This window comes from Rhinolophus hipposideros (genome assembly GCF_964194185.1).
Source record: "Rhinolophus hipposideros genome assembly, chromosome: 3".
NCBI lineage: Eukaryota > Metazoa > Chordata > Mammalia > Chiroptera > Rhinolophidae > Rhinolophus > Rhinolophus hipposideros.
This window is the reverse complement of record NC_138049.1, coordinates 61,685,046-61,829,224: the sequence shown is the minus strand read 5'-3', so window position 1 is coordinate 61,829,224 and position 144,179 is coordinate 61,685,046. Positions and strand designations below refer to the sequence as shown.

The following is a 144,179-nucleotide window of genomic DNA, read 5'->3' as shown; positions in this document are numbered from 1 at the left end:
TCTAATGACTGTGTAGCAGTACCTCAACTGTAATTTTTAAGTACGTTTTCCTAATGACCAAAGATGTTGAGTATCTTTTCATGTCTTAAATATTCTTTTAATTGGAAAAATATTTGAAATAACAATTTTGAGTGGAAAAATCTGAAAACCTCAAAACTATTAATCAAGGCACATGTCTTAATACTCTCCATCAGAGTTTGGAGGAGAGTGTTTCTCACTGAAAACTGCTTGCATCAAAATCACCCAGAGTATTTGTTAACAATGCAAATTACCCTGGGTGATTTTTATGCACACTGGAGTTTGAGAGCCACCACGCTCAAACCAAGGCATTTTTGCTCACCTGGTGACCATTTCACTGACTGCAGGTTCAGAAGTCCCCACTAATTGAGGTCCTTAAGTAACAAGTAGCCCTGTAAGAGACGTTGGCCCCAAGCGTTATGAACTCAGTGTGTCAGGAAAATCATCTTTCTAACTCTAGATTTCTTCTTCTGGAAATGGAAAGATTAGAATTCACCAGACACAATGTACATAATCCTTGTGTGCCATTACTAAATATACAAAGAATTGCAAGAATCTGATTTCCACTTCCTTTATAAGATGGGCCCAAAGACCCAAATATGCACTGGGTTCAAATATGAAGACGCAGTCTCAACTAAGTTCATGAAAACATTACTAGCCACTTTTGATAACGAAAGCTCTGTTCTAGTATCACAAGGAAAGCTTTAACTTTATCATTAGGTCAACTAAAAACTCATCAGTAGCCAACTTCAATCCATCCTCTCAGGGGAGCCGTGGTCCAGGATGGACGCAAGTGTCTTAATGTCACCAGTTCCTTAAATACCTACCTGTTAACGTTGACTAACCTAAATGATTTAAAAATTGCTCTTAGAGTCAGGGTTTGCGATCATCACTTGGTCATGCTTTATGCATAAGTTTGTAAGCACTGTTACCCCAAAAATAAGAACAAAAATCTAAAATGCCTTGGCCAGACCAAGTTTTGGGAGGAAATTTCACTTTAAAAGGAAGGTTTAGGACTGAAAGGGACACATTCTTTGGACACCAGGAGGATGACTCAAAGCAGAAAATGTTAATAAAACCAGTAAAAAAGTGCTCAAAGAGCTTAAAGTGGAGGTGGGGCTGGTGGTCTGGAATCTTACCAAGAAGCTGCTTTTCCTTTCAGAAAGGAAAGGCTAAAAAAGAAATCTTGTCATTGGTACTTTAAACTAGTTTTAAATACTTTAGGAAAAAAATATATACACACAACAAACCTCCCACCCAGACGCCCTCCCACTGGCTGTTAATTCTCTTTGAATGGACCATGGGTGGCGTCCCGGGCAGCCAGTATATGACTGTGCTGCTGTATCTCCAAGGACACTCAGAGCGCGCACGTGTGACGGCAGGACAAAGCACTGCTTCTACCCTCCACTCTTTGTTGGATTCTTTCCCTCCAAATGTCTACGCGGAGGCACTGGGAAGAAGAATTGCTTTGCAGGAACCCAGAAATGCAAACATTAATGAATTACTAGGCACAAATTACTTGGCACTGCAAATTGGAACAATTAGCAAACCTTTGTGATGAAGGAACGCTGAACGTGAAACAACTTGAGAATGGAATAAAAATGGACCTATTATTCTTTGACTCAATTAAGTGCACATAATATATTGAATGTGCTTTTGCCAAACCATATATTTATCTATGCTGTTTGAGAGTGAGGGTGGGGCCACTCCTCAGCAAGACCCATTCACACCAAACTTGGAAGACAAGGAACAAGTAGTTCCTTCAAATAGCTCAGTTGCACAACATTTTGTACACAGGTAAAACGATGCCAGTAACACTGAGTTATTTTTTGTAATGGTCACAGATTTTTGTAGGAATTAGCAATAGAGAAATGGACTATCTGAAATAATGCCACTTGGTAATGTGACTTCCCCCCCCCCCCAGATAAGTCCAAATTATGGACATACTGTTCCCTGTATTTGCCCAGATGGTAAACTAGACACATTGGTAGGAAGTGAGGTTTAAAACTGGCAAGCAATGAGAATTTCTGTCCTACTAAAATAAAAATGTCAAGTGGCCTGTTAATAATTTCACATTTTCAAAAGACCATGGAACCTTTTTCTAGCTTGTCCCTCTATATTATTTTCAAAATGTAATCTGTATGGTTATGAACAACTACCCGCTGTGGAATGAGTAACCAGTGACTCAAAGCTGCCATCAGACCTTGAAGGGACTGTCAAGATGATCTGCAGGGTCTCACTCTTTCCCTGAGGTCAGGCGAACCCTCATCTTCTGACTTCTTGCCCAGGTCGGGCCCTAAATCACTCAAGTATGTGCAAAAACTGGTGTTGGAGAGCTGAGTCAGGCTGGCGGCCTGTCCTACCCCTGCAGCAGTCATTCAACACATTTCTTTTGGCATGACTCTCACCTCTTCCTATCTCTCTTTCTATCTTTCTCTCTCTGCATTTTTTCCCCTTGAGAGTCATCTTAGCTATAATACAAAATATTCGCCTTTCTTCCTCAAATAAACTCTTCTGATTTGGTATACACTAGTTGGTAACATCTTGGCATTTATGTTTATAAAGTTGTTTCTGTTTCCACTTCGGATCTCTTCCATGTTGCGACTCGTGTGTGTGTAGGGAGTAACTTTTAAAATAATTTCAAAATTTTGAAAATATTTCAAAATTTCTGAAAAGCAGTTAAGAATAGTAAAAAGAATTTCCATAGACCCTTTACCCAGATTCGCCAATGATTAAAATTTTCCCACATTTGCTTGATAATTTTCTTTCGGTCTATCTACGTATTTATTCGTGTGTTTTATTTTTTGTCTGAACCATTTGAGAATAAGTTGCAGCATGATCATGCCCCTTTACTCCTACGTAGATCAGGGTGTATCTTACTACTATGAAAAATATTGTGCTTCCATGCTGAAAAAGAAAAAGGAGCTAAGCAAAAAGCAGGATATTAAAATCCATCTGGATTCTTCCTACCCAGAAATAAACTTTTTGCTGTATAGTCTTCCAGTTCTTTCCTATGCATATATTGAAAATTTTTACACAAATGTGACACCGTGCATACAATGTTAAGCCCTGCTGTTAGAAGGCACATAGTACCGTGAGAGAGCTCTGGTTCTGTAGTCAGCCTGGGTTGAAATCCTGTGTGTACTATTCACTACCTGTGTTCATTTTCTGTGGCTGCCATACAAACTATCAAAAAGTGCGTGGCTTCCAACAACAGAAATGTATTCTCCCAGAGTTCAGGAGGCCAGAAGTATGATATCAGAGGGTTGGCAGGCTGGGTTCCTCCGGGAGCTCTGAGGCAGACCCTGTTTCATGCCATTCTCTCCTAGCTTCAGGCGGCCAATAGCAACCCTTGGCCTCCCTGGCGGATGTATCACTCCTGTCTCTGCCTACCTCTCCACATATACTTCTGCCCTTTGGCCCTGTGTGTCTCCAATCACTCTCTCCTTTCTCATCTAGGGTCACCTGTCATTGATGAATCCAGGATGATATCATTGTGAGATTCTTAATTACGTCTGCAAAGATCCTATTTCTAAATAAGGTCACATGCTGAGGTTCCGGGTGGGCATGAATTTGGGGGGGACCCTATCTCATGATACTAGCACTATATTCATGGATCAGGAATTTTACCTCTGAGTGTAAGTTCCTGGGATGTTTTCCAGATTAAATATGATAACACATATAAGCAGTTAGTACAATACCTGGACACAGTAAGCATTCAATAAGTGCTAGCTATGGATTATGGCAATACTATGGCTGTAACATAATGTATTCAATCAATGACCTATTGGCTATTTAGATGTTTTTCCCATTTTTTGTTAAACTCTTAATAAACATCCTTGTGACTTTATTTTTGAAAGCTTTTTTTCCATATTCATGATTATTTCCTTAGCACAAAGACCTTGGCATGGTTCATAAACTCCTAAGGCTTTTGATTTAACAATCCCTTTCTTGAACAGGCTTTACGATTGATTTTCATTGTCCATTTTGGGAAATCATCTTTTGCACAGCAGTCTGGAAGTCTGTCTTCGTTTCCCCGAAGTTATCATTCCTGGAAATGCACACTATGCTAAAGGTCTGACAGTGCTGATGCCTGTTCTCTAGGTGATTCTGCTCCCTGTGGGAACACAGCAAGGCTGGGAGGACATGCACCGAGGACGGGATCCCTAAGGACCAAGGCTGGGCAGGGAAGGGAGAGGTAGCACATCTGAAGCAAAGCCACTGGATTCAGCAAAGCAGTTCTGAACACTCAGGTAGACGGTAAACCACAACAACTGTGGCAGGAAAACAGCCCACCACAAATAAAAGCCTAAAGCTCCAGCTGACACTCCGGTGTTCATGTCTTAATAAGAAATTGCTCAGCAGTTCAAACGTCCTGGTTCAAAGCCCTCACCACACATAGAGGAACCCAAGAGGCCATCTTTCCGGGGTAACCCTCAGGCCATAGGTGACTTCAGCTGCCTTGTCAGTCCTGCCCTCTCCCTTGTCTTGCTTCTCCTGGGAGCAAGAGGGGAGGTGGGATAAGAAGAAAAAGAAAAGGGCCGTATGCCGTGTTCATGCTGCAGCTAGAGTGTTTGGTTTTGAATTTTAGTTTTGCTCTATATTTCCTTTAGATTTCAGAATGCAGAGAGGGTCATACTAATGCGCCAGCAAACCAGGTCAGAAATAAAATGACTATTGAAACATATGTTGGAGGTGGTCGATTAGCTCAGTTGGTTAGAGTGTGGTGCTGATAACACCAAAGTTGCCGGTTCGATCCCCGCATGGGCCACTGTCAGCTGCACCCTCCTTAAAAAAAAAAAAAAAAAGAAATCTATGTAACTTTACTAACCATTGTCACCCTCGATGAACTTTAATTAAAAAAACAAAAAATGTGACAACACCAAAAAAAAAAAAGTAGAGAAATAAAATGACTAAATGCTGGCCTGGTACACTAAGACACTGGCATTTCACCATTTACTCCTGAAGCAAACACACAAACCTTTAGTCAGCTTCTTTTGACCACAATTAGAAAATATTACCAGTGTAGGTGACCACAAATGGTATTTAAAAACAGCTCTCAATAGTGTGGGGAGGCCAAAACAAAAATCACCCTCCACACAACATACATGTCCAGCGGTACTCCACCTCCCAAAAAAACCCTATTTTTCTTTTGATTGACATTCTTTTTTAAAAAAATAATATTTGAAATAGTACTAAAAAGTCATGAATTTGGAGGTGAGTGGGGTCTATCAGAAAAAATCTATATTTAGCTTTGCAACTGACTTGTGAAAACTTGTTTTTATTTTGATTGCTGTGGGTTTGCACCCCTGGAGTTTCGTTTTGACTTTTTGGGTTAAATGACTTTCAAAATGAAACTCATCCAGTTGTCAAATTTTCCCCCAAGTTTTCATTTAAAAACTGGAGGCTCTCTTATTCCATACGTTCTGACTATTAGTTTTTCCCCAGAATTCCTCTTCACTCCCTCTAGCAAGCTTACTGTCTCCCTCCTAATGTGTGTTTAATTCCCGTCTTTCCCTAGCCCTGGGAAACAATGAGCAGAGGACAAGATAACACCCTAGGTTTACGTGTCAAAAGAGCTGAGCTCATATTCTTGGTCCAGGGTGACAATGCAAAATTGAGCAGACCTGTGCCTCAGTTTCAATATTGGAGAAATGGGATGCAAATAAGATCTCCTCTCTATTTGCTAAGGGTGCCATGGCTAGAAAATCAAGTTGAACTTGATTGTCATTGTCAATTAAGGAACAACATTCCCCCTAAGTAAAAGTTGTCATTATGGGGAGGGATTCATTACCCAAATGTTGTTATAAGCATTTGAAGTCTTGGGAGGATTTGACCACTGGAAGCTACAAAATGAATCCCACTACTCAAGAAACGTACAGCTTTAGACAGTTACTCTGATTGGCAAGGACAAGAATGAATCACTAAACCAATCTGTGAAGAGACAATGAGATGAAGGAGCTAATCAACAGTCTACACTTCCTCTATGATCACAGTTTATTGGGGTTACTTTTAAAATTTCTGTTAAACAGTATGCAAAATGTTTAATAAGCTACAGCTATATTCAGCTTATATTCATTTCCTATTGCTGCTCTAACAAATTACCATAAACTGAGGGGCTTTGAACACAATGCAGATTTATTATCTGATAATTCTGGAAGTCCGAAGTCAGAAACCAGTTTTACTGGGCTAAAATTGAGGCATCGTCAGGACTGTGTGCCTCCTGGAAACTCCAGAGAGAACCCTTTTCCTGCCTTTTCCAGCTTCTAAAGGCTTGTGGTCCTGCATCCCTCGCTCCTCTCCTAAGAACCTTTGTGATTACATTGGGCCCACCTACATAATCCAGGATAATCTCCGCATCTCAAATTCCTTATCTTCGTCACATCTACAAAGTCCCTTCTTGCCACATTAGATGACAACATACTCACAGGTTCCAGAGATTAGGATGTGGACTGCTTTGGTGGGCACATTATTCAGCCTGCCACCAGCTATGAAAGTAGGGACCTAATTGCCCTGGCTCACTGTTGATCCCAGTGCTTAGCTACATGATTCATATAGGTAGAATGAATGGAAGAAATAGATTACATGTGCTCTTGGCAGTTCGGTTCATCAGACGTTGATTAAGCACCTACTACGAGCCAGACTCCAGGTGTGCAGGACTGTCCTGGAGCACAGCCTGGCAGGCAGACAGTCAAGGAGAAAAGTGAAAGGAGCAACGCCAGCCCTGGGTGTCCAGAGCCCAGGAGAGCAAGGAAGGACACAATAATGATTCTGTTTTGTAGCTTGCAGTTTCCTCCTTTACCTATTACTGCTGTCTTGTTTAAGAATTCTTTGAACACATCCCCATGGCAAATATCACTAAATATATTCAGATTTATTTCTTTATTTCTAGTTGTTTTCCCTCCTGGGTACTCTCCTAATGAACTTAATTTCTGCTAAGAACTGTTAAAAGGATCAGTGATTGTCTCTGCAGCACCTCCTTATTTCCCACCATGTGCCTCGCTCAGGGAAAGCTCATGGGGCTCAAAAGAGGTCCAAAGGACAGCTGAGAAACACAGACCAGGTGAAATGGGCTCCTGAGCCAGCCTGGGAACCTAAGCACTGCAACTCACTGGTTTTAGGTATAAACGTATTTCAAATTTCAAATCATGCCATACACACGTGACCTTTCAGAATACAGCCTGTCAGCAAGTTACAGCCGGCTTGAGCACCAGTGTCCAGAACCTGAATTTCCCTGACTAAATTCAGGACAACTCAGGTGAGTTACAGAACACCAGCTGGTTGAAGGCCCTTTCACACAAGGTCTTCTAGGTTTCAGAACGTCTCTGCAGATGGTGGCCTTCTAAGGAGCCAAACACCGCTGTCTACCCCAGGCCTGGCGCTTTTTGCATCCACCCACCCCCAGCAGTCTGAAATGGAGCCCACTTTGTCTAGTGCCTGAGCAGCTGGCTTGGAGTAGCTGGGGGAGTGCTCCAGAGCTGCGGCTGCCAGGGGCACACAGGTGGGGTACTAACGGCTGGTGGACAGGCCATGCTACACATACAAGGACTGACAAGTTCGCGAACTTGTTGCAACAATGTTGCTAACTATTTTTTTGATATCAGAAGAATTATTCATTATGAATTTGTACCAACTGGTCAAACAGTTAACCAAGTTTACTATCGGGCAGTGTGAAAAGGCTGCGTGAAAAAGTCAGATGACCTGAACTTTTGCACAGCAGTCTGGAAGTCTGCTATGCAAAAACAATTCACGGCTATTGAATAAGGGAGTTTTTAGCCAGTAAACAAATAACTGTATTGGAACACCCTCCCTACTCACCTGATCTGGCCCCCAATGACTTCTTTACCCAAAGATAAAGGAAATATTGAAAGGGAGACATTTTGATGACATTCAGGACATTAAGGATAATACAATGAGAGCTCTGATGGCCATTCCAGCAAAAGAGTTACAAATTGCTTTGCAGGGTGGACTAGGTGCTGGCATCAGTGCACAGCTTCCCAAGGGGAGTACTTCGAAGGTGACCATAGTGATATTCAGTAATGAGGTATGTAGCACTTTTCCTAGGACAAGTCCTCAAACTTAATTGTCTGACCTCGTAGGTCACTGAAAAGGTGAGGACTGTCTGGTATTTGCAAACCCCCCTTCTCCCTCACCCCCACCCCATGCCAAGGACATGGGGCTGTTGCAGAAATGTATACTTATCCCTTTTTGAAAGGTTGATGGATCCTCTCAGAGTTTGAAGGGATGCCTCTGTTGTTCAAAGGTTTGAGTTAAATTGTGAACACATTTGGTTCAAATTTAGTCCTGAAAGCTTTTCCTCCACAGCTTCTCATGTCCTATTAGCTGATAGCATTCCTGAGCACGAATGTTTCTGTGCTGCTGACCTTTTGGTGGTAGATGTTGGAAAAAATACAGAGTGCTAATCCCACGCACCTGCTTTCAATTCTGCCCACATGGGTTTGGAGTAGGAGGTTTGTTCACCCTGAATATTTCTGCACGGTTTTCAAAACCCGCATTTTTCCATGCTAACACATTTCTGCTTGTCAGCACCTAATTGTGCACACACACACACACACACACACACGCACACACACTGTTCACAAGCCTACCATATATATTCTCAAAGAGAGGAGTGAGCGAGTGTGAGCTAAAGTAACCACTAGGTGACAGTATATGAAACACTCCTAATATGAGCAGGTGAACCAAGTTTGCGGACTACAGTCCTGGGGTTCTCAGATTTTAATCTGTAACATTTTCAAAAAAGAAAAGGGGAGTGCTCCTGTAGTCTAGTCTTTATTTTGCCAGGGAACATAATTAAGATATAAATCAACTTCCACTCCTTCCTAAGAGAAACATTTTAACGACAGAAAAATAGAAAGGACAGAATCTCAAAATCAGGACTGTCTTCTAAATCTAATAAATGTAGTCTTATGAAAAACTTACCACAGAGTTCTTTTGTCCTCATGTTGATGTTGACCAGTGAAAGAGGCATCATGAAGCAACATTTGGGAAATAAAACTAGAGGAAGATTTGCAGTTCCAGATGTGTTTCCTGAGTGAGGCCAAGGTCTTTGTGCTTCCACTACCCTAAGATATAAGTATGGTTTCCATCCAGAGGCACAGAGGAGAGGCAGTGATCGCCATTTGATCAAACTGGATTTGATAAAACTCACTAAGAAGCATGTATCTAGATGAGCGCAAGAAATAGCTGCATACATGCTGGCTGCATTGCTGTTGAGCCAACTTTCTCCTCATCTGGACTACCTCGGTCTACCTATTTGTTAGGATCAAAACTGATCATGGCTAAGCCTTCTTGGACTTCGCCATGGAACAATCTGGCTGAGCTGGACCTGAGGGAACTTCTTGCCAGTCCCAGACCCTCCACCTCTGCAACTTGCTCTAACCTACCGAAGAATTCTGCAGTAGAACAGGGGGCCCTATTTGCACTTCCCCTTTCTGTAGCAGAGGTGGGGTGAGACTCTATGCCCTGTTAAAGATTGTGCTAAAGACCAAGTAGTGAGACAAATTATGGGCTTTCAGTCAGAGAGGGCTTGGGGACATCACTTCACCTCTCTAATCCCGAGTCTCCTCATTTGAAGGTTGGGATAATAACACAGACCTGCTCTAGACATTGTGAGATGAAATGAGGTCATCTGTATTAAGTGCAGAATGCCGTGCTTTCTATGTGCTCAATGTGCATTACCTTGTATTAAAATAGAATTGACTTCGGTGCAGGGTGCTCCTTTCTAAGGCAGGCAGGCTAGAGTCACCCCAAATCTGCCCTTCTTTGCAATGAGAATGCTACACTACATGTTTGGGGAAAAACTTGCGCCCAGCAAATTATCAGCCTCCTCTGAGTCTCCGATTTCCTTTTGACGGCACTCACTTTGTGGCTGGCCCAACACTGAACGTGCCTGGGATGTTATGCAGCCTGAGGATTGGCTTCTGCAGCACAGGGCAGGATCCTGGAAGCCCTGCTTACTCTTAGGGGATGGCAATCACTTGGTATGCAAAGGTCAGGGAGTGCAGTTAATCTTTTCCTGTATTCACTGCACTTAATTCAGTAAAAGGCCCCACAGCAGGTATCTCCCCAGCAAAACTATGCAGCTTCTAGTGAGGTTGGAGAGCACAGAGAAAACTCCAGATAACGAAACATACTGAAACTGCTACTAGGACAATGGAGTGGTGGAATGACTAAGTCCAGCCTCGTTAGGAAACCCCGAGCTTGTCACTGCCTGGGAGTCAATGATGAGAGGTCCCTGGAAGGCTGTGCTTGGACTGCCACCTCGTGGTTCCAAAAAGCAAGACTCCGTCCGGGAAGGATTCTGGACCTCACAGAGCCAGCTTGTGCGATTATCACCAAGAACCAACATCTTTTTCACAGAAAGTTTATAAGATGGACATTTTACTCACAGCTTCACAAACTAATTTACTAATTTCATTTAATTTCATCATCCCCCATAAAACACTGAAAGGCTTGTGAGAGTCAAATTAGAGACCAAAGCACCCGCCTTGGAGTCTAAAGGCTCATTTAAGTCACTACCTCACTAGACAACTTCAGGAAGTAACTTAAACCTTCCATTCTCTCTTAGAAAAATGGAAGTTAACAACACCCAGAGTTTAAGGGGCTGTGAGGTTCGGATGTGAAGCCACTTTGTAAACTGTATGGTGTCCTGCCCTTTGTAACATCCTGCTGCCCTGCTTCACTTGAATTCTACTTTTCCATGCCCTGATGCTCACAGTTCCCTCTAGTAAAGCCAACCAGCCATCGCCCCCCAGAAGTGGAGGCTCCCTCCCCCTTGGTAGTGCTGAGAAAAGAAAACAAACAATAAAGCAAACCCCCCAAAGGGAAAGATCCATCCCAGGACGCGCTCCTGGAGAGAGTTAACGATGAAAAGAGGCAAGGTGACCCCTGCCCTTCATGACCCCCCATTTACCAGGATAAAACGTCATGAAGAAGACAACGCACCCCCTGAGGCGGGTTGACAGGACAGGACATACTGAATTTACACCAGTGAGGGGCCCCCACGCAGAGACCCAGGGCTGCACTCGTCTGCCCAGCCTCAGCCTTGGCCCCGGGCTTTCCTGCATGACCGGGCGGATGCAGCTTCAGAACAACTTCCTGCCAGTTCAGTCCCTCTCTGATCTCTGAAATTCTCCCAGGATCTGAGATGCTACACCCCTGTCCACACTCTCCTAAGCTCCGCCTCCTGCCCCTCGTTCGTTCGTCGTGGGGCTGGTTGCAGCTCATTGTGTGTCCTGTGGTGCCAGCTGATGTCTAGGGCAGAGGTCTCCTAACTTACTTGATTATGCACCCTTATTCATAAAATCATTTTAAGCACACAACTCACTATGCCTATTGACTTAAGTATATGCAGAGGGTGCCAAAAAGACATGTAGACACGTTTTAAGAAAGGAAAACTGTGTTAAAATTGTAATACTCAATATATACCGACAACAAAAGACGAATACAAGTGATGTTTGATTTCTGCAATTACAAGAGTTTGCTCAAAGTGGTTACCATCAGCATCTGGACACTTCTGATTATGGCGAACTACTGCTTGAGCAACGCTGACCAAAGTGTCCACTTGTATACATTTTTTCGGGCACCCTTGGTATATGTACTACTATCTGTATTAATATATCGTGTATATTATAGAACGTTCACAAAAGTAGATATCTTAAAAGGATGAGAAGTTAATATGTAATGTATCATCATGCCTATGCCCTAGAGTGGGTGCAGCCCCTTTTGGGGTCCACCGGTCTGGGAGGGGCCTCAAGCCTTTCTCTGGTTGTAAGAGCTGTAGTTCGGGCATAGGGAGGTTGTTCCTCGTGAGTTGGCATTAGATAAGAAGCTGGACATGCAAGTAGGAGTCTCCTGAAGCCCCCACATGAACTCAGTGATGAAGGAGACATCTGCCAGGAAGGGAGTCCAGACTTTAGGAGGAACCACAATTCTCCTCATAAGTTACACCTTCTTCCTCACGCGTGACCACGCGTGATGGAGAAGCCCAGAGAGGCTGCTAGCTTCCTTGCCCTGTGTTACAGGATCTTCCAATTCTCCTGAGAGGACTTGGGTCATGATTTGCTGAAGTAGAGATGAAGAGCTTTCCAGCATCTACTGCATCCAAGCATTACTGGTTCATTTATATCCACTGTATGATTTAATCCCCAAAGCGAACCTGGGAGACAGTTGGGCGCCCCACTGCATAAAAAAGCTGAGGTGAGTTTCAAGTAATGCCCTCGAGACTACATATGTCATCAGAAGTAGGCTCGGCCTATTTCTACAGCCCCTGAGTAATTGAACAGGTTCAGAATAATCAATCTTTGATTGTAGTATTGATATAAAATCTGTTAACATTTATGGAGTGCTTAATCCTGATACAAGTTTCACTGTTGCATTTGTTTCTCACAAAAGCACTATAAACTAATTCTATTATTTAAAAAGGAAACTAAAATTTGGTGAGGTTAAGGAATTTGTCCAGAGTTGCCAGTTCTAGAAAGTTGTGAAAAGGTAATGTCTGACCTCAAAGACAGAAACTGTAACCTCTGCTTCCTTCTCCTTAATCAGTCCAGTTCTGCTCATTGGACATGGGAATGCTGGACCCAAATAGCAGCATTTGAAGCTTGCTGAAAGGTTTCTCTCACATCTGAGGGTCTGTACTGAGAGGGATTTGCATTAGGTAGAATGAGCTTATCAGATTAGTGGAAGGCAAGGCAGAGCCAGGAGTTCACGCCAGTATCTCTATGAAGCTCTGAATGTCTGTTTTCTTGCTTGAAATGGAGGGGCTGGATGAAATACTCTCCAAGATCCCCCTTACCTCTAACTTCTAAGGTTCTGTAAGGTGGAAAATGGACATTTTTGTGTGTGGGGAAGGGAAAGGTCTGAGAACAAAGATAATTCCCACGTTTTTAAACTGAGTCAACTCTGCCCCTTGCCTCGAGGACATACCGCCTCCCCAAACTGTGTTCAACTTCTAAGTACTTGCTGTTTGTTCTTCTTTTTAATTTAACTAGCATATAAAGTCAAACTTTCATTTAATTCCTGAAGTTTGGGAAAATATTCTTTATTTTTGGAGACTCCAAGGTTTTAGAATGTGGGATTATTCCTTTGAATTAGCTACATTAAGAATATCAGGCAGTGTTCACATGACCTTGTCCTCTGTGGGTGGTTTTCTCGTCGATTCAACCACAGTTAAAGCGGAGTTTTATGCCACAATGCACTGAGTCCCTGAGACACAATATTTGGGAGATGTATTGAAGTGATAGGTTCAAAATCCTTCCTAATAAGTCAGACAGACAAAGCAGAGAACCCTATGATTTCACTGATATGTGGTATATAAACCAAAAAGAACAAGACAAACAAATGAGAAAGAAAAACTCATAGACACAGACAATAGTTTAGTGGTTACCAGAGGGTAAGGGGGTGGGGGGTGGGTGATGAGGGTAAAGGGGATCAAATATATGGTGATGGAAGGAGAACTGACTCTGGGTGGTGAACACACAATGGGATTTATAGACGATGTAATACAGAATTGTACACCTGAAATCTATGTAACTTTACTAACAATTGTCACCCCAATAAATTTAATAATAAAAAAAAATCCTTCCTAAGAGTTAGTCTATAAATATAGTTTTAGCTAAGTTTTAAAACGTTATCAAGTGTTGCATGGGCTCATGAGGGAATATTTACAAATATAAAACTCTAAGCCCACTTATAAACTTCCCGGGATAGTTTGCTGCTTTTAATTAGTTGCACAGAGCAGTGAATTCTCACTATCCCCTCCATTGTACCTGCCTGAAGGTCAGGGGTCATATCTCATATTAATACATCTGTTTTTCTACAGCCCTTGCTCAGTGGGGTCCCTGTTTGTTGAATTGAATGGATTTTTAGTAAAGAGAAGTTCACAAGTTCATTGGGTGTATCCGTTGCTGCTTGAATAACAGCTCTAATAGAGTACCATTCCCTAGCAGAGCTAAGACATATTTTCATGTGATGCATTCCTCATGGATAGGCAGAAGTCAGAGCAGCTCACTAAATCCTCACTGATAGGCGGCAGGAGGAAAGAGCAAGAATGCTGGGAGCCTCTGCAGGCAAAGGGTTCTGGCGTCTAACCCCTGCTCACTTTTTGGTATTTTAGCAGATACCCACACCACACCAGCCATATGCAGTAGGAACTGGCCATGAACATGTAACTGGGCTTCCTTAGCCCAACATCCACTGGCGATAGAGAAGGACTCTTTTTACACCATCCTCCTCCTTAAAAATAAAATTTGTCCTGCATTTAGTCTCCAGGAGCTTGTGGTTTTATATGTGGCTGAATATAAGGATCACCTCTAGGCCCCACCGACTCCTTCATTTTTCCCACTAATCTACTATCAGATGAGTTAGAGGTTCCTACCTTTACATTTTATTTTATGCAGAGCTCTAGTGACGAAAGCGGCCTAAGAGATCACTTACTCACTTTGTCCAATACAGCAGCCATTGGCCACTTATGACTATCTATGTAATTAAAATTACATAAGAAATTTTAAAACTTGTTTCCTCCATTGCACTAGCCATATGTCAAGGGCTTAATAGCCACCTGTGGCTTGTGGCCACCATATTAAAGTGCAAAAGCAGAACATTTCCATTATCACAGAAATTTCTGTCAGACAGTGCTGGTAGACAAAAGCACTGATTTTCAAAAGAACAAAGAAGTGATTAAATGTTTCACTCAAGGTCCATGGCAGAACTATGACTGAAACCCAGTTTTCCATACTTGAAAGCTACTCCTCTCTTCACTACACTGGAGGAGGTATCATTGAAAACGCCTGGGAGAGAACAATCCAAGATGGCAGAGTAGAAACACCTGTGCTTGCTTCATCTCATGAACACATCAAAATTACAACTAAATTATAGAACAGTCAACCTGGAGGACCATATGAAGTCTAGCTGAACAGAAGTTTCATAACTAAAGATGTAAAGAAGCCACACTGAGACTGGTAAGAGAGGCAAAGATGTGAAACAGGCTGGCCCCAAACATCCGTGTGGTGGATGAAAATTGGGAAGGATATCTTGGCCACAGAGGTTCCCCACGGAGGAGTGAGGGACCCCAGCCACCCATACCAGGCTCCCCAGCCAGCAGTATTGGTGCCAGGAAAGGAGTCCCCACAATATACAGCTGTGAAAAACAGTGGGGATTTCAATTATCCAGGTAGGACAGAAGGCAGCGGAAACCCAGACGTCCTCTTAAATGGCCCACGCACAGACTCGCTCGCAAGCACTCACCTTGGGCTCCAGCAGAGGCTGTCAGCGGCATACGGGGGTGCAAACTGAGGTGTGTGACCTCGGCGGTGGCCTGGAAGACAGTTGGCAATTTCCCTGTGTGGGATTCTTCTCCTGTACAGATAGCAGACGGGCGCCATCTTTCCTGTGTTGAGCCCACCCCCTACGCTTACGTCCAAATCTAAATCTGATTGGTCTGATGAGGTACGCCATGTTCACTGAGACTGCCACACCCAACTCCATACCACAAGAGGTTCTATCGGTGGCTGAACCTTACTGGAGCCAGCAAACTGCAGCAGGTAGCAGCAGGCCTTGGTGTGTCCCGGCTTTTTGCAGAGCAACCCCAAGCTGGTAGCAGCCATCATCAGTTCACAGCATGGCCTCTCCCACACATCTCCAGGTTCAGCACAGGCAGCAACTGACTGTGGATCACTTTGTAGCTCATACCAGGTAATCCCTGGCCAGTCACAAGCAGTGGATGACCTGGGCCTGCACCGGAGCCCCTTCCAACAGGCCCCAGAAACAAAATACTTGGAGGTTGGTTTCAGACCACAGCAGAGCACCACCTAATTAGCCCCACAAGTGTCACACCCAAAGGGCGGTCTCAACAGGCACCAGAGCCCACATGGGCGAATCTTGTTCCATATGGTAAGCCCCGCAGCACAGCAGCCTATAAGCTGTGGATGAGGCCAAACACCACAGCCAGTCAACCTAAGGATCAATCCCCCCATTGAGTGCCAATAACAATCAAGACTCAACTATACCAGGAGGGCACTCAACCCATACAAGGGACACTCCTGGAGCACCTGGAGCAGGTGACCAGGGAGAGTATACCAGGTCCCCACAGGGCACCTACTACATTAAGGCCACCTGGCCAAGGCTGGGAGACATAGCAGAACCACCTAATACATAGAAACAGAGAGGCAGCCAAGATGAGAAAACAAAGAAATATGTCCCAAATGAAAGAACAGGAGAAAATTGCAAAAAAAACAACTAAACGAAATGGAGGCAAGCAACGTACCAGATATAGAGTTCAAAACAATGGTTATAAGGATGCTCAAGGAACTTAGTGAGAACTACAACAGAAAGATAGCGAGCATAAAAAAGGATATAGAAACCATAAAAAAAAAGTCAGAAGTGAAAAATACAATAACTGAAATGAAGAATGTACTACAAGGAATCACCAGCAGACTAGAAGAAGTAGAGGATCGAATCAACAATTTGGAAGACAAAGTAGCAGAAAACACCCAATCAGAACAGCAAAAAGAAAAAAGAATTAAAAAAAAAATGAGGATAGTGTAAGAGACCTCTGGCACAACATCAAGTGTAACAACATTCACATTACAGGGGTACCAGAAGGAGAAGAGAGAAAGCAAGGGATTAAAAATCTATTTGAGGAAATAATGACTTTCTAAACTTGGTGAAGCAAATAGACATACAAGTCCAGGAAGTGCAGAGAGTCCCAAACAAGATGAACCCAAACAGGCCCATACCAAAGCACATTCTAATTAAAATGGCAAAGGTTAAAGACAGAGAAAGAATCCTAAAAGCAGCAAGAGAAAGGCAACTAGTAACTTATAAGGGAGATCCCGTAAGATTGTCAGCTGATTTGTCAACAGAAACTTTGCAGGCCAAAAAGATTGGCAGGAAATATTCAAAGAGATGAAAAGCAAGTATCTAAAACCAAGAATGCTCTACCCAGCAAGACTATCATTTAAAATCGAAGGACAGATAAAGAACTTCACAGACAAGTAAAAGCTAAAGCAGTTCATCACTACCAAACCAATATTACAAGGAATGTTACAGGGACTTAAGACCCCCCCCCCCAAAAAAGATAGAAACTATGAATAATAAAATAGCAATAGTTACATATGTATCAACAATTACTTTCAATGTAAAGAGATTAAATGCTTTGATGAAAAACATAGGGTGGCTGAGTGGATAAGAAAACAAAACCCTTACTTATGCTGCCTACAAGAGATTCACTTGAGATTGAAAGAGACACAGACTGAAAGCAAAAGGATAGAAAAAGATACCATATTTTGCCATCTATATGCACTCCCATGTATAATGTGCACCCAAGTTTTTGGCCCAAACTTTCAGGGAAAAAAATCTTGCATTTTAATTTTTTAATTCAAATTTTTATTTGTTTACATTTAGTTACTTGTTTTTGTATTATAATTTTAGCATTTATTTTTAAATGTATTATGGTAGAAGAAATTTTATGAACAAATAATTACAAAACAGATACAAGGTATAAGAAATTTTATGTACTGGTAACAAATTTACAATATTTACGCATCACAGAAGGCCAAGAACTCATCATCATTGTAAGTTTGTTATAAGTTTAACAAAACTGATTATTGTATTCCAGCGTATTATTTTGCATACGGATATTGTTACTGATTTCTAGAGTTACACTTTTAACTCATAAGCATAAATAAAATAATTTAAAACATATTAGTACTACCCATGTATAATCCACATCCTTATTTTCCCCTCACAAATTTGGGCAAAAACGTGTGCATTTTACACGGCAAAATACCGTATTTCATGAAAATGGAAATGGAAAAAGACAAAAAAAGCTGGGGTAGCAATTATTACACCAGACAAAATAGACTTTAAAACAAAGACTTTAACAAGAGACAAAGAAGGATCCAGTAATCCCACTTCTAGGTATTTATCCAAAGAAAACCAAGATATTTCTTCAAGGGGACCTCCATATGTTCATTGCAGCATTATTTACAATAGCTTCGGTGTGGGGACAGCCTGAGTTTATCTGTTGATGGAAGAATGGATAAAGAGGAGGTGGTACATAAATTAATGGAATATTGCTAGGCCTTGGATGGGAATCAGTTCTTGCCATCTGTGGTGGCATGGATGGACCTGGAGGGTATTGTGCTGAGTGGAGAATGTCAGACAAAGACAGATGCAATGTGATTTCATTTATATATGGAATCTAAAGAACAAAATAAAACAGAAACACACTTAATAGATACAAATAACACTGTGATGGTTGCCTGTTGCCGTACAGCTGCCAAACCGTTTGTTCCCCTGCGCTCTTCCCAGGATTTCACAAGGGAGTGAGTGCCTCAGCAAACTGAGGCCCAATGGAGAGATATCGGAAAAGCTCCTTTGAGGGGAAGTCTCAGCAAACTGAGACTCCATGGAATTATATCTGTCCCTCCCCTTCAATGGATTCCTTGGAGATGTGCATGTGTGAAGGCAAAGTACAGGCTGGAACACAATGGGAACTTTTGGAAAGACAGCCAGCAGGCTACTAATACACAGATCTTGAGATTAACAATCTTTTACCTCTTTAGAAGTTTACCAATAAAAACTACCCGATTTGGCATTTGGTCCCTGAGGCTGTTCCCCTTGGCTCCGTGGTTTGCATTCTATTCATGGCTACTGTCTTTTCTTAACCCTGTTCCGCCCTTCTCCCTCAACCACAACCCTCAGTCATGCTGGACACGACAGTTGCCAGATGGGAGGGAGGTAAAGGGGGTGGGTGAAAAATGGGAAGGAATTAAGAAGTACTAATTGGTTGTTACAAAGTAGTCATGGGATGTAGGGTATAGCAAAAGGAATATAATCAATAATATTTTAATAACTGTGGTGTCAGATGGGTACTAGATTTATTGGGGTAATAGATGGGAGGGGCGTTAGGGGACAGGGTGAAAAAGGTGAAGGGATTAAGAAGTACAGATTGATAGTTACCAAATAGTCATGGGGATGTAAACTAAAGCATAGAGAATGTAGTCAATAATATGGTGTATTATTGATTATATGTATAGTGCCAGGTGAGTAACAGTCAGGGGCATCACTTCTTAAATTATACAAATGTCTAACCACTATGTTGTATGACTGAAATGCAAAATAATACTGAATGTTAACTGCAACTGAAAAGTTTAAAAAGGGGGGGAAGTTGAAGGGGGATAAGAGGTTCGAATCTCCAGGTATAAACAAGTCATGGGGATGTAAGGTACAGCATAGGGAATATAGTGAATACTATTGTGATAGCCTGGTACAGTGTCAGGTGGTTGCTGCACTTATGTTGATCACTTGTTTAGGTATACAAATGTTGAACTATGGTGTACACCTAAAACAGATATAATATTGTATGTTAGCTACATTTGTAAATAAAAATCTTTAAAATAAAGCAAAATGCTGGGGAGAGGTTTTTCAATGGCATGCTGATACACATAATCAAAAGTTAACAGATAGGACCATCCAGTCCTCTCTGGAAGAAGCCAGGTAAGGCAGTGTGGAGAGCGCGGTACGATGTGTCACAGGAGATGAGAGTCCATCATGATTCAGGGTATGGGACAGGCAAGTTTAGAGGCAAGGCATGTGTCATCCATGTCCATATTCCCAGGGCCTGGAGCAGGGCTAGGACTCCACTGTGTCCAAGAGGAGCCAGGGGGCGGGGTGGTAGCACAAGTTGCTAGGTGTCAAGCAAAGTGACAGTTAGGGAGGACTGGAGAACTCTAACTGGGATCTTCAACGAGACGTAGGGTGTCCCTGTGCCAACTTTTCACTCTGTCTTGTCTTGGCACTCCAGATTATGCTCTATTTACTGGGATGAAGGACGCCATTTTTGAGCTGTTAACGTTTGCCTTAGTTCACGTCATATGAGACTTGGTAAAGAATTTTAACCCGTTATGAAAACGTAGGTTAAAAGTTTTGTTCTGTTTTATTTTGAGCAGCTGTAGAGCGGAGCCAGAGGAGGTTTGTACTCAGAAAACCTGGGTCTAATCCCCAGCACTCTTTGATCCTGGGCACCTCACTTAACACCAACACCCTCATCTGTGAAATGAGACAACGGTTAGGATTCCTTGTTAGGATCGTTGAGATCAAGTCATGTCATATTCAAGACAACGATGTGCAGAGAGCTTTGTACGGGTGTTAATTAGTTATTATCTTTATTATTGTTCCCCCATTTGGCACCTTTCTTAGCAGTTGTGGTACTGGACGGCCACCAGTACCACGGGGTGGCTGCCATTACCTCAGTTTTACCAGATGTATGTGCCATCCGCCCAAGATTTATTGTGCTTAAATAATTGATGGATCTACCTCACATCCTATTTGAAGATGATGTAGTCACAGCCTACATGGTTTTGTGAGCCAGCAAAGGATCGTTTAATAGTTCAATTAGCTCCTTGAGGAGATACATGGTGTTTGAGATATGCCAAATAAGCAGCATGCATTCTCTGTGGGGAGAAAAGAAGTCAGCAGACTTCTTGTGAAGACACAGCTTCCTGCAGAGCCAGATGTAGTTCAAATTTTCTTCTTGCTTTTTCCCAATAGCAGTGCTCAGGGGGGATAAACTTTACTTAACCTAATTAATTTTAATCACAGCTTTCAAATCTCATACTGTGAAAAGAATTACAAATTTGAATACATTAATAGAGCTATAGTTTATGCTGTAAGCTAATCATGCAATGTGCATTTACATTTTCTGCATGAGTTTGCAATTACCATTAAAATAAAATTCCGTGTGTCCTTTTAAATTACCAAAATGTGAAGAGAAGACTGAGCCAGGCCCATTTTTGTGCTAAATTACTAGAAGAATGTCTAAATTTCCAAGAATTAAACAGCTTTCTCCATTTGAGTTGCAGCAAGAAATGATTTCCAGTCATCTGCTCCAAACTACTTCTGTTTTTAAATAATCTTTTAAACTATTTGTGCAAATGTCTCACCTGCTTTAACAAGAAGTCCTCTGAATTTAGTTCAGAGAAATCACACACACACACACACACACACACACACACACACTCACGCGTGCGCGGATTTAGATTTTCTGTGTAATTTTCCCTTTAGGTTCCATTTAGACTTATTTGATAAATCAATGGATGTAACTAAATATTACCTGGTTTTTCAAAGGATCTGAGACAGTTTAGAGGAAACACAGAGGATATAATAATAAAATTAATACAGAATTAGATCCCAAATTAGAACAGAATGGCAAGACATCTGCAGAGTAATATCATGGCTTCTATGTGTATATAGGACTTGGCAGTTTTTTACCTCCTCTCACACACTTTATCTCTCTTGGTCCTGAGGTGGGCAGTACAGGTGTCATCATCTTCACTTTCCAGGTGAGGCGACTGAGAGAGTGTCAGTGAGAAGCAGAGTGGGTCCGTCAACTCCAGTCTGACACGCTTTGTATAAGAAGGCGCCTGGCATCTAGAAACACAATTTTTGGATTATGATAACCCAATGAGGAGGAACAAGTGGGCATAAGCAGTGACCACATACAAACTGCATCCTGATATCTGAATATTAGTGATGCAAAATATTATGGGGTGAATGCTCCTCCATAAGACATTATGAAGCTTCAACTGGTTTGCTTGGTCACCTGGCTGGTCTCATGTAGATTTTGGTTTCCTGGAACTATTTCATACCTAATTATGCCAGAGAATGTTTCTAGTATGTTGCTGTTTCTCTAGCAATGCCCAGAAACAGCACCTCACAATAGTAATAGCAGCTGTCAATTATTGCTCGCTTACTATGTTCAAGACACTGTCATGACAGTCATTTAGTGCTCCCTCTTTTTTTTCCTCAGGTAAACATTCCATTTCTGCCAAAATTTCTATCCAAGATGGCTTTCAGATGTCCACCAACCAGTTCGCCTACTTCTGCATGTGCCAAGACCAAGAGGGTCCTGTCGGAGCCCTGGCCGGCCTGCGAGGACACAGATCTCCTTCTGTGATCAGAACCAAGAGAGCCAGGCTACAAGGGTGGTCCAGTTCGTTAGCACGTCTCCTTTAGATGCCAACTTCTCTTAACCTGTTTCCTCCTGATCTTGTGCTTCCTGCATTAATAGCTGACATCACTTGCTTTTGGATTCAGATACCGAAAGATCCCACCCTAGGGTACCAAAGTCCCAGACACAGAGCCCGGATCTTATCCATCATTATAGGGGGCAGCAGACCGTGTGGGGTCCTTGAAAGACCTTGGCTTTCTGATCGTGCAGATCTGGGTGTGACCTGTGGCTCCGCCACATGCCTGCTGGGAGGTCGAGTGATTTACTGAACTGCTCGGTGCTTCAAGTTCCTCATCTGTTAGTGGGGATTGCAGTCTGCTTTGCAAGGGCTTTGGGTGAAGACGAAATGTGACATCTGTGTAAAGCATGAATATGGTACCTAGAACCTAGTGTTCAGTGCCGACTTCAAGGCTCTGCCTGGGCCCTGCTTCCTTTTCTTGTGTCCTTGGTATCTTACTTAACTCCTGTCACAGCAGATATCTGGGCCTATTTTCTGAGCAAGTGCCAGCCCTCAGCCCGCCATTTCTACCTCCTTCCTCCCCACTTCCACCCTGCAATTGGAGGTTTGTGGAGCCAGCAGCTTTCCCAGAGCTGAGGGCCCGACTCCTGCCGGATGGGGCCCTGTGTCCCCGCTGCAGAGAGAATCCAAACATAGTTCTCTGGTGCTCTGTGCGCTGTTGACTGAGTTGAGGGCAGCAAATCCCCTATGGCTGGCAGGCAATCAAGACTGGACAACAGTGCGTTAGATCTTGTTACTCACGGTGTGCTCACCTGGGAGAAATGCAGAGTGCTGGGCCACTAATCAGAATCTGCATTGTAACAAGAGCTCCAGGGATCCATAAGGACATGAAGGCTTGAGAAGGCCTGGACGGGGCCACCAGACGACAAGGGCCCTCTAGCTACCACGACAGGAGAACATGGCTCTTCTTTCCAGGGTTCAGCGCTGGTATCCATGGAGCCTCCACTAGGGGTGTGTTCAAAACACGCATTAAAGCAAATTTATCTGCACAGGAGTCCATTTTCATTTTCCTAAGTTGTCTAAAGCAAACCTTTGCATCTCTTTCCCTAAGACCCACAGCTTGCTTTAGGTTAACTTGCATGTCCCCATGCCACTCAGTGAAGTCTCCCAGACCATACCCACTCCAGCTCTTGCCTGTTACGGAAACACAATTACACGCAAAGGCATACATACATGCATACGTGTCCATACACACGGCACACACACCCTAGAGGCCCTGCCATTTCCCACCCCGGGACCTGAGCTTACGTTGTCTCTTCTGCCTGAGATGCCCTTCATGCCCTTGTTTGGCTAAAGTTTAGTCATCCTTTAAGTTTCATTTAAAGTGTCAGCTCAGCCAGAGCCACCTGTCTGCTCCCACAAGGCCCTGTAACATGCTGTGTGATGGTATTTGTATTGTCACCACATTGCCTTACAACCTGTGTTCCCATCTTGATCATTTCCTGGAAGCACTGAACCCCGTGAGGGCAAGGACTGAGACGCACTTCGTCGTCTTCGTGTCTCCAACACCCAGCACAACGTCAGGCACGCTGAACATGCTCCTTGCACAAGTGAAGTGGAGAACGGCTCAGCTGGTTCTGGGGGCTTGGTGTTCTGTCCTTTTTAAGTTTAATCAGAATGAAATGAAATTAGTGCAGACTCAGAGCGTTTGGGGAAAATTCTGTAAAACCTTGCAACCCAAGTGGAAAAAAACAGATCAAAGGCAAATTAGATGGCAATTTGTTTTTTAAAAAAATCTGCAGCGATATCTTAATTAGGGAATATTTTTTCTCATTGAAATTCGCAACTCCCAGGGAAATACTTGGTATGTTACAGATCCCTCCTTACATTTTCTCACCAGCTAGTGCAGGCCCTGCTGAGCAGCCTTTGTGAGGGAAAGCTCTGAGGCTGCAGCACAATAAGACACTCAGCTCTTACACAGCACTCTGCACTTGCAACAATTAAGCCTTTCACCCATCCTGGCCTTGCGACAGGACCGCTGGTCTTACTGACTGAATCTGATGGCTGAGGTAAGAGGCTCTGCGTAAATGACTGGCTGGATGTCACACAACTGGGCTGTCACATGCAGAATTCCCAGCTTTGGATCTTCCTCTCATGTCAAGCAGGTTTTTTTTGTTGTTGTTTTTTTCCCTACCTTAGAATGTAATCTTTTGACAAACATACGTCAAACCCAAAGGCTCTTCAGAAGGAGGCAGTTTAGACTGGGTCAGTGTTTCCTAGACTTTGGGATGTCACAGGTCAGTAAAATTGTTGAAAATAAGTTTAAGGATGACTAAATTTAGAATTGCAAGCTTTTCATGTTGCTAATTAGGAATGCTAAGAAAAATCTATGGTCAAAATTATGTCATATAGGATAATAACTGTTGACATCAAAAAAAAAAAAAAAAAAAAAAGGAAGGATCTTAGGATAAAGCCCAGCTTTCTAACTGAACATATTTAGCTTTATGAAAAACTCACCACATTGTCATTTTTTTCTTTTTAATTTCACAGCAGGCCAATGTAAACCAGCAATGGTATGGAGTAGTGTTTGGGAGACACTAGCTTTGTAGATCTTTAATATACTACGTCCATGTGTTTTGTTGAAACTCCTACAAAAAACCAAGCTTTTGTAGAACAGTGAGGGGAAGACCACACCCAGGTCAGTCACTTGCTTCCTCCCTTACACAACTGTGGCAAGAGGCACAATGCACTCAGGCCATTACTTTTCCAGAGTCTCTGTAGTCTCCACTTTATGTTCATTAGAGAAAGAATATGGAGGACTTGAAAGCCTTGATGTAGTTTCCCTATTGAGTTTTAGGTAGGATTAGGCTAAGCAAGAGGTTTGAGCTGAGGACTTTATTCTGTGGTGTATCCTACTTTTATTTTTGCTGTGTCCACACAAGAAAAATAAACAAGATAACAGTGTTGAGGTGTGAATTTGGGGGCTTACATGCTAAAGGGAAATAAAAAACACAAAACTTTATGTACATTATGTGGAAATTATGGAGTAAAAAGTCTAAAAATAATTACTGTCATTGGTGGAAGGGGAATGTGTATAGATTTTTCTTTTGTTTTCCAAGTTTTGTTACTGTATTTATATTACTTTTGGAATTTAAAGCAATCTTGTAATTATAAAAATATGAGAACCATTGAAAAGTTATATCTTTACTACTTCAAGGGATGTCAACAAAATATCATAAAAGCAAAATAATGAATGTGTTGTGGCACACATCTTTTCCAAAGATATCCACAGCATCACCTGGCCACATCCTCCTCCAACAAAGGGCCTTAACACTCCTTCCATTGAGTCCTTCCCCTTGAACCTGCCAGGACCTTTGTAAGGGCCTCAAACAAGTGGCAGGATACAATGCGACTGACTTTTGAGGCTAGAATGTAAAACTGCCGTATACTTCTGCGCTTCTCTCTTGGGATGCCATTTTGAATTCAGCTGTGTGCTATGAGGAGGTTCAAAGGAGCAGCCCATGTGGAGAGCCCACAGGTAGATGTTCTGGTCTACAGCCCAAGTAAGGAACCAACATCAACTGCCAGTCATGTAAGTGAAGAAGGCTCCAGGTGATTCCAGCCCAGCCTTTTGAGTCTTCCCAGAAGAGGCCTCAGACAACATGGGGAAGAGACAGCTGTCCCTTCTGTGCCTAAGTCAAATTCCTGACCCATAGAATCCCTAATTCTCAGCATAATTAAATGATTGCTTCATACCATTAAGGTTTGTTACCTAAGAATTATCTGTGTAGCATAATCCTCTTTTAGGAAAAACAATCAAGAGCAAAACAAAATCCCTGTGCATTTGTATATACAAAACATCTACATATACAAAACCACCCCTGTACATCTATATATGTAGATATATATGTATTTAATGAAATTTTTTTTGTTAAAATATACATAAAATTTACCTATACATATACATCTACATATACAAAAACACCCTACGTATACAAAAACATCTACATATATAAAAACACCCCTGTACATCTATATATGTAGATATATATGTATTTAACGAAATTTTTTTTTGTGTTAAAATATACATAAAATTTACCATTTAACCATTTTAAAGTGTACAGTTCTATGGCATTAAAGTACATTCACATTGTTGTATAATCATCTCTGTATCTAATTTAACACTAACTTTCCACTCCCACGTCCTTCCAGCCCCTAGCAACCATGCTTCCACTTTCTGTCTATATGAATTTGACTATTCTAGGTCCCTCATAAAAGTGGAATCATAAAAGATTTGTCTTCTTATGACTGGCTTAGATCATTCAGCACAATGTCTTATAGGTTCAAGACTGGAGCAGGTGTCAGAATGTGCTTCTTTTTAAAGACTGAATAATATTCCACAGTATGTATATACCATATTTTATTTATCCATTGATCTGTCAATGGACACTTGGGTTGTTTCCACCTTTTAGCTATCGCAAATAATGTTGCCATAAACCTGGGTGTGCAAATATCTGTTCGAGTCCCTGTTTCCAATTCTTTTGGGTATATACTCAGAAGTAAAATTGCTAGATCATATGGTAATTGATTTTAATTTTTTGAGGACATACCATACTATTTTCTGTAATGGCTGCACCATTATACATTCCCACCAGCAGTGCATAAGGGTTCCAATTTCTCCACATCTTCAATTTATTTTATTTATTTATTGGATAATAGCCATCCTAGGGGATGTGAAGTGGTATCTCATTGTGATACCTCATTTTGATTTGCATATCCCTAATGGTTAGTGATGTGGAGCATCTTTTCATGTGCTTACTGGTTATTTGTACATCTTTTTTGGAGAAATAACTATTTAAGTCCTTTGCCCATTTTTTATTTGGCTTATTTGTGTGTATTATTTTTTGTTTGTATACTTTTAAATGTATGTATGTATATAAATACACACATATAAATATACATATATATGTATATATAATGTATATAATGTATATGTAAATATACACATATATGTATATATAATGTATATAATGTATATATGTGTGTGTATATGTATAAATATAAATATGAACAAGGCAGAGGCAGAGAAAAACAACCAACAGAATGTTACCTCAGAGGGTGTGTGCTGGGGATAGAAGACCAGGAAAAGTGAGTCCTCTTTACCTTGTGTCATGTACTGGAGCGTTTCTCTTATCACTAGTATGTGTCACTAATTGAATAAAAGAAAAAAAATTATAGACATTATCAAGAAAATGTCATTTTGATTAAGTATCTCAAAATATCTGACTCGAGGGGTTTTTCAATAGTAGTCCAAAAAATGAAAGTCTTGAGCTGACACGCCAAGCAAATTTCATTGGTAAAATTTTAATTATGAAAAGAAAACTTCCCTTCATTGTTTTACTCACAGATCCTTGGCCTGCTTTTTTTCACCTCCCCCTCCTCCCTTCTGGAAAGAGCTCAGACTAGATGAGCCTGTCTCTCTTTAAAGAGACTATTTGTTTCCATGGTAACTTGCCTTCTACATCTTCAGAATTGTAAACTGGGAAATTCTATTAAAGGCTTATCAAGGCAGTTGCTTTTGAAACGGTGTCTGATAGTTGCCGTTTGCTTCATTCACCTTTGCTGCCCGGTAATCTTTTGAATTCGGTGATTCTGTTTTTCTCTAATGGAAGAAGTAAAATGAAACAGCATGAAGCTGGTTATATTGATAGTCTGATTGGGCCACTGGGCACTATTTTCAGGTACTGCAGTGGGCTGCCATGGTGGTGCCCCTGGGTGGCTGTGTGAGTTGTGTGGCCCATGCCCACCTCTGCACTGAACCCCGGAAGCAGAGTCCAGCACCTGAGCAGAGCTGCTTGGAGATGCCCTCTGAGGTCAGCTGGAGAAGAAACAGAAACTAGCTCTGTTGTCAAAAATGACTCCTATTGTTAATGGATTTCAAGTCTTCCCTATGAGATTCTGATACAGACACGTGGAGTTGATTATATCTCTGCTGTGAAAGCAACTGTAGTTCCAACAGGTACAAATAAAGCAAGTAATCTAATTACCTGAGGCTAATCATTTAAATTTTTCCAGTAGCATCTATACTTGTAAAGCTTCATATATTGATTCTTGGAATAGAACATTTTTTTTTTTTTTTTAATTGACCAGGGTGATTGATATGCACGAAAGCTGTATGGTTTTTAATCTCTTTGGACCCTCAAATAAATGACATTTAAATAAGTTCATAAACAGAAAATATCTCAAAAGCACATTTTCTATTTAGGGAATTCAACAACTTCATTTGATTATACTGAACAAAACATTCTATTGGTTTTCCTTTTTTTATTATTTTTTGTAAAAAAGCTAATTGCTGATCAATACTTTAACTTTTGAACAGATTTCTTAGGTAATCTGTACTTTTAATATTTAAAAGTAATATTTAGTTTGGGATGATGAAAAGTCCTGGAGATGAATATGGTAAGGTTGTATAACAATGTGAATACACTTAATGCTACTGAACTGAACACTTAAAAATGGTTAAAATGGTAAACTTTCTCATGCATATTTTACCACAATGAAAATAATATTTAGAATTTGCCAATTGGAAAATGTGAAAGTTTCTGCAATTGCTAAAGAAAAGCACATTAAGCAAAACACAATTATACAGTATCAGGCTCCTAGCTTCCCTCCACGCCCAACTTTTTTGAGGTATAATTAAAAAATAAAAATGGTATATAAAGTGTACAATTTGATGTTTTAATACACGTATATATTACAAAATGATCATCACGATCAAGCTAATTAACATATCCATCACCTCACATAGTTACCATTTTCTTTTTTTGTTTTTGTGGTGAGAACTCTTAAGATCTACCCTCATGGGAAATTCCAAGTACACAGCACAGTGTTAACTGCAGTCGCTGCGCTGCACATTAGATCTTCAGAATGTATCCATCTTATACCCGGGAGTTTATACACTGTGACCAACATATCCCCATTTTCCCTCCCTGCATCCCAACTTGCCCCACAAGTCCCTGGCAACTACCATCCTCTCTGCTTCTGAGTGACTATTTTAGATTCCACATATAAGTGAATTGTACCTAAAAAAAGAAAGCATACCCAGGAAACCTATTTTAGATTGGGATCGAGGAAGGATTCCCAAGGAAGCTCTGTTTAAGCTGGGACCTAAAGGCTGGTAAGAGTTAGCTAGGAAAAGGTGGTTGAGAACATGCCATTGGCAAGATGAAGGGGGTATGGATGGAACTGAAGGGGAAGGCAGTGGTCAGACAAGATACGGGTTTGTAGGTCTTAGATTTCACCCCAAATACCATGGGAAATCTACTGAAGGGTTTTAAGCCAGGGATAGTCACAGTCCAGTCTACGTGTTATCAGGCTCACTCTTGCTCTCTGTGGAAATGGATCACAGGGCAACAAGAGCAGAGCAGGGAAGGATGCAATACACGTCAGTGACTGGGACGAAGGCTCCTTGAGGCTGTCCATTTGGTACACATTCCTCTAGGGACACACAATCATGACCTTGTCCCTTCCCAGTTCCCTCGGCTTGTCTCTCTCCCTGCCCACATCACACCCTCTGTTCTAGCCATAAAGAAAGGCCGTCATTGCTCCGGTGGTACCACAGTCTCTTTCGCTTCAGGCCTTTGAACATTCTGCTCCAACTTCTGAACTGTTTCACCCCGTACATATATGCCTGGCGGACTTTTCTTCAACCTTCAGCATTCTGATAAGGCATCACTTCTTTCCAGATGTTGTCCTGGTCTCAGGCTACTGATTGATAAGAAAAAAGTGAAAATGTAGGACAGTCTGAGCCTCTCTTTGGAGCTCCCTCCAGCACCCTGACTCAACGCTACCATGGCCCATGTCACAATGCGAGGTCACTGCCTGTTTTACTCCCTTGGTTTTTCCCATGAACCTATGAACACACTAAGACAGGAACTCATTTGTCCCAGTGTCCCAGTGTCATGCACCAAGGATGAATTTTTTCACGAGAAGTCAGAACTCAAGGTGGTTCTCCTCAAGATTTCCCCTGAGTTCTCAGTTAACATTTTTCTTTTCCTGAAGATGTTCACACCTGCCCTCCCACAGATACTGTCCCTTGTCGAAATGCTTGCCTCTTCCCACTTTTCAGAATATCTCCACCCTTATAAAACACTAATCTGCATTTTAGTTCTCCAGATTTCTCAATGGTGAACAAGACTCCCACCATTGCTTTTGTTCATAAAGAGCACAAAATAGAAAATGTTGACATACTTTTTTAGTAGGATCTTTTCCTCCCTTTTTCATGACATTTCTAGTTCTTTAATCTGAAGACTATCAGTTCAGAAATAACTGATTTTAAAATAAAGACAATATAGTTCTAACAGACATCTAATCCTCAGGTTGCAAATGCTCGTCAATGTCTTACTCTCTTGAGAATTTGATTTTTAAAATACATCCATTTCAGCGTTACTCAGGACCTTCTACATTTTCTCAAAACATTCACCTATTATCTCCCTGAGTGGTGTTCAGACTTCAGCATAATGTTAAGAGCCCAAGCTGCCTGCACTGAACCCTACCTCTGCCACGCCACCTAGAGCAAATTATGTTACCTCCCCTCATTTGTAAACAGGGTAATAATGGTACCTCCCTCAGAAAGTTTTTGTGAACACTGAAGAAGTTAATACTTGTAATACACTCAGCAGTGGCTGGCATTTGCAGCAGCAACAAATACCTTCTGAAGATGGGGGAACAGAAAAGGAGGAGCAGTAAGGGGACCTCATATTGAGTCCCCGAGTGGCCCACGCCCACTGTGTGGACGAGACTGGGCGATCGCATGGAGGCTCATAGCAGGGAAAGGTTCTCCCTGACGGCTGGTATCACGTTAGACACAGGTTCAGCTCCAAGTGGCTAAAAACCTGAGTCACTATGGCTTACTGCATAGGGACATTTAGTGCTTCCTTAATAAGAAGTCTGGAGGGTGTGATCTCAGGGTTAGTGGGGCAGCTCATCAGGGTCATTCCCGTCTTGTTTCATCATCCTTACATGTGAGCTCTCTGTCACTGGCATCACATGCTAGTTCCATGAATTAGGTCCTCACACAGTGTCCTAAGCAGGAGGAACAGATGCGAGCAAAAGGCTGCTTCCTTCTAAGCCTCTGTCTGGAAAGAGCGGCTTTTCCAAAAGCACCCCAGCAGTCTTCCCCCCACTGCTCATTGGCCACGTTTAGGTTACTCAGCCACCCCAATCTTTCCTTGTTTTTTAACATACTTTTTTTCCCTTTTTTCCTTGGAGCGGCATCCTCCACGTCCCTTCCGCTCCTTTAGGGAGAAATGGTATGTATTTTCTGACAGATGTACAGTTCATCTCTTTCTCTGAGACTCGCCAATCCTAATTCTTCCGGGTTCGGGTGTTATAATAGAACAGGTGAGCCCTATTCCACGACTTGTGGCTCACGGTGAGGGGGGGCACCTACTACTGGACAGATGGCAGTCCAGGAGAACGTCACTCTACACCGTGTTTTTGAAAACTGCCAAAGCCCTCAGAAGTCGAGGAGTCAATTTCAGGCAGCTGAGTTCTTCACGTATGTCTTCTCCCCACCTCACCTTAATCTGTGTCCTTGGACAGAGGAGGCCTAAGCACATAATAAAAAAGGAAACGGGAAGTATGTGAGTATGAGGCAGCAAGAATTTCCTTGTCTGCTAAGAGCGTGAAGCTTTGAAAACTGAGAAGATCAGTTTTCCCAACCAGAAATAGTCCAGAAAACAGTTGAGCAAGAAGGCCATTTTAGGGTCCTCTGACCTTAAGGTCCTCAGTCTTCAGGGGCTGTAGAGACCTCAGACTGGGTGTAGCTCAGGGAGAAATGTAGGGGCCACTGGGCAGCTAGTGTAGAATAAAGACACTTTCAGACGTACAGCGAATCAAGTTTACTTCGCTTGTGCCTTTTCTGAAGAGGCTATTGGATGATATGCTTCTGTGAAATGAGGGAGTAAACCATGACAATAGAAAGACATGAAGTCCAGGAAGGAGGGATCCAGCCCAGGAAAGCAGGGAAGGGAAGTCACAGGATGACCGCTCCACAGTGGCCTGGAGAACACAGAGTCTGTATGGGAGCTGGAGGAACTGCACTGGGCCTCTGTGGAATGGTGGCTCCAGGGGGACAATGGATGTGTAACTGGGTTTGAGAATATGAACAATTATTGATAGGTGTGAGTGATAACTCTGCTGGGCAATTTATTTTAAAAAGTGATAAATTTATAGGCAAAAGAAAAAAGGCACTAGGAGAAACAAACGGTTTTAAGAGAAATGCAATATAATTATATTCATACATTACTTGGGTCAGTTGTGAACACTAGTTATATAGTCATCATAATGCAATATTGACTGACTTAATCTAAAGTTGTGATTTCACTATATTGGGAAGGGTAGGCAAAATGGTAAGAAGTGTGTAAGCTAACTAAATCCTCTATCACTATAATATGAAGTCAAAATTCTGGTATACAAAATTGATAAATCAAGAAGTAGCAGTATAAATACATTATTTATAAATAATAGGGTAAACAGAAGAAATGGAGAGTAGGCAGCAGCTGTTTATTTAACAGAAGGTAAATTTGATTTAAAAACTGTATGCACTGTGGATTAAAAAGGGGGGGCGGTTTCTATGGAAAGGAACCTCACAGAGTGATCTGATCATAAATTCCTCACTGGGTAGATCATGGTGGGTAGTCAGGTCCCAGGCATATAACTTCTTTAGTAAAAGGGTTTAAGCCAGCCCTGTCCATGTTCTTGTGTATTTAGGTTAACACACCTTTGAACTACCAGAATACCCCTTGAAGAGGGTATTAACCCTCAAGAGAGCACATCATCTTGTTAACTATCCTGCAGTCCAATCCCTGCCTTCCTTTTCCCAATCTTCCTTACCTCCTCTCCTTAATTTCAAATGCATATATCGTCAGTTTGGCTCATGTAAACTCATAAAAATTCTCCACAGGTTTGGACGTTTCTTACGTTGACAGCACATATTACCTTAAAAAATCAGAGTTCTTCTCCAAAATGCATTTTAAAAGACAGGCCAATTGTTGAAATACTTGGAATAGAGGTGTAATCTGCTTCTTTGCTCTGAGGGCTTTCTGCATTCCCGGACCTGTGGCCAGGCCACCTTGGATGTGGTATACAATCACGTCCCTTAAAGAGCTGACCCAGCAGCCAGAAGTGAAGGAGGTCTCAGCATTTCAGGGCTTGTTGTGCCCTCTTGTTAAACAGAGCCAAGTTCTAAGGAGTTTTAATTACATTCCAATTAGGAATGAAAGCGGGGGAGGGATTGGGAGAAGAGATGAAAACTCCCTTCATTGTAACAGCATATCCTGTCATACATTATTGCTTACACATAGCTAGATCAGCCCTACTTGGCTACCACCAAGGAAATTACCATATGTAAATATACAATTTGGGATTACAAAAGGTTCCTGCATGCCCAATGTGATCAGTGTGCAACTTAATCTTCAGGGATTAGTATTTGTGCCAAGTTAATAACTGAAAGGATATTCCGTAAATGACTCATTTATATGTACATTTGTGGTTTTACTCAAATAATCACTACAATGTATGGTGATTAGAGTATTAAGTTCAATTTCCACTTATGTTTGGAGGCAACTGTTTCTCTCAGCGTCCCTCAGGTTTAATATAGCAAGACTTAAAATGAGTCATACGCTGTATCTGGGAACACCAGCTATCCTGCCAGTTTATCCGAGAGACTCCATTGTGCTCATCTTGCAAACACATCTTCACGCAGAGCAGCAGTAATTTGGTCCAAATCCAGGACTCTCCCTACAGTCCCACAAATCTTCCATGGAGCTTGACTTTGATATTTGTTCACAGGACATTTACTGATTCCTAAATCAAGGTGACATTTTGTAAAGGACTGTGAAAAATTTATGTTAACATTGTCGTTAGTATAAATGATAAGATTTAAGAATTTTTTTCTTAAAAGAGGAATCAACAAATACACATTCAGTTCTGTTCCCTGCCACCCCCCAACAGTTTGATTCATTCTTTTCTTATCCTCAATACCTGAAGTATATATGACAGAAGAAATGAATTAGCCCTAGAGGAGAATGGGGAAGTAACACTAACAATACTGAGATTACAGGCATTTAGAATTGGATCTAGGCCATCCCTGTGTGTTTACTCAATGAGGAAACTGGGGAGGGGCCTCCTGACTCTCCCAAGGGAGTCTCCCAAGAGCAAAATGGCTTCTAGCCAGCATCTACCCGGTCTACCTCACAGGTCTTTTTCCTCCATGGAAGTGCTAGTCTCTCACTCGGTCTGCTACACACCTCAGGGTTTCAGGCTCCAAAGAAAACTCATTTGATGACTGCAGCTCCTCCCCTGCACCCAAAGCAATCTGATGAATGCTGATGTAAGAAAAAGCAGAAACGTACTTGATACCATTACATCTAGAGTTGGCATGCCTCCTTTTGAATTACAAATAATAGAAACTGGAGATTGTCATGTCAGTGAACAGTCTGACCTTGCTCCCATCATTATGGCTTTCTTTTTTAATTTTTCTTCCTTTTCTTTATATCTTACCAAAAAAAATCACTAAAAAAATAGTGATTATTCACCAAGAAAAAAATGAAAGGAGCATATTCATGTGTTCTTGAAATCAGTTTGTAGAGAACAGATGAAGGGTCACGTTTTAACAAATAAAATGCCCCAATCCTAACAGCCAGCAGAGTAAGAGAATTCGGACCAAAGGTAAAGGTAATCTTTTAAATAACACATACTTAATACTTCTAAGTCCGTTGGCTATTTCTAAGTAAAATAAGACATTTTCTCCCCAAATAACTAAAGCACTGTGTCTGAGTGGAGGCAAATTTTACCGTTTCATTTTAATGAACCTGCCTCTTGCTTACCCATGGAATAGTATGCCGTAACACAGCCTGCTTTTGCACTGCAGACCAGCCACCTCTGCATTCATTATGGTGACAAGTTGTTATTTAAGGGGAACGGGAGGTTGTTCAGATCCGAAATGAAATTCTAAGGAACGATTATAGCAATGTTTAAACATTTCAGGCAGCAAAACTGGCTCAGGTATTAGCTTACTTAGGCAAGGAAGAAAAATGCAGATGTCCTGTATTTTTTTATTTATAGACCTGCTCAAAGAGTACGTGATTTCTGTTCATTATTAGACGTTAAAGCTAGCAGCATATAGGTAGTTTTAATTGTGATCGTTGGCATGGCTAATATTGGGAAAAGTAGAGTCATGTGATACCTCCAAGGTGTGAAAACAAGCTAAAGGTATCTCTGCAGTATTTTCTCTGGTCTTTTGTCATGCCCCCAAGTGGTTGACAAGTGGCATCTACTGGCAGGACCAGAACAGGAGCACAGCAGGAAACTCCCCCTTTATCTACTGACAGGCAGCAGTAAGCAAAGGGAAAGGCCATCTCTTCGCTAGTGAAGGTCTGTGCACATGAAGAGAACCCCTGCTGTGTGAGAGCTCCTTTGGTTCCTACTTTGTGTCTGATCACTTAGACACAAAGGTGCTTTGTTTACCCACGTTTTCTGTCAGCGTGTGTATTCTGTTGATGAGTCTGCTCACCTCTCTATAAACCGAGTGTTTCAGCGACAGGCAGACACTGGGGTTTGCTCCTCATTGATTTACAAATTTGCCTCCCTTTATTTTCCTCAAGGGAGACAAATATGCTCTGGATCAAAAAAATCTCACTGGGGTGCAGACAAGTTTAGGATTCATATATATGTGGCTGTACAAATACTCTGAAAAGCTGCTAGTTGCAATTTGTCCTCTTTCAGATCGTTACAGACCAATCAATTCATTAGGCTTTGCTCTTGTGTGTTCCCTCCCTCACTCACTTCCCTCTTCATTTAATTAGTCTTTGACATGGTATTTACAGACTGGGAATCACAGGTGATCAATGAAAAAGAAAAGAATATTCTGGATTATCTAAGAACAACTATCTTTGGAGGCCTACATCAGGATTGGTTACGTTATATAATGCTATAAATGCCTGTAAATGCATTTTATGAAGCTCTATTCATCTGATACAGCTACTTGTAAAAATATTACATTTAAGAGTTATTTCCAAAATGGAAATCACTTTTTTGTAAACCATACGTTCTTGTGGCAGGATATTTTAGAAAATACAAATCACCTTAATTCCCAGCCTCCAACAGCATCTCGTGTCCCCACAGACCATCGCACCTTTTAAAACATGACCACTCACTGTCCCATCTCTGCCTCTTCCTTCAAGCCTGCTTAGATTTTTAAATTACAAAGTTATTCATTCTTATTAAACATGCCAAACAATTCAGAAATATATTAAAAAGGTAATAATCTCTCCATCACCATCTATATCTTCTGGGATAACAACCGTTAAAAGTATCCTTCTCCACTGTATTTACATGCTTATCATGTTACACATACAAGTTTTTTGTTTTGCTTTTTAAATTTTTGACCAGAATAGCATCACATATCTATTCTTCAATGTCCTATTTTCACGTAGGACTAGATCGCAGACATTGATTCAGATCAATATGTATAAAACTAATTCATTCCTTTAAAAAACTGTAAATTACCATAATTATTAATCTCTTCCCGAATGATATAAATTTTTGTGTTGTTTAGGGTAATTTTTTTAATTAAAAAAATATTTTTTGGCCGTTATGCAGTGTTTCAAGTAACTTCTTGGTACTTATGTCTTACATACAGATGTTCTTAATCTTATAGATTCCTCAAACTGGGGATGCTCTAAGATTATGATTTTACTTTTAATGAAGCTACCAGACTACTTTGGAATAAATATAACACAGTATGTCCAATATCTGTACACTAAAAACAATAAAACACTGCCAAGGGAGATTAGAAAAGATATAAACAAGTGGAGAAAACATCATGTCATGGATTGGAAAATTCAATATTGTTAAGATGTCAATTCTCCTCAACTTAGTCTACAGATTCAAGGCAATTTCAAACAAAATCCCAATAAACTGTTTTGTTTTGTTTTGTAGTAATTTACAAGTTGATCCTAAAATTTATGTGGATACTGCTAAAACAATTTTAATAAAGAACAAAGTTGGAGAATTTACATAAATGATTTTAAGACTTGTTTCAGGCTACAATTTGATATAGATCAATGGAAAGGAATGGTAAACACACCAACAGACTCACATATACCTATATGATTAATTGATTTCATCAAAGGTGCTTAAGGCAATTCAATGGGGAAAGTCTTTTCAAATAATAGTACTAGAATACAAATGGATAGCTATATGGAAAAAAATTGATCCTTACTTTATACCAAACATAATAATTACTCAATATGGATCACAGACCTAATGTAAAAGCTAAAACCAGAAAACTTCTAGAAGAAACACAGGAAAAAAAATCTTTGCAAAGGATTTTTAGATAGAATACACAGAGCATGACACATAAAATTTAAAAATTGATAAACTGAACTTCATCAAAACTAAAAATTTTGTTTCTTTGACAAATACGATTAAAAAACGAGAAAGGCAAGCCACAGACCAGGAGAAAATATCAAAGAACTCTAACAAAAGTATATAGAAGTCTTACAACTCAATATTAAGAGAAACAATCCAATTTTTAAAAAATGGGCAAAGGATTTAATAGACACTTCATAAAGTAAATTATACGAAAGCTCGGTAAGTACATGAATGATGCTCAAAATCTTTAGCCATCAGGGAAATGCAAATTAAAACCCCAGTAAGATACTGCTACACACCTATTAGAATGGTTAAAATTAAAAAGATCAACCATATCAAATGTTGACAAAAGATGTGGAGCAATTGACTACGGACAGATTTATATAGCAATGATATAACTATATCATACTTTTTAATGGCTATATAATATTACATGGTGTAGCTCTATCATCATTTGTTTAACACAGACTAATGCTATTTTGGTTGCCTGTTTTTACTTGATGCTGTGATAAACGTAACTGTAGAGTGGTATACCTCTAACATGATTTCTAATTTTACCTTTACTTTCTTTGCTTCCTTCTTAGTGATGGATGGGAGTGGTAGAAAAGACAAAGTTCAAACAGTCAAAACTTTTTTGATTTTCTGATATTCAGGTAACCGTCGCTATGTAATAGAAAAGCAGCTTTTGTTTTTGTTTTGGTTTTTTTGCAGCCTCCACTTATCTAAAAAGATTTTGAGCTGGCTTTCCATCATTTTTGAAAGCTCTGTCTCTGAATCTTTCCTATCTTATCCTTACCTCCATGCTCCTATGTTTTGTAAATCCCAGGATATAGCAGATTTCATCATTCTCTGACTCATTAATGATTCTGACTCCAATTCTGATGTGTGGGTTTCCCCCACACACACATCAAGCAATTCTTTGACACCAGCTGGGTGTCCTACAATTCAGTTCAATTCTGACACCTCTGACACCATCTACTTGGATAGCATCAGATTCCATAAGTTAAGGATTCAGTCCCATGAGACGGCCCTCCTCCCCACCCCCATTTCCGACACCAAGTGCAAATCCAGGTTGTCATCTGTGCTTCTGACTCATCAGCTACAGTTTAGAGGTTCCAACAACCCCTTCCTTGGATTTGATTATGTGCCAGAATGGCTCAAAGAACTCCGAGAAACATTTTACTTACTAGATTATCCTTTTATTATAAAAGGATATAACTTAGGAACAGCCAGATGGAAGAGATGCATAGAGTAAGGTGTGCAGAAAGGACGCGAAGCTTCCCTGCTCTAAGTGCACCACTCTACCTGGACCTGACATGTTCACCAACGTGGCAGCTCTTGGAACCTTGTCCTTTTGGGGATTTTATGGAGGCTCCATTACACAGATGTGACTAATTCAATTATTGGCCATTGGTGACTGAACTCAATCTCCAGCCCCTCTCCCACCCCCCCAGGCCTGGGGGTGGGACTAAAAGTTCCAACCTCCTAGCCTTTGGGTTCCCCTGGCATCCAGACCCCATCCTCATGTAAACCAGGGATTTTTATTCACTTGACGTAACAAAAGACTCTCACCACCAAGGAAATTCCAAGGGTTTTAGAAGCTGTGTACCAGATATGGGACAAGAGCAAATATATATTTATTATAATGCACAGTATCACACTCATTCTTTTAGCTTTCACAATACTAGATGAGTTTGGATCTAAAAAATTTACAACTGAAATACCCTTTATATCTGCTCTATAGTGCAGGTAATTCTCAAATTTGTACAACAGAATCGCTTGGGAAACTGGAAAAAAATAGTGTTTATCCTGGGTCATATCCTGTCATTGGGAAACAGAATTTCAGAGCTGGGCCTGCGGAACATGCATTAAAAAAATAAAAAACAAACATAAAGCCATTAAAGTTCGGATTCATATTTTCACTGCTCTTGTAGGGATTGTGCCTCATCCTGATCAAATCTGTGGGAGAACGTTTGGAATCCCTCCGGTCAGGCCCACCCTACCTGCAGGGATCCAAAGTTGGTGCCAGTAGTGAGGGAAAGCTCCCGCCCTTGTAGAGTTCCAGAGGGGGCTCTGACTGCTGTCCTCAGGTCTAAGGGCCCTGGGTTCCTGCCAAAGAAACATGCTTAGTGACATGTAAGGTGGTCTTTCCTTCTCGTGTTCATTTTTACCGTGCACAATGCAATAAAAAGGGAAAAATCACCACAATGTCAACACTTGAAGCTACCAACCACTTCCGTTTTCTGTTTTCTCTCATAGTCTTTGATGGAATTGTTCCATTCAATGGCATTATTTCATTTCCATTAAAGACCAAATACTTTCATAAATTAAAAACCCAGCCCTTCTGTCCTTTATTAAGTCTACAAGAAAATGCATTATAAGTTTCTAAACTAATTGAGATTTTTGTATGCCTGAGGCTCGGAAGATCTGGGTTTGAACTGGAGTTCATCATTTACTAGCTGGGCAAGATTTCAAACATCTCTGGGCTGCAGTTTATCTCTAAAGCAAGGATTACATTTAAGAAATGCGTGAAAAAAAAAAGAAATGCGTGAGACATAGTATACTCTTAGTCAAGGTCAGTTCCTTCGTTTCTCTAAGTTTGTTAAACATTTTTTCCTCTTATGGCTAATTTTTCTTTGTTTTCTCATAATGGGTTATTCTACCAAAGTTTCCCTCCCTCTTTCCCTCCCTCCCTCCCTCCCTCCCTCCCTCCATTCATTCGAGATATAACTGAAAGCTTCTTTTCTAAGGTGGATTGTCTGTTGTTGAGGATCTAAATTACTTCAAGTCAGCTTCCCAACTAGTGTTCCAACTAAAGTGCTCCAACTTCACATTTTGAAGTTTTATTTTTCCAAATCACATCAATTATAAACACAGGGAAATCTTTTTTAAGTATTTTATACCATAATGGTCAGATTCTGACACTAACGAAAATGCAAACTACTTCTGCATTTTTGTGAGGCTAGCTTTTCCAATTTCTATGTTTACTATGAAGAGTGGGGGTGGAGGAGGCAGTGGCCTAGTTTCCTTCCCACCTCTTGGTTAGGCAAATGGCTGCCTATTAAACTGACATTTCCTAGCCTCCTTGCAGGTAGGGTGGCCACATGCCATGCCGTGGTTAAGTGGATGTGAGCCTAAGGGACTTGCCCCTTTGCTGCTCTTGTCCTTTCCCTTTCCTTTCTAGCTGGGATGCCAATGAGCGGAACTATCATATTACATTAGACTTTTCTGAGAAAGAACTGCTATCTTGTTTAAGCCATTATTTTGGGCAGCAGCCAAACTTATATCCTAATGAACATAAGGAGATCATGTACGTACATGGTCACTAAGGGATTTTCTGATACGGATGAACGAAGAAAGTGAAAGGGAAAGAAATCTTCAGCTTAGGCCAAGGAAATCTGTACCACTTCTTGAAGCCTCTTATACATAAAACATGGAATCATGAATGGGAAGACAGAATTAGGAATTTTAATATGAATTTTAAAGAAGACAACTGTTCAGTAATATACTAGTAGTGTAACAGACCTAATGTACGAAACTAAATGTTTGTCAGCATATAAATTCTTCAATTTCATATACAGCTTGGAGAATAAAGACATGCTTTCCAATCCTCAAAGAAATAACATCTGTTAAGTTTCCCATGGTACATGCAAAAGGAACAAGACTGCCATCAATTTTTGCAAGTAATGTGCTCATCACATTTTGGATATTTAGTTGGATATTTAGTTTGGATATTTAGATATTTAAGTATCTTTGTAGGAAAATGATTAAAAGTCAAAAGGGAATGTAAAAGGGGAATATTACCATTTTTTCTTCAACCATAAAAAGTCACACCCATTCTCGTTTCTTCAGTCTTTAACTTGAATGTATTAAACGTATTAATTGATGATTAATATAGTATTTCCTGTAATAAGTAAATAGGAGGTATCCACAAAGAGAAACAAGCAAAAGTCTTAAAGGTAATTGAATTTTGTGAATTACTTTTGCTTTTCAGAATACAAATATTCAGCATTTGCTCAGTAATTTCTGGTGCTTTCAAAGCAATTATCTTGCTGCCATATGGCATATATAAAATATCCCTGACCATTAAATTACAGGATTAAGAATGCATTTCACTGCTTGGAAATATAAAAGCACCACGAAACTCAGATAAAGTTAAATAACTATTTGTTTCTCAGAAAACCTTCACTGACAAAACTGACATGAAGAGCAGGGCATTTAAACAGAAGCTCAGTTTGGAATGAGCCACATGGCAGAGGGGGCATGAGAAACTCTGAGAGCAGTAACTAATCCCTGATGGAAAAGGCGTGTAGGTCCTGGTGGGAGGCAGTACATGATCTACCAACACAATATTTCTGTGGGCACCTTTATACCAGATAGGGCCACTGACAGCACCTATGAGATTTCACATCAAATGTTTTTTGAAGATTGTTTTCATTGTTATTTAAAATAGTTTTGCATATTTTTCTGTGGTGTTATAATAAACCTAGTCTTTCCTAGGAAGGAGACCAAAGTTCTGCTACCCTGAAGCTGCCTTTTGGGATATTGATTTTTTTTTAAATTAAATTTATTGGGGTGACAATTGTTAGTAAACTTACATAGATTTCAGGTGTACAATTCTGTATTACATCATCTATAAATCCCATTGTGTGTTCACCACCCAGAGTCAGTTCTCCTTCCATCACCATATATTTGATCCCCCCTTTACCCTCATCTCCCACCCCCCACCCCCTTACCCTCTGGTAACCACTAAATTGTTGTCTGTGTCTATGAGTTTTTCTTTCTCATTTGTTTGTCTTGTTCTTTTGTTGTTTTTGGTTTATATACCACATATCAGTGAAATCATAGGGTTCTCTGCTTTTTCTGCCTGACTTATTTCACTTAGCTACTCTCAAGATCCATCCATGTTGTCACAAATGCTCCTATATTGATTTTAAGAAATGAGACTCAAAAAGAACTTCTGTCCCCCGTTCCACCCCCCCACTTCCTGCCTAAGAGATTCATATAGAAAAACCTGCTTCAGGAAGGAAATCTTAGGATGCTGCCTTAGCCTAATTTGAATTAAGTATGGTAAATAGGAGAGCTTCAGGCAGGGGCCTGTTAGCAGCTAGATACCCTGTGTCCCATTTTTTCTGAGTTGCCCAGCAAGCATTTGCCTGCCATGAAATTTGCTCTTCCTCAAATACCTGTAACTCGCCCATTCTTACTTCTGAAATCTAATACCTTGTCCCTTTCCTCTCTCCTTTGTCCAAAATGTCATTTATACCCAATGTTGCCTCACTGTCTTTGGAATTTTCATGCTTATGTGAATTTTTCATGCACATGTATTTAAATTTGATTTTCTCTGGTTAGTCTGTCTCTATTAATTTGATGATTAGCTCAGCTAGAAGAACTTAGATGGTGGGAGGAAAAATATTAATTTTTTTCAGCCCCCATACCTAGAATTTTAAGCAAGCAAAAAGCAGTTGCAATTTAAATAAAGATGGAAAGCAGAAAATTTTTTTTTGAAAGTTAAATTGATCAACCATATTTGTTGAAAACTACCATATTCCTATTAATATGCTTCTTGCCAAGTCCGTTCACATTTTATACACCTAAGCAATACGGATATAAATAGGCTTGCTTTAACAAACAAATGCAGGGAATTTTGTGAGCAAAGAATTAAATTTCTATAAAAACTAGAAATAAAGTCATAAATGTTTCAGAAGATGATAACATTGCCTCTTAAAACTTACGTTTTCCCTCAAACACTGACACTGAAAGGTTTTCAAGTGTCACTACAAGTAATATCATGAAAATTTCCTCTTAAGGAAATTAAAACAACTATTCAAGAGAGAGAAAAAAGCTTAAAAAGTGAAGAGTACATATGGTATGATTTCACTGATATAAAATTCTAGAAAACAGACCAGTGTCTGGGGCCTGGAGTAAAGGAAGAAATGGATTGCAAAGGGACATGAGAGAACTTTCGGGGCTGAAGGACATGTGCAGTATCTTGGATGTTGGGTGGTTTCACAAGTGTATACATACGTCAAACTCAATAAACTGCACGCTTAAAATGGATGCACTTTATTGTATTAAAAATATACCCCAATTAAAAAACAAAGATAGAAAAACGAGGCAAAAATAAAAATACAACCAAAAAAAGTGAAAAAAACTGGGTTAAGCCTCACTTTCCTATAGAGTTGAGAACAAGTCTTCTTTCCAGACCAAGCCGCACAGTATCATTATTTGTATTTCCAGTTTTAGCACATTTTCCAGGTGAAAGAGGTGGAAGAATGAAGGAACCTGACCCAACAAAGAATGTGAAAACTGAAGCACCTTGGCACTCAGTGGGCATTTTAAATTACAGTGTAGCAAAGTGGTTTAGAGCACGGATTTAGGTTTAAAAGACACATGTGGGTCTCAGTATTGGCTTTGTTGCTATCTAGAGCTGTTATAAAGCCCCCGCGCCTGCAAGTTCAAAGTTACCTCATGTTCCCCTTCCTTTCTTTACCAATTTAAAATTTTTCCTATGCTCTTTTTATCATAGACTAATAGTGGCCACAGAGCACTCTTCTATGAGATTCTGCTTAGCATAAATGATGGAAAAGCAGACTCTGGCACAAGTCTTAACCTTTAGGAGCCTATTTTCCCATCTGTGAAATGGGAATGCCATCTAACTACCATGTGAGTGAAATGGACATGTAAGTTTGCATTAGCCACAGCAGCTTGGATTATAGTACCGTGTTTCCCCGAAAATAAGACCGGATCTTATATTAATTTTTGCTCCAAAAGACGCATTAGGGCTTATGTTCAGAGGATGTCATCCTGAAAAATCATGCTAAGTCTGGTTTGGTCTTATTTTGGGGGAAACACAGTAGGTTCTCAGTAAATATCTGTGTAAAGGAATTAGTGAATGAATGGATAGATTTACTAAAAGGAAAGTAGAGTTTATAATGTGCATATGTGTTGGTTGGGGGGCTGCTAGTAGGTTGATAAAGGAATGAAATCCTTAATGTAACTTAGATATATTACGAAAAGAAATCACTTTTCTAATTAGAAGAATCAGTTAGCAATGTATGCTATGTTGTACTTCATACAAAGTAGAATTCACTGAGATAGTGAAGAGCACCCATTTAACGAAAACTTTGAATTGAAGATGATGTGTTAACTGGCCAATCACCCAGTATCTCAAAAATCACGATTATGTTACAACAGTGTTGGTATTCTAAGAACACTGACTTTTCAGTTTTTATTCGATTTTGTGTAAGGTAAATACGCTGCTGGAGCAGAACACCTCACAGCTCATTTGCTGATAAGTCATTCACCATTTTTATGAACAAGTTTAGAATAACAATCTGAATTTTATTATAAACAAAAATAAATCTAGAAAGCTTCCTTCAATTATACAGTATACACAAGGATCTCTGTATTACATCATTTTACATAAAATGCTCTAAACGACAGAAGTAGAACTTCCTACCATTTGATGAGAAGAGCTGACCGCTGAAAACCACACACACTTACAGAAAGAAACAGAAGTTTCACAGGCAAAGCCTGTGATCTCTGGCTATAGGCAGGAGCTGAAACTAGGAACACAAAAGAAACTAGGAAAAAAAAAGACATTCAGTCCTCTAGAATACTTCAGCAAAATAGTGAAACATTTGTAAACAACTTTTAAACAAATTTTTTCAATATGCTGTGTTGCTATAAGGTAAATAATCTTAACTAATTTTTATTTGACTCAAGAAACATTTTTACTGCTGAGGAGTATTTCATTCTAGATTAGATAAAACCTTTGTTTCTTTCCCTGGAGGCAAAAATGAAATGTAATCAAGGTTTGTTCAGAGATTGTATTAGTGAATTTCTTAGACTGGGGTCTTTTGGCCACTTGCTTGTCTATTTGCTATTTCTACCCCCAAAATGAGGGTTAGAATAAATGCTAAAACCAGAGTTAATTAAAAGTTGGCTCCTTGTTAATATCTGTTTGAAGGGTTGATGGGTGAGACACTGAGGAAACTGGCTGTTAATGATCCCTGCTTTCCTTTTCTCCAATCAAGGATAATCAGGACTTAAAAAGTACGAGCTTGGCCACACAACTACTTAAAAGCCCAGTGAGGATGAACTGCACTCAGCGTCCAGGACAACTACAGTGCTGAAAGTCTTACTGCAAACAAACAAGCAAGTGTGCAAAGGCTTTCTTTGCAGTTGGCACCATGACTTAAAACTACTAGTTTCTTTCATTTACCTATTCGGATATTTTTATGAAGTGACTGCATGTAATCATAACAATAATAATAAAAAAGTTTTCCCTTTAAGTATGTAATGTATAGCAAAAATACATTAATGATTGAGAAATAAAATCTGAATTCTGTAATACTAAATCTTAATGGAAAAGTCAAGCCTTAGCATCCACACTCGGATTCTCATGCTCTGTGACAATCAGAAAAGTCTCTAAATACTGACTAGGTCCCTTGTGGCGGAGTGACAGATGTACATCCAAGCAGCAATGCTATGGATGAGTTACGCTTTTCCTTAGTCTACTGTTCTTTTCTGTGCCAATTTTACTTTATTATTAATGTTGATGCCCAATATCCCTTTCAGCTAGGTAATCAAATTATTTGGGAACGATAAGCCTCCTTTTATTTAATAAAATGATAAGCTTCCTTTTATTTAAACAAAACTTACTAAATTTTGAAGAAGCTAAAAATGACACAGTTTAATACAAACTGTCCTTTACCTTTATTGCTTGTATACACAAAGAATACATTATAAAACTCAATGGGAAGAGGAAAAAAATAACAAAAGAAAAAGTTACCTGCTTTAGCATTTTTAAGAATAGTTTTGATAACTTCTTAGATCAACTTGCTTATCTGAAACAGAGCAAAACTACAATACAATCACGATATAATTCTAATAGTCACAGCAATTATGCTTTCATTTTTAATTTTTTCTTCATAAAACATTAATGCTATAAAAATGAGGTTGATGACACCCTTATTTAAAAGACACCTTGTATTGGTATCAAAATATGATTTAATAACAACTGAAAAAATAGATCTTATGTAGTCTATTGTTTCAATTAAGTTTTATTATTATTTTTATTTCCAAAATTGGTAGCAAAGTTACTGTTCACAATATAAAATCTCTGTCTATAAGTGTTGAAATTCCCTTAAAAGTGTTGAAAGGCAGCAGGCATTCTAGGATGGGTTTGTAAGGAAAATCAATTATTCCAATATTGATAAATAGGATAATTGATGAGTTTATAATCACTTCTTTAACTTCCTTACTAAAATCTCCTGATTTGCCAGGTTTTATATGCATTTGGTATCGTAAAAGTATGTAAGTCCAAGTCTTTTCGCTGGAGTAATTATTTCCATTTTCCATTATTTCTCGTTACTTTTTCAAATATATAGTGAAACAATCCAACAATCATTGCAGGAAGGAATGATCATTTAAGTTGGATAGTGTTCATTTACCTTTTAATTTCATTTGAGATATTCATATTATTAGTCATAAAAGCTTTAGTTTCAACACACATACACTCATCATAGATTTAAAAATCTTTATACCTAAAAAAAAAAAAAAGGGTTCCACTTTATTTAATGTACCATGGTCAAATTTTACTCTAATGAAATATGCTTTTATTAAATACAGCAACTGCCACTTACCTTTAAATATTTTATGGATGAAACTAAGTTCAGTACTGATCCAAGGATGCTGGCATCAAAGCCCTCACTTGAAACTATTTCTAAAAAGGCTCTGCATTTCTATAATGCACCACCAATTATTCTAGATTTATAATACCCTGTCTTTAACTTGGTATATAGCATATTTTGGAAAACAATTTATTCATTTTTTGAGATGAGATACAAGAACAAAATCATTCTTGAGGTTCCACCTCGAAAAAAGATGATGTTTGCGCATAGCAGCTAGTCTGATACCTCGTTTCTGTTAGGCTAGCCTTCACACACAGAGCATGCATATACAGCCACGGTTCACTGCATCTGTTCTGAAGTGGAGAACTGCTGCTTATTCAAGTCACAAGTGCCCCCATGTTATGCAAGGAGATAGTAGAATTGCATGTCCACATGAGAAAAGGAAAATAAACGGAGGAACAAATGCAGCAAATATACGCAGTTGGCATTCAGAACACGCCAAAAAGCTAACACTCATGAATTGTCATTATAAGCGTTTTTCTTTCCTTTAAAAAAAGTCTTTCTTTGCATATTTTAAAATTTAAGGGTCCCAGAGAATCATGAAGTGCCTTGTCGTTTTTGCTGCTGACTTCTGATGACCTCTAGTTGTTTTTTGCATTGCTGGTAGTAAGTAGAAAGGCTTTTGTTTTCATCTAAAAGCTTTTTATGTTCCTGTACCAGACGAGATGTATTTTGCTGGTCCTTTTCATCCTGGTCCAGTTCTGCAACTAGTTCTTGCCTAAAAACAAATATCACATAATAAGATATTCTATATGATGGAAAAATTCATACCTTGATAGCTAATGATGGAAACTCAATGAATTAGAACTTTTATTATGGGTCTATCATTATGCATCTTAGATACTCTACTCAAATATAATTATGGGTTAGAAAGGAAACCATCATCCACTCTTCTGATGTAACCATACAAATATCAGAATCCTTTTAACAAGTAACTTTACTTAGACAATTAGTGAAAACAGATAAAATGGTATAATCAGTTTTAGCAAATTTCATTTGGTATCCCTTTTGTGTAGGAAGGAAGAAAAAAGGCTAGAAAGGGCTTTTATCTGACTATAGGAAAATAGCACTTGAAGTTTTCATTATTCACATTCTACTTTTACACTCATGTACTTACATTCTGAAGTCAAAATCCTATCTAACTACTGTGCAAAATGGTAGTTTAAGGGAACATTTGCAAGTTATTTAAAATAGATTCTATCAACTTAAAACCGCTTTCCTATTTTAAAACAGTGTAAACAATACAAAGTACCACCCTCTTTTTTCTTTTTCTTTTTAAATGTACATATAGTCACAGGATGTGGAGTACAGCATAGGGAATAGAGTCAATGGAATTGTAACAGCTACATATAATGTCAGAGGGGTAGTAGATTGGGGGAGGGAGGTTATCACTTTGTGAGGAGTGTAAATGTCTAACTACATGGTTTTGTACACCTGAAACTAAAAAACAACAACAAAAAAACAAATAACAAAAACAAAATACCCCTTTTAAACTACTCACTTTTGCAAATATTTTCAGGAAAAGACCCTCGGAATCTTCTATAGCCTGATAAACTTTTAAAAATCCCATTGATTTGGGGGAGTATTAAGTATTAACTCCTAAAGTAAAGCTACTGGATATAACTGAATCATTAATGCAAAGTCCACAAAATGATTTCCTAGTAGTATTTAAGTGTTTAAAACTGATTTTAAAAAATCGCTTCTCGGCGTTTTGGCTACGATCAAGTGTAAAATTGATTAAAACTGTCAGTTTTCACATCCCTTCAATCTACTATTTTTTTCCAGCACAGAACTTCGCTTTCAAATGATTAAAGTATGAAAAAAGTGTAGGTTAAATATGTGAAATAAGAAATAAGTGTTTTTTTAAACATAAAGTGTCAGCAGTTCCATAATTAGTTGTACAATTTGCAGATTCTATATTTATTTCCTATTTAGTCTTACCTTTAAGATACTAGGTTGAATTCATTTAAATCACTGTATCAGTAAACTGTGATAAAACAATTTTTTTCATTTTGACATACATATAGAAAGCTTTCCAATGATTATTTCAGGAAACAAGAACTTTCATTTACTTAAGATTAAAATTAATACAGGGAATCCTATTACCATGTATACATATAGTTTCCATGATTTTTTCCCTGTAACACTTCATTTTAGTTACTACCATAAACCAGCTTCAGGTATAAAATTTCGTGAGAGTCATGCTTAAGAAAACTATTTTTTTAAGAATTACAAATAAAGGAGTATGAAAATTGTACTGTATATCTTTAAAAAAGAAAGGGCAGATTCTGTAATTCTCAGAAAAACACATGTGAGTACAAAACTCCCCAGAAAAACATTCATATGTTATGAAACAAAGCCTTCTAATAATTCTGCTCTCATAAACCAACACCTGGAATGAACATATCTACAAAAATGTTTTAAAGATAAAACACAACTGAATATTAGTAAATCAAATTATTTTACCTATGCCCAAGGAAACAAATTTTCATAACAATAAATCGAAACAGCTTTTAACTTTAAAACTAAGAATATAAAACACATGTTTATGTAACACCAGTTTACTTTCCTTAGTACTAACATGATACAGTCAAAAGGGTTGAGTTTTGCATGAAAAATAGCCAAAGGGTGCTTAAAACTTAAAGATTTATAAAATCTTCAAGTTGGAAATATGCTTACTGATTAATTCTAAAAATTATAAAGTTTTCATGTCTTCAAATAATATTGCATCTTAACATACTTTAAACTCAAAATATTAATGAGTTTTCATTTTTATTTATAAAAGATAACTTACTTTCTCTGTAGTAACAATGCAATTTCTGTTTGAACTTTCATATATTCTTGTGCCATTTTACAATGCTGTTCAAACACTGCCATGGATTCTTTGGAGTTTGGGCATGGTGCTAGAGGCTGAAAATAAATCAGGAATGTTAAAACATAATTAAATCAAATCTCAATATCTAGCTGAGAGTTAAGACAGTGACTATCATGTATTTTTATAGCACTAAAGTAATGATCTTTTAAAAATAAGTATTAAACCATGTCCTAGAAAATCTGTGTCCTTTTGTCAGTGTTAACTCAGAACTTAAATTCACACTTGACTGTTTTAACACTTTGTTGTTACAGAGAGCCATGACTGGAGTACTCTTGGCCTCTGGTTTTAGATTTCAGGTCGCCAAATTGTATTATACTAAAAGATGTTTGTAGCTCTCGTACTCAGGAGGAGACACTGAATGTATTACTTGTATTTTCAGTCACTATGAACATGACAATGTTCATATGAGCTTGTATGAGCTTTATATTTTAATGCACTGAAATCAAAGAGTACAAATGCTGTTCTTGGCAGTCTTAAAGATATGACTATTTTAAGATAACTGTTAGGATAAGAACGTGAATTTGCCAATTTTAAATTTGATTAACCTGAATGAAAGAATCATTTATGTTAACTTGATTTTAAAAAGATTAGGTAGGCTAACCAAAAGCCTAAATAAATGAATATATAATGACAGCTAAGAACACAATCATCAATTTTAAAGATAAATTCTCTAAACTTTTTCTAAGGAAAGAGTAAACATTCACTGAGAAAGTATAGTACTCCCTTACCTGTAGTTGGTGATCCAGTGTAAGATAAGCCATTGGGATGGAGTTATCTGATCCATTGGTATCTGGAATTCAAGCATACATTTATTTTCTTTCACAAATTATTATAAACAAAAAGCAGGAAAGCATACATGAAATATTGGCAATTTTTTCCCCTAAATAACACACAAAAGATACTGTTGTAATGAAGTCTATTTTTGAATTCTAAAGGTAAACAGAAGATAATCCAATTACCAGCTAGAATGCAACCATATTCAATTAAATATTAAAGCTTATAAGCTCTTGTTTAATTAAAAACAAAAACAGTGATACCCTTTATATTTTAAATTTAGTCTTCCCAGATCCTATCTAATCAAACCCACATCTCTGTCTTTCCTTGTTTGTGCTAAGTTTATTATAAGGCTGTGTCAGCAACATTAGTATTTTTTAGCAGGGAAAAGAGGAAAGCAAGAAACACATTCTCTTCCAGTGGACCATCTTCACTTTATACAGATTCTAGTTTGAGTCCCCATCCCAACCCTCTTAATGAGAATCACTGCAGAAAATGAAAGATGTTATTGATGGGAGTATACTACACATGAAAACTGGCTCAAAGTCAGGCCCAAAACAGTTAAATGGGCTCATTCAAATGACCAGTCAATTTTATCAAACTATTTGAATGGATAGCTTTCCATTTGAACGTATTTGAATGTATTTTAAAAACTGCCCTAACTTGCATGAGGAGCATGAAATGGTCTTTCCTCAACATTACCATTTATGTACAATAGTTCCAGAAGAAGGTAGGTAACTGTGAAATCATGGACTTTTCTTTCAGAAGTAGCTGTTTTCCCACCGTTAGCAGAGAATAAATGAGCTAAACAAGTGAAGTGCTGTTCAGCCTTTTTCCTGACAAGTAACTCCTTGAAAGAGTGGTGTGGATAAAGGCAAGGTCAGGATGATAGCAAGATACTGCATCCAATGCAATAAAAATCTGAGACAGTGTGATGGTTCAGTAACCTCCTAATTTATCATTGACTGGTATCTAGCTTTTTTTCAAGCTATGGAGAACGTGCTTACAAGTAACTCCAAAAACGAAGCAAAATCAAACGAAATGAGATGATGCATATAAAAAATACCATGCAGAGCTGGCATATCCTAAGTCCTCAGCACATGGCTGTGTGGTTACTATTATTATTGTTATGGACACTACATGGAGATTAGGAAGGAAGGGTATTTTTAAATAGTCAAATTTGTACTTCAGAATGAAAAAGTAATATTTATTAAAAACGAGTGCATAAAGAATAACTGAGTATTGCCCAATAGGGCCTTATTTACCCGAAAATCATATACTAACACAAATATTTTTCTGAAATGGCTGAACAAGAAATACAGTTAATTTATTTCTCTGACCAACCCACTCCCTACCCCTAACAGTAATTTCAAACTATGTTCCCCCAGTACTTTTCACAAAATTAAAACTGATTGAAAATGATTTCCCCTTGACTTTACAGGAAACATTAAATGTCTTGAGTTTTTTCAATTTAACATTTCCACTATTAATCTTTCTTAAATCTTTGATACTTGATATATCTTATTAAATCAGTACCCTGTATCTGATACATATTTTAGAATCAAGTATAATATATATCAATGTTAAGTATAATACACATCAATGTTTACACATATCAACGTATTCCAGGGGTGAAAAAATAGTCCAAGGATTTATTCAAACAATTAAAGCCCTTCAGTGGTGGGGAACTTAAGGTCCTTTATTGATTATTATTACTTTGCTAAAACCAAGACATGAGATTTCATTTTCTCACTTAAACTGAAATTTAGTTTTTAGTCAGCAAGGATATTTGCTACAAGGCAGCAAGGATGTTTCCATGAGAGTTTGTTTTTTAATGTTTCAATTCCTAATCAAATCCAAGCTCATTTCTTTAATGTCAAGACTCACATTTGTCTGGTTAAATTAGGCAAAATGTCTTTTCTGGCCCCTAACACACAATACTCGTAACCATCTCATATTCTCTCAGTATGAAGTTCCCTTCATGTGAAATGCTGTCTTCTCCTTTCTGCTTTATGACTAAAGAACAAGTCTCACTATTTTACAAAGAAGTTGCAAACGATGCCAGGTCTTATCAAACTGATTTCTATCTTGCCTATTAAAACACTCAGCTTGTACTGAAAATTTAGTAGTTTATTATGTAGCATGATGGGTTTGTCTTTAGGTGCCAGTACTATGACTCTAATCAGATAGCAATGGGCCAATTCTTATACTTCTGTCTCCATGAAGTACTAAGCACAGGAGAAAATCTTCAGTGAGTTTTCCACCTCTCTATGGCTTCCTCCACTGGGTTACGCATCTCTTGCTAGCCGCTCTTGGGTACAACTGTCTTTTTTTTCCTTTTATCTCCACTATATTATAAATAGAAACCCAAGAGCACTCATTATGTGCTATGATTATTAAATCATTATGTTCTTTATTTTTCTCTGAAAAATAAAAAGAAATCTTCCCCCTTTTAAACTTAAAAAAAAAAAAAAATCAAATTAATTAGGTTGTTTTACTTACGGGCTTCTAATTTTTTCCTGAGTCAGAGCCTTCAAAATAAAAAGGATTTACCTATCTCTTACCTGTAATCTAGTCTAGTAGGTTGTTCATCAATACTTTTCTTAGAAATAGTGCAAACCTGAAATTAATTATAAACTTAAACCAGCACAACTTCTAAAATTGAGTTCAACATTATTTAAAAATAATAACCACACATTTGCAATAATTTTAAGGCAAAAAGAAAAAAATTCAGTTGATATTGCAACCTGAACTTATGTACAATTTCTAGCTATCAATATTTTGTGGTATTTTAGGTCCCAGAAAAATAAAATGAGGTGGAGGTTGGAGAGGTGGGAACACACATGAAGTGGAAAAGAGCAGTTAAGTGAGAGGGACATAAGAGAATTTTTTAGTTTACCCTCATGCATTCACAATCTGCCACAGCTGACTGGCACGTCTAGATTAGTTTAGGCTGAAGTCAGGAGGTCCCGCCATCAGGCAAATGATGTAATGTCAGGATGAGTACTCCCTCACTGTTGGCTTAAGAACCTAAAAGAGCTGCTATTACCTGACCGTTAATGATCAAATCTGTCAAGGGCATTTCTGTTTGCCTCTGAGAAGCACGGGATGATGAAACCTGCACATGTGCTCTGTAGTGGTGAAAGTTCTAAAACAATCCTAAGTCGGCTGTGCTGGGGGTGAAACTTAGAGGAGTTTTCCTACCACTAAATTTAAACTTACTAAAACCAGAGAGTACACCCTTGGCTAAACATAGTTCTATCTTACATGACACAGAAAAGCCACTCAGTTAATTTTTTAAATTAAATTATGAATTTGACTAAGCCATGCCAAGTATCTATAAATACTTGTAAGCAGTATTTCAGTTTGCAAACACAGAATGCTTTTTAATTTCAATTTAATTGCCATTATTAATAACATAGCTGATCTTATATAAAATCCCAAATGGTTTAATTTTCCAAGGTCTAGATCATCGTTTCTTCTGACATAACATATAAATAATAATATTATGTCAGCATACTGCTGAGTATTTACCTTAATGCTTAGGAAAAGCAAATTCCACTATGCCACATAATTTCCTGCTTGCCTATAATGAAACTACTTCATCACTAGGTTTTAATACTAATATTTTGAGCAGTTAGTTATTCATATTAGGGAGCCTTAATAATGCTTAACAGGCTTTTAAAGGTCTATTTAACAGAATATTTACATAACTGAAATGAAATCTCCCTATCAGTTAAAAATGATTAAAAAAGTCAATGGTTAGAAATTTTTTTCTCACTAAAGTACATCATATCTTGTATCTTTAAAACAAAAGACTGAGATGAAGATGATTAATTTTAACCTTCTGTTGCTTTTAGGTATTTAAAAGATTAACGACTTTACTATTATCATCCAGTAGGGTGGATTATAATGGGACAATCACAGACCTGAAGTATCAGGAATACAGTATCTTCCTATTTGGGAAAGCCCCAAAACAAATCATCTTCAAAATACATGTTTAGCATCTGGGGCAAAAAATGCAGAGGGCAAATAAATGGTCTGTGTCTCAGTACTCAAGAAGACATTTTTGGGCTGGCCCAGTGGCTCAGGTGGTTGGAGCACCGTGCTCCTAATGCCAAGGTCGCTGTTTTGATTCCCACATGGGCCAGCGAGCCGCACCATCTATAGCTAAGATTATGAACAGCTCTCCTGGAGCAGCTGGAGGTTGGCGTGAGCTGCCATGGGCTGCTGTGTGCTGCTGCTGCTGCTGGCTGCTGTGTGCTGCCATCGGCTACCATGTGCCACCATGAGTAGCCGGTGGCCAGCAGACGGTGTGAGAGGCTGGCAGCTGGCGAGAGCTGCTGTGAGCTGCTGTGAGTGGCTGACCAACAATCAGGGACCGACTGCTTCAGCTGGGAGGAGCACAAGTCTCATAATACCAGCATGGGCCAGGGAGCTGTGTCCTACACAACTAGACTGAGAAACAACGGTTTGAACTGGAGTGGGGCTGGAGGGGGAGGAAGAGACTGGGGATAGGGAGAAGAAGGGGAAAAAAAGACATTTTTATCAGTAAATAATTGATTTTATTGATAATGAAAATCTAAACTACTGTACAATGCTTACCTTTGTAAAGATTAATGACACCCCTAAATGAAAATAAACAGGTAAATTCAACTTCATAGTTATAATGAGGAAATAAACTGATCACCTGCGGAATCATCAGGGGTCCATGGATGACTTCGAGCTGGCTTTTCTGAGGTTGGTCCTGAGGTAGTGATCATTCTGATGCTAGGACTGGATGACCTACTGTTCACCTATAGGAGGAAGTGACAGGAGAAACAAAAGGTAATTTTAAAAAAAGATGACAAGAAAAAATTTCCATTATAAGACAAAGGACAGAATTCCATTTCTATCAAGTAGAAGTCCTACAACACTCTGGCAAAAAAACTAAGTAAATCTTCTAAGATCTCTCTCTCTCTCTCTCAGACACACATACACACACACACACACACACAAATACATACACATATTGAACACCAATAACCTAGAGCTTTTGTTTTGACTGCCTGCTGCACTCAGAGGAACAGGTGTAAAGTCCTGGGCCTTTATAGGATGGGAGTTAAGGCTAGAGAACCCCCATGCTTAAAGCTAAAACCCAAGACAGGCTTCGTGATGGAGAAAGAGTGAACTAGGAAAAAAAAAATCTACCGTACAAAAGAAAACAGCAAGTAAATTTGTCTTGGCAGTGGCTCTGGGTGGAGGGAAGAAAATGCATCCACTGTGAATCCACAAAAAATTTCCAAAATTGGTGGAAGACACAACACATCCCTAACGTAACAAATCCTGAGCAAAACAAATAAGAAAACCTACAATGCTGAGTTAAACATCGACATATTATAACCAAATTCTAAAATACAAAGACAAACAGAAGACAGTAAAGAGTAGCCAGAGGGAAAAGATAGGTTATCTCTAAAAGAATAACAGATTCTCAATAGCAACAAGAAAAGCCAGAACAAAGTGGAATATCTTCAAACTGCTAAAATAATTGCGAACGTAGAATTATTTAGCCAACAAAAATGTGAAAAATGAGGTCAGAATAACTTTCTCAGATGAGCAAAAACTGAGTCTACCATTCATACTAGACTCTTACCATAAGAATTTCTAAAGCATGTTGTTCAGGGAGAAGAAAATATTTTCCCTGATGGAAGGGCCAAGTTCTAATCAGGATTACTGCTAAACACAAGTATGAATCCATACACTGAAAATATTTAATAATGGAAATAATGACTAATTTATAGAATTACCAAACAAATAAATAAGATGGTACTAAAATCTGGATAATGATAGCATCAACAAGAGGAGCGTAGATTTAAAAATCCTTATAGTGTTCAGGATGAGGGTAAAAACATTACCTTTAGGTTGGGCATGAGCGTTAAAATTTCATAGGTAATTATTAAAAGTAATAATATATATAACTCCAAAATCAGAGAGAAAAATAATGGAATGAGAAATACACTGAATCCAGAGGAAGGCAAAAAAGGAGAAGAGAAATAAAGTACAAAGTAGGAGAGAAAAATACTTATCAGTAACCGTAATAAATGTAAATGGATTACACTCTCAAGATATTTAAAAAATCAGATTGTCAGGCTGGATTAAGTGCTGTTTATGAGCCATATCCAATTCACAGAAATAGAGAAAACAAAGTTAAAGGATCAAAAAAAGATAACCAGGAAAAACTACCCCAAATAATATTATATAGCTATATTAATATTAGAGAGAATATATTTTAGAGCAAAAAAGTATAAGAGAAAGAGACATAAGTGATTCAATTCAGTATATGACAATTCAAAATTTACATGCTGTACCTATTATAACGTAGATTGTACCTATGTAGCTTCTAAATAAAGCAATAAAACTATAAGGAGAAAGGGATACATTCTCCATCACAGTGAGATATTTTAATGATCCTCTGTAAATGATATATCAAAGCAGACCAAAAATCAAAATGCTCACACAGTAAAATCTGAACTCCATAAAATGCAAGCTTGATCTATTATATGAACCCTATGCCTATGAGTAAAAAATGGAAAATATACAGTTTTTAAAGCACTTAACATTTATGAAAACTGATCATGTACGGAACTATAAAACAAATCTCAAAAAAGTTTTAAAAATTTAGTGTCATATAAAACATTTTTTATACTAATTCAAAAGTAACTTTAAAAAAACCCATGTTTAGACATTTAAAAATACTTCTAAATAACTCATCATTGGTCAAAGAAAAAATATAAATTAGAAAATATTTGAACTGAATTTTAACTTGAATCATGCTAAAACTTATAGGATGCAACTAAAGAAGCACTTAGAGAAGAATATTTAATTCTACATATTTATAGGAAAAAAATCAGAAGCAGTAGTAATTGAAAAGCTAAGGAATTAACTTACATAGTTAGAAAAAGAACCAAGCTATAAGCTTCTCAAAAAAAATAAAATAAGAATGAGGACATACTATAAAAATTTTGTGGTTAGTAAATAAAATTAAAAAAACAAAAAACCCTTAGAGTGAAATAGACAAATTGCAAAAACATAAATTACCAAAATGTTTATACATTATAAAAAATACCAAGCCTAGACGGTTTTATAGGTGAGTTCTATCGAACATCAAGAAAACGACATTTTTCCATCTTAAAGAAATTATTCTAGAAAAAACAAGAAACACTTCCTGACTGATCCTGTGAAGGCAGTAAAAACCGATCAATAAACACGGACAGTATAGAAAAATTATTAGCTAATTTCATTTATAAAAATAAATGCAAAAGTCAAAAGTTCAAAAAATTACATTAGCAAACAGAATTAGTCAGTGTAAACGCAATAATAATAATTTAAAAGTACGAAGTTATTCTACAAATGCAAAGGTTACCTCAAATTAGGAATTCTATTAATCCAATTCATCACATTAACAGATTAAACGAGAAACACTTCAATAGTTGCATAAAAAGCACTGGATGCAACTTAACATCCATTTAACAAACTTAAATTTCATTTAAGAGAATTTCTTAACCAGATGAAGAATAATTATAAAAAATCTACAAACGTAATATACAACAGAAAAAGGCATTGGGGGCTGGCGAGAGGAAGACAGGGAGGCCACAGGAGAGGAATACACAGGGAGTCACGGAAATTGATCATGTTCCATTTCCTAAGTTGGGTGGTGGGTTCATGAGTGTTCATTTTATGATCAGGTTTCATAGCTTACATATTACGTGGATTCTCTGTATTTGTATTTTATGTATTAAAAACTCTAAAGGACATAAAATGAATTTCATAAAAATTTTTTAAAAAGCATCTTTTTTTCTTGAATACCCAATAAGAGACTCAAAAATAAGAATATGGAGTTATACAAAGTAAACATAAAAAAACCCCAAACATTTAGAATCTTACATCCAGTTTCAATATGTAAACATAGAAACACTCAAAGATTGCATCAAGTAAAAATAAGTTCAATACAGTAGTATAAAGTACTCTTGAGTAGAAATTAGCAGATGTGAGTTTAACTAGAACCATAATTAGTGGTGTGATGTCTGATTTAGTTTACTTCAAGAAGTCTTGCTTTCCTTATCTGGAAAGAGGTTGGGATTGGGTTAAGGATGTGATGACTTCTAGTGTTCTATCCAGAGCTAAAATTCTGTGATTTTAAGCCTTGAAAATGCACAATGGATTTAGGATACTAAATAGTGAAAAGGTTTTTTATAACAACGTCAGAGATTAAACCATAAAATAATTTAGAAGAAAAGAAAAACTGATGTAATATTACTTTCATCTTGGATACTTAGTGAAATTGCTTCAGAAATTCCAAAAGGCTTTTCTATACCATAAACAATTTAAAACTCTGTATCGCACAGGTCTTTCCAAAACCTTAGTTCATTAATGCCACATTATAAAGGAACCCTTTGTATCAAGATGCTCATTCTCTTCTCTGCTCCTGGCTAATTCCTCTCCATTCCATAAGGACCAGCTCAGGATCCCTTCAACATCATGTGCTCATACTCGCTAAATCCTTAGTTCTTTGCACACAAGACCAGACCTATGTTTGAAGATGAGGAGTGCGTAGCAGAATGCAGAACACAAAACGTTCATTTATTCGGTTGTTACTGGATCAGCTCTGAAATCCTGACTCTGGCGTTACTGAGCCTCCGTGGGCAGCTTTCCCCTACCTACCCGATTCTCTCTCCTCTGACAATTAATTATGCCCTTGCTTCCCTCCCTGCTTTTAATCTTGACCCTGTGTTCTTTCAAGGATAATACACTATAGTGCAAAGAGAATGTATGAAAATGAACTATATAAAACTGCCATTTTTATAGGTCAAAAAGAGTCAAATAGCAAATTCACATGATTTAGACTTTGGAGACGTGGGTTTAAATCTCAGATCTGCCATTTATAGCTGTGTGAACTTGAACAAGTAACTCAGCCTCTCTGAGCCTTAGGCTCTTCATTTATTAAGTGTGGATGAGAAGTAGCAACAGCTCAGAAGTCAGGCCTTGGAGACAATACTACCCAGAGTTTGAGTTTCTGGTCTGCCATTTATTAGCAGTGTGGCTTTAGGTAAGTTATTTAACCTCTAAGAGTCAATAGTAAAATGAGAACAGTATTACCTACCTTACCAGGTTATAAAAAAATCAAATGAAATAATGTACCTGAAGTGTCTTGATACAATAAAAATGCTCACTTAATGGCACATAATTGGGTTGTTGTAAGTGTAAGATTGGAATATATAAGTAGACTTGTAGCACCTAATAATTCCTCCTCTAGGTCAAAATCACAGTTCTTTTATAGAACATATTCAGTGACTAAACCCTATCACAAAGACATTTTTTCTCTTTGAATTTTGGCTATATTTATAGTCCATTCCTACAGAAACTTCAACTTGAGCCAGCAATGCTTTGTATTACTTTCAATGTTTGTGATTTCACAAAAGCATTATAATCTCCTAAGGGCAGAGATCATGTGGTATTTTTGCATTATACTCCCCAGGATTTAGGAAACTGCTGAATATACGATAACCACATAATAAATACTCATTGAAGAAAATGATAATATAAACTGCTGGCACTCAGAAATGAGACTGGTACAAAATAAACCTACATATGTATGGGCAAATAATTTTTGAAAAAGGAGCTAAAAACATACAACGAGAAAAGAAAGTCTCCGCAATAAATGGTGCTGGGAAAATTGGAAAGCCATGTGCAAAAGAATGAAACTAGGCTGCTATCTGTCACAAAAATTAAAATGGATCAAAGACCTAAATATAAGACCTGAAACAATGAAATGTATGGACATAGGTACTAAATGTACATAGGTACTAAACTTGTGGACCTTGGTCTTGAGAGAAGATTTTATGACTTTGACCCCAAAGGCAATGGAAATAAAAGCTAAATACATAAATGGGACTATATCAAACTAAAAAGCTCTGCACAGCAAAAGAAATCAACAAAACAAAGAGGCAACCAACCGAATGTGAGAAGATATTGCAAACAACACCTCTGGTAAGGGATTAATATCTAAAATACATAAAGAACTCAGACAACTCAACAACAGAAAAACAAATAATCCAACTGAAAATGGGCAGAGCTCCTGAACAAACACTTCTCCCAAGAAGACATATAAATGGCCAACAGATAAACCAAAAATGCTCCCCTTCACTAGCTATTAGGAAAATGCAAATCAAACCCACAATTAGATATCACCTCACCCCAGTTGGAATGGCTATCATCAACAAGAGAAGTACTAACAAGCATTGGAGAGGCTGTGGAGAAAAAGGAATCCTCATACACTGCTGGTGGAAATGTAAATTGGTACAGCCCCCATGGAAAATTATGGAGGTGCCCCCCAAAAATAAGAATAGAATTACCATATGACCCAGTAATCCCTCTTCTGGGTATCTACCCCCAAAAATCTGAAAACATTTATCTGTAAAGATATATGTACCCCTATGGTCATTGCAGCAGTATTCACAGTGACCAAGACATGGAAACAACCAAAGTCCTTTGACAAATGATTGGATAAAGAAGATGTGGTACGTATTTACTATAGAATATTAAACTCAGCTGTAGAAAAGATAAAATACTGCCATTTGTGACATCGTAGATGGATCTTAAGATTATCACGCTGAGAAACACATCAGACAGAAAAAGTTGAGAACCATATGACTTCACTCCTATGTGGGATATAAAACTGAAAGCAACAAATGAACAAGAAAAACTAAAACTCATAGAAACAGACAACAGTTTAGTGGTTGCCAGAGGGTAAGGGAAGAATGCGGGGGGTGGAGGTAGAAGAGTGTAAAGGGGGTCAAGGAAGGAGAATTGACTTTGGGTGGTAAACCCACAATGCAATACACACACACACACACACACATACATATATGTACATATATATGTGTGTATATATATATATTTCTATAATACATCATATTATATATATCGTGCATATATACACACATATACATATATGATGTATTATAGAATTATGATGTATTATAGAATTATACACTTGAAACCTATATAATTTTACTCACCAATGTCACCCCAATAAATTTAATATAAACAAACAAACAAATACATACTGGGGCTTAGGCTTACATACCTTTTGTATATAAACCTTATATTTTGTATATAAGAATAAGAATAAACACCAAAGAGAACCAGTGATGAAATATGTAACTCTTACTTTTAGGGTGCTACTATCCTTGGTAAAACAATTATGGCTGTTATGACATTATTACTGAGTCCTTTTAACCTTTTTGGCTGAAAGCAAGTCTTGTGATTTAAAGAGTACACTGATTTGACCATAGTTATAACTTCAATTGTAAAACAAGAATAATTTTTCTTCAAAGTGCTAGCAGAGGAGGGTTTTATAGTCAACCTAATTTTATATTAATATTTTTAACAGTTCAAGAGGAAAAAAAAGTGTTTGTGACACGTAAGACTCAATATCAGTTATGAGAAATGAAACAAGATACAGTACAAGTAATAATTAGGTTTATAAAATATAAAAATGGATTTTGTATATTAAAAAAAGCCACAGAACATTTGTCATCTTAAAACAAATAATCCTATTTGGACTAGTATGAATTATAGTGATCTTTAAGTTTGTATCTGTCCCAAGAAAATTCTTTGCCACTTACTGCTTTTTATCTTCTACTTTCCAAGAAACTCTTAGCCCCTCATGTGCACACTCATTTGTTCTACCTGAGATTTCCTATAGCTGTAAAACTAAGAAAGTAGGCTAATACTTTTAGGTCAACTTTCAAAACTGGTCTTTTCTTTAAAGCTACAAGAAAAGATCTAACGAGTTAAATTTAAATCCAAAATTAAATAAGTCTTCACATTTCAAGAAACTGATATCTCAATGAATAACATAATATGCTAACATGTTTGTATAAAAAAACAAAGAAAGAAATAATTAAAAACAAGCTATAAGTGTATTTTTTGAACACCTGAAAAATAAAAGGTATAAATAAGAGGAACAGGTATCTGACAATTTTTGTTTTAAATCTAGATTGTGGATTAAATTTATGTTACTGCTCACAACCTCTTATGAAAGAAATCTTATTTTATAGTAGCTACTTTTTAAAAATAATCACTAGTAAAATTCTGATGGCCATAAATGTTCTCAAACTATTAACTCACTTAGGTTGCTCCTTCCTTCAAGACAATTACAATTAGTTTTCTATGCTTGTATAAACTTCAAAGTTTAAAAGATATAGAGAAACTTGACTTACCACAAGGATTGGATATGAAAGTGGTTACGAGAGTACAGAAATGCCACATAGCAATTTAGGGCAGCAAAAGAATTCTAAGCCAAATTTAAACCGCAGAGGCAAATTACCATCAGTGGACACGAACGAAAATTGGATCTTTACCAGAACTTTATCTCTACATTTATAAAAAGAAATTGGGAGTTATTTTACAGACAAAAATAAAGCTTTGCTTCTTTTTATGTCTCACCTGAAAGACTGGGAAAATGTTTTCGTAAGGCAAGAATTTATGGCAAGTGCTACCAGTTAGACTGACATTTTAAAGCTATTTAAAATCCTCAGAAATCTTAGTCGCTAAAATTATACGAGCACAAAACACAGAGATTAAATGTTAATTTATATAATATTCTTGCTTAGTTAAAATTTGATTAATTTAAATAGTAAAAAGAAATGGGTATCAGTTGGTAATGGGGATTTACAAGGGTACTTCCTCCATTATGACAGTCACAGATAATTCAATTAAATCCATACATTGAAAACATTCTTTCTAATCTGAAGGTATAGGCTCAGTCTAATTCTGGCTTCATTACAGTTCATTACAAAGAAATTGTAGAATTTTATTCTTCTTTGGTCTTTAAATTCTTCAATAGAAAGTTATACTATGAACCAGGAACTATTTAAAACTATTATGGAAGCTTCTGATTTAGAGCTTTAACAGAAAATTATTTACACTAAAGAAGCTAGAGATTGGATGGACAAAAGTAGTAGTACAATAAATTATATCCCTTAAATAAAAATAACATCTAACAATATGTCTCTGGATATGTGATAAAAGGCCATAAAGCAAATACTTTCCATGATCTCTGACAGGAGCTTCTCTTATGATACAGAAAGAATAGAATGCCAACAAATTTTACTTTTTTCCAAGTGCTATTTTTGTTTTACTTTTGGATAGTACACTATAGTGAGAGGAAAAAAGTGGTAAGAACCCTGGGAGGCACACTATTGGGAGTCAGCACACCACATGCATTAAGCATCTGTTGTATGTCTGGTGTTGTCACATGTTGTAAGAACCCCGAAGTGTGGGTGTCACAGTCCCCACCAGCAGATAAGGTTGCTGGAGCTCAGGGAAATTAAGGAATTTGCCCAAAGTCACATACCTGACTACTAACAGTAACATTCTAAAGCCCATATTGAAATATACCGTGTTTCCCCGAAAATAAGACCTAGCCGGACCATCATCTCTAAAGCGTCTTCTGGAGCAAAAATTAATATAAGAGCTGGTATTATATTATATTACATTATGTTATATTATACCTGGTCTTACATTATAATAAAATAAGACGGGGTCTTATATTAATTTTTGTTCCAAAAGACGCATTAGAACTGATGGTCCGGCTAGGTCTTATTTTCAGGGAAACATGGTAGTTATTAGTATGTCTAGTTCTCTGAGTAATCATAATTGTATCATCTTGCAGTTGTGATTTTCATTGACTGAAGCCCCCTCCAGAGAAATCTTGAAAACATATATTGGATATATGTCCAGAAGGGGTATACAGGTATACATGAAAGTATATTTTTAGTGAAACATAGAAAGGCTCACCCAGATGTGTAAAAAATAAATCTGTGCAACCACCATTATTCAAGGTGGGTTAGCCTTGCACAACGAGATACAGCTGAAGTTCAGCATTGCTGAAAACTATTTAAATAATTAATGACAACGCAGACTATCAGAAGCCAAACCATTTGAATCTGAAGAGATCTAGGATTACTTTAGAATGCGTTAACATTCAAATTTATATGCAAGATGAAATGCCAGTCCAGAGTTTGTTTGCTTTGGAATCAGATCTGGATTCAAAACTTGGTGATAGCAATTACTGACCGGTCTCAGGGAAGTAAGAGACTTAGGTAAGTTTGTCTAACCCTCAGTGTATCTATCTGCAAAATGAGGAAAATAAACAATTCCACATTTACAGTGTTAAGATTAAATAATATATATTAAAGGCTCGACTAGCACAAATTTGGTATGCAATAAATAAATGGCACCTGTTGTTACTTTTTAAAATTGATCTGGGCATAAGTCTGATCTGCCCAAATAAGCTCCTTGGGGACAGTGGGCCTTCTTGGTAGCAACCCCCCCCCCCCCCCCCAAAGATCACCAGGAACACATGTGGGATGAATTGGGTTTAGTTTTCATTGCAGTGAAGTAGAAAGCTCACCAGGGGGCACAGTGGCGTGTCTCAGTAAAAGGGTTTTAGAAAGAGCTTATAGGATTTGGGATTCTGTTTTGTGATTTTTTGGGAGGCTCCATGGAAGGAAGGGTTCACTGTAGATTGCCTACAGTCAGAAAACAGGGAGGGAAGACGAGTGAGGACAGAACTGCACCTGGTAAAGAAGCCGCAGTCACTCACATCCCCTGGGAGAGGGCAATGCTTTGGCATCTTGGGGGTGGCAGAGGGACTTTGCTTTTGTCCGTGCTTACACAACATTATAAAATGGTCTTGTTTTGGCTCATCTTGTCATGGTCTCAACATAACCTTGTCTACTGGTGTTCTGAGAAACTGTTTACATTCTAACACTGAAGCCTCAATGTCAGCTCCGTTCCTGGACATCCGGCTGCTTTTTATTTCTCAGTAACTTTTCAAAGTGGTTAGGAGTCCAGATTCATTGTGCTTAATAAGCTTCCTGAATTAATAAAAACCTGAATTAATTAATTTAAAAGTGAGTTGTGTTTTGTGAGTTTAAGAAATACTTACACAACTACTTTTAATTAAGAAGCTTGTTTTGTTCACTATTTCTCTCAACAGAAGTGGCCGTATAAAAACAACCAATTTAATTTTAGTTTACAGATGAAAGTCTAAGTGATTTTATTAATATCAGATTTTATTAAGATCAAGAGTCAAAGCAGAAACTGTTCAGTTCCTTTTCCTCTATGAGATGCAATGGTAAACTATCTACGTTCTCTCTCTTCCTCTGATGCTTGTACTACTAGGTGGGTAAATTCTTCATATTCTTTAGAAATCTCCATGGTCAAAACACAATCCCCATGCCATGTGTTTAATCACTGTTTAGCCAGACTTTAAAAAGAACTATACCTTCAATTTTGAAAATTCATATTGTGCATTATTTGAAATTCTTCAAATTATGAATGTTATTTTCATGAGTACATAAAATATTTAATGGTCAATTATCATAATATTTTCAGGGGAAAATGTTTTCATAGTACAAATACATTAGGATTACTGCTTGTCATTCTCATCCCAAACTAGGTATTAGGCATTTTAAGTTACTGATACTTAAAGTAAGAGAAAGAGGGAGTCAATTTTAAAAACTGATCATACAGTGGCTAGACATCACCTATTTTAGAACGTATTTTACTGCATATCAAACTGCCCCCTCACCCCAAATCTTTTGGAATAGTCCATGACAATTCATGCAAATGACTGTCCCACAACCATAGTCTGCTTCAGTTCCAGTGTTTTACTACCTGAAGGTATGGTAAATGAAAAGGGTAACAATCATAACCTTGAGTAACACAATTTGTGAGGAAGTAAGTAGGCTTGGTATGGTGATCAGGCCTGATTTATAGCAATGCCTTTACTGGAGTACAGAGGAAAGCACTTGCACTAGCAATTGCTCCTGAACTGTCTAAGGGCAAGGTTTTCATTCCCAGTCAATGTGAGAACATTGGGGCTAGAGTTTCTTATACTTGGAATATCAATGCCAATAATAAAGACAGTAAAAAAGGCTGATCTCATCAAACCTCTAAGGAATCAAAGCAAATACCAGATGTCAAACTATCTGTTACTAAATGCCCTAATCAATACTTTTTAAGTATTTGAGGGGGAGAAAAGTGGGAAACTTCATTCAAAATTTCTGGGGTCTCACAAAAGCAGATATACTGAAAAAACTGCTATTAAATAAATGAAATCACTTAATATCATAAAATATATAATAACATGAATGTGTGTATATATACCAGGGGTGCCCAAAAAATGTACATATATGACTTGTATTTATTTAGCTTTTGATATCGGTATATATTGAGTATTATTATAAAATTTTAATAGTTTTTTCCTTTCTTAAAATCTATATACATTTTTTGGCACCCTCTGTATATAAAAAATTGTATTTGTATGTGTATGTATATATGTATGTGTGTGTATATATGTGTGTCTGTATATATGTATATTATGTATGTGTGTATGAGTGAGTGTATAGACTCTGTGAGAAATAAATATTTCCAGATATAAATGAAGATCAAAGATATTTATCATTTAAATATCTTAAGTGGTTTTTGTTAGTTGATAGCCAGAAAGGCTTTCAAATTTTTATTAACGACGACAAAGAATCTCCAAAACTTAAAGTATGTTATAAAAATGAAATAAGAAAACACCTTTCTAGGATAAAAAATACTAATACATTTTACCATAAGTTAAATCACATTGTTTATAATATATAATTATATAATTTACATGAATATAGACCATGGGATAATTTTATTACTTCAGATGTATGCTGTACTCACAAAATTTCTGTATAACTGAAAATAAATCAACAAACACCTCATAATTAGCTCTCATTCATTTTAAGAATATGATATAAATTATATATGATGTCAATCTGAATAAGGGAGGAAAAAACAATGACTGAGCTGTAATTTTAATACTTGGTTGTTTAAAACTCTGTACTAGTCTGTAATGGCTTAAATTATAGCACTGTGTGGATCATCTACAAAGAGGCAGCCATAAAGAGATAAGGGGAGTTTAGAGGAGCATCCAGAAATATAAAGATGTAGGATGAAAATCTTAACATCTGGAATAGAAGCCTTTCTAGAGTTTATCCATCTGCTTAGTAAATACTGTCTTAAGGATATTTCACAAAAACATTATTCTAGTAAATATGACAAAGTAAAAGACATTAAGAATCCTTCAGGTATGTCAGAGTCTTACGTGATCCCAGAGGAGTGACATCTTATTGGGGAAATAGTTAATGATTCCCTTTAAAGGACAAGGATAATGACAAATTGTTAAATTACAAAATCGAGTACTTCCTTATTATGGGATATAAAAACACATAGCATGATAACATGCACAGAGCATTAATGAATTAATCACCCTTTCATAAATTATCCTTCAAGTTAATAATAGCATCCAGATTGTTTTTCCCCTAAGTGGTTAAGGTCACGTGCCAATGAACTTCTCTATGACAATTTTGGGTCTACTCATAAAAGTAATTTTGTAGAATACAGTTAATTCTTGATTTCTGCTCATTATTATTCTTCAAAGACTCAAAATTCAAATGTTAAGTCTTACCTGACCAGGTTCTGTTGCAGTAACAGTCAGGTCTTGGATGGATCTACGCCTTGGCTGTCCGTTGCCTTTTAAAAAATAAAAAAAAAGTAAAATACTTATTTTTCTATTCAGACAGACAATAAGGACATAACTGCTATAGTAGGAAGTTGGAATTTGTTCCTCCTTGGATTTACACAAAATGTCTGTGAGAAAAAGAGTTTATTGTAAAAAAAAAAAAGAGAGAGAGAGAGAAAGATATAAGGAAAGGAAGAGAAACAGCTGCAGTGTTTTAACTCAAAAGTTGCGGGCCTACAACAAAGTATGTCCTAATTCAATAACCACTCCTACTACACGAATAGCTGCTGAACTCTCTTCTACCATCTTCTGTCATGTATTTAAATAGATGAATGCTTGGGGGATGGGGCCTATTTCAAGGGCCTTACGTTAGAGCTTCTACAGCAAGACAGCTAGCAAGTTGTAAGGCATGACTGACTTTAACCAACAGCAGGACCTTGTGTTCATTTCAGGGCCTGTAAGGATGCTTAGGCTTATATTTATTAAACCCAGTCACACTTACTTAATTCCATTAGTCTTTGTCAGAATCAGGTAATTTATTGGTTGTGAACAACTCTTTAATTTCCTACTGGAGATGAATGACTTTTGTTCTACTCTCAAATATACAGCTTGTTTAAATGGGCTATTGTGTTAATCCTGCTTTAGGAACTTCTATGCTAAAAATAATTTAAAAAACAGTCTATGAAAAAATTCTATAAATGTAACCAGCAAAAGAGAATGAATTAAGCAAGTTTCACTCAGCACTTTTATTTGGGAATAGGGCTGTTTATACAGTGTCTTCTAAGATGAGATCAGCTATCTAAAAGGAAACACCAAATATTAAGTAACAGCTGACGCAATCCAATATTCAAAATTCTTTTGACTCAAAGCTATATTATGTAATTTCTCAATTAGTGGGCAGCCCTGAGAACTTGTACTCTAATAGTTGTGGCCTCCTTAGCAGACAGAATTCATTCTTAAAATCTCTATTTACATAATCTTAAGCAGCTTATTTTAAAACAATCAGCAGTAGAATTTAGCATCTTAATCCATGTGGTTCCATTTTATTTGGCAGATAACCTAAAAGGACCTTACAACAGAATAACGTTTAATGCAATAAATGAGCAGCGAATACAACTCAAATATACAGCCACCCTCAAAAGTGTAAAACATCATCATCACTCTTTTCCATTTTAAGCTGTTTTAGAATTCTTTGTATAATCATAACTCAAATTTACTTCAAATTTCATTTTTCCAAGTTCCAACTTTTGATTACACACTACACAACAATAAACTGCACATTTATCGAATCAGGCACACTAAGATACTTTTGTGAAAACTTTTAACTATCTCTGTTTCCCAAGGACAAAAAGGATCCCCACCACCATGACTAACAAGCAATTTTAGGCACATTTCATTCAACACAATCATTCTAAAATTAGCTTCGATGAGACAGGCTTGTGAAAGTGTCTGGAATTCTCTTTTCAGACAAGCAATATTTGTGAATCTGGGGAACCACCCAGCACATGTGTCTAAAAATCATTACATCACCATTGCAGTAACAACAAAAACAAACTCAAATCTAAGTAAGGGTAGGAGGAAAAGGAAGTAAAAACTTTTAAGGAAGTAGGGTAAAGAAGAGCTGACAGTTAACAAATGCCATAAAATGAGAAATCTTTTAAGCTAGAGCATGAGTCAAAGCAAGCAATATTAAGCAATACATTTTAATTAGCATAACCATGACAGAAACCATCTGGCAAATAGTTCAGACAAAACAAAAAAGGATTGCAATCAACGAATACTTGTTGCTCCAATATTAAGTTTTAGGTCATAATTTAGAAATATGAATGTAAAAATCAAACTCCTATTATTGCAAATGAAAATTACTGAGTGTGTTCTTAGTAAATTTAGATTGATTCTGAATTTTTTTGCAACTAAACAGTAATTTAGAAACTCATATATTTTACATTTTTTCCTGGTTCACTGATATGTGCATACCTATGTTACACATGGTAATAATATAAATGAAAAACAAATAGAAAAGAGGGGCAATATGATCCCAAGATGCCTGATCGAGGAAATTTGAAATCTGAAATGATGTCCTTCGTATTCTATTCTGTAATGGAACTTACATGGCTTATAATAGAGAACAAATAATGTTTCTTAAAATAACTTTTCTAAGAGCAACAAAAGGAATACACCATATCCCTACCTTACCCTTCACCCCTCCCCATCCTTCAAAAAAGAAAGGGTTGTGGAATAGCAACTTACAGGACAATTCAATTGTTTCTACAATGTCACAAAAGCAGAATTCATCTCTTCTGAAAGCTGTTCTTTTAAGTACAACTGATTTCCTGAGCTAGTATTTGAAAGATATCAAGTCCCTCCAGAGACTGCTCATTTGGGTCCCAGTCACTCCTGTGGTTTTTCTTATTGGCTTAATTAAGCTCAGTTTTCCTTACCTTAACTATTCTGATTTTACTGTTTTCCAAACTTCCTGAAGAATTCTCTTTATGTAAAAATCAACACTGTATTTTCTTGGAGACATTTCTTAACCAAAATGTTAAAAATTTAGAAACCCATAAGTTTTGAATTTTAAAAGTTGTGGGAAACTGTTCTGTTCGTTAGTAAAATATACAAGATTTAAAAAATGTGTTACATCTCAACACCAAAAAAAATAAACAATCCAATTAAAAATGGGCAGAAGACCTGAATAGACATTTCTCCAGAGGACATACACATGGCCAACAGACATATTAAAAGATGCTCACCATCACTAATCATCAGAGAAATGCAAATAAAAACCACAATGAGATATCACCTCATTGCTGTCAGAATGGCTGTCAGCAATAAATGAATAAACAAGTGTTGGTGAGGATATGGAACAAAGGGAACCCTCATGCACTGGTGATGAGACTGCAAATTGGTGCAGCCACTATAGAAAAGTTTGGAGGTTCCTCAAAAAATTAAAAATAGAACTACTTTATGACCCAGCAATTCTGCTTCTGGGTATTTATCCGAAGAAATCCAAAACACTAATTCAAAAAAGATATATGCACCACTGTTCACTGCAGCACTATTCACAACAGCCAAGATACGGAAATAACCAAAATGTCCATCAACAGATGCTGGGATAAAGAAATTGTGGTACACATATACAAAGGAATATTATTCTGCCATAAAAAATGAAATCTTACCATTTGCAACAACATGGATGGACTTTGAGGGTATTGTGTTAAATGAAATAAGCCAGACTGAGAAAGACAAATACCATATAATTTCACTTATATGTGAGATCAAAATAAACGAACAAATGAAAAGGAAACAGACTCATAGATACAGAGGCCAAACTGATGGTTAATAGATGGGAGGGGTTTGGGGAGCTGGGTGAGAAAGGTGAAAGGATTAAGAAGTACAAATTGGTAGTTACAAAATAGTCATGGGGATGTATGTGCAGCATGGGGAATGCAGTCAAAAATAACAAAACTATGTAGTGTCAGATGGGTTCTAGACTTATTGGGGTTATCACTTGGTGAGTTATATAAATGTCTAATCACTGTTATTTTGTACACCTGAAACTAACAAAAAAAATTTGTATAGCACTTTACTCTGCTGTATTAGAGCACTGCTTCACGGTAAACTGAATATGTAATTTTAAAATACATATTCTCATTTAGGCTGCCACACATTCCATATTCTTTTACTAATACTTCTTCAGAGCCACAGTCGATGTAGAAGAGTTATTAAAAATCGTGTAGTGTGACCCATAGGAAGCCCTGAGGTATTAGGTCCATTTTTACATGACCTAAGAGATTACCAAATTGATGAATATTGTCGTTAACCACAGGTTGCTTGCTCTTCCTCATGACTGACGGCATAATAGATAATAGTGTTGAAAAGCAAATAAAAATCAAGATTTGAATGTGTTTACCTATGACTAGGTTAGGCAGTTTAGTCACTATAAAGAGTATTTTTAAAAAAACACTTTTGAGTAATAGTATGTATTTAAAAAATTTTAAAATTTGGTATGTTTTTAAAAACACCAGATGCAACAAATACTTCAGAAAAGATATACCTGTACATTGCCAGTAGGTACATGTAAAATTTCTGTGATGCATAAAGGAATGTTCTTACAGAAAGCAGCAGTTCACCCCAAGAAGTACGTTAGATTTGGTATATTGCATTTGGCAGCAGGAGAGTGTTATTGAAACTACTTACCTATAATAGGTAAGATAAAAAATAGACCCGTATCTTCAAAAATGCTTACAATGCTAATACCAGTTTATTTCTTGATAGACATGTCAAGAAATATCTGATAAAACCATAGAACTTGTGGGAAATTGAGGGGAAAAAATTCTAGAAAATATTAAGAAATTTGGGGAATATCATCATTTTTTATAATTAAAATGTCCATGCCAGATATTTGAGATATTCCCAAAGCATGGGTTATATTTTTATATTTAATTTTAAAATATAACCTAAGAACAAATTAATGTTAAGCTTTTATGTCCAATTATTTCAATTCTACTGCTTGCATTCTTTTATTATTAAAGAAAGTGAAACTGATTAATGTTTGGATATTTATGGGGGAAAAACCTAACAAGAATATTTAATGAAATACATTACTGAATACCATTTCCATTTAGACAGCAATGTTGCTCTGGCAATTAAAAGCAGAATTAAGGTTTCCTGACTCTATAAGGACCACAAGTCATAAAAGAGGGTCTCCTGGCTGATGAGCTTCTTTAATGCAATCCTTAAGGATCCAAAAAATCCAAAAGAGGATAAAATGGATGGATTTGTGGTCAGAAAATCGAGGTTGAGATCCTGGCTGTGTGGCTCTGGGAAAGCACTCAATATCATCAGATCTAAGTTCTTCATCTACAAAATTGTCAGACGTAATTTTATTTGGTAACCCTAGTTATGAGACTGTCATGAAAGTCAGTTAAGATGATGTACTTTAAACTACTTTATAGGCCACACAGAGCCTCTTAGCTGTGGCACTGTTAACATTTGAGGCTGGATAATTCTTGGCTGTGGGAGGCTACTGGTACATTGTAGGATGTGTAGCAGTACCCTGGCTTCTGCCTATTATGTGCCAGTAGCACCTGCCAGTTGTGACAACCAAAAATGTTTCTAGACATAGCCAAATGTCCCATGGGGGGCAAATTCACCTAGGTTGAGAAACACTAAGACTATTATTTTCTCCTCTTCTCTCTCACTTGTTATCTTGTATAATATTGGCTATATCGCCGTGTGTGAGTGTGTGTGTGTGTGTGTGTGTGTGTGTGTGTGTGTGTGTGTGTTCTTAACGCTTACCCATAAGACCTGGATTAAGATTATACTACCATTTGCCTATATTTCCCTGATTCCCTTAAACATTTAAAACACTCACAGCTCAGCAGCATGTACATTTAAATGTTGTCACTTTAGTCAGAATATTATTCCTTTAAACATAGGACCTTCTGCAGTGAAGGTAAAATCTCAAGTACTTTTGTTATTTTGAAAGCAGCCCATGATTCACTAAATAAAATGACTATGTGAGAAATAGGTTAACTCTATTCTCTGAATAGCAATAGTGACCATGATGTAAAATAGACTATTCTGATAACCAGGATAAAAATTAATGTAAAATAATTTTATATAGATAAAATGGCCCCTAACAATTGTATAATTTATATTTTATACATATTTGTAATTTATACAGATTTTATATGTATCCTAGTTCCTAGCCACTGGACCCCAATAACAGTCTGTTCATTTGTTAACAAGCACACATATATTAAGCACTATCTGTGAGGCATTGAGCCAGACACTGCCGATAAAATCAATAACAAATAACAAAGACATGTCTCTATCCTCACAGTTTTCAGTTTAACACAGGAGAAAACAACCGCTAGGTAGTCACCATAATACAATAGAAAGCTAAAAGCACAACCACAGGCAAAGTACAGAGTGCTGGGGAATTCAATTGAATCATATCCATGAATGCTTGTGGGGAAATTTGTGTATTTTCTTATCAAAAATTTGGGGGAAGAAGTAAAGAAAAGCCTAAAGCAGAGGGATAAATAAATGATAATTTTGATAACATATATTAACCAGTACTGAAGTTCACATATTCTATTTAAGTTTGTATAAAAAATGGTAATTTAGATTCATCTATAAAATCATCAACGTAAGAAATTAAAGCAATTTACCAATTTGAGACACTGAAGTACCACGTGAGAGTTAAGTATAAATACAAGTAATCTCTGAGAAGATTCTCCTGGTAATACATAAAAGTCAGAATCGACCATGATTCTTTGACAAGATACCATGCAAAACAGCAAATCTCATTTAGTTTTACTTTGTTTCTGTTTTCTAAATTAAGGCAAAATGGTATTTAGCAACTCTCTTTTCTCAATTTCATATTTCACTTGCTACCAATAGAAAGAGGCTGGGATAGAAAGCCTAGAGGGAGCCCTAAAGTAGTAACTAGAAAGAAAAGGAGCCAAATACAACAAATACAACAAATATTTTAAAATAGTTGTTCACTCTTTCTGTTGGGTGCAAAAAGGGTCTGAGTTCAGTTCATCTGTTCACTCAAAAGCTGAGAGGAAGTTGGTAGAACTCAGGGTTGGCATTCTCCCTTCTGTTTCTTTTATTTTATCCTCATTTTTGGAGATCTTAGGTATCCTATCAAACCTGCTTCAGTGTAGATAAATGTATACAATTTTCAACCTGTCTCCCTGATAACTACATGCAAGGTATCTATTTTCATGTCCTATAAAAATTGGAGCAAGAAGCATTCTGTAAGTACCAGGGATCATTAATCCGGTTCCACAGTTATTAGACCAATTCAGGTGGTCTATGATACCTGATGTGACGATCTCAGGGACATCCAGAATGTTGCCAAATGAAGCAGTTTTACGGTGGCCCCGTTTAGGCTTGGAAGAGGCTGCAAAAATACATATACAGTATACATGCAAACAACCACAAATAGTAACACAGAAAACAACTACAAAAACAGAATAGTTTTCAAATATTTATGTTAATAACATTTCATGCAGAATGGCATGCAGAACTATCTAACTTTTCATCCATGCTTAGAAAAGGCACGAGTAAGGAGCAAACAACTACCAATACAAGATGTTTCACATGGTTTTAATTAGCAGGAGGAAAAAAAGGACAGAGACAAAGCTGCAGGGTAATGAGGAAGCTAAATTCAAACATGTTGATAGAAACAATCTACTTAAGTGAAACCACTGATATGAAATGGGGGGGCTAGGATGAAAGTGGGAAGGATGACAGGAATTAAAAGAAATAAGCTGCCATATTTGTTTTAATTACATAAACACAGGAATATATGTTCAAGTTAGGTGTTTCTTAAGAACACTACAAAGTAAAATTCAGTGATTAAGTGATAATTATTGAATCTAAGTATGAAATGTGTATGCTTTTATAATTATATATATTTACATATACTTCTGGTAAATGGAATATTGTAGTTTCCAAAGTTTAGGGAACATTCCCACTAAACATAGTGTTGAAAGTCTGGAAAACATGAGCCTTTCAAAGTAAGACAACTCACTGAAAAAACTGTGAATTGTGTAAAATTCAATGCATGTTCAATAGCACCTGTTCTACCGTTAATTTAATGAAAAGGATAGGGTAATTTAATGTGTGTGGTTATCTTTAACCTAGTGAAATATCACTGCTGTAAAGCATAATTATAAACCAGCCAATTTTCCAATATGAGATGGGGAGCTAGGATGAAAGTGGGGTTGACACTAGCAGACATAAAGCTATTATTATAGCACTACTTCCTTTTTAAGGGTAGCAATCACTACTTGTCAGGTCTACCTTGAACGATATCCCTTAAGTGAAAAAAAATTCTCCAAAGTGTGAGTGTATGTCCTTGTGTGCACTGTTCATCTGACACTACACTGAGATTCCCTCCACTCACTGAAAAACCACACTGTGACTCAGAAACCAGGAAGGCTAGTGAGTGGCTGGTAACCTCCATTCAACTTGATTGTTTTCTGAAGACTCATCTGCATGGCAGAGACTGCTGGTGCCCTGCCAATCTCTACTCTTCCCTTTTTCTAGCAACAGCTCTGACTTTCCTTAGGAGAGCAATGTCCCCAATAAAAGACCCAGATCCTTCTGTTCCTTGAAGCCATGTAGCCCTCTGATGATATTATTATGGGCAATGACATACATTATATATGGAAGTTGTTCTGGGAAACTTCTGGGAAAGCTCCTTGAAAGAGCTTGGGCATATGCCTTTTTGGCCTTCCCCTAATTCTTCCTTCCTGCTGCCTCGATTATGGATGTGATGATTGGAACTATAATATCCATTTGTTTCACAAAGTAACTTTGAGGATGAAAGCCTCAAGGATGGAAGGATTGTGGCACAGAGGGACGAAGGAGCCCTGCTGCCTAATGATCATTGAGCCTACCCCCAGATTTATTTATCCGTGAAAAATAAGGCATATGTGTTAAAGACACTGTTATTTCGGATATTCTGTTATATCTACCCAATTCTAATGGTAACTGATAAAATCAGTAATCATGATTAGTTGAAAACAAGTATAGTATGATGGTCCTCTGGACAACTTCTGAAAAGAGCTCCACACAAAATGAGAATATTCTATTTAGAAAAAAAACGAGTGAATGACAAAAAAAGACCTAAAAAAAAAAAAAATCTTGTTAGCGAAGTTTAAAAATACATATGCTAATACACATGTATACACATATCTAGTAAAAAGACTAGAATTAAATACATAAAAATGTGTTTATCTCTGTGTGAGACAACTATGGAAGATTGTTTTTGATTTGTTTACATTTCCACATTTTTCACAACAGAATGTATTTACTTTTATAATCAGCTCCCCTCCACCCCTGGGAGAATCGGAAAGAAAACAAGTTAAACCAGCATTACTAAAATGAAACCTGATTAGAAAAGAAGGTTAGAAGTTCACTCAGGTAGCAAAATATACAACTGTTTTTGTGCTGATCAGTCCTTCCATTATTAATCATTTTAAGAACTAACAAAACGATATTTAATTGTTAGCTTTTTCAATATCGAATAAAATTACCATGATCTTTAACTTTATAATTAGAAGAATTACCCATAACCAACTTAGCTATTTTTACCACTGGCAGGAGGAGCAGACAGTAATGCCAAATCATATATAGATCTGGAGTACATTTTCCTGCTAATTTCAAAATAAAATATTTGCTACTATCTGAGTTCAACACAAAATTCCAGTAGAATCACTTAAAAACTCCCAAAACATTCTGGTTTGGGTAAAATTTCAATTTCCCATTTAGACTTTTCAGGTAACATTTGAGCTGAAAGAATTATATTTGTTAAATCTGTAATTAGTAAGGTTTATTTTATGATCCAAATAACTTTACAAGTCATATCTTCGTTATTTGGAATTTGAAAGAAATGTATAAATTACTGCTAGAAGCTTAGAAAGTATATTGTAAGCCTGTTTCCTACTTTAAAAACTTTAAGACACAATAAAAAACTTCAGACAGTCCCAAACAACTGAAACTATCATTTTCACTCCTCTTCAGACTTTTATTTCCATTTTACCTGTGGTCGCAGCAATCCTGGCTTCTATTTCAGACATGTCGGCACTCATCCTCTTGCCCTCCGAGGTTGGGGGCAAGCTCTCCACGCTGCTCCCACGGGAAGCTCCCAAGCTTAAACGTCCAGATTCACTCTGTTAAAATTACAGAGCGATTTGAATTACTGAAGCTCTTTAGATTTAAAATCCTAAGTCTAGAAGAAGGAAGATACAAATTGGGACTCTTATGGATTCTGTTCTGAAAGAAAAGGGAAGTTTTCAAAGAGAGGGAGCTATAGGAATAAGGGAGAGCAAGCTGTGATACTGGCCCTTAAAAAAGGGTGGTCCCCGGTAGTTTGTAGTTAAGTGCCCCAATTATTTGTTAACCTAAATGCCTCAGACAAGATGAATACAATCACTTCTTAAAATATTTTGAAACCAATAATGGCAAATATATAATAAATTTCATATAATAATATGAAATGACAGATAAAGGTGAACTCCTTTAACTGGGTAATACAGCCAAGAAATAGGCATTTTACATTTTTAACCACCAACCAACCATTCAAGTTAGGGATCACCAGAAAGCAGGATTTGCACAGTTGGCAAAGCCAGCAAAAATCAGAAAAACAAACACAATTTGTTTGGTAATAAATGGTAGAAGAATTTCATTATATGTCTCTACTCTTAAGTTTATCTGTCTGTTTCCGGAACAAAATTCAAGACTTGTATAACGGAAGACGGCAGATAATTAATTTCAGTTGGTATAACGTTATGACTACTGGTAAGGTTACCACATGATTTTACTTTTAGTAACAAAACAAACCTGTTGCTTTGCCTGATTTTTCAACAATTTTGATTCTAAGCGTTTAATAGTATCATTTGTGGAAGGAACTTGCTCCATATTAGTGTCACTTTTATTACTCGTATTTGTAGAAGTGATGTCCATGAATGAGCCTAGGAAAGCAGAAACATTTATGATTATAGGCTGAGAATACAAATGCTTTATTCAATAATACGTAACAAATTATTTTCTAAATTAACAAGGCTAAATTAATAAGCCTTTTCAAGTTAATAAAGATACCTTCCCCCAAAAAAACATTTTAAATGAAATTTAATAGCACAAAAAGGGAGCCAAAATGCATAAGCAGTCTTCTAATAGTCAAAGATGACTTCACGGTTCTTAGCCTGAGCTAGGAGAATGAAGTGGCTATTAATTAAGATGGGAGGAGTGAGTTTGAAGGCAGTATCAGGAGCTCAGTTTAGAAAATGGTTAAGTTTGAGTTCCTATTAGATATCAAGTAAGTAGTTGAATGTAAGTGTGGAGTTCAGGTGTAGGATGGAGCAAAACATCGGCAATTAGATGGTATATAAAGCCATGATAATTAGATTACCAAGGAAATCAGCATAGACAGATAAGAAAAGAGTCCAACAGACTGAGCCCTGGGCACTCGAACACGTATAGGCGAGGAAAATAAGAAATGACCAGCACAGAAAACCGCTAGAACAGTGGCCAGAGATATATTAGGTTGGTGCAAAAATAACTGCGGTTTAAAAGGTTAAAAATAATTGCAAAAACCACAATTACCTTTGCACCAACCTAATAAGATAAAATCCAGGTTAGTACAGTATCCTGGAGACCAAGTGAAGAAAGTGCATGAATGAACTCTATCAAATGCTACTGACAGTCAAAAAAGGTAAGAGCTGAAAATCATTTTAGATTTAGTAATGTGTAGACAACTGGTGACTTTGACAAGAGCAATTCTGGAGTAGCAGTATAACAAAAGCCTGAATGGAGTGGGCACAAGAGAGAATGGGAGGGAAAGAAGCTAGGGAATGAAAATACAATCTATATATGCTCTGGGAATGACCCCAGTGGAAAGGCTAAAATGGAGGATGCGAGAGACAGAGGGAAGAACTGCTAGAAAGAGCACATGGGATTTAATGTACAAGTGGACAGGTTTGCCTTTGGCTAGAAGCATGGGCAGTTCAGCCACAATAACAGAAGAGGATGTAGAGGAGACGAGCACAGATACAGGTGGATGGGCAGATGTAGTGAAAGAGCTTGTGCAAGTTATCGTCTGATCACTCCAATTTTCTTCAGGGAAATAGTAAACAAGGTCAGCTGAGAGTGAGAAGTGGGGAGGAGGTGTCTGAAGTTTGAGGAGAGAGGTTAAAGTATAAAATTAAGACATCTGGAACTAAAATACAGCACAACTATCCAGAAGCACTAAAAAGGCATTTGGATGTGTCATCTCTAGCCATATTCAGTTGCACTGATACAGACAAGGAATAGTCTGAGTGTCAGATTTAACCAGCCTTGTGATTTAAGCCAAGCAAGCTTGAGATAAGGGATAGAAAGCTGAGGATTATTCCAATAGCTACCTGGAATTAAGTGGAGGGAAGAAGGAAGACCCAAGAGGACTGAGGGTCAGTGAAGAAAGATCAAAGGATTGAAGGTTATAGCATAAAAACAGGGAGAGGGTTTGAAGGTAGTAAGCAGCAGAAGCAAAAAATGGAATTTTAGAGTTCACTTTAAAATTCAGAACAACTCAGAAGGATCTTCAGTAAAATTGGAATTTGGGAATAACTAGCCAAACATTACATCGGCTTAAATATAAATTTTTTTTAAGGTGGGGGAAATAGCCCAGTAAAAATATTTGTCAATAAAAATAAAATTTTAAGTATAAGACAAATGTGTATATACATACGTGTATATCTTTTATTTTAATTAAATTAATAATAAAATGTTTTAATGCCATAATGTATTGCCAAATATATATTGAGAAGTACAATTTTTCTAAGTTAGAATACTATTTCTACTCTCTATTTTGATGACCATAAACTACAAATCCCACTACTTCATATTTCAAAATCTGAGGAACTCTGAACTAAAACACAGCTTAAATAAAATGCTCTAGATTCTTCCGCAAAGAACAAAACGTAGGATGTCCATGATGAAGACATACTGCTACACACACACATACACACACACAAATTTCCAATACTATTTCATCTACCAGTATTTATATAAAAATTATTTTTCAAATAAAGAACGACTTTCACAATATTTCACAATACTATATTCATTCTTTTTATATATAACTATGCAAAAATTCCAAGACTTGGAACTAGGTCCTCAGAAACTCTTTAATTTGGGTACCTTTATAAAGAATGATGCACCTGGAAACTCAAACCAGTCACTCATATGAAATGAAGAAATTAAAATGTAAATGGGAACATCATTCGTTGCCTCTTGAGATTATAATTTCATGGGAATGATACAAAACATTAGGCTATTATTCTTCCAATCCATCCATTTACCTGTACTAGTGGCAGAGTTGCTTTGTCCTTCATCTGAATACTGACAAGGGTATTGCAACGGCTCATCTGCTCCTGGAAAGTACTATATATAAAAAAGTAAATCCAATTTAAAATTTCTTTAATGCAAATCAAATCCTGTAAAAATTAACCTGAAGAGTACATCTGAATTATTTCATTGTCATGGGATTTGAATGTAGCAAAGATGCTTCTTTATTTTCCCTAAGGCATATACTGAATTTGTAGACACCTAAGTCTTTGATTTTACAAAAATGACAATTATGTGCTACTTTTATGAATTTCAATTGTGAACAATGCCATGTATTACCTAAGTATCTACTTTACACATAGCCTAGGTAGTCTTGAAGAAAACAGCAAATATTTCTCTAAAGGAACATAAGAAAAACAATAGTATCATTCCTCACAATTATATAAAACATATTTATGTTCTCAAAGCAATGATGTAAACTTCCAAATGGCTGAAATGGTAGTTAGTCTGACAACTAAGACTGGTACACCATAGGATACTTGTTAGAACTAATCTTTTAAATATAAAAGATAGGTTATGGATATCCCTCTATGAATTGTAGATATATTAGAAATATGTGCTGGACAAAAGTGAGAATTTAGGGAAAAAAGGAAAGAGTTTCTCTCAAATTAAACCAAGCACATATTAAGCACAATTACAATTTGAACAATGTATATATGCCAATTTTTAAGATACTTGACTACAGAGCCTAAGTTGTTTTCTTATGACTATATCTTTAGGATTCTCTATATTGCTGGTATCCAAATATGATGGTAAGCTTTAATTAGATTAGTTCAAGTTTATGTGCCTTAATTATTTTCAACAGAATGAACAAACAAAATCTTTGGCCATTTAGGAAATCACTTAGAGATTCTTCTACTGAGCAAGGTGTTCTGAAATTCAGGTACTTTCATAAATATGTTAACTTTTTAAAGTCAAGGTACCTGCCACCTGATAGATTTTTAGTGTACCAAAAATGAGAAGCCTAAAATTATTCAAATAATTCTACAAGTGTTTGATTTACAGACTAGGAAATTTTGATAATCATTTAAAACAGTTGTTCTAAATTTTAAAATTCTATGAGTTATAGAAGAGTTTTACTTTTTTATGGCAAATGAAAAGTTGAAAATAGGCAATGAAAAACCAAAAGGTAAAAATCACTTAAATGTGTCTGGGAGTGTAACCTCTCTATTGCCCCACATAAATGGCTGCTTAATGAAGATCTGTACTAAAGAAAATGTAATACAAATTTAGTTTAGCAGGTGTTAGAGCCATAAAATTTCTAAGTCCTGTAAAGGTTTAGAGATCACCTCCTTTAGCTTCTCCCACATTACAGATGAGGCAACAGGTCCAGAAACAAACACAGTTAGTTACCCACTAAGTTAAGCAGGAGGAAAAAAAGCAAGTCAAAAACCTATTCTAGCTATTTTTCTATTATATAGAACCAGATTATTTTTTTTCAAAATGACAATTCCTCCTCTGATTACGAGTAATAAATGCCCATTCTAACTTGGAAAATACAGAAAAAGTATAAAGCAGAAAATAGCAATAATGTCCCTTTAATTTAAAACTCAGTATACATCAAATTTCCCTAAACATAAAGCCCCTCAAAAGAAGGATTATACCCGCATCAAGTGAGTCATTATTTTCACAATTTCCTCCATTGACGGGCGCTGAGAAGGATCTTTAGACCAACAGCGAGTCATCAGGCTCTCAATGGGCTTAGGTAAATTTTTGATCAGTGGTGGTCGAGTACCTGTAATTAAAAATTAAGAGGAGGGAGGAGAAACAACGTATTTACCCAAAAAATGATGTAAGCTCTTTACATGTATTTCTAAAGCAGTATTTATTTTATAGAACTTGTAATTTAAGATTTTTTTTGAGTAATAGAAGTATGTTTTTTGTCCTTTAGGTTAATATTACATTTTCATAAAGGGGAAGCTATATCTTCTGGAAAGTAAATTAAAACCTTTATATGCAGTATGGTAATAGTAAGACTGGGAATTAATATTTCATGTGCTATAAACATTCTTTTAACAAATAATAGCTTAATGTGTGTTTTGTTAAGAAAAATAACTGAGGTAATCTAACTTGAACTATATTTTCAGATTAATTACAAAATTTCAAATATATTTGAAAAACATCTTCCATAGCTAAAAAAATCACTGTGGTGTTATACTCACTGACCTCCAAATGGCTCTTTAGTGGGAGGCAGACCTTTTGGCTGCTGTGAATCAATCATTTCATAAGCTGAAAACTAACTACGTTTGTGTAATTACCAAGTATGTAATATTAATAGTAAGGTCCCTAACTTAAAGAAGGCCTCAAATATAATGAAATCTTTGTAATTTTATCAATTACAAGTTAGTTCTTTTATGCCTTACTTCACTGATATTCAATTATTTACTGACAATTGTAAAACAAAAAAAGAAAACAAACTTTTGGTGAATGCTCTAGCATTCTCCATAATGACATTAAAGGAAGTAAAATAAAAGGTAGTACAGGAAACGGGTAAAACACTGAGGATTACTCAGACAATGGTACAGTTTGAGAGATTGTTTCTATCACTTATGGAATAGTGTATTAAAATGGCATTAATCAGAATGATTCTAATCAAGTGACAGAAATTAAATAACAGAAAGTGATGTTAAAAGTTAGAAAAGCTAAGCAATTTCCCTTCAGGAAGAATTTATTTTCCCAAGCAAATGTGAAGTAACCTGATTAAAAAAGAAGATGTAGTCTAATATCATATGTGGTTAGAAACATCCTAACTAGAAGTATAAAAGGAATAGGAGGGATGCAAGAACATTGAGTCTCTAAACATAACTTAAAAATATGGACATCGGAGTCAGAAAGATCTGGTTTGAATTTTAGCAATACCACTTAACTAATCTTGTGATCTTGGGCAAGTTACTTAACCTCTCGAGGTCTCAGTTTTCTAATTGGTAAAACTGTAAAATGAGGCAGTAACAGCACTCACCTCATAATGATGAATGAAAAAATAGAGTTTGTAAAGCATTCTGTGTTTTGCCTTTCTGAATAGCTTAAGTAACAACTCTTTTTATTCTTTGCTTTCTCTCCTCAGTAAGATCCTTGCTTCCTCAGGAGAAAAGGCTACAGCTCCCCAATTACCTTAACCACATGAGAGATTTTATTTATTTCATTTTTAAATTTTATTGTCTCCACAGAGTCCAGTGCAATGCTTCTTTATCCCCTGGAGAGAACCAAACCTAAGCCATTGCCTCTGGCTGTCCACTGATGGTCTTTCTCTAAACAACAGAGCCAGCAGACCCCCTCAGGCTTGTGAACAGGCCGAGACCACTCCCCAGCCTCCTCCTGCCTGATTTTGGGGCTATAGAGAAGGTGGCGGACTGATGGCAGAAAAGTATTCTGGTAACAAAAAATCGTACATTTTAATGTCAGGGATAAATGGTCTTCTTTAGGGGAGAAACAATTTTCCAAAGAAGAAATATGCAAAATACATAAAATAAAAATGTCTTCACAAACCATTATGAACAGCCCACATGATACGGAAGGCTGGGCCACCAATCTCATCAAAGGGTTTCCGACGTGTTATCACTTCCCAAAGGATAATGCCCCAGCTGAAGACATCACATTTTTCACTATAATTGCTACCTAGAAAAACAGGTAGTAACATTTCAAGACTTTTTTCCACATGACTTACAGAAACCACTGTTTTCACAAATTTTAATAATGAGCACCATGTACAAAAACAAGAGGATGCCACGTGTAGAGCTGAGAAATTGCTCCCTCTGCAGTTTCTTAAGTCTTTGCAACAAATACTTCTGTTTAATTAATTATTAATAATGAACTAGAAAATTTACATTAGAAAGTTGGTCATTTTCTATCTTTTTATCAAGAAGCACAGGCCTTATCTTTTATTTATTTAGAATTATACTTTCACTGGGGCAAAGAACGAAACATTTGTACATTCCTTTCTGTAATGTTTTAATCTTAAAATTTCTTCCCCCAGTCTCTTGATGGAAAGTATTTCTCTACTATCAAAAACAGAAGAAATTTCTAATTCAATGTTAAGATTTTATCTGGTGGGATAAAATTCTTAATTTGCAAACTTAAAAATAAACTGTAAACAGTGAAAGCTACGGATAACAAACTTATAGCAAACAAATTATGGAGTGACATTTATAGGATTTATAAATTGGTGGTGAGTCATCACGATAAACAGCCAAAAAGCCTCCAAACAACCCACTATAAGAATGATCAATAATTACGACAGTTACACATGTACTTTGTATGTGTATTACACATGTACTTAGCAGTGCACTGTAAACATTAAGTTACAATGATGTTACTCTCTCATGTGGGCTACAGGTGTTGACATTTTTCAGAAATAGAAAAACTCTACATAGCCCAATAGTCTGAGCTTTGTTACTCTAAACAATTCACAATAAGTTATTTCTGGGTTCTTTTGTATAAACAACTCTTTTTGCTCTCCATACTATAAGAATACTGTGTTATTTTAACTCACCGAAAGGTATATTAAACAAATCATTTTAAAGCAATGCCAATTATATGTATTTATATATGAACCTGAAAACAAGGAGGCATTATTTAATTTTGTATAATTTAACATTTGCTTGTCCACTAACTTAAATTGAATTTTATGGCAAAATGGTTCCACTCAAGTGACCAGTTGCATAGCAAATTTCTCTTTCTCTTGGCTGGCTGAAAACAAACAATAAACTTCAAATTCATAAAAAATAAAAGAAACAAGCCATAATCAGAATGTGATTACCGAACATGAATTTTATAGGCATTCATACATCCTAAAAAAAAAAAGATCACACATCTTCAGTTCAACTTTTCTCATTTCAAAGAGAACTTGATGTTTTTATCCAGAAACCCTACTATGAAATTTATGGATCACTTTTTTAGAACTTGAGTGAGATACAGAGATGTAAAAGAAAGTAAACATAAGCTAATCCTTTACTTGTTGTTCTTGTACCATACTTTCTCCCAATTATTTGCACTCTCTTTAAGGCATGCTCATTTAAACTTTACACTTTCAATTTTTAATTGCTAGAAAACCAATACAAAAGGACAGTTGATTCCCATTATTCCTGTTATTTATATTCTATAAAATTGCTATAAACACTGATTTAGTGGACTCTGAATCATTTGTTCTTAGGGGAAAATACAGGGTTAGTTGCCTATAAGCCTCTTCACCACATGTTTATTAACTGATAAATATACGAGTATAACATGTGTGTTTCAGTTTAAAACACCTTATTTAATACACATTATTTATTCATTAATATTGAACTCACGACCAACAGCACTATAACTTTTGCCTGAATGAAGATTAGCTAGCACGTGTATTTTCTCTGTAAGACAAATAATAGTCTCCTTATACTTAGGGACACTAGAAAACATTTCAGTACTACTCTTGGAAGTCATTTTAAACAGTAAAATAGCCAACAAAAAGCACAAAAAAGCAAAAGAAATGTGGCACTAAATAGATGACAAAAACAGTCTGAGAGCTAAAATAAGGCATAGCGTTTGCTTTCTTCAACCTCAGCTGGAAACGTGTGTGGGTCAACTCAAAATTTTCCCACTCTATGCATGCCTGTGAATAAGCACTGATTTTACAGTTACAAATAGGTAATTTTGCAATTACAGAATCTGAGAGTGAGGGTCAACTGTGCATATGCTTGAACTTGCATAGAAGGTGTTAGACAACTGAAATCTTGCTATGCAATTTAAGATCTAAGGCAATATTTATTTAATACCTCCTTAGACATCAGTAAATACATAATTATATACGATATAGAAAGAAAACCATGGAAATAGGGCAAAGTCATAAACACATATTGGGTTTACATGGAGTAATAAGGCAGATTATCAATCACATGCTTGTTATTTTACCTTCAAAAACTTCAGGTGCCATCCAAGCGGCACTCCCTTTGTTATTGGTCATGTGTGTCTGAATGTCACAGGCTGTACCAAAATCACATATTTTTAAAACTGTCCCCCCTGCAACCAGCAGCAAGCTGTTAAAAAAAAAATCAAAGTTTATATGACTAATATTTGATTCTGCAATAAGAGACATTTGTAGAAATAGAAAGGGTTAAGCAAAATTCAACTTCTGTGAAATGTTACCTGGTCACTATAACAGCTCAATGGTTCAGAGGAATATTAATTATTCCTCTGAATATTAATTAATTGACCTTAGCCTAGTTCTCTTAGGAAGGCTGCTAGATTCCCATTTTTATGTCTTCATCTGTATCTCCATAATCTTTCCTAATTATAGTTCTCTCTGGGTCAAAACAAAACATGGAGTTTAAAAAACTTCTAGGTAGTAAGTCAACATTATGGTGCCCTGAAATGGGAGTGAATGAATATCAATGCCTTCATAAACTACTTGCCCCTATACTTCATCTACTTATCCCAATGTTTTTCAAGCTACCGGCAGAAATCTAGTCATAACATAGATATCATAAAAATCTAGATCACAGATCTGGAAATCTAGATCACAAAAATCAATTCAGTAGACCATCACAGCACCTTACAAAATAAAATAGAAAATATCAAAGTGCATTACAAATAGTAGGTGAAATATTGTTTCATCAAAGTTGTTTCAGTTCAATATACGTTAATATGTACACACATTATAGACTGACGTATTTCATACTCTGGATCATGTTCTACAAGTTTTTACAAACCCGAATTGTTCTTATTAACCTTATGGTGAACAGGAGTGTCTTCAGTTTACACTAATGTAGAAGACTGGTTAGCTGTTCACTGAGCCCATTTCCCAGTCTTCTGAGTAGTTAGATATGGCTATGTGACCACTCTAGCCAATGAAATGTGGGTGGAAGTGAAGTATTTCACTTTCAAGCCTGTCCCATAAAAGTCTCCCACATGTATACAATCTTTCCTTTCCGCATCACATGCCACTGAATGCAGAGGATTCTGAAGTACAAGACAGAAGGAGCCTGGGATCCTGAACCACCATGTGAAAAACTGCCCACTAATCAGGAACACTTACTTTGGACTTCATATGAGTAAAAAAGCCAAAAAACTTTGTACTTTGTTAAGCCATGAAATTTCAGGGCTTATCTATTGCAACGGTGTCACTCTAACCAACAGAAGAAAATGGTACCAAAGCAGGTGCTGCTATAACAAAAATCTAATGTATTTGGTATTGGCTTAGCAGTAGGCAGCAAGAAATCTGAAACAATGATATGGCAAACCATTTGGTAAAATTTGTCTCCAGTGATAATTTGTGGCTTTAAAGGATCGGAAAGCTGATCACTTCTATTCTCCAAATAGCAGGAAATAACACTGAGAAAGGCCCATTAAGACTCAGCACTGCAGCAAAGAACAAATTAACAGTAAGTACTTCCCATCTAAGTTCGATGGCCTAAAGGTGCCTCTCAATCAGTTGAGAAAAGGCATGGAGGCCAGGAATCAAATAAACCAGGTTTAAGATTGTGTCTAAGAAAGAATTCCGGTAGTGGTCACAGACAGATGGAACATTCTAATTATATGCTGTTAGTCCTTTTCCTTTTCTACATGATCCTTAACCTATCATTTTTCTCATCTACTGGGGGTGTCAAAAAAATGCATGCACGTGACTTGTATTCACCTTTTATTATCGGTATATACTGAGTATTACAATTTTAATAGTTTTTTCCTTTCTAAAGATGTGTATACATTTTTATGTATTTGTATACATATACAAATAACACCCTCTGTATTTGTGCTGCATTTTGGGTAGCTGCAGATGTATCTTACAGCTCACCAATTCTCTTGTCACCTATTTTGTGTATGCAATTCTAAAAATTTAATTATTTCTAAATGCTTTATTTAGTTATTTTGGTCATTTTCGATAGTGTTCATTCCTTCCACATTTTAATTTCTTCTTTTACTTCTGTAAATAATTTAAGCATGTATGTTTTCATACGTGGTAATTCCAAATATTTGGAGTCTTAATACTTGAGGGCTTATTTCTGCCTTGTGTTATTTCTGCTGACTTTCACTCATGGTAACTTGCATCCTATGGGTGTGGTGATTTTTTACTGTACTTCATATTTGATTAATCTTAATCTGTAATAATTCAAAAGGCCTGGATTGAAAGCATATGACTTTACAATGAAGTATCACTCACTCTTAGTGTTCTGAAACACTACAAATCCCAAAGCACTTTTAACCTGTCTTACTGCGGTTTTCTTGATGTAGAAGTAGGGCAAATTCAAATTCACAACAGCATGAAGGAAGACCCTCAGTTAAGAAATAAAAGTTTGCCTACTCAGAAAACTGATTTTTTTCCTTGCTTTCTTTTCTTTCAGCTGTTCCCTCTGAGGATACTAAATTTATGCAGAGGTCTCAGTTCTGTTACCTCAGAGGCTACAGTAAAGCCCTTGGCTTCATGCTTGCTTCCCAAATTCAGGGTTCAGTTCTCTTCATCTTTTTCCCTGATGATTTCCCTTATTTTCTTGTAACATCACCTAAGCATGTAAAAGGATATTTGTTGAAATATACAGCATCTCTGGGTGTTTGTTGTAGGATGGTTTTTCAGTTTATCTGGTTTGCCATATTGCTGGAGTGTCAACATTCTTATCACGTGAGCATAAGAATCCAAGCCCCATTTCTATACAACGCCTCTGAACACACACAGGATGTCAGAATTTAAATGCATACGTATCATGGCTTAAACTTTATGTGCTTCTCAAACCAGGGTATGAAACCTCACCAGTATATTAGAGTATGCTATAGGATAAGTGGTAGGGAGCCTACAGAGCGCCAGGTTAAAGCTAGCAAATCTCCCTGGACCATCACTTTTATTCAGTTGTAAGTACTTTTAACATTGTAATGTTGACTTTAAAACAAATTGCCTAATATGTGAAGTTGAATGCAAAATCTGTATGTAACTTTCTTTAAGAAGGCTTATTTTGGGGCTCTGTCCCTCCTCTCAGACCTACCGAGGTTATATTATATCATATCTTTGTTCTGGGTGGTTGGTAAAGTTTGAGCAGCACACACTTAGAGCATTAAATACGTTACAGAATGTTATAATCTCAAATGATTCAGTAGCATTGTATTTCCTAAAAACAACTCTGTAAAGCAAGTCTTCCAACTTTAAGATTGCTTACAAGGCCATGAATAGTTTCTATTATAAGTATTCACTTTACTTAAGAGGTAATAAGAAATATTTATCTATTAAAAATAAAGAGGCAAATATCTACATATACATGGAAAGTTGTCCATGTAAGCAAACAAAGCAACATTATGTATACTGTAACTTACACATGCTTAAAAAAAACAACACAAAAAACAGTGGTTACCTTTGAGGAGTGGAAATAGTAGGCAGTAATAACTTACTTTATATTTTTCTATATTATTTGATTTTAATCATGAACGTTTATTATTTTAAAAATAACACCACATAATTTAACTGAAGAAAATAAAGTAAAATAAACCAATACAGAAGGACACATAATCCTTATTTTAAATGTCCTTATTTTGAAGATACTTTTAAAAATGTTCAATCCCAAAACCATCTTTATGTTTAGAATGTGTGTATAGGGGAGAACTATAACTCTATTATAGTTTAAATGACCTAATGAAAGATTTCCAGAAAATTTACTGAAATTAAGACTCTGACTTTCCTAGGTACAATGTAACCCAAGTACAATAACCAAATAGCATACTCTTTCTTATTAGGTTTTTCTTGATGACAAAAAGAAAGATGGGTAACATAATTTACATCATCACACTACAGGTAATAATATTCAACAGCAGTATGTGGCAATTCAGTATTAACTACAAATTTTATAAATTCTCTGTGTATAATTTTGTGCTAAAATTCTAACTGGAGAAATTATTTAGAAAATTAGTTTCTTTTAGTCCAACATAACTAAGATAAGCCAGATAAACTATTATTCACATCTCCATAATGTCACAAATATTTCTATAATTTAAGTGGAAAGACTGCTGAATGCAATTTACTTTTGTATGTACTTCAACTAAAACTTTTTCCCATTTCACTGTTCTTGTGAAGCTTACTACTCTTTACCAAAGATAAGAATTCTGTAACTGGTTTCCATGTTTCATCCTCGTACATTCAGGATATCACAATAGTTCTTCTGAATGACTTTTGTATTATTACTGTTATAATTAGTACGCCTTTATTCATAAGAATTTCATAGTTCACCAGCCCTGAACATGACATTCTAGGCTCACTGAAATAAGACCCTAATTATCTTTGTAGGCTTACTTTCACAGAGTTAGGAACAAAAACACATTTTTATTTCTGAAGTACAAGCAAAAGAACTGGCAAAAGATAAATAAAATAGGGACAACAGCACAAGTTCCTACTGCATAAAACAACCGAATCATCAGCTGCCTTCCTCATATGCCATTTTGAGGAGCTCTGCCTTACTACAGAATCTGCAGGTTTTCCAGTGACAAGATATATAGCATGTGTGCTTTATTTCAAAGCATAACTATTCAAAAGAATTTTCATTTTCCCAGTACATTCTAAAAAAAAATCAATTCTATTTCTAAAGCCCAATTTGTATACTGGAGGCCTCAAAGATGCTTTGTAATACTACAGTATGAGTCTAATCATAAGGATGCCCAAAAGGAAGAACTTCATCACCTAGATCAGAACTCTTATAAATATGGTAACGGTCTGTATTAGCAAAAGGAGAATCCCTAACTACAAATGATTTTAGTAGCACATGTGTTTTGTCTAAATAGGTTAGTTAAATAAAATTTAAAATTTATGGGATATGGTTAGATGGAGAATGAAGGTAGTTGTTTAAGCTGTGTAATTATGAAATATAAAAGACGTCAGAAAACTGAAATGACTTCCTTTGGTGAGATATTTTTATGTATGTTGTTTAATAACTAGTCAGTTATTCCAAAGCTAAAATGTGCTCTAATACAAAAGAAGAGGGATACTTGAAGGAGTTGTAACTGATGATTTTGGGTTCCTCCAGAAAAAGTATGCTTTCTCTGTGCCTGATGCTTGCCTGTACCTTTTGAATCATTAGTTAATTTGTTGCTGGATAAGAGCTACGATTTTCATGCTTTTGCTTTGATAATTCAACTCTCTGTTAATGCAGGAAGAAAGGAGTCCTCAAACTCTATGACCAGGAAAAAAAAGGCTAAGTGATTTCTTCTTCGCTAGCCAAGATAGGTAGCTAAGAAAACAGCCTCAGGAGTCAAGTTAAAAATATAAAAGTGTCATGAATCTGGGGCTTAAACATTATTTGACCAGGGACCTGGGAAAAGAGAAATCGGTTTAAAACTGGGAGTAGAAGAAATAAGGTACACTAGTGAGAACAGTGATTCCAAGAGTTGGAACCTATGTAGAGTAAATCAGATTAGACACGAGAGTGACAAGTTATTCCCAGAAGGGACACTTTAATGCTTTAAAGCAGTAGCAAGACAATGGAATAACTGAGACTGATTTCATAAGGAAAACCTCTCATCTGAGGACTAATAACGTGGCCGGGGGTGGGGGAGGGGAGAACTTGTGGGGACTTTCTTACTCTGTCACAGCTGAATAAGGAAGAAAAAAATTAGAGAGACAAGGGGACAATAAATACACATGTGTATTTTCTTTGAGCTCCTATACAAACTAAAATTCCCCAAATATTTGCCATTTAAAATACTTATTTAGGGAATTTTTAAGTTCTTTCAAAGTCCCAGGATCCTCAATATGAAGAAATCCCAAATAGTTTCAAATTCTACCCAGATGCCAGAAATGTCCTTTTGCCTTCCTCTGAAAGGGTAAATAATAACCACCCTGTATGTATGAACATTGTACTAGCTGTTAGGGATACAGCTAGTACAGCAGACATGGCCTTGTCTCTGCTCTCTTGGCATTAACTGTCTAGAGGCAACAATATATACTGCAGGCACAAAATAAGAGACGCTAAAAGATTCTAGATGTATGCAGACCTAAGGTAGGAGTTAGTAAAAATAAAAATTCGACTAAGGTAAAAACCTGATTAAAGAAAACATTCTAAAATGCAAGCTTAGGTAAATGACTAAATGATAATAGTTAGTAAAAAGAAACACTCTTGAGCCAGCCAAAAGGGAGGAGAAAAAAGACAAACTCATGTGTAACAATCAGCTTGAATTAGGGAGTGGGTTGCCTGGGAGCAGTGAGAGTGAGAGTGAGAATGAGAATGAGAGAGAGAAAGAGAGAGACCACATTATTAGAACTTACTTTGGTGGTTTCAGGTCCCTGTGAATTAGAGCTTTGGGTTGCATGCTGTGAAGATAAGCCACTCCTTGGGAACACTGTAAACACCAACTCATGGCGTGGGCAGCAGTATAATATGGCAGTGGTTCAGCACCGTGCAGCACTGCAAAAGAAAGGCATAAACTAAAAAGAACTTTATTGCACACAATGAAAGACACAAGATAAATGCAGGCACTACCAGAACACATGATTGGGTATATTTTACACATGCTCCCATTAGTCCTGTTTTTATTTTTTTTCTAAAAAAAGATGAAAATATCTAATAATTTCAAATGGGTAACTAACATATAATACCTAACATTTAATAGCACTTCCATTAGATATTATATATACATACATTAAAATTAACACAAATTAATATACATTATCACACTTTTTCATAATGATGCAGTTTTTCACACAATTATATAAATTATAAGCAATGTGATGACAACAAGTACTACAAGAGGGATACAGAATAGTAGTACAGAAGGGAACAAAATAACATATCAAGCTATTTACCATTATGCTTTCTATAATACCTAAAGGCTAGAAATAGAAATAGTTCAACCAAATAAAACAATGGAGTATTAGGTACCCATTAACAACAATGAACACGTGGGCAGTAAATATAAGTAAAATTTTATATAAAATAAATTTAAAAAATAAAATGTAACAATGTGTTTTACATAAATGGTGCCATAAGAGACAATACATTTATATATATGGTTGGTGTTTCTTAGGATGAAAGAGATTTGTTTTATAAAGCTAACCAGTTAATGATACAGTTTTCTTTCTCTGTTCTAATTAAAATGTCCTGTGAAGCAAGTATTCACAATTTTATTTTTTGAAAAGAAAACAAAACGAAGCAGAATGAAATGGAACTATGGTTAAAGAATTCTAAAATGAGGAGGCTGAAAGCTAAGAGAGGCAAAAGAAAAAAAAGTTAGAAGGTATTTTAAAATCTATTTAAAAAGCAAATTTTACTTTACTTAAATGCTTTTAACATTATGAAAAGTACCACCAATTTAAAAGATTGATACAGACTTCTAAATTTTACATACTAATTTTAGAGCATCTTATATTTCTAATCTTTAGCAGATTTCTTTTTTAAATGATCTCCTTTTGGGACTCAGAAGGTAAATTGTGAAGAACATTGAGTAACTTACAGTTTATATTAAAAGCTTTTCAATTATTTTACTCTACTAGATAAAGACAGCTCTAATGACACTCACCATTATATAAAGAGCCCCCTTCAGCATATTCCATCACAAGACACACCTAAAGGAAACATATGCCAGAAGAATTAACCACAGAGTGACAACATCTTAGGGGACTTGAAAGATAACTCAGTTTAACTGCTGATTTCATAAATGCATCAAAAATCATTCTTTTGGTCCCCACTGGTAAATGGCACTAGGGGAAAAAAGGTTTATCTAAGATCTAAGACCTTAGGTCTATGATCTAAGACCTTATCTTCTAGGGGCCTACTGTATAAGAGTGGAGATATATGCAAAAACATAATCACAAGATCTTTGGGGACTTTCTCCAGTGCTAATGAGTAGGTGCTGTCACAGAATAGCATAAGCCTCATAAAAAAGATGAGGTTACTAGATGAGAACACCTAAGACAACTCCTTCAATATATTGTGCAGCTAACAGACTAGAAACAAATATATAAAGCACATTTTTTTCAGAAATAAAGTAACATCAAAATAGCTTCATAAACTACACATCTGCCATGTCATTTCTTATAGACAGGTGACAATGCAAAAGTGACAAACTTACTGGATTCAAGCAGGCTCCATATAGCTTTACAATATTAGGATGGTTCACACGGGACAACTGCCGAAGCTGTAACAAATTAAGGTTTCTTTTAAAAACTACTAATTTTTGAGGAACTGATTTCACTGCACCACTAAAATCTTAGGGTTGTACAAAACATTAATCATTCAACAATCACTATCTACTACGTAGCTAGTAGATAGTGAATAATAATATTATAATTATTGAATATTATTATAATTGAATATTATTATATACATTATGGAGATGTGAATAATAGTTTATCTGGCTTATCTTAGTTATGTTGGACTAAAAGAAACTAATTTTCTAAATAATTTCTCCAGTTAGAATTTTAGCACAAAATTATACACAGAGAATTTATAAAATTTGTAGTTAATACTGAATTGCCACGTACTGCTGTTGAATATTATTATAATAATATTCAATTATTCAATGTGATCATAAGTGCCTGCCCAGAATGCCACAGAATACGAGGTGTGATAAAAAAATATGGTGAATACTGCCAACGGAAAGGCAGGGATCTTCAATAAGGGAAGCAGCGAGTCGAACCTTAGTAACAGTGTGTGACAAATTTCAACTTGTTCAGTGCAGTCAGTTGGGTGTGAGCTACGGTTGAGAGAAGGTGTGTTTTAAAGTGTGTGGTAAATCATCTTCCATCATGACAATGCTCCGTGTCACACATCGCTTCTGGTATATGGCAATTTCTGTCAAATAAAAACATTACGGTGTGTCCTCATCCTTCTTATTCACTAGATCTGCCACTGTGCAACTTCTGGCTCTCCTCCAAAATCAAAATGATTCAGGACATCGAGGCAGCAATGACAGCACAACTAAAGACATTCACGAAAGAGGACTTTCAGAACTGCTTCAGGAAGTGGCAAGAATGATGGGATAAGTGTATTTGAAGCAAGTGCAAGTATTTTGAGGGGGATTAATGGCAATGTGTCTTTTACTGTAACAAATTTTTTTTATTTAAACATTCACCATATTGTTTGATCATACCTTGTACCTGCTCTAGAGCTCTCACAGTTTAGTTGGGGGAAAGACATGTAACAAATAATTAAGGCAGTGTGCAAAGTGCCATAACAAGAGTTATGAACAAGGCATGATAAGTATATACAAGAAGAAATTAACTTTGCCAAGAAATGTTTAGGACACTATCCCAGAGGTAGTGGCACTGAGTTGAGTCACTGAAGCCAGAAGCCATGTCATGGTTGTCATCTTCATCTTCATAGCTATGGCTGAATAGTTTACCTACCCTATGGCAGGCCCTGGTGGCATTTTATAGATACTGTATAATTCTCGCAATTCTGCAAGGTAGATATACTCATTTCCATTTTAAAGATGAGGGACCTTTAAGATAAGGCTCAGAAAGGGTTAAGTGAGCTGTTAAACACCCAACAGGTAGAAAGTGGTGCAGCCAGGGTGTGAACTTTGGTCTACCTGACTCACAATCTGTACTCTTTCTGCATACTTGTACTCTCTTCCTTACACTCCATCCCCCATCTCCTGAATTAATTCCCTCCTTTCCATTTCCACCATCATTGCCTTAGTAATTCCAATATGAACGGCTGCAGTAATTACTTTAGCCTTCTCCTGTTGGTCTCCCTATTTCCAGTTTTAATCTTCCCTGATCCAATGATTCATATTGAGGTCAACAAAGGGTTTGGCTCTACTCATTTCTCTTGCTCTATACCCCAAACTTCTATTAATGTATGTCCCCAAACTCCTCTTTGCTCTCTTTGTTCTCTTCCTTCTCCTCTTTTCTGCCTTTTCCTCTCTACCTCCTCTCCTCTATTACCTACCTTATACTGCTGGCTCATACGAAGTCCACTATGTAAATCTTTTTACTATATGCAACTAGAAAGCTGTATTTTTTTACAGCCAACATCTGTGAATTTTCAGTCCTAATAGAAGAATTGATGTCACTATTTATTATATTCACTTATTACATATAATTTATTATATTTCACCTCGCTAAGATTCAGCACTGAGCTTCAGATAGCAGATTATTCAAGCATTTATTTCTGCTGCCTCCCCAAAGCCTACTAAGAAGTACTTTTCTTCAAGTCTAAACTCAGAAGGATAAAGAGCAAGTGAAAGTTTTGGAAGCTGGAAAGCAAATAACAAGCAATAACTGACACAGCAGACCTAAATGAAGAGAAAAAGTGAGAAGCAACCCAATTTAGTTCACAAAACCTCGAAAAGGTTGGGGACTAGCTGTATTAGGTATCTATGCAAGTCAGTTAATAAAAGAGATTGGTTGGAAGCTAGACGCAAAGACCCCCTTCCTCCTTGACTTCAAACGCTTAGTGATTGGCTTTTTATCATCTCAAAGATTACAGCTTGATGCTGTAGAGAAGGTATAACTAACAGAGTGGTTCTGGATTGGCTGACTCCAAGTAAAACTAAGGGATGAGCTCAAAACAGTTGCCTCTGAGAAGCAGAAAACTTGAAGGGAGGAGGTATAAGGGACTGAAGTTTTTCTAGTAAGATTACGTGGAGAACCATTTGACAACTTAAAATACGTGTATGTATAACCTTGATTAAAATATTTTTCTCCAAGCTCTTACGATTTTTTTGACTCATTTCCTAGCATTTGACACTTATGCTTTTACCTAGTTTCGTCAAATTGCCACTACAACAGTATTTGATCAATGACCTTATCTAGATCATAAGCAAAAATTACGAATAAGGCAAGGATGAAGCCAGACTCCTGGAGCATTACTACTAGAGATAGTCTTTCTTCATGATGCCATCAAACCATTCATCAGCATTTCTCAACTCATTCAATTACAAAAATCCACTTCATCATATCATAACCAAGTTCTCATTTTTCCATGTTATACATTTAAAAATATCATGAAGTTTATTTTGAAATTTTAGTTAAATAAAATCACAGATATAAATTCAAAAGGATGATAAAGACCATTTATCCATTGGCTAATGTGGTTAAAAAGCAATACAACCATCAATTTAATGAAATACTGTGATCTAATATACAAACTAGAACAAAATTAACAGAATAAATCTGATAATATAATAATCTCATGATTATTGAATTCTTCTTCATCATCAAATCTGTAAGAGAGCAGAGTTGTAAATTTTCATGCTAAATGGGAAAAACCAAATTTGAACTTATTTTCTCTTAAAATAATCTCATTTAAATTTCTAAAAATATCCAGTCAAAAATGAATGCACAAAATTTCCCTTCTTAATTTTAGATAATGGGAGAGAAAGCATTTCTTTTCTATTTTAAATTTTAAATTCTATGCCTTGAAATAGATCTGAATTACATGGATAAGGTTACATTTCAATTCAGGGATGAATTCATTTATGTAGTTAAGTCTCCTTTTCCCCTAAATTTATTCAGCATCAAGAGTGTGAATGATAAAAATGTTCCTATGGCATTACCTTTAATTCAGCCCAATTGCTCATGTTCAAGTATACAGACAAATGACAATTCCAAAACGTTTTTTTTCCATAATTAAATTCACAGAGTATCTTAGGTGAAAAACTGTACAACAGAAGAGACATCTCAACTTACCTCTACAATAAAGGCCTTCCTCTCAGATTCACTTTCTATTTGTTTAATAGCAACATCTTTTGCTCTCCACTTAGCTTTGCAAACTACTCCAAAGGCTCCTCTTCCAACAACCTGCGTGTAAAAAAATAATTAAAATAACATGAGAATCAGAAACAAATAGATCCAGCCCAGCATATAACACTGAAGTTAATCTGAAAGACTTATTAAAGAAGGTTTTAGAAATCACCACTATCGGGATTTGCCACTGAGCACGTGTGAATTTTCATTAAAGTGAGGATAAATTAAATGCACTTGTCTATCTTTGACAGTTTATAGTCTAGACACTTCTTCATTCTCAAGTAAAACCAAAACAACAATCAAAAAGACTCTTGGCGACAGGAAACAAATTAAAAAAGGCAAGATGAATAAGAAGATGGAAAATAGTTTGGAAAAATAAAAAGCAGGAATATATAATCAATGTTTTAAACTGTCACATTTATGAAATTAAAAATAGCTTTAAATAATTCAGTAGGGGTAGAGAGTGAAGGAGAAAGGATAAAAATATAGATGATAAAACACTGTCCACTGTGAAGGTTACACAACACAGTATTATGTCCTAATACCGTAAAGATGGTATTACGTATAAAATAGATTTTGTCAAGAGAAAGAAACAAACTGCTGATACATGCTGCAATATAAATGAACATCAAAACACTATACTAAGTGAAAGAGGTCAGATATGAGAGACCAAATATTGTACAATTCCATTTATATGAAATGTCCAGAAAGGGCAAATCTAGAGATAGAAAGTAGACTAGAGACATGCCTAGGTCTGAGAGTGGGGATTAACTGTAAATGGGTAGGACGAATTGTACCAAGGTGATGAAAATGTTTGAAAACTGATTTATGGTGATGGTTGCACAACTCAGTAATTTGTACAAATCACTGTAACACTTCAAATGCATGGATCTTATGATATGTGAAATATGTCATTAAAGTTATTTTTTTAAATTTTATAAATAAAGATGGGCCATATTGTAATGTTGTTGAAGCTAACTGATGGGTACCTCATGGGTTCACTGCTCTCTCATGCTAGTCAACTTTTATAAATATTTGAAATTTGCCATAATATTAGAACAACAACAAAAGAATAGGTTTTGGTACTTGTTAGAACAAAATCATTAGACTTTATCATTGTAAAGGACCTTAGTTATTACCATCTACTGCAAGCTTTCAACTTTCAATGGATCTAAGTACTTTTCCTTAACTGAAAAATCTAACCTCTCTATACAGCAATTATGATGCACTTTTTATGAAGTAGGCACTGAGCTAAGTGCTTTATGTACATTAAGGCATTTTATGCAATCTTAAGAGACAAGTACTAATGCTATCCTCATTTTACAGATGAAGCACCACCTAAGTATAAAGAAGTAAAAAAAAAAAAAAAAAAAAAGTAAAGTAACTTGCCCAAGGCTATATAGCTAGTAAATAGCATGCATGGTTTGATGGCAGGCAGGCTAACACCAGAATGTTAGGTACCCTCGTTTGTACATATATATCTGCATCTGATCCCAGAAAGTAGCAGTTACATCTTCCCTTGGAGGAGGAGACTTCGCTTTAGACAAAAATTACCTGAACAAATTCCTGGGCACAGAACTCTTCTATAACAAAGCTAACTGCAGCTAGGATAATTATGGACATTCCTCACGTGGCTGAATGTATAAAACCACCCAAATGGTTAACATTTATTGTTTACCGTATGCCAGGTACTAGTCTACATGCTTTCACGCATTAACACATTTAATCCTCCTCCATTTTAAAGGTAGTAAACTGAGTCATAGGTTGCAAGTTGCCCAAGATCACGTGGTAAGTATTCAGAGAAGCCAGGATTTGAAGACTAGAGTAGGTAATGACCAATTCACTCCATTCAGCCTCTGGGTGTCATTGGCTTAAAGGACACTGGGCTGCCTCTAGGCAACAGCAGGACTGTGTCTGTGGGAGCCAGCCTTTCCTTTGGTGACTTTCCCATTCTAGCCCAGGGTGCTCAAGGTCGCCCTGCTGTGTGGGCTGTTGCTCTCCTCCACACCTCTCATAAGAGAAAAGAACCAACATCAGTTATTTGCACTTGTCATCTGGTTAGTTTAACAAAAATGGGTATTGGCTAAACCTGGCACAACTAGAATAACAGAAAGAGAACGCCTGGGCTTTAGTACCCAACAGACTTGCGTCTGAATATCGGCTCTGTCTACCTAATAACCTGCCCAGCTTATGAATGCTGGGCAAGTTAATGTCTTTGAGCTTGTTCCCTCAACAATAAAAGGGAGATGCTTACATTTTCCTCAGTTAATATCTATAGGGTACATAAGTCAAAACCAGGCATTTCTTTAAATACTACAAAAGAACAATAAGTGCTTGGAGTTGGGTATGAATCAGTGTAAGGAACTGTACTAATTTCTCTCACAATTAACCATGGTGAATAGCAAATGGGTCCTAAAATTCCAACTTTATGACATTAGGCTAAAAAGATACAGATGGAGACCAGCCTACCTACTGATATACTACGAAATAATCATTATGAAGTAATTTACTATATTTTTCAACCATGTATTTACAAATACATTAAAACAACTGGTACTTAGTAGGTCTCCTCCTGTTTCACTTTTCTAGTCTCAGGAATGTCCACGCAGGGATTCCAAACATTATATTAGGTTGGTGCAAAAGTAATTGCGGTTTAGAAGGTTAAAAAACAAAAATTCCAAACACCGCGATTACTTTTGTACCAGCCTAATACGTACCTGTGGATCATGCCCTTGTTACAAAACTGTTTCAGGCTTGTACGTCTGACTGACTGCGATGCACAAGTGCCACCTAGTGCCGAGATGATGGCCGGCTACGCTTTCCACTCAATGGGAACAAAATGTGGGCGAATGAGGACATGACAAACTTTCTCCCTTTTGCTTAAGAAAGCAATGTTTTGGAACACTCAAATATAAAACAGGCATATTCATGTAAGATGAGAGCCCATGGCTTTAAGAAGCCCCTTATTATGTTAGGGTCATAAGCTATTTTACATGTATTGTGAAACAACAGATCTGAAAATGAGAATAAAATCCAAGGTGCCCAAGGTTCTACATATAAACTATATTACATGATAGGAGAAATAACTGCTGTGAATTCAAAGGAGTGAGATTAGAAGCACAGAGTCAGTGTTTAAAGAATTTAAATGTCCGCATATCGAATGATTCTGATCACCAATTCCAATGTACAGAAGAGGGGTTTCCCCACACCACAACGCAGTTCTCAGACACCAGCTGGGGAGCCTACAATTCAACTCAATTCTGACACTATCTTCCTGGAGACGGCATCAGATCTCATAGGTTAAGGGCTCGGTTCGACAAGAAGGCCCCTCACCCCAACTCAGCTGCCAGTCACAGACCCAACTGTGCTTCTGATCAACCAGCTACAGTTTGGAGGTTCCAATGACCCTTTCCTTGGATTCAATTAATTTGTTAGAGTGGTTCAAGTATTTTACTTACTAGATTACCCATTTATTATAAAAGAATACAAGTTAGGACAGCAGATGGAAGAGCTGCATAGGCATGATATGTAGAAGGGGCACGAAGCTTCCATGGCCAATCCACGTAACGTTCTCCTCCAATTTCCAGGGGTTCACCAACCTGGAAACTCTCCAGATCTTATCCTTTTGGGTGTTTTAGAAGCTTCCTTACACAGACATGATTGATGAAATCACTATCTATCGGTGATTCATTCAGCCTTCAACACCTTTTTGCTCCCTGCAGGTCAGGAAGGTGGGAATGAAAAGCTCCAACCCTCTAATCACAAGGTTGGTTCTCTTCTGGCAACCAGTCCCCATTCTTAGGTGTGGTCCAAAAGTAGACACATTAGCATAAAAAAAGACATACAGAAGACATGCTTATTACTTTCATCACTTAGGAAATTCCTGAAGGTTGGGGGAGCTGTGAGCCAGGAACCCTGGACAAAGAACAAATATATATCAACACTGAATTTTGGTCGTCTCAATGACCAAATATATATTCTCATCAATCACCATATTGCAGTATCAAAAAATGACTTTCCATTTTCTCAAATAATATAAATGTAGAGATATTAAGAGTGAAAAGAAAAATGATGTAAAGAATTGACCCCTGCCTTCCTGGAATGAAAGTGAGGTAGAGAGGAATTTCAAGACAACACCACAGTATTTGAACAATATTTTAAATACTTAAAGCTGAAGACAGCCAAAGGTGAGAGTATATGATGGTGGCTAAAGAACCACCCCTTCGCCTTCTAGGACAGGCTTAGCGATTAGAAAGGACTTGTCCCCCCACTTCTCACTGAGATCTCCAAGAGGAGGCAGCTTCACAGAATATGCTTTGCCAACATGGGAAGCTACAAATGAGTAAGAGTGGCAAGGGAGAGAAACAGAGGGAGGCCTTACTCAGGTTCTCTGAGCCCCAACACAACATGGAAAAGATACAGAAATACTCTTGCCAAGAGAAAAGCACGGTAACTGCAAATTCAAGAGTCTTCTGACTGCAGGAAGCAGGCTGTTGTAGGGCACAGTGTTGGAACCTATACCTGAGGCTGCGGGAGGGGAGAATCTCAAACACAGGGAGCTCAGGGAAGAGCTCAACTGAGTCTGAGAATCAATGAAAGCCGACCAATGGAGAAGGCCCGGTCAGCAAGCAGGGAGAAACCGGGTAAGGTCTCCTGCTTTCAAGAGGTGAAAGTGAGGCGTATGCCAAGAGAACATGAACCTCATTTATTTACTCCTTAAACCAATATTTCTTGAATGTCTACTACACCCAGAGATATAGCAATTGGGATACCAGAGATACAGCACTAAGTAAGACAAAGTTCCTGATCTACATGGAATGTACTTTCAATGAAAAGGGGAGCGGAAGAAATCAAGACAAAAAATGAATAAGAAAAGTATCAGATTATAAAAGAAGCCATGTAGTAAACAAAAAAGAAAAAAATAGGATGATACGACAGAGACTAGTAGAAACTTCTGCTGAGATAGTATGGGAAAGCCATCTGAGCAGGTTACTAACTTGATATTTGAATGACACAAGGAACCAACCAAAGAAACAACTAATGTTAAGGTCCTAAGAGAAAACAAACAAACAAACAAACAAACAAACAAAAACAAACAAACTCTCACTCCCTATTCAACAATATTGAACCTCGTCTAGGCTATGTAGGTGCTTTCCCAGGCACTCAAGATATAGAAGTGAACAAACAAATCTAAATCCCTGCTTTTAACTGCTTATAGTCTCACAGCAGGAAACAAAGAGGAAGCGAGATATATAAGAAAAAGATACAATATTTTAGAAAATGATAAATGTGCTAAGAAAAGGAGCAGTATTGTATGTGAACACATGTATGCACTCCTCCAACCCCCCCCCCAATTTCAAACATGATAGTCCTGCAGGGCCTACTTTTCACTGAGAAAGATAACATTTTAGTGACGACCTAGAGAAATAGAATGTTCATTGTGGGCGTTGCATAGTTGGAGAAGGGAAGAGTGAAGTAAGATGAGAGACAGGCAGAGTCTGGGTCCTGAATGGCTCTCTGCATCATGAAAAGGAGTTTGAATTTTCATCTAAGTGCAATGGGAAGCCAATTGCAGGGATGTAAGGAAAGATGTGATATGATTTTACATTTTAAAAAAATCATTCTAGCTCTTATGTAAAGAATGGATTGTAGGGGAGCAGGAGAGTACCAGTATCAATAGCGAGACCAGGCAGGAGTGCTATCACAGCAGCCCAAGTCGGAGAAAACAGCTGAGAAGACAAGGTTAATGACAGTGCAGAAAACTGGGCAGATATGGGCTACGTTTCGCATGTAGCAAAAGAGCTTGCTGCGAGTCTGCATGCAGGCGGAATGGGTGGAGAGGAAAAGAGATGAATAAAAGGGTAACATCCACATTAGGCTACAGTTTAATGAAGGATAAGAAAGAATGGAGTCGGCAGATTGAACACAGAATTCTGTTTTAGTCATACAGAAGTTAAGATGACTATTAGATATCCGGGTGGAGATATCAAGAAAGAAAGTAGAAACATGAGTCAGGGAGTCGTCAGGAAGGAGATAAGAACTTCAAAGAGTCACCAGCATGCAGATCATATTTCTAGTCAATCAACCGGATGAGTTCATCAAAAGATAATATGTAAATACTGGGGTCCCAGAACTGAGCTTTACAGCACTTCATTTCAAACACAGAGGAGAAAGAACTAAGAAAACTGAGAAAGAGCAGTTAATAAGGTAGCACACGAACCAGGAGAGTATCACAAGAAGCCAAGAGAAGAGTTTCCAAGAAGAAAGCAGATACAAAAACAGCAAAACATTAAGCCAATGGCTCTTCAAGTGTGGTCTCTGGAAGAGAAGCATCAACATTACCTGGAAATTTGTGAAAAATTCTCAGTAGGGCCCCGCAGTCTGTATTTTAACAAGCCTTTCAGGTGATTCTAATGCTTGAGAACGACTGTATTAGGTTATATTAAAAACCCAATTAACAGTGAGAGCAGAGAGCCCTCCCCTGCTGTTGTTATTATTTATGGAAGTTTTCCAGAGCACTGAGAATCGATCTTGGGCAGAAAAGGAGAGAGAGAATTCTTGTGAGCAACCCAAGTTTTTCTTAACATATGGTAAATCAGTAGAAAAGGGTGGCACAGATGGCAAATTGACACAACGGACAACTGAGGTAAACAATGAAAAACTTAATATTCAAACTAGAAAAATACTAAAAGGAAGTCATCTTTTACTTACTACCAAATTTCTAATTCAAGTTCACAAACCAAAAATGCTTTCTGGATTGCATCCATAGCTGGATAATACAAGTTTCTCTGACACATTATCATTAATAATTACTTTGAATCATAGCTTTCCCCAATGAAAAATTTTCACCAAGAGTGTAAAACAGGGCACAGATCCAAATTACAAGTATCTCCCCCATCACACACATCCGTCTAAAATGGTGAACCTAGAAATAAATATTTCAGATATTTTTCACCATCCCTCATCTGTAAAAATAGAAGAACAGAGGAATGCAAAGAGGACTTTGGTTTTAAAGGAGAAGTCAATTTAGAAATATTTCCTTCTAAATTTATGAATGTTTTCTAAATTAATCTGTTCTTAGATTAATTCTCTTATGATATGCATCTATCATAGGTTTAGTCCTGTTGGTTTTGGGTCCACAACTTAAGTCTCATATGGTAAAGCAGATTTAAATTTAATTTCTTAATGAAAATATAACAGAAAAATATGAGACATGGTGTGTAGAATATCCATGCAATTAATATTAAAAGGCATAAAAATCAAAATCAGAATTTGAGGTAGGGGTGTGTGTGTGTGTGTGTGTAAAGCAACTCCTTTAAAAATTAATTTCCTTAGGATGGAAGACTACTCCATTCCTCCATCCAAATGACGTTATTAAAAAACAAACAAACAAACAAACAAACAAACAAACAAACACCTAAACTAAGTAAACGGAAAAGAACGTATGCCCTGGTGCTTTTAATTTACTATAAAATAATTCTTAATTGTCCCCAATTCACGTTATTTTTAGTTCAGTGACTATAGCTGTCAGCTTGATTTGGCCCTGTTCTGTGGACTACGTGAATGGACCCTGGCTACGCTGCCATTGCTCTGGCTAGAAATTTGGAACATGATGGAACAAGCATAGATCACACATTTATTAGTTAGAGAACTTGGAACCTCCAACTATTTCAGAACTTCAATATCTATTAATAAACTGTGGCAGAGTGGAACTGCCATCTGCTGACAAGGCAGACTTGATAACACAAAAGTAAAGCTTCAATTCAAACTTTCTTTTGAATTTTTCATGCAGTCTTTAAAGCCTGCCATAAAACATCTGATCTACTTAATAGGCCTTTTCTTTCAAATAATATGCTTGCATCATTTTTTAAGGTACACATACACAATATAAAAGTTATTGTTGTGGCTACCTCCTCACTGTGATAAAAACGCTAGATCTACTGAAACCACTGCTAAGTTTCACATGGAAGAGTTTATTAATTTTGTATATCCATAATTAAATACTGACTAACACATCTATGGACTCAGTTTAACTCAGGCCACTATCAGTTAGGTCTTTCTCTATTATCAGTTGCCCATATACTCACTCATAACTTAAAACTACAAAATATACATCACTGCCAAAGTTCTTTCTATAGTTCCCTTTGAAAGAAAACCTCTGCATGTCTCTATGACGAAGCCTGAGAACACATAACTGCTGCGATGATTACATGTGCCTTGCTCATCTGGCATACTTGAGGTCAACACTGTGAGTCTCCCTTTGAAAAAGCAACCATGACAAACTGGGTCTGTCTGCATCTTTGTAAAGGCTCACCAATACCTGGCTGATTCATAGCACCTGACCTTTCACAGCATCTTTTCAACCTGCTAAACAAAAAGTGTTTGCTAGGTATAATGGAGTGTTATGGGATCAACATTTGGAAAGAGAACCAGATTTCATTTCTAGTAAAAACACTGACTTAGACAAATCACTTACTGATCTTACCCTCTAGGATGTTAGAGAACTAGAAGTGCAATAAATTCTCTTGATTATATTGGATGACTTAATTTACTTATTCAATAAATGCTCATAGAAAATGTTCCAGGAGCTAGGCATTGAAGTTACAAGTGTGAATAAGGCACCTCACAGGTCAGTACCATGAAGGACAATAGAAGTGACAAAGACCGAGGCTGCTCAGGAGAACTTCTCTAAGGAAGTAACATTTGAGCTGGGACTTGATTGGTGAGAAGGAGCCAGCCACATGAAGTTCTGGGAAGAAAGGCATTCATTCATTCTAGGCAGAGAACAACTGCAAAAACAATTCATCTTAGGGCTTTCCCCAATCCATGAGGCTTACTTTATACAAAATCTAGTTTCAAACTGTTTTCCACTAGGTGGAGCCTTCTGTGATTAACCCTAATTTCGAATTATAGCTTCAGTGATCAATTTACATTATATTCATAGTTTTAAATTTGTGGTTCTGAAAATATAATTATCAACTATTCTGTTTATTCTAGTCTCACAATTCAAAAATTTTAAGGAGAGAATCCTAAGATTCTTCTATTCATCATTGTCAATACCTTAGCAATACTGTGCACAGAGAATGTTCAATAAATGCTCAGGACCAACCACTATAAAGGAAATCAGTGTTTTATTTCCCTATTCTCAGAATAAGTTTTGGTTATAAAGTGCCTCAGAAAGCACTAACATGACATTGTAAATCCAGTGGAAAGAGCAACTGACTCAGGAGTGAGAAATCGCAAATTCAGTTCCCAACTTTACTATTTACTTAGGCTTCAGGTTTCTGGCAAATCCAACTCCACGTCCATCTGTCAATATCTATAAAATGTGGACCTCACTTGCCCTGTCCATTCATGAGAGATCCCGATCACTGTCCCTAAAGCTTACTGTGGAAACAGAGCATAAATAATGGAAACAATATATATGTTTTCATTTTAGAACTGGAAAAGAACTTAAGTGATCTTGTACAACCTCTCATGTTATGTGAGAAATCAGAGGACCAGAAAAATGAGGTGTCTTGCTCAAAGTTACTAAAATATGTTATGGCAGAATCTAAATTTTCTAAATACCCAGAACACTTCTCACCATATCACACCACTTTTACCTCTTCTTGCAAGCTAGTTCCCAAAATGTACATACCTCACAGAGATTATTCTAACATTCTCTACACTCAGATCCAGAATGGTGAAAACTAAATGACTTAAAACAAAAAGTATCTATGTAGATTCCAAGGCCGAGACCTTTCATAAATTTGATATCAGAACTGAATTTAGGAAGTGCCACACTGATTATAGAGTCACACTATTAGGGATGTAAGCATTTAAATCAGCTGATGCCTTAAACATATGCATCAACTAAATAAATGACTGTATATTTGGTCTGTGGTTGGAGTATTTTTCTTACATAGTTTCAAAATGAATCAGTATACTGATTCAATTACAATGTTATTTCACAAATTTAGAATATGATTTTCTTTATTTATAGGCAATATATATATACAAAATATTAAAAGCAATGTAAGATACTTTCTGTTTCTGGTCTTTTTCTGTTCTCTTATTAATGATTTTAACCTAGAAGCAGAATCTAAGCTGAGAAATAGTTATTGAGTACCCATGGTGCACTATGGATCATATAACACAATTTTAAGGTATGCAAATGAAGAAATCTGATGGAAATAATGTAATGGCTGCAACATCAGAAACGTCCAAATACAATCTTTAGAGGGCAAATAAATTGGGTATTAAAAAAAACCTAAATGATTGCCCAATATTAGAAATTTTCATTTAAAAACAAAAAACTACATCTCAGAAATGTCCTAAGTATACCAAAGAAAGGTTGAAACATTATCTAAACTGAAAGGTCTTTGTAAATATAAAAACCTAATTAGAAGTTAAATGGTTCCGGGGGAAGAGCAGCAAAAAGTTACTGTCTCCTTTTAGTAACTTTCATTCCTCCAAGAAGCCAGAATGTAAAATGCTTTAGGAAGTAGTGTGCAAAAACTAATGTTGTAGGGATCAAATGATGTAACTCAGTGAAAGCATTTGGTAGACCATGAAGTACAAGTTATTATTATATAACAATTTGTAGTCTACAGGCATGACAGTTCACCACAGAGTAGACGTAAATGCTTATTTAAAAACTGCAATTCTTTTATACTGACTCACTGAATTTTTATTCTTAAAAAAGAAAGAATGTTAGCCATGAAAGCTGGATAAACTATCCACTTCTGAAAAAGGAATTTATCTTAGCCTCAATAGAAAAAAAGAAAACAAACATATCCACACACACAAAAATCCCCCCCTTTTTTCAAACCACAGGTCCTTCTTTTAGCTATGTGACCTTAAAGCAGGTCACTGTTGTACTCTGGAACTGTTTCCTAGTAATATGTGTCAGGCACTGTGTTGGGTGTAATGCATATGTTGCCTAATAGTATCTGTTATACAGATAAAATGAAATAGAAATTACCCCTATTTTACAGTTAAGGAAGCTAAAGCTCAAAGGGATTAGTTAGGAAACTTGCTCCAAATCACACAACTATTAAGTGGCATAGCTAATATATTGGACCTTCCTCTAACTCCAAAAGGCCTTGTTCTTCCCATTTATACTACCTTACAAAATAAGGTTGTTCTCCGTGATCTCTAAGGTTTCTTTATGGAATAAAAAAAAATATAATTAAGTAATCTATTATTCTTCCAAAACATTCATAGAAAAGAAACTTATTTGTTAAGTGATTAATTATCTTTTAGCTTGTCAATACCTAAAAATAATTTTAGATTTTTAAAAGAGAGATAACCAAAAGTCTGTCATATAGGACATACAGGGTTCTTCATGGAATACGTAATACAAAGTACCTAATGAATTCTAAAACTGATTGAGTAAATGGTAACTGGTAAGATACTATTTCCGACCAAAGGTTTAACATTTTGCAAAGTGTGTCTTTAAAATATACACAATTTTTGCTTTTCTAAACCTTACGGTCCTTAGAACCAATTTACTCCTCTGAATTTGGAAAGAAGCAATGTATGAAAGGCACACGTTGTTACCCTTAAACTACTGCAACACAAAGAACGGATTCGGGTTTTCTAACCGCGATTTTGTGGTCCGGTGTTCCATTCTAGTTGTCACCGAAATCCTTAGCTATCTCCTCAGCATACGATACGTGAACCATCTTTTCATCGTAGACCAGCCTAGACTACTACTGTTGAAATTCATCTGACTTAGTCCGGCCGAAGGCAGCGCATTTAACATTCCCTGCTGCTCCTCGGGAATCGGCGACACACACCATCCGACCCGCGGGGGAGCTGTTAGACAGAACGATGTCTTAGTTTACCAAGCATTTGCCGAACACCCACGACGCGCCGGGCAGAGCTAAGGTCGAACAGAAAGTACCACCCTTGGCCCTTAAGAACACCAGGTCTTAGCGAATCGAAGCTCCAAAGCGGCCACGGGCGTGGACGAAGTTACTACTTACAGATGAGAGAACTGGGGGACCGCACTGTCTCACCAGTTCCTCCTCCTGTTGGAGATGACCCACAGCCAGGCACCGGAGTGTCAAATCCAAACTCAAGAGTGCCGAGGTGAGGAAAAAAACAGAGCTCCCCCCGAGCAGCTGACCGGGAGAGTCCGCCCGACACCCGGTCTCTGGGGGGGATACGGACTGGGACGCCCCGGTGAACCCCGCGGGGCCGCGGGGGCGCCGTAAGAGTCGACAACAGGTAGAGGTGGGAGCGGCCGGGGCCGGCGCCTCCGTGCCGGGCCTCGCTCACCTCTTCCACCTCGATCTCCTTGTAGTCGATCTCTTCAAAGTTGAGGACTTGGGAGGGGGCTTCGATCATGTCACCGGCCGAAGACGATGAGGAGGAGGAAGCGGCGGAAGCTGTAGACATGATCCCTCGCGGAGCCCGGGGGGCCCGGGGAAGCTGCCGCCCGGACACTCCGGGGGAGACCCGCGCCCACCCGCCTCCTGACCGACTTTCAGCCTGGAGCCACGGCGATCCGTGGAAGGGACGGGGCAGCGGCCACAGCGGAGTCCCCGCTCCGGCTCCGCTGCGTTTTCCGCCGCCGGGCCCCGCCCACTAAGCTTCCGGTTCCGGCCTGAAATCGGAAACAGGAGGAGGGCAGCGAGCTCGAGGGAGGGGAAGTGAGAATTTTTTCACTGAGACCGAGAAAGCAAGGACAGTTTTGGGGTTGGGGCGGGGGAGGGTAAGAGACTAGCTTAGGTCTGTAGACCAAATTTCGCGAGATCTTTGTCAAAGGGCCTCAGCAATCGGATGATACCGCGAGAGCTGACGCTCTGACGTAATTGAAATGCGCGAACGGAAGTAGCGCGGAGCACGATGGAATGTCTGTGCGGTTGGTCTTTTAGGAACCAGCGGGAAAGATAAAAGCTGTGGTTTCAACTCTACTTGGTGAAGTGTGTTATGGCCCTGGTCCCTTTCCTGGCAGAGACCTGCGCACGGCCGGGGTAGTGTTGGACTGAGTTTTTGTGATGAAGCATTTTAATTTCACCCCTAAGCTGAACCAGTTCTTTAAGAAGCCTTGGAAAATGTGTTTCAGTGTGGTGTATGGAAGGAAACCGTTGCTGCTGTCACTGAGCCAGACCCTGACTCGGAGAGATGCTCACGAAAATAATACAGAGCGAGCCAGCGCACATAACCTGGGTAACAGTATGTAGGCTGCTTTCTCAAGAACAGAAGTTAATGTGAGATAAGGTAGACAAATACTTTGACATAATTTGTTATGTTCATATGAAGTTATGGGTTGCATTAATATTAATACGTACGGAGTGATAACTTCCATAACTGAAGTTTTTTTTTTTATCTTTTGTTTTTTTTAGATAAAGTTTTATTGAGCCAAAGTGCTAGCCGTAAAGAAGACGGGTCTTGGGGCTCGGAGTCTAAACCTCCAGAAGCACGGCTAGATAGAAGAGAGAGCGTGTCCATCCTCCCACAGTTTTGCAAGCGTTTTTATACATCACGTAGGGGGAAGGGACAAGAAAGGTAGTCTGAAAGAATTTCCATCAGCTCCAGGAAAAGGGTGGAAGGTGAGAGAGGCGCAGGGTCCCCATAAATAAAAGTCCGTTTCTGTAGATTGGCTGTGGGCACCAGTGGAGAAAGCCCACGTGTAAACAAGTGGAGGCTCCTGGAGTTGGATGGTGCCTGGTTGAAATCATCTGTAGTAATAGCCACCTGGAAATTAAAGTTTCAATAGGCAACACGAGGACTGTGAGCAGTCTTTTGTGAGCTGGCCAGCAGCCATCAGCAGACTACCAGTTCTGTCTCACTCTCCCTTCGCTGTAATTGAGAACATCGCAGAGTTTTCTCCTTGTCGAAAACAATTAGGATCCTCACAAGCTTGTAGAACTTAGGTCAGTGTATCTCCAAGGCGGATAGTATTGCCTGTGTTGTACTGTCAACACGATTTTTAGTTTTGAGCTAGCTGTTTATTTAGTCAATTTGAGTTGAAGATAACTAGAATAATTGGAGTTAGAGATGAAGGTTTCAGACCAAGGATGAAACCCTGTGAATGTCAAATTTTAAGTCTCGGTAAGAGACTGAAAAGGAACAGAAAGGGGCAAACGGGAACGGTGACCTGAATATCACTGGAGGAGAGCTTTCCAATTAAGGTGAAGGCAGCCAAATAACCGCTGTATAAGCATAAACATATAATAAATGCTGTATAAATGCTGTAAGTTAAACACATTTGGGACTGCAAATAGGTTATTGGATTTGGCAATCAAGAAGACAGGAACTCCTAGAAAACATTCTGTCATGTTTTATTTGAAGTTGTAGTAATATTTTATTTGTAGTTCTAGTTTGGTGAATGGATAAAAGAATGAAGGAATAATTTCTTATTCTACACTCTTTGGATAATTTTACTCCAGGCCTTGACTTCCTATACCACTTTTATAATGATGACTCCCAATCTCTCCCAGTGCTCAAATTTTTCTTGAATTCTGGACCTATTGGACATCTCTATTTAGATAACAAATAGAAACGTAAACACCTTTCAAACTTGCAAAAGCAAATTTAGAAGTTATCACCCACCACAAATTTGTTCTTCTGTGTGCATTTTGTATCTCTATGAAGGATCCCATCATCTACTTAGTTGTCCAAGTGAGAAATGGCTTCAACAATAAAGGGGATTGATTGGCTTAGTTAAGTGGAAAGTCAAGAGCTAAAACAGGCTTCAGGTGTCATTTGATTTCTAAAGTTAATAATAGTATCAATAATGAGTTTCCATTATTGCTTTCTGCCTTTTGTGGTATTTGTCATTGCTCTAAAACAGTATTTCTCAGCCTTTTAAAAAAAATATCATTGCCCCCTAAGGCGTCTTTTAAGGCTGTTTCTAATGCCCCCCAAAGCTTTAATACCACAGATAATACTGTATGTCTGTTTATGTACTGTGTACATATTTCTGCTTTATACGTAAAAAGAGTAAGATTTTTTTTTCTCCCCAGTGTTCACCCTTTGGAGGCTGTTTTACCCCCACTGAGAATGCATGCTCTAGCAGTTTCATTTTTCAAGGGACATCACACTTCTCAGTACAATGACAGGAAGCACCTCTTTTAGTAGCTAGTTATCTGAGAAGAGCAGGGAACTTTCTTTTTTAAAAGGCTTTGGCAACTGTACCCTTGAGTGAAGAATGGAGGACAGGAAGTTTGAGGCAAATATCTTGTTTAGCTTAGATCCAGAACTCACGAAAGCATGGGCTTGGAAGAGGAGCAGCTGCTAATTAGAAGAAAAATCTGAAGATTTAAGAGGCACAAAGCGGAATGGTTGCTGGATATGCAACCAGCAAATGTTTATTATTCATAGGTCTGCTCTATACCTAAAAAGTGCTATCTTTACTCCCTGTCTCAGAACCAGACTAGTCAACCTGATCAAATATTCTTTCCAGGAAGTTCTGAAATAGTTTTCTGCCATTCTCCCGTGTTTCCCCGAAAATAAGACCTAGCCAGACAATCAGCTCTACTGCGTCTTTTGGAGCAAAGATTAATATAAGACCGGGTCTTATATAATATAACATAATATAACATATTAATCTTTATATTATAAAAGACCGGTCTTATATAATATAACATAATATATTAATCTTTATATTATAAAATTAATCTGTTATATGAGACCCGGTCTTATATTAATCTTTGCTCCAAAAGACACAGTAGAGCTGATTGTCTGGCTAGGTCTTATTTTCGGGGAAACATGGTATTGGCCTGCTGATAATAATTTAGTTCATGGAAATGAATGAGACCACCTACAGAAGTGAAAAAGAGTAGGACTTAAAATAGATTTAAGAAATAAAAATTTTAAGACATGGGTAGAGGAACTGCCAAAGAAATTTGTGGAAAACAAAATTATGATGAGTGGATACCAAGATAAAAAGGTTTTTCAGTGTTGAATTCTTCCAAGAAGTTAAACATGAGAAAAACTCCAAAGTGACCAATGAATTTGGGTCTTGAGGGCTAGCCAATGGGTATCTCTTTGTTGGGAGGGAGTGTGAGGGGGCTCGGATGGGGAGGTCAGGGTGTCCACATGTGGGTGTGTAAGGTTCCTTGCAGTGTAGAACTGAGTCCAGAGTAGGAGGAGACAGGGGATAAGTCAGGAGCTGAAGGCAAGCTTTGATCACACCACTGCATTCTAATGAAGTTAGTATTGTCAAGGTAGGAAGATAGAATATATTTCTTTTATAAGTTGATTATCTTGAGTTAGGACTTATGAATATTTAGACATACAATATGTGAGCCTCCATTTATATTTTTGCCCTGGGCCCCATAAAAGGCTAGGAGAGGCATATTTTTGCATATGTTAGATTTCTATTCCTGTATACTAGTGGTCTAAATGTAGGGTGTTCCCAACTTTGATTTTTCGATTTCCTGTCGTTGTCTCTGTCTTATCAGTTACGAAATGTGATCAGAAAATCATTGAATGTTTAAAAGAAACCTATTACAGTAAAAGACACATTGCCATTAATCCCCCTCAAAATATTCTCCCTCTCTTCAAACACACTTATCCCCTCATTCTTGTCACTTTCAAAAGCAGTTCTGGAAGTCCTCTTTTGTGTCTAGTTGTGCTGTCATGGCTGCCTCAATATCCTAAATCAATTCAAAACATTTACAATTCATGGTCATTTTGACTTTGGGGAAGAGCCAGAGGTTTCATGGTGCCAAATCTGGTGAATAAGGTGGATGAGGACACACTGTAATGTTTTTATTTGGCAGAAATTGACATACCACAAGGGATGTGTGACACAGCCTTTCTGTTGTGATCACAAAATACAATGAATGCTGCTGCCGAGTGCCATCTAATGCAAAGGCAGGGATCTTTGATACGGGAAGTAGCACATCGAACCTTAGTAATAGTGTGTGACAAGTTTCAACTTGTTCGGCGCAGTCAGTCGGGTGTGAGCTACGGTTGAGAGAAGATGTGTTTTAAAGTGTGCCATAAATCATGACAATGTTCCACATAACATATGCTTCTGGTATACGGCAATTTCTGTCAAATAAAAACATTATGGTGTGTCCTCATCTACCTTATTCACCAGATCTGGCACCATGCGACTTCTGACTCTTCCCCAAAGTCAGGATATGGAGGCAGCCACGACAGCGCAGCTAAAGACACTCATGAAAGAGGACACTCATGAAAGCGGTTCTTCCAGAACCACTTCAGAAAGTGGCAAGAACAAGGTATTAAGTGTGTTCGAAACAAGGGAGAGTATTTTGAGGGGGATTAATGCCAATGTGTCTTTTACTGTAGTAATTTTTTTAAAGATTCACCATATTAATTACACCTTATAGGTCTCAGCTCAGTCATCACCCTGGAGGTAGTGATATTAGCCCCTCTTCAGCTCTCCCTTTGCATTCTATTCATTACTCAGTTTTATTTCTACCTGTTTACCTATCTGACATTGTCTTCTTTAATTATTTGCTGCCTTGTTTATTTTCTGCCCTCCCACTCTTGTCCATTGAATGTTAGTTCCACTGGAACATAGATCATGAGCATTGTGTTCACTACTGTCTCCTCAGGATTTAGAATAGCACTTGTAGTAGACAATAATTTTCTATAGCGTAAATGAGTATCTACATTTTAAAGTAAATGCTGTTTAATTTATTTCATGTATAAGGAGGGGTTGATCAAATATTTTCTATAATGTCACTGAGGGAAGATGTAATGAATAGCTAAATTGTTATACAAGCAGCATACCAATTACTTACGAAGATTTCTTAAATATTTCAGAATATTAAAAATGCTTTGTTCTCCTGGTCAATTTAAATCTCTCTCCAATCTTGAAATTACTAATTTTTAGGATAGATACTTCTCTTTCTTGATTTTGCAAGGGTAAACTTTAGTTCCTCCTCTTTCTAAATACTCACTGCTATTTAATCCATTTGAATTGTGTGCTGAAATTTAATAATAAGATGCTATTGTGGCACAATGATTGCTTTCAGAAATAACTTATATTTTAATTAAAATAGATGTAAAATCAGACAGATTAGACATTTTTATTTTCTGAGTTTCTGAGGCAAGCTTAAACATGATGTATTAAGCGTCAGTTTTTAAAAGCAGAAACTTAGTTAAGAACATATTTAAGAAATAATAATCTTCATAGAAATAGTGCTTTTTACTACAAAAGTACATTCATTAAATGTCTTATTTCTAATATGTCAAATCAGTGTTCTTAGATGGTTTTTCTCAGAAGAAATTCCAGACGCAATTTGGCTTCATTTATGGGGATAAATAAGGGTGTTTCATTTCACACAGCCTCAGGGAATCACAAATTAAAACATTCCACTAAAATGGTTGCCATCTACTATTCATTATTTCAACAAACCACTCTGCTGAAGTTGCATGCAATCAGGGTAAGGGATATGTAGTGCTTGAAACCTGCAAGGCTGAGAGGGCCTGCTTTGCATTCTTATTTGTAAGCAGCCCATTTCACATCTTCTTAGTTCCCCAGCACCCTACAGAGCTACTCTCTGTGGTAGGCGCAAAGCTCCATTAAGTAAATAGAGGCTCTGAATTTAGAAGCCCTCTCTGGGAATTCACAGTGTTCAGAGAGGGAAACTGGTACTATCAAGATTAAGGTATTAATCGAAAGTTCTGTTAAATATATGTTGGGGTGCTAATTAATTTTCTAAAAATTGTTAATCAATTCAGTTATGTAACATACTTAAACTTTAACACCTGGTACAGGAAAACTGACAGTCTTAACAGTTATGCCCAGAGACATTCAGAATGTAAAGGGAAATAGTCTAAGTGGAAAATCTTCCCCAAATGGTGCTTTAGTTTGATCTTCAATATTTACTTGTCTTATCACATTTGGTAAGTTTAGGAAATCAATATTAAGTGCTCAGATATTTGAAGACATATTAGAAGAAATTCAGGAAGTGAATTATGACTATTCTTAATGGAATCTCCTACCTGAAGGGCAGAAGACAATTTTAGCATGGGTTATTAAAACCATGCTGGTAGCTTTAGTTTGAATTGTTAAACAAAGAAATAATCCGATAAAATTTTAATATTTGAAGCCTGACTGTGCTGTCAGTATTGAGCTAATTGAGTTATGCTATCTTCCTATCAACATTAACATATTTTGTTTGTGTGTTAATAGGTATATGAATCCTATCAGTATTGTTAAATATTAAAATGTAATGTCAGTCTACCTCTAAAGCTTAATGAATATGAACCAGTATGTCAGAGTACAGATAGGAGAGTGCCTAGAAAATATGTGCTGTTCAAAAATGTTTATATGAATGAAATTGTATACAGAGGAACAGAAATAGATGAACATAAGGCCACAACAAAAGTTAGCCTCAGCCTGCAGGTCGGTGTTACTCCTCGAGATTCTGACCCAATAGGTCTACGATGTGACTGAGGCAACCTTACTTTCTATTTCATAGCCCAATCAGAGTTGAGAATCATTAATGTCACATATAGGCAGTGGCATGTATTTTAAAAAATAATTTTAATAATTCATTTTGAAGAACTAAAAATTATTGATAGCATTGTAATCTTAGACCCATTTTCCCATTGTTTAAAAACAGAAAGTTGGTGTTAGTGATTCTGTTCTGATTTGTAATACATTTCTTTTGACTCAAGTTGAAGACTATTTTCAGTAGTGTCCATGGGACAATTCACCTTGGCGAGGACAACTTGATCTTGGCTGTAATCTTTGGTTTTGTAAATTCAGTAACTCAGATTTATTGCTTCACTCAAAGAATGACTAAGCTTTTGATTCCTGTTTGCCAAAACCAGTAGAGACCGTATCAAGTAAAAGACCAATGCTATTATATATAGTAGCTCTGAGTGAGGGGCTAGAAAAAGGGAGCCTACTTAAGCAGGGGCAGTTATAATAAAGTAGATTAACAAAAGGAGGCTTGAAAGGGGTGGTGTATTTAAAGATATTGGTACAGTTGTGATGAACTCACTGGTATCCTATAAAATCATTTTATCAACACTGAGTGCCGTTTGAAAAGACTACTAGCTTTGTAACCATAGGAAGACGTCTCATTTTAACTGGCCCTAGAGGTTCCTTGTAAAATTACCAAAGCCTTTTTGCCTGACAACTTAGAGCTAGATTACTAGTTCTGGGCTCCTACTGAGCTGCTGAGCTAGATTCTTCTAGTTCTAGTTGCTAGACAATTCAGTTCTAGGCTTCTGTTGAGCTATCAGATGATCATATTGCTTTGGGGCTTATTGGGGTCCCTTAAGATGGATGATTAATGGAACCTTATTTGTTTAAAGAATCGTTCATTTTTACATGCCTTCCCTGGAAAAATATGGGGCCTTTTCTTTATTTGATAAGCTATTTATTTGTACTTTAGATGCATCACTATGATTTTCCCAACAGTATTCCCTTTCTTATTTGATCACTTACTACTGATTTGAGGTCAACTATGCTTAAAACTGTAGTTTCAGGGAGAAGAAATTAAAGATAAATTTAAGCAGAGTAAAACATTTTAAAGAGAACAAGTTCAATTAATCCTTAGATATGAATCCTCGGGGATGTTTAGGAATGTGGTCACACTGTAATGAGTGCATCAAATGTTATGTTATACTGCATGGCATTAAGTAGAAATTGGTAATTTGGGAAGGATGAAAAATAGTTGATATCATTCAGTTTATATTAGGGTTTTAAATCTCTAAATTTCTTTAACATTTATAGTAAATACTTCTGGTTTCCTCGATAAATGGCAATTGCTTAAGGTTAGTATGTCATTATCCTGATCCAAACTGGATGAAATTCATAGCCTAAAGGGAAATTTCATTCTGAGATGAAATTAAACAATCCTGAATCAATCTAAATGAGAGTACATTTTACACCTCCTCATACAGCCAGATAATTCAAAACTTTATTAATCAAGATAAGCCATCTTCATTAAAAGAAAAACAATAGCATAATTGAATTGACACATGGTATTTACTAAACTAACACAAATAGAGTCACCTTTGGTTTCAATTTCTTGTAATATTGCTAACCTTAACTTTCCTGCTCAGAATTGATTTCTGCCTTTTTCTAAAGGACTCATTATCAACTTTAATAAACCTCAGACTGATCCCCTTGTAAAAACAGAATACATTATTTCCTGTGTCTCAACCTTAAGGAAAATAGAAATCATCAAAACTGATAATTTATCTCCAATTGAAGCATACTGAACTGCCATACAAACAATTTCTGAAAGTAACAAAATTTAGCTGCAGGACCCTAATAAGATGTGAAATCTGGATTAAAAATTTAGTTTTGAAATGTCATTAGATCTTGAGAAAGAACGTGGGGGATTTAGGAGAACAAGAAGTTAAATTCTTGTACTTCTTTCAGGATCCTTTTTTTTTAAAGATGCTTATTTTTGATGCTTATTTATATACATGTGTTTATATTGGGAAATTGTTATGGTAATTGTTATGGATTAATCCATTATTTTTATTCTTGATACCTCATGGCTAAAGCAGAGTATATGACTGTCTCCTACAGAAGAAAAAAGCCTGCATCAAAGTTATCCCTGATGTCAAAAGTCAATTTTAAAAAATAAATTAGGGGCTGGCCCGGTGGCTTAGGCGGTTGGAGCTCCGTGCTCCTAACTCCGAAGGCTGCCGGTTCGATTCCCACATGGGCCAGTGGGCTCTCAACCACAAGGTTGCCAGTTCAATTCCTCGAGTCCCGCAAGGGATGGTGGGCAGCTCCCCCTGAAACTAAGATTGAATACGGCACCTTGAGTTGAGCTGCCTCCCGGATGGCTCAGTTGGTTGGAGCGCGTCCTCTCAACCACAAGGTTGCCGGTTCGACTCCCACAAGGGATGGTGGGCTGCGCCCCCTGCAACTAGAAAACGGCAACTGGACCTGGAGCTGAGCTGCGCCCTCCACAACTAAGATTGAAAAGACAACAACTTGACTTGGAAAAAAGGCCTGGAAATACACACTGTTCCCCAATAAAGTCCTGTTCCCTTTCCCCAAAAAAATCTTTAAAAAAATTAATTAAAATTCTGAGCTCAGTGCAAGTGGGCTGCCGCGGTGTCCTGGAGTATCTGCTCCTGGATAGCTCAGTCCTAAATAGTTGACTCACTCCTTCACCAAGCAACAGTGATGTACTGAGTGTAGGATAGTAGTAGCCACTAATGACAGTGCCCTTAAAGGCTGTTTAGCCTGATTCTAGGAAGACGTTACAGTTATATTTTGTTTTCATGTCCTTTTTTTTACTCTTGGGGCCTCTTCTGCTATATACCAGCTGCCGTTACTTGCCTGGTGTAGCAGACACTGAGCGTCTCCCCTGCATCCCCTCAGGGTCTCTTACTATTTCTTTGCATGCCAGCTTGACTGCCAAGGGCCAACCACTACATCTTTGTTGGGGGGGCTAACCTTGGTTTGCCAAAACCTACTTTGTCCACGTGCTCATGCAGGCTGAAGGTGTGGGGGTATGAACGTCACTCAGGTGATGGCCCTTCACCCAGTGACCTATGGTGTGGAGGTATAAGTACTCAGGCTCTTCTCCCCTTTGCCGGAATAATTCTACAGCTTCCCCGTGGTGTCCACCGGGGTAGCTGGCTTAATATTGCACCCTGTATTGACTGCCTTTCCTTTTCTGCATTACCTTCCCATCTCCTGTCAGGGTCACTCTTCCAAATAAGCCAAGTTCACTCAATCCTGGTCTCAGGATTTGCTTCTAGGGGAAACCCAACTAAGAATTTGGTATTCTGCAAGCAATCCAGGTAGAATCTTGGTTGTGGCAGTCCACGTCTGCTAAATACGGATAGTGGGTAGGACTTTTGTTTCTTTTTCAGGCCTGAAAATTTATATACCCCAACATATGAGTGGCAGATTTGGATTAACTGTTTCACTTTGATATCACCAGATAATCCACCAAATTGTTCACTTTAAATAATGGAAATAACTGGGTGGAGTGCTTATGTATGTCATTCTTTAATTGAACAAAACTTACTGAACATCTATGTGCCAGGTGCTATTCTAGGCTTTAGAGATACAGCAATGAAGAAGACTAATGATTACTTACTCTTAACTCTGCCCTGGTGGAAACTTAAAGTTGAGCTTATTTTGTTTCCAGCTATATTTACATGATATTCTTGCAAATGTATGCTGTTCTTTCAAATCTTAATAGTTGTTAATGGGTTTTGGGTTTTGGGTTTTACTCAATGTGTTTAATTCTTTCCCCCAATACTTGTATTGCAAGACTCAGAGTTACATAATAGTACATTTGTGCTGTTATGCTTTTCCATATTGATTGTAGCTTACTGATTTTGCATATCTAGTAGATCTACTCAATTCTTTTTATTTTTTTTCTCTTTAGCTTCATCTCTTTCAAGAATTCTCTTTCAAGAATGACTTTTCATTATTGTAGAATTTGTTTGTTTCAAGGTCTACTTTATTATTCCACTAATGTCTCATTGGAATTAGCATTTTTCAACATTCTCATATTTGGTTCAGCTATATTTACACTTAAGATTTTTAAAGTTTTTGATTAAGTATAAAAATGTTCAAGACTGAATGCATTTTTAATTAAGTAAATAAGTGGTCCAAGACAAAAATAATCTTTTTTTTTTAAAAGATTTTTACTGGGGAAGGGGAACAGGACTTTATTGAGGAACAGTGTGTATTTCCAGGACTTTTTTCCAAGTCAAGTTGTTGTCCTTTCAATCTTAGTTGTGGAGGGCACAGCTCAGCTCCAGGTCCAGTTGCCGTTGCTAGTTTTAGGGGGCGCAGCCCACCATCCCTTGCGGGAGTCGAATCAGCAACCTTGTGGTTGAGAGGAATGCGCTCCAACCAACTGAGCCACCCGTTTGCCCCCAACAAGTAATTCTTAACACTATGCAGAATAGTACATATCAGTTTAAAATAGTGCTACATTTATCTTTCCACATTGTAGCAATTTTCAGCTCATTTAAAAAGTATTAAGTTAAAACTTTTTAAGAAATGCACAATATTCTTATAAGTGGTTACCACCTTCCTGCCACATGTCAGGGTAGACATTTATAAATTAAAAGCTATGTTTTTTCATGTGCATGTATTGGATTGGAGTGTTCACTTATAATTTGCACTCAGTTGAACTTTGAGAAAACTTAGCAGAAAGTTTATATACATATTCTGTTATTTGAAGCTTTGTACTCATAATATGTGCTTTCCTTTGAAAAAACAGTTACTATTCATTCTCTGCTTTTAATATTCTTTGTACATAGAAATGATTCTTAACATTTTGGTAGTTGGCTTTTTATTTGTCCACCTAACCTTCACTTCCCCTTCTTCTGGTATAAATATCTTGATTTTCCTCTGGAAAATGACCCCTCTCTGTACTTGGGTTTTAGGTGAGGTTGACTGCTCCTCCCTTCAGTGGTGAGAATAACAACTAGGTATGGCCATGAAGAATAGTGCCTCCCTCTGGCCACAATGATCGGTTTGTGAGTGGATACGTAAAGCAAGGCAGGGCAATCAGAGCCAATAGACTTTGGCTAGCACTGTGGGAAAGAGGCATTCTTTTTCTGCTAGAGTTGCTAGACTGGTAGTCTGTATACCTGGAACTACTGCCCTATTTCTCCGAAAATAAGACCTAGCCGGACAATCAGCTCTAATGCGTCTTTTGGAGCAAAAATTAATATAAAACCAGGTCTTATAGTAAAATAAGATCGGGTCTTATATTATTTTTTCCTCTAAACTGTGCATTAGAACTGATTGTCCAGCTAGGTCTTATTTTCGGAGAAACATGGTAGTATAGAAGTCTTTATGACTGTTTGGGAAGAGCCTGTAAAGGGAATTGTAGCAGGGACAGGGAGAGAGCGTCCCGTGATGATGACCGAGCATGTGGGTCCAGTTGCCTGGAGATCCACCCCAACTCTTACCTACATGAACCATTAAGTTCCAGCTGTTCACCCACAGTCTCCTGCTACCCCTTCACGGTTTGTGTTTTTTATCTCACATGCAACTGTGTGTTTCCTAATATTTACTTTATAGACTATATGAAACCATTGTTCTCCCTTTTCCAATAAGACTTATGTGATCAAAACACCAAACAAATAGACTTCTGTTTTTAAAAGCCTTTCTGCTCTTTAGATATGTGCTAAAGAGTTAAGCTTTTCATTACATTGAAGCAAAAAGAGGTATTATGGTATTGAAACCATAGTTAGATGCTTAAGGGAGAGCAGAGTCATTGAAACTCTGGGTATGATGGAAATCTACAAACATACTCATATAGAAGCCCTATTGTCCTTAGAGATACACTGTTTATTCACCAAATATTTACTAAGTCCTTACTATTTTAGACATGGAAATAGAGCAGTGAGCAATACAGATAAAAATCCCTGACCACTTGGAACTGACATTCTTTATATTATTGCAGAAGACTTGGTACCCAAAACTGGAGCCACTTCGTGGGCAGGTGGCCCTCAGGAAGACTTCATTCCTTTCCTTTGTCTAGATCCCAGTGGTTTCCTATTATACTTGATTAAAATCCAAAGGCTTTAACACACCAGGATTGCAAGAATCTGGCCCATGCTCACTTGTCTGAAACACACAAGAACTTGCCACCACCAGACCGATGCTGCTCCAGGCAAACAAGCGTGTGTCCCTTTCCTCTAACATTAATCTGTCGTGTAGACTTTCATATCTTCTCCTCTTCATTTGACTGTCTCTTTTCCCGGACACTTCACATGGTTGCAGCTTAAAGACATTTCTTCCGACATTCCCTCTTCACCCAGTCTCAAGTGGATCTCCTTAATATTCTATCAGAGAACCCCATTTTTCACAGTATTTATAACAGTGTGCATGTATACGTATATATATTTGGTTTTTAATGTTTATTTACTACCTCTCCACCACTGTAAGCTCTGTGAGGTCAGAGACTATATTTTGTTCACCACGAATTACTCAGTGGTTGGCATAGCGCCTAGCACATTGTAGGGACTTAAATCTGTTTGTTGCAGAACTATGTGGCTTGACCTCAGGCTCTTCAGATGGAGCTTTCGCCATCTCATCCCTTTTTTGAGCCTCATGCCTTCTAAGTCAAGGACCCTTTGTAGCTTTCTTCGTTAGCTGTCTGTCCTAGGGGTCATTCTGGTACAGCCGTCACCATCTATTTATGTGATAGGCTGGGTCTCAGGCACCAAACTGGGAGAGTGACCACAGAAACCTGATGAGATAACAGGAACCAAAACAGAAACTCCATCCATACAACTCGAGTTTCTCAGAGCTGGAATTGAAAGGAGTGGGTTAATCCCAGAAGCCCATTGGTCGTCATAGGGCCCTGAATCTCAAGCCTGAAGGTGGGTATAACAGGCTCAGACACCAACATGGAAGCCAGTGATGAGACTGGGAATGTTGGCAAGTGTGTCGGCTGCTAAGCTTACTTGTTTGGAGGGTGATATGTGTGTGAGTTGGGGATGGTTATTTAGCAGACAGCGGTTTCTGTTTCCATGTTGACTGCCTAATACACCGAATGGCATGATAACCAGGTAAAGATTGACCTTCCAGGTGGGAGAATCAGTATACCCTGGGGTGCTGGGGATGCGAGGAGACTCAGAAGCCAGGGAAGTGAGACAGAGCTGACATGCTATGCTTGCCTATTCCTATCTCATTCTGGTTTTTTGCTGTTTTTAGATGGGCTGTAAACAAATTACATGTTAGACCACTGTCGTCCCTTTTAGACTTCAAACCTTAGATCGAAGGAATTAATTTTTCTCTCTAATACTTTATTATGAAAGTTTTCAAACATACAGCAAACTTGAAATAATTTTACTGTGAACACCCAAATACTTACCACTGAGATTCTATCATTAACATTATACTTAGCTTGTTTTATCACACCTTTATCCTTTATCCACCCATTAATGCATCTTAATTTTTGATGTATTCACTGATGAAAGTAAATTGCAGTCGTTGGTACATTTTCCCTTAAATACTTCAGCATTTGTATCATAATTTATATTTTTTTCATTTTTTCTTTTGAGGTAAATTTTAAATATATTAAATGCGCAACTCAGCATTTGCTGAGTTTTGACAAATGAATGCACCTATATAATCCAAACATTATCAAGATATAAAACATTATCATCATCCTGATACTAAGTTCCCTCATGCCTTTTCCCAGTTAATTCCTGTCCCAAACCCCAGAGGCTAGGGCTGTTCTGGGTTTTTTTTTTGTTTTTTTTGCTTTTTTTTCCTATCAGTTTCAAGACTGATTTATACCAGTTAGTGTCATGAATGAGTCCTCAAATAATCTTTCTTCAGTAGTTATCTGTCATGCGGGGCGGCCTGCGGGGACTCAGCTCCTGTTCCCCACATAAGAACGCAGGACATGGTGAGGCCAAAAAGGAACACCCACGGAGCCATAGATAAGGGAGTCATCTCACTATAGTCTCGTTGGCGGCTGGGTTGGAGACACAGGAAGCAGGAGCCACAGAATCCGCAGTCCACACTCCACCACACTCCGCGCTTGCTAGCTGCAATCCACCGTGCTAACTGTAATCCGTGCTTGCTGGCTCAGCCACCATCTTCTTGCTGGTCGCCATTTTCTGCTAGTGTAGCCACAGCAGTTATATTAGTGGCCAATGGCTCACTGGTTACAGCTGTCAGCCAACTAGCCACAGCTGATGGTCATCCAATCACAGTTTTACTTGAGCAAGCACCTTTCCACATGAGGCCGAGAGCCTGGAAACTGCACTCCTGGCTCTGTCCCCACATTATCTGTTATTCTCATGAGTCAAATAGAGAAGTACTCCACTTCCAAAATTTAAAATCAACCAAAAATTGAAAGAACTTGGCACAGTGTCAGCTTCCTAATGACTTTTCCCAGTTAAGGCCTACTGTTGTTATTTAACTCACATTTCCTTAGGGTGCACCAGATATAGGATAAAAATAGGGTCAAGGGTCACACTAATAGAAACAAAACAGTATTTCTCTGGTTATCATGCCCCCCACCCCCAAGGCTTCCATCCCTCCTACCCTGCTAGGCCCACTCTGAGGTTATTCTGTCCTCTTAAATTCTTACCAGTGCTTTCAGGAAGTCTCCATACATGTCTCACATAAGCTTGCTAACATGGCCAAAATCACCCATCCCTCTGTGTTGACGCCAGTTCGTTGCCCTTACTCTCAAAGTCTGCTAACCTAAAGATGAGTTATTTCCCAGGAGCATCCTTGGTCTCTTTTAGAAATAGACCTTTAGCGGCCAAATCTCACTTGTCCTCCAGGTATACTCAGAGATGTCTGAGTGTTCTGTGGGTTCGTAGCTCAGCTCCACCTTGCTATCTGTCACTACTATTCCAAATGATATCCTTGAAAACTAAACCATTGATAAGGACCACACCTTTTTTCTAGCCCAATTCCTTTAATACAATAGAAAACACTTTATATTTTAGGTTGGCCTTTAGCTTTCATACATTCTTTTTCATGTAAGAAAGTGAAGACTTTATTTACATTAAACACTGGCACATCCAAAGTACCTTCTGTATACAGAATTTGGACTCTTCTAAACTATCTTATCAGCAATTATTTTGAAATAGTGCAGGGTTGGCGGTGACTGACAGCCAACAATTTAGCTTCACCGATCTTCTCGACTTTATTCAAGCACAGTATTTATTTAATATTTGAATATTCAATTTCATCCTTATTTGAAAAATGAATTCCCAACAGAAAAATGAAAGGGCTGGTAAGAAACAAAGGCGTAAGTATTTTAGTAATAAATTTGAGGTAAAGACTAAAATTATTAAATGATCTGAAAGCAATGATATGTCAATCTCAATCAAAAGTTCATTAGACTTAAATGGCTTGTCTGTATGTGGAGATTTTTTTTTTAAATGAAAGGACATAGGTGGGATGCTTTAGGAATATACCATGAAAGATTGGGTCTAAAAGGTAAAGTGTAATGATAGATTTTACAACATTTTGTAGCTCTGTGAGAAGAAAACACAATGTTAAAGTAGTTTATTATAATGTGATTTTCCTATTAATGATTTATCACAATAATGACAAATATACTATGTAATACTAGGTAATTATTCATCCAGTATAGATTTATCCCAGTATACTGTAATATCCCTGAGTATTTTTTTTCTTCTTTTAACTTCTCTTCCATGAGAAGCTAGTAAAATGACTAGCTTTTAGATGTGTTCAATAAATATGTTGAATGAATTAATGAATTTATATGAATATTCCTATAGAAAAGCTACCGTGGTGTTAGGTTGAAAGGTATGCACGTTTTAAATATGGATAGACACAGCCAAATTGCTCTCCAAAAAGCATTAAATCCTATTCTTGAGGTATTGGGATGATCTGAAAAGGATATAGGTTGATTGTTTCTTGTGAAGAAATTAATATATTGAAAAAAGTAACATTCTTGTTTTATTGTGTTTAAAATGTTTGGGTAGAGAAGAATATTGTTTTGAGAACTTATGTTTTAAAATTTTGAAATTGTTACTTCTTGTAGGTTGATAGCATGGCTACTCTGAGGTAACATAAAAAAAGAGAAGCTTTTGTATATAAATGGTGGCCAGGTATAGTGTAGGAAATGTATTTTCAATAGAGGGAAGAAGTAGTGCAAATATATGATATAAAAGTACAAATCCAAATGTTCAACAATAGATGTGAGATTAGGTAAATTATATATATCCATACCTTGGATAATATGGAGTCATAAGGAATGAGGTGGTTCTGTAGGGACTGACACAGAAAGATATTTCTATTATATTATTGAGGAGAAAACAGGTGATATAATCCTGTTTTCTTGAAACAAACTGTGTGTGTGTGTGTGCATGCTCACACACACTTGTATTTTTGCCCACAGAAAAAGTGTTTGGTAGAGTACACACCAAAATGTTAACTGTTTTATTTCTAGGAAGTGAGTGGGTTAGGGTTGTGATATAGAGATTTTTAATTTAATATACTTCTGTTTGAGTTTTTTTTTTTTAAACAACAAACCTGTATACATTGTGTAATGAACTACGTTTTAAAGGGAAAAAAAAAAAACGTGGTGTGTGAAAACCTGGTGGGCTGCTCTCAAAGTGCATACGTTAACAAATGTGCAGGAATCATCAGGGCATTTCTTAAAGCAATTCTTTACTAGACTTAGACAAAATAGGTTAGGCGACATTGGTCATTTTCCAACATTTTTAAAGCCATGGAGCCTGTTGTTAAAACTCAATCCTAGGCAGAATTCCCATAAGTGAAAATGATAAAAGCAGAGTCAGTTGGTGGAAACTGGGTGTGGGGGGGCCTGTCTCCGTGTTCCTCTCCCCTTATAATCTTTTGACAGCCCCTAGGGCTCTGCTGAACACAGTCTGAAATATACTAGTCTCTTCCTGGGATGCTTTTGATTTAGTCCTTCCTGAAGGTCAGAGGGATATACAAGCTCTGTGATTCTAAAGCACAGAGAATAAAGAATGCCTACAGGTAACCCCAGAATTCTCTCTTGCCTTCCAGAAAACATGTTTAGAACAGGAAACATTTGTGTCACATATTTCCAGATGTACAATAGAAAAGAAGTTTTTATTTTGCATTTCTTGGCTTTGAAGCCTTATAATCTTACTTCTTAAAACCCAAGCTTTATGATCTATGCCCTTTTTCTATCCTCAAGGTGACCAGAACAGTTTTGTTAAACTAACATATATAGGCTTTATAAATCTGGCTGCTCTGCCAATTTTATACGTACTGAGACAAACAACTTTAAAAAATAAAACATTACTTTGTATTTACCTAAGAATATGCCTTTTCCAGGTCCAAGCAACTGAACAAAACAATACATTTTTTAAAACCATAAATAGTATTTAATAGTGAAATTTAAACCAATTTTTAAAAGAATTATTCTTCTTTTAGGATGTGTACATAATTTTATTTTTACTGTTTCATACATAATGTTTGATTTCTGGGATTGTTTGTTGTTTGGGAGAACAATTTCTTCATACCGTATATTATATTTACCTTGTTAATAAAACTTAAAAGTTATTTTGATATAAACATGCTAGTGTGTTTAAAATAATAGAGAATGTATGTTATCAGAATTTATTCATGTAGACTCAAGTTTTGTCCTGTGCTTTAAATTAATTCAATTATTTTTATTTAAAATTTGCGTGTGTCTGTATGACTATATATAGTGGAGGGAAATAAAATAATCATAATATAGAAGATGAAAGAAATCTCTCTTCCCCACAAGGTGGTACTGTGGTTCTTTTACTCTTTCAAAAATCTAAGCATAGAATTGACATTTCTCCAGTTGTCTTCCTCCCCCCAGCATTTTACAAGTGATCTTCAATTAGATTCTAATAAAAATGAGAAATAATTTCAAAGGACATGTGATACTTTTAGGTTTGAGGTAACTGGCAAGCAACTAAAAATTCTCCATTGAGCTTTCTTTAAAAGAGTTTTCTTCCTCCTTAGCTTTTTTCTTCTTTGTAAAAGTTCTTATACAAAGTTTGGTTGTAGTTTGCAATATTTTATTTATTGTCTTTATACTATGTATTTTTATTGTTAATAAAGAATTTTTTGTTGTTAATAAAGAAATAATATTATCAGGCATTTTTAAAAATGTTTCAGTAGATGAGCATAAATGCAGCTTGTCATTTTTAGGCAATTTCAAGTTTTAGGCAACTAAATTTTCTCTCTACTAACCAATCTCAATTAAGAACTTGATCCAAACCTCAGTTCTATAGGTTAAAATTGCGGAACATGCTTATAAAAACACGAGTAGATCTTGTGCTGTCTCTTTTTACACTGTATCGTTCAGCTTATTTTAAGATTGAAAAAATATGTTCACATATGAGGATGGAACATGTACAAGTTTGTTTTTCTCTGCAGCAACGACGAGTAATTCCGGTTTCAGCTTCCCGGTTCCGCCCGCTGGTCGCTTGAGGACGTTTGCTGAGCCCTTGCGTAGATTTCCGGGCCTGGCATCGGGACACAGTGACAGAAAAGCCAGGCAGCCCCTGCCCTCATGGCAGCGATGGTCTCAGGGGGTCCACATAATAGAAATTTAATGGTTGGAAGTGGGGCAAGGGGACGAGTGCCTTGAGACCGCGTTTACAAAGTAAGCAGAGCTCTCCCTGGACTGCCCGATTATTTGGGGTGTCCCGGGGAGACGGTCCGAGGGAGATTATGAAGATTTGCCCTGGGTCGTGCAGAATGTAAGACGTGTCAACAAATCTTTTATGAATTTGTTGGCTACAGTAATGACAACATGGGAGGAAAAGGAGAAATGAAGGAAGAGAAGAAAAAGGATTGTGTGAGAGATTGGGGAGACAAAACCAAGGGAAAACGCAGGATCGAAAATGTCGGCAAAAGTCAGAGAAGAGAGAAGGCAGAACACAGAAAAGAAGAGGAAGAAGCGGAATCCAACCGAGACGGAGCAGGGCGCTAGGAGCTGGAGGCTCCATCCTCCCATTGCATCCCCCGAGGAGACGGCGGACATGGTATCCTCGGTCCCGCCGACCCCGTGGGAAAACATCGACTTTTAGAGGTCAGGGCACTGCTCAGGGGCACGAGTTAAGTGCCAGAGCCACGACTCGGCTCTTCGCGACCGCGACCCGCGCTCCGGCCGGAGGGCGTGGGCCGCCCGGGGAAGGACCCTGAGCGCGGCCGGGGCGCGGCCGAGACAGCCCGGCGGGGAGCAGTCATTACCCCCCCCACACACACACACGCGAGAGCACTTTTCGGGGCGCGGCCCAGCGGCCTCTCCCGCTGAAGTCTGGGCGGAGGAACAAGGGGCGAGCGACGCTGGGCTCGGACGAGGCTCCTGGTCACACTCTCAGGCTCTTCGGCACCAAACTCGGGCTTCCCACTTATGCCTCCGCGGGGTGCCCCCTTTTGGGGCCCGCACGCCCTGCTCCGCCCGCGCCCACCAACGCTCCCCGAGGGCTGCGTTTCCCAGCGCCTGAGCGCGTGCTTTGCGGTGTCCCTGCCAATGGGTCCCTGTCAATGACACCAGACTTAAGACAGCAGGAGGCCGGGGTATTTACTAACCTCACGGTAACTTACGTGAATATTCACAAATTCTTATATAAGACTAGAGAGGTGTGCACCTCATAGGAGGTAAAAAACAAAACACTCGCAAGGAAGAATAATGCCCACACCGTCGGTATGGTTAATCCATACGTGTGTATGATGAGCACTCTATTCGATGAATATAGCTCCTGCCAAACCTTACTGATTATTCAATGATTATTAATTGACGAGACACCTTTCACCTGAAAATGGCCTGTCTGCACTGTCTTTCTTCGCAGAGAACTGCGAATTAAAGTTTCTTTGTTAGGGAGAACAAAGAAGAATCCAAATTATTTTAAGGACGCGTTAGCATTTGACTTGGCAAACTGTTTTACTAAAGATCAACCTTCGCTCTTTGACTCGCCCCCTCTCTGTCACAGTCTCACTGCAGAATTGTCTTTGCGACAAGCCTAATGCTCCCGGCAGGTTCGGTGGCCCCCACTTTTAGCGATTAGCAATGTAGAGTTAAGAGGAGATTTAGAAGCCTTGTAACGTCTGGTGCTTTCACGCTGGAGGTAAATGAGGCGTGGAGAAGTTAAGGCCATCTTGCAAGTTTGCGCCAAAGCCTGAGACCGGACACGAGGTCCCCGCCCCGGTGTTCCGCGTGTTCTCGCGGCGGCGGCCCCGCGTCGTACGCTCATCCTCCCTCTCGGGGGGCACAGTTAAAAATTCCCTTTTTGAAAGTTTGCGAGATGGCAATGTCTTCTTCTTTTCCATTTAAAAAATTATTTTCTTTCGCTGTCAGATTCATGCTGACATAGATCAGGGGTGGAGAAGTGTGTGGTATAGAGTCATTAGTAAATCCATCTCGTTTTTTGTTTCATTTGACAGCAACACATTAAATTAATCCCCGTCCAAAAGAATCACATTAAGGGAGCTGTCAATGCGGATCCCCAGCTCATTGTTGCTACCTGGCTCAGGGTTGATTTTAATAGGTTGCACTGACATTTGTTTCTTCAGAGGCACATCAGTCACTTCATCCAGACCCAAGTCTATTCTCATCCACATGAGGTGGCCCTGGCAGGTTTTCGCAGACCCTGAATTCTCTGGGCTTCTAGCTCGGGGTTTGGGTTCTCGTTGGGAACGTTGATTCACATTTACACCTTTAACCGAGTGAAGATGTTTATAACAAGAAAAAGGTAGAATCAACCCTCCCTGAAGAAAACCAAAACCTGATTTTTAAAAAAAATTAGAATGAGATGCTATATCTATTGTTCTTTACTTGTTTTTCGCATCCTGTATTAGCTACCACTGTTGTCTATAGATTTGATTGTATACAAAGCAGATTTAAGGTAAGAAAAAATTAGAAAAAACAGTAGTTGAGAGGAGAGTAGTTTACATAGAAGAATGAAAAAGGGAAAAATATAAGAATAAGAGATCCACAGAAAAGATGGAGGAAAAATAACAAATTTAAAAGCAAGGAAGAATAACATCTAAGTAGTAATTTGGATAGACAGAATTGAGACAGTACAGAAAGTAGGAAAAAATACATTACAATAGGATGAAAACATTCTTTTAACCAACATTTAGAAACTATGTTTATAAAATATTTTCTTTAAATGTAATCTCTCTGCCTTTCTCTTCCGTCTTCTGCACTACCACCCCCCACACGGATATAGATTATCCAGCTTTGTGCTTATGACATTTATGGATTCCAGATCTGACAATCACATATTAGCTTTTGTCTGGGTGGATAAGAGAAAGCAGAGGACTGATCCAATCTTAAATCATTTAACTTCTTAAGATATGTTTCCCGCCTGGTTATTCCTATTTTTCTGTAGATATATGGCAAGATTTTAAAGATAAAATGGGAACTAAAAATTGAGAAATGGGCATCCATTATTTAACAAACTTATATTGAGTGATTATTATGCAAATATAGATTTGTTATAACCATATACAAAAAAGTGTGTATATTATATTTTTACAAATTGAATCATATTTTATTCATATTGCAAGGTGATATGATACTGTAAATCTATTTTGTCAAGTGAAAACTCACCTCTGCCTCAATTTTTTTACCCTGAAAATCTGTATTTCTCAAGTAAACATGTCATAGTTTTACCTCTTACTCTCAGGATTTTAGTTATTTTGATTTTAATTTAATTTTACTTTTATTATAAAACTTTAATAAGTCATCTCCTTTAGCTCCCTTTATCTCCTCAGAGTTATCTCTGGACATACTATTTTAAAGTTACTTTTATACAATCTCTGTAAAACACAATTTCACTGAACTAGCTTTTGAAGGCAATTTTATTTATTTGAATGATTGAACAACTGAGGTTCATTCTTTCTAAGGAAATGGGCTAGGGTTTTGGTGGTCCAAACAATAAGCCCGCAAAGGATCAGTAAGAAAAGAACTATGCATGCGTTCAAGAATCTCCAGACAAATGCCGGGAAAATGAGGAATGAGAACTTAGGTTCCCATTGCATCAGTGGACTAAGACCTAGTTGACATTTTAGAAATTGGTAGGTTAGAGCAGACACAAATGGAATGCTAAAACTCCAGGAATTCCGAACTTGGTGATGCCTGTGCTTGCACACTGTCTTGTACTGTCTTGTACATAGTAGGCTCTCAGTCGATAATCTTTACAGCCATAACAAATGTGTGCATAGTACATGCATGGGGGAGGTAATGCAAGATGGCACGGACACAGGGAGGAAGCAGAAAAGACCAGAGGCGGTGGCGGAGTGGGATATTGTTCATTGTAGAAGTCGGCATAGTTGGTGGCGCCGTGCTGGGTTGCCGTGACTGAGAGCTGGTGGCTCCGTGGGAATTAGGCAGAGGGCAAAGCCAGTGGGCAATCATGCAGTGGATGTATGAGTGCTTACCTCCAGAAATGGATCCATATGCACTGTTCGCTGTATTCATGTTCAGAAAAGAGCTTTGCCTTCAAGTAATATGTATGTCAAAAGAAAAACATAAGTGCTCAAATTTAGCTAATTCACTGGGTAATGACGTTGTGTAAGGAAATGACTTTCAACGACTGAACTCCTGTGTGTACCTCATGGTTCTCTTCTGTGCAGTCAGGAAGAGCTCCTCCCTTTCTTCTTCTCTGCTAGACAGAGGAAGCAGGGAACACCCCAATTACACACAGTCAGTGGATCCCAAGACCATTGCTAGAGGCTGAGGTGGGCCCTGGGAGGTGGTATTGATTTGGTGGTGGTAGCAATGGCAGTGGGAATATAGGGTGGGGAACTTTCTAGTAGAGTAAACCCCATTCTCTAGAGCCTCAGTCTATTTCATATATAATAACTCCCCTGCCCCCACCAATCCCCCTACTGTTTTCTTCTCTGGCCCAAGGGTTGGTCTGCCTGCTGTCCTTTTCACATCGGTCTCCTGTGGTTTTTATCTGGGTTTTTTTTTTTTTATCCTACCGTGGAATAGAGCCGTGATTCACTGCTTTTGCCCTATTACTCATCTGACCTTGAGGCAAACAGCATTTTTGATTTTTAAAAAGGATTGTTTTTATGAGAAATAATGGGATTGGAGGGGACAAACACATGTGAAAGGGTACTCCCATTTTTCCTTTTTTTTATACACTTTGATTTTTATGGAAACAGAAATATACACAGAAGGACCTAAACAAGAGACTAAGGTTCAGACTCTGTTTCTCTAGACATTTGTCACAGGGGTTAGAGTACATGTCTGGGAGGAACAAGGCTTCTGAGAAGATGGTAAAGATTTGGGCAGGGTATAAGCACTGCTGGAGATGTCACAGCTTGGTCTGGGTTGGGTAAGGACAGAAAAGTCAGCTGTGGGGTTTACCCTCCATCAACTCTCTTCACTTTCCATTGGTTTTGAACACAGCTGGGTCGGGGTAGGGAGGGCGGGGTCCTCCCCTAAGCAGGGAGCGGGGAGAGAAGTCAGATGCAGGATTGTTTCTAAGTGTTGATCATTTTCTCTGAGCTCTTGATGGACTTTCATTACTGACCTGTGGCATATTTCTGTGACATTGTTTTCTGGGTTTGTCAACCAGGCTGCAGAATATAAAGAAGATTTGGGGGGGAGAGGGGAAGAAGGTGTGTGAACTTGTGTACTTTTAGTTTTGTTCTGTTGCGTCTATGTCTTTAGAAAAGACTGTAACTAACAAATAGAGCCCATTTTCAAACTTAAACTATATCTGTGCAATTTCGGTAGAAAAACCCCTGGGCAGGTATGGTAACTTTTTTCTGTGCCTGCTAGGATACCAAGCACATTGAAGACATTTAACAAATAATGATAATAATTTAAAGCAATGGGAGCACTGGGTGTATAGGGAGATAAGAAACTGAAAAACCGGAGCCCACTAATAATTAATAATGTCTCAGGAGGTATCCCACTGTTTTTGGATTTTAAATCCCCTTGTTCAATTTCTTACTGGAGTGAATTCCACACAAAAAAGAATAATCTTTAATTTGATACTTAGTCACTTCAGTGTCCTGTGCTGAGCTGGCTAAGATTGCATATTCTTATGAAAATATACGCATTCATAATCAGTCTGATAATGTTGCTCCCCGGGGCTTCTAAATGCAAAGCAAGAGATCATATATTCAGATATGTGGCTTCAAAGTCATAGGATCATCTGAGAAGTTCGCATTTCTTATTTTTTACTTTTTATTCTTGGCATTGAAAGAAAAACAACACCATGAAAACTTCTAATTAAATACACAATGAAACAAGGCCCAGCACCCACATGTTAAGGGACCAGGAAGGAACTGTTGTTGTTGTAAAAAAAAAACACAAAAAAACCAACCAACAAAAAAAAAAAAAAAAATTAAAAAAAGAAATAATAAAAAAAAGAATGAACTGTTGTCTTTTTATGGGATAGACTGAATTGATAGACATTTCAATATAACGACAGGCTAACTAGAGTATGCCTTGGATTAAGGTTTGATTAGCAACTATTTTGCTGCCCTTGCAATCACATTCTAAAGCTTTGGATTCAGCCTTTATTTGGGTTAAAATACCCAGAGACCATAGGAAAGGGTACCTCAAAGAAAGATTGGAAAGAGTGCAAAGTGTGCCTTCTGCATCCATCCCCTCTCCATTGTATTATTTTCCCTATGTCTGGTGTACCCCTTAGCACCTGCCTTGGTTTGGTTTAAACTTTGCTTTTCCTTCCTGTACCAAAGCTTATGATTTTTTTCTTTCCTCAACTGACTCCATTACATTTTAGATTCTGTTTTCATAATATTCTATAATCCTGCCACTTCTCTATGTGCTCTTTGTCACAGTCTTATTTATTTATTTATTTAAGTTTATTGGGGTGACAATTGTTAGTAAAGTTACATAGATTTCAGGTGTACAATTCTGTATTACATCATCTATAAATCCCATTGTGTGTTCACCACCCAGAGTCAGTTCTCCTTCCATCACCATATATTTGATCCCCCTTACCGTAATCTACCAACCCCCCACCCCATTACCCTCTGGTAACCACTAAACTATTGTTTGTGTCTATGAGTTTTTGTTTCTCATTTGTTTGTCTTGTTCTTTTGTTGTTTTTGGTTTATATACCATATATCAGTGAAATCACGTGGTTCTCTGTTTTTTTCTGTCTGACTTATTTCACTTAGCATTATAATCTCAAGATCCATTCATATTGTCACAAATGGTCCTATTTCATCTTTTCTTACCGCCGAATAGTATTCCATTGTGTATATATACCACAACTTCTTTATCCATTCATCTATCGAAGGACATTTTGGTTGTTTCCATGTCTTGGCCACCATAAATAAAGCTGCAATGAACATTGGAGCACACCTGTCTTTATGTGTAAATGTTTTCAGATTTTTTTGGTAGATACCCAGGAGAGGGATTGCTGGGTCATATGATAATTCTATTCGTAATTTTTTGAGGAACCTCCACACTGCCTTCCATAGTGGCTGCACCAATCTGCATTCCCACCAGCAGTGTATAAGGGTTCCTTTTTCTCCACAGCCTCTCCAACACCTGTTACTATTTGTCTTGTTGATAATAGCCATTCTGACTGGGGTGAGGTGATATCTCATTGTGGTTTTTATTTACATTTCTCTGATGATTAATGATGTTTAGCATTATTTCATATGTCTCTTTGACATTTGTATGTTCTCTTTGTAGAAATGTCTCTTCAGGTCCTCTGCCAATTTTTCAATTGGGTTATTTGTATTTTTGTTGTTGAGTTCCATGAGTTCTTTGTATATTTTGGATATTAGCCCCTTATCGGAGGCACTGTTTGCAAAAGTCTTCTCCCATTGAGTTGGTTGCCTCTTTATTTTGTCGATGGTTTCTTTTGCTGTGCAGAAGCTTTTAAGTTTGATATAGCCCCATTTATTTATTTTAGCTTTTACTTCCCTTGCCTTTGGAGTCAAATTCATACAATGCTCTTTGAACCCAAGGTCCATAAGTTTAGTACCTATGTTTTCTTCTATGCAGTTTATTGTTTCAGGTCTTATGCTTAAGTCTTTGATCCATTTTGAATTAATTTTGCTACATGAATGACAGATAGCAGTCCAGTTTCATTCTTTTGCACGTGGCTATCCAATTCTCCCAGCACCATTTATTGAAGAGGCTGTCTTTTCTCCATTGTATGTTTTTTGCTTTTTTGTCAAAAATTATCTGTCCATATCTATGTGGTTTTATTTCTGGGTTCTCAATTCTATTCCGTTGGTCTATGTGTCTGTTTTTCTGCCAACACCATGCTGTTTTGATTATTGTAGCCCTGTAGTACAAGCTAAAGTCAGGGAGTGTGATACCTCCGGTATTGTTCTGTTTTCTTAAGATTGCTTTGGCTATTCGGGGTCTTTTGTGATTCCAAATAAATCTGATGATTTTTTGTTCTATTTCTTTAAAAAATGCCATTGGGATTTTGATGGGGATTGCATTAAATCTGCCTATTGCTTTGGGTAATATGGCCATTTTAACTATGTTCATTCTTCCAATCCATGAGCACAGAATGTTTTTGCATTTCTTTGTGTCTTCTTCAATTTCTTTTAAAAATGTCTTATAGTTTTCAGCAGATGGGTCTTTCACATCCTTGGTTAAGTTTATTCCTAGGTATTTATTCTTTTTGCTGCAATTGCAAAAGGAATTTTTTTTTTATTTCTTTTTCTGAGATTTCATTGTTAGTATATAGTAATGCAATGGACTTTTGTATGTTGATTTTGTAGCTGGCAATTTTACTGTATTCGTTGATTATTTCTAATAGCTTTTTGGTGGAGTCTTTAGGGTTTTCTATATATAGCATCATGTCATCTGCAAAGAGTGACAATTTAACTTCTTCATTCCCAATTTGGATGCCTTTTATTTCTTTCTTTTGCCTGATTGCTCTGGCGAGGACTTCCAACACTATGTTGAGAAGCAGAGGTGATAGGGGACAGCCCTGTCGTGTTTCTGAGCATAGAGGAAAGGCTTCAGTTTTACACCATTAATTATGAGATTAGCTGAGGGTTTGTCATATATGGCCTTTATTATGTTAGGGTATTTTCCTTCTATATCTATTTTATTAAGTGTTTTAATCATAAATGGATGTTGTATCTTGTCAAATGCTTGTTCTGCATCGATTGATATAATCATAAGATTTTTGTCCTTTATTTTGTTTATGTGATGTATCACGTTGATGGATTTGCGTATGTTGAACCATCCTCGTGCCTCTGGGATGAACCCCACTTGGTTGTGATGAATAATCTTTTTAATGCATTGTTGCATTTGATTTGCTAGAATTTTGTTTAGGATTTTGCATCTGTATTCATCAGAGATATTGGTCGGTAGTTTTCTTTTTTGTGTGTTGTCCTTACCAGGTTTTGGTATCAGGATAATGTTGGCCTCTAAAATGAATTAGGGAGTACTGTCTCTTCTTCAATTTTTGGAAGAGTTTGAGCAGAATTGGTATTAGATCCTCTTTGAAGGTTTGGTAGAATTCACTAGTGAAGCCATCTTGTCCCGGACTTTGAGCTGTTTTGGATGACTGTCATAGTCTTATTCTGAGACTATACCACCTCTTGTCTGAATTACTGCAATAGATTCTTGAGTGGCGAATTCAGTCTAGGGCCCTTCTAGTTCATCTCTCACCCTGCGGTTAGAGGTTTATTTGTTGTTATTGACTTTTGGATATTGTTTTTTGTTTTTCCCCTAAGACACAGGTCTGCTTTTGTCCTTCCTCTGGTTAAAAATTTTGACACCCCCACCTCTATCAGCTATTAGAAAAAAATCATGCTCTTTAGCAGAGCATAAAAAGTACTTTGTCATCTGTTCTCTGGCTATCTTCCCAGCATCATGAATTGCCTCCTGGCCATGCATCTTTATACATGGATCTTTCTATGAGCTGCTTTGCTCCATCCGTACCTTTGAACATGACATTCTGTAGGCTTAGATTGTGTTTTTCTCTTTGCTTCCCTGGAAGACACCACCTTTCCTTTAAGGCTCACCTTAAAATTTACTTGAGATGGCAATTACTTCCTCCTCATCCTCATACTTTCTTTTAAGAGAATCTGTCCTTGGACTGAGATAGGAGCAAGTCAGATTCTCTTTCTAAGGAATTGATATGGGGATAGAGAGCTAGTGAATTAGTTGGCTGTAGGTGTTGGATGAGTAAGGTCTTATGGTCTCAATGGTTGATGCTGTCATATGTGTAAGCCAAGAGAGTTTATCTCTAGGAAAAGGCAGAAAAATGGGGCAAACAGCAGGAAAAAACATATATGAGAGATAAGCTAAGAAAGAGAATGAGTGGACAGCTGTCTTGGTTCTCACTGGCTTATTAGTTCCTATTGGAGTTTCTCTTGAGACTGCAATTGCTTTTTAGACACCCTTAACTCTTTATGCTAATATCTTCTTTATGTAACTTGCTCAATTGAGTTTCTGTTTCTTGTTATCAAATGATTCCTTATTAAGACTCATCTAGTACACATATACAAATGATTATATGTGTGCCCATCTTCCCCACCAGACAGTAAACTCCCTGAGGGTAGGGTCACTGTTTTATTTATCTTGAGATTCCGAGCAATTAGTCTAGCTGTGGTCGACTGACAATATACGTTTGAATGAATGAAAACTCACCTCACTTTTTCAATGCCTTTTCTATAGTAACAAAGAGCTTATGATATTACAAAGTTGGTGTTGCTATCATAATGGGTGGTAAGTTGTTAGGTCTTCCAGTAACATGTTTGTATTTTAATAAGGGTTTTCTGGAATCAATCCTGTGAGGTACAGGAAACGCCATAAAAGTGGGAATTTATCAGTGTTGGATTTCATGGGGAAGGATTTGGGGAGCCTTTCAGTGTCTCTGAAATTCTAGCATACCTTTGTTCGAGGCCAGCAGGGTGTAGCACCCGCGACAGAAGGAACTGTGTGAGGGGCCGAAGGACTGCTTCCCTGCAGGGCCTGATGAAGTGGGAGCCAGGACTCCGGCCTTACGGCCCCGGAACCTCATTTACTTCCTTCCAAATCATTTTATATAAGCGCAGATCATCCTGGAAAAGCAGAAATATTCTTAGTGAAACCAATAAAAACACCGAGTGACTTGAGATGATATCACAGCGGGAAAGTTCATTTTGTGAATCAGTGTATTGCTCTTTAAATATTGTTATCTCTAGTAATACACTCTTACACTTTCTGTGCTGATATTACCGATCAGATGGCACTTAACAGACCTCAAATAAATACTTCTTTTCTATGGCATTAAGTAAAGAGAATGTTGTGTTGTTATAGTTGAGACCTCATTACAGGAAAATCCAAGGATCTTTGAAATTAGCCTGAGATGAATGATTCCCTCCCCCAAATTTAATGTGCCAAGATTTTTAGGCCATGCTGTCATGCCGGGCGACCTGCGAGGTCTCTGCTCTCGCTCCCCACATAAGAACGCAGAATATGGTGAGGCCAAAAAGGAACACTCACGGAGCCATAAGTAGGGGAGTCATATCACTATATTCTCTCTGGCGGCATCCGCCTCTCTGCAATCCGCTCTTGCTAGCTCAGCCACCATCTTCTTGCTAGCCCCCATTTTCTGCTAGAGTAGCCACAGCAGTTATATTAGTGGCCAATGGCTTACCGGTTACAGCTGACGGCCAACTAGCCACAGCTGATGGCCATCCAATCACAGTTGATGGCCATTTACTACCTGAGCCAGCACCTTTCCATGTGAGGCCGAGAGCCTGGAAACTGCACTCCTGGCTCTGTCTCCACACATGCAATTCTTGATCTTCCCTTTAATGGTGAGGTGGACATTTTGACCCTCTTTGCAGTATAATATTAGCAATCCTCCCAATTTTTGTTTGGTTAAACCAGAGCAATGAAACTCATGTCTCAAAGCAGCCATTCTGATTAGCTGGCTTTTTTTGTTGGGGCAGATACCTTTGAGAACATCAGCCTTCACCATAATGTTTAAGGCAAGGCGTCTTCTAGACAAACCTTTTGTATCCTTCTTAGTACTATTTCTGGTAAAGGGGCCTGGCATTAGAGGTGAGCTTTGGTTGAGGACATAATCACTTCTACTTGTGGTTTAAGGTAGTGTTCCTTTTAGCATTGAACGGAATTATAGTAGGACGGAGGTGCGTCGTAGGCATGTTGTTGGATAATCACATAAACGTATGGATGCTTAATAAAGTCTGTGTTTATTCCTTCCTGGTGACAATGTTGCTTGGCCCTAATAAAACCTATATGCACTGTTCTCCGGAGAATTTAAGAACACAAATGGAGATGAAACAGCTGGACAGAATGACACTGTTTTAAAGTAGGGCTGAGAATCAAAGTTAGAAAGCAAAAAGACCTCTTTAACTTTAAAGGTAGCCAATTAAGTTGCAAACACTATTGCTTTATTCAGAGCCTTATTATATAAAACACCATGCTGTCTTGAAACTGAAGAGATTGCCGAGCAGTTGTCTCCATAATCCATAATTGAAAGAATCATAAATGTAACAATTATTTCCCTCTATGATTGTTTTCACCATTTCTTGTTCTCTGCAGGATCCTTGGTTTTTTGTTTCTTTTTTTCTTTCAGCCTCATTGCAACAATCAAGCAATTGTAGTGTGATTCATATGCGTATTTAAGATTACATTTTGCATGCCTATTGAGGTATATAAAAAGTCTCTTTTTCATAATTGTGAAATATATTTATATAATTCATCAACTTTTTAAGTAAGTAGTATTGATTGCAATATTTGCTTTATAAGTAATATCTATTTGGCCTAAATTTTATAAGTTTTATCGATGATTTATAGTAAAGCAATGGGATTAATTTAAAGATGGACATAAATAGTATACAATTCAAATTGGAAAAATTACTCTGTATGATGGAAAGAGATAAGAAATAAAAACAATTCTCATGTGGTGTATTTTAACCTAATGTTTAAAAATTTCTGTTATCCTCCTGAAGCTATTTCTGGTTTTAAGTACTTTAAAATGTTAGAAATGATCTAAATGAAGGTGTTAGTTCTCTTCAGGTTCGATATTGTCATTCTGTGGATATCCTGAAATGACAGAGGACTCTTACAGATCAATTTTTTTTTTTTTTGGTTTCCTATATTTAAAACATTCAGTTAATATTTGTCTAGGAGTGATTGCTCACCAGGCTGGGATTGGAGACTGGCCAGCTTTTTTGGGAACCCTGATTTAACAGCTCAGTTTAAGGAGAGGAGAGATGCTTTCCTCCTTCTTTTCCACTCTCCATCCCACTTCACATCTAGTGGAAAGAAGAGGGAGTGAAAGCAAGTAGGGAAGAGGAGAGGAAGAACTGAGGGAGAGTGAGGGCACAGTTCCAGAGAGATTCTCATGCATTTTGAACAAGTGAAATAAAAGTAGATCTCCACATGTAAAAATAAGAAAGCCATCAAATGGCATCATCTTAAGCAAAGCTAATAGCACTTTATAGTACTTTAGACTATATTTACAAGACATTCAAATATTTCCTTTTTCTGTGTGTGACCTATGTATTTTAATAAAAACCCTTATATTTCACATGACCTCAGAGGACATCTAATTCATTCTCCTAATTGTACAGGAGAACAACTGAGTATATTGTAATTAGGCTGATTACATGGTTTATTGTTCAAATCTGGACACTAAGAATAAAATGGGTTGCTATTAATAATTACCCCAGGACAACAGGGTTAAACAGGGAAGCTAGGATTTATGCACACTCTGATTATAAAAAAATACAAACTAAGATTACCAGATGGTTGTCATTAAAATGAAGTTAATTGCTTTTTCAGTCTTCTGCCATTATGACAGGGAAAAAGTTAAATTGGCCATTGTAATAATAGCTAACAGTTTTTGATTACTTATTATGTATGAGGCATTATTCTGAGCATTTTAT

At 37.4% G+C, this 144,179-nt stretch overlaps 1 protein-coding gene across 6 annotated transcripts; it reads right to left on the bottom strand.

Moving 5' to 3' along the window:
• Positions 1-42,267: 42,267 nt before the first annotated feature.
• On the bottom strand, positions 42,268-111,690 carry MAP3K7 (mitogen-activated protein kinase kinase kinase 7). Of its 6 annotated transcripts, none has more exons than XR_013993157.1 (18): positions 111,212-111,529; positions 98,888-98,998; positions 95,323-95,388; positions 94,771-94,816; positions 93,521-93,659; positions 87,202-87,326; positions 84,802-84,930; positions 82,920-83,050; positions 81,270-81,351; positions 78,772-78,902; positions 77,972-78,101; positions 75,242-75,322; positions 68,353-68,417; positions 55,489-55,594; positions 50,753-50,814; positions 49,944-50,059; positions 47,102-47,867; positions 42,268-46,303 (listed from the first exon to the last, which is right to left on the bottom strand). XR_013993157.1 is itself a non-coding variant. In XM_081045280.1 (17 exons), the coding sequence occupies exons 1-17, from the start codon at positions 111,329-111,331 to the stop codon at positions 47,687-47,689; spliced, it is 1,821 nt and encodes a 606-aa protein (XP_080901406.1). In that variant the 5' UTR covers positions 111,332-111,529; the 3' UTR covers positions 44,653-47,686. The 6 variants fall into 6 exon arrangements, 2 of the variants coding, with proteins under 2 accessions (XP_080901406.1, XP_080901407.1); XR_013993158.1 differs by having other exon boundaries at positions 46,153-47,002; XR_013993155.1 differs by lacking the exon at positions 75,242-75,322 and having other exon boundaries at positions 111,212-111,690.
• Positions 111,691-144,179: the final 32,489 nt, after the last annotated feature.

Bases quoted from the DNA above. Each gene is read 5' to 3' on its own strand.
- MAP3K7 (XM_081045280.1), bottom strand. From the start codon at position 111,331: ATGTCTACAGCTTCCGCCGCTTCCTCCTCCTCATCGTCTTCGGCCGGT. The intron at 75,323-77,971 runs GTAAAATGGAAA...GTATTTTTGCAG, and splicing joins CAGGATTGCTGCGACCACAG to CCTCTTCCAAGCCTAAACGG. The intron at 50,815-55,488 runs GTGATCAGTTTA...CTTGAATTCCAG, and splicing joins GACCCCTGATGATTCCGCAG to ATACCAATGGATCAGATAAC.